The sequence below is a fragment of the Kogia breviceps genome, chromosome 8 (assembly GCF_026419965.1).
Source record: "Kogia breviceps isolate mKogBre1 chromosome 8, mKogBre1 haplotype 1, whole genome shotgun sequence".
NCBI classification, from domain to species: Eukaryota; Metazoa; Chordata; class Mammalia; order Artiodactyla; family Physeteridae; genus Kogia; species Kogia breviceps.
In genome coordinates this window covers 52,463,643-52,607,821 of record NC_081317.1, presented here as the reverse complement: position 1 = coordinate 52,607,821, position 144,179 = coordinate 52,463,643, and positions in this window count along the sequence as shown.

Here is a 144,179-nt window from a genome sequence, read left to right as displayed (position 1 = left end):
AGAATAGGCATTGATGCAGGTTGGTGTGCAAGTGTGGATGAGGAAGTTGAGAGTTTCATTCTGATGGTTTCTATTTATTTTCTTGGTGAAGTAGGAGGTTAGATCACTTGAAGGGCCATCTTTGAGATCAGCATTTGCCTTGGCACATGCTGTTTCCTCTGCCCTCAAAGCCCTTCTTGTCTCCAACCCCTCTTCACCTACTGGCATGCCTCTCTGCATCCCCTTATAGCCCCATTCATTGTTTTCATCATAGTCTATATAAGATTTGTGACTATTTTATTAATTTCCCTCTCTCCTAAGAAGACAGTAGCCAAGTCTTTGTTTTGCTCACACTGAAATCACATAGCCTAGCACATTATATTCCTAGCTTGGAATATAGTAGGGATTCAATAAAAATTGGATGAATAAGTGTTTTTAATTCAATAGAAGAGGGAGAAGTGTCCTAGGTTTGAAGAGAAGGGACAAGATTTAGGGCTGTGATAGCAAAGAATGTGAGGAAGAGATGGCTGATCAGGTAGGAGAGTAATATTGACCTGGTGTGATAATAAATTTTGTGTGTCAACTTGGCTAGGCCACAGTATTCAGATATTTGGTCAAACATTATCCTGGATGTGTCTATGAGGGTGTTTCTGGATGAGACTTACATTTAAATCGATGGACTCTGAGTAAAGCAGATTGTCCTCCATACTGTGGATGGGCATTATCCAATCAGTTGGAGGTCTGAATAAAACAAAAGATCGACCCCCCTCCAAGCAAGAAGGAATTCCACAGTGACTTGATATGTATCATCAGCTTGTCCCCAGGTCTCATGACTGCCAGCCCACCCTGCAGATTTTGGATCTGCCAGCCTCCTTATGTCTCCGTGTACACACACACATCCTATTAGTTGACTATTAAACCTTGTTAGGGACATTGGTGAACCTAAGTTAATAATGGCATCAATTTACCTTCTTTGACCAGAAGCAGAGAAGGTCCACAGTCCACGTAGGGTTGGGGCTTTGCCAGGTGGTATTCAATTGAATGACAATGAAATAATTCCAAGATATTAGTAAGAGAGTAGTAGAAGTATTGGACCCTGGAATTGATAAACGGTGAGTCTGGATTATACCTAAATGATCAAGTTCAGGAGCAGTACAGTCCTCCTAATCCCCTCTGATCATATTTTCTCTAGTTTGAATACCTGGTTAGATAACAGTGTTACTTGTGTATCCATTCATATGGAAATATCCAAATAATAGTCACTGCTTACTGAATGTATACTATCTATGAGACACTTCTCAAAAAGCTTTACCTCCTTCCTTTCTCTCCCTCTCAGCAGGATTCTTGGCAAAATAGTGTAAAGTAACAGAGACTTAGCATTATATAACACATCAAAATTATGAGAAGTGGTCCACATAACAAGAGAAAAATTTGTCCTATATATGTTCTGACAAATTAAAAGACCTAAGCTTTTCTAAGATGAACAGTAAAAGGTACCCAAAGCTCTTCAAAGATGAAAGTTTTAAAAAGGCAAGTATGAGGCACGGTCTTGAGGACATTTCATCATGTGGCTAGGAGTGAGCCAGGAAATTAGGCAGGGTAGGGAAGAAAGGTTTAGACAAAGGGAAGATGAAGGGGGCCAATGAAAGAGATGGGACCCTGGACAACAATACAAGATGGTTGCTACGGACTGAAAAGTATTTCAATGGGAAAGGTTAAGAAATGGTTTGTATTTTCTCTGAATGCCAAGTGTGTTCACTGTTGATTAATGGTAAGATTACTTCCTTTCTGGTAGTAGACAACACCTCCACAACTGTCCAAAATTATTTACTTAACTAACACTTATACCTCTTACTTTGTGCAAGGCATTGTTCTAGGCAAACTACAAATATAATATTAAATCATTTAATCCACACAATTACTCTATGAAGTATTATTATTATCCCCACTGTATAAACAAGGAAGCTTAGATGGAGACATATTAAATACAAATGTTGTACATCATTAAGAGAATACATTAATATTATTTCTAATCTTTTTTTAGGAGTTTGGGATTAATACATACACACTAGTATATATAAATTGGTAAACAACAAGGACCTAATGTATTGCACAGGGAACTCTATATTCAATATCCTGTAATAACATATAATGGAAAATATCTGAAAAAGAATATATATATATATATTTTAAAGATAAAATTCTAATGTTTATAATATGCTTGAGAAGTAGGTCTTATTATCTCCACTTTAAAAATGAAAAGAAAAAAACACCTTTAATTTAGATAATTAAATAACATTTCCAACCACATGGACTTATACTTCTGGTTGTAAGGGAGTAACAGGGTCAAGAATTACCCTCCCACTGTAAACGACTAGAAAACAAGACAAAATACAGGTAACAATGATTTTTTAGTCACTGGATAATAGGCAGTGGAAGACTGTGATCCCTGAGAGATGGGAAACAAATGAGGCTTTCTGCTTGGAGGCAATTTCTAGACTAGGCTGCAGGGAGGAGAAACCTCCCTGGACAATCTGAGTTAAAGAAAGAGAGATCAGAGTTTGTAGAGCCCACCACAGCTAGAATTTGCAGGGCAGAGTACCCAAAAGGGTGGAACTATCTAGAATTCCAGAGGTGTACTCTTGAGTCTTTGGTGGATACTAATGTGTGTACATGTTAGGTGAAATCCTACAAGGCACAACAAGTATAATCTTCAGAAGAAGAAAATAAGTATCATGGACTTTTAGGCTAAAGAGCACAGAGCTGATGAACACTGAATTCCATGAACACCGAATTCATTGACTCATTTGTAAATTTGGGAAAGAAAGGCCCGATACATAGCAATATATATTGCTATATATAGCAATATATAGCAATCATAGCAATATATAGCAATCATTCAGGTTCCCATCAGGCACATGGGAGAATACATAGGGCATTCCATAAAGAGCCCTTAAAGAGCCACTCTTAAATGTGGAACTAAATTAGTCCTAAAGTAAAGACTGCTCTAGACCTGTCAAAAGTGCTTAAGAACAAGACTGAAAAAAACCAAACTAATGCACAATCAGTATGACTGCCTGGCAGAGCAAAATACAAAACTCTTAAAAGAAATACATCAAAATTCAGCAGAAGAAACATAAAACCACAATGTCTGGCATTCAATTAAAAACTACTGCACATATGAGGAAATAGGAAAATGTGACCCATACTTAGGAGAATAATGAGTTAATGAATCAGATTGAGAAATAATGGAACTAGCAAAGATATTAACATTTTGCTCCATATGCTTAAGGACACAGAGGAAAAGAAACATAAACACAATGAGAAGAGAAATGGAAAACAAAATAAACAAATAAACCAAAGAGAAAGTCAATATTTGAAAAATACACTATCTGGATATGTCACTATGGGATTCACAACCAAAAAACAAAGACACAACAGAGACTGTCAGGTCATAAATAGAACTCAAATTCAGTTCCACGTGACTCCAAGGTATTATGATTTTCTCATGGTGCTTCTCATTTTATAGTGCCCTATAAAAAGCCACAGATAACAACAAAGGCAGAAATATCATTCATGCAGAGGGACTGTGATTAGAGGGACAAATGTAAACATGGCATAATGAAGAAAAGAATTTTAGAAACAAGACAGACATAGGCTCAAATTCTAGCTCTGTTATTGAGCTAGGTGAACTCCTACAAATCCACGAACACTGAATTCCTTGACTCATTTGTAAATCTGGGAAAGGCCTGATACGTAGCAATATATAGCAACAATTAAGATAAAGTGAGAGGATACTTATCACTCCACTTGGCACATAGGCATATAACTTTTTCAATAGTTGGTAGGGGAGAATGCTGAAATTCTTACCCGGGCTCAAGAAACTAAGTATCAATGACTAGAAGGCCTGCATCAGGCTCAGGAAAAGCTATAGGATGTGTATGCATTTGTGTGTATATCTGTGTGTGTGGAAGGGGGTGGTCCTGGATGCCAAGAAGAATTCTGCACCAGGCTTCTAGCCACTTTTAAAACTAGTGGGCCAGATGATGTGTGTGAACACATTTCTCCCAGAATAGCATACAAAGCCTTAATGGATATTACTCTTTTGACCTAAAAAAAGTTTACAGGAATTCTAGATGGAAATTATCATTGAAAAGGATCTGCCAAAATATATATTTTAGGAAATGTGCCAGTCAACTTCACATTGTAATGAATGTTCTCATTTTCCCTTGGAACAAAATGATGTATTTCAGAGTCTGTTTTACCCTGAGATAGTACTGGCTCTGGAACCCAGCATACTAGATGTACAGTACGTGGAGAGTTAGTTAACCTTAGTAAGTCTCCATTTTTGTAAAACTGGCATGCTAATAATAACCTTGTAGTTATAACAGTTAAATAAGGTAACATATAAATTGCCTAGTATTAGTAATTTAATATTTATTTGTTTCTTGCCCTTCGGGAGTCCTTTTTTCCCTTCAATTCCTATTTATTTTTTCTGATATTATGAAATCCTCCTCAGATAGAAATGGAACTAAGATTCCATACCACTGACCTCTGATGTCAACTCTCTCAGTTTAGGCTTATCACTTTTCTTCCTTTCCTGAATCAATATTTGAGTGATTAAAAGAGACAAACACGGGGCTTCCCTGGCGGCACAGTGGTTGAGAGTCCGCCTGCCAATGCAGGGGACACGGGTTTGTGCCCCAGTCCGGGAAGATCCCACATGCCGTGGAGTGGCTGGGACCGTGAGCCATGGCCACTGAGCCTGCGCGTCTGGAGCCTGCGCTCCACGACGGGAGAGGCCTCAACAGTGAGAGGCCTGCGTACCACAAAAAAAAAGAGACAAACACAAGAGAAGTCATTGTAACCTCACAGAGTTTTGTCACATTCGAGGTTCATTAATCTTTGAGTTTTGAGAAGAACTTGGTTGGCTTCACTCCTTGGTAGAGCAAAGAGAAAAATAAACCAGGAGACTATAAAATATTAAAGAGCTGGAAACTTTGCCCTTTGCCTTCTTAACCTAGCCTACATTTTTCAAGGCTCTAAGCAACTATCAAGAGACAGTGTTGTCTAAAATCAATACTGCTACCTTGCATAACCACAAGAAAGCAGATATGAAGACCGGTGCCTGACCTGCCCCAGAGATTAATGAGTTTGCTGAAAAACGTAGTCTGACTACCTAGTCACACATTTCTCCTGGCATAGGACTGGAAGGATGACTAGTGCAGAGGCTGTGGCTTAAAGTGGTTCCAGGAAATTCTCAGATTGGTGAGAATATTATCAAAAGACCAGTGAGCCGGGAGGGTATTCAAGTGATCTAGAGGCTGCCATGCCAAGAACCCAAGTTCACTTGAATTCCAGGTAAAAATATTCTTTGTGGGCTAAGATGTGTTGTCTCAAACAATGTGCTCTTCTAAATAAATAAACTAAGAATGAAAACAAAATACTGCTGCTTAAAAATCTTATTAAAGGTATAGTAGTAGATTTGCAAAGTTCTTTATGAAGGCTGAAAATCTATGCCTGGAACATGGAGGGAGAAGCACTGAACAGATTTACTTAAATTCAATTTTAATTTTTCTGGGCTTAATTAAATAGATATTAACATTGGGTCAATTTATCTTCATGATTAACTTCCTGAAGGCACCTAAGTTTGACCCCATCTATCAGTGTCGAACTTCACTCCGACTAACTTAGGAAGTCAGGAGGCCTAATCTGTGCTGCCTTGGGTCATGTGTGAACGCAAGATGAGGAAGGTCATTCTAAAGATGTAAAACCGGGAGACTGCTGCCCAGAGTGGGTCCTTTGGAAATTCAAGAGAAGATGACTTAGAAATGGTAACACACACCCAACAGCAGGTAGCAACTGGGGCATGGGTGGAGCAAGCTGGAACAATGACAGTGTCTTTGATAAGCATCCTGTGGTGACAGTTCTCCTCTTTGGGGCAGAAATAAAGGTTTTGTAAAAAGTCCTTAGACGCAGAAACAAATGTCCTCTTTGTCACTGTGACTGGGTAGCAAATACAGTCAGGTCATATAATGAAACCATTCACTAGCTTTGGGAATATAAATGGAGCCTCTTCCTACTCATCTCACCCATCCTGAAGGTCAGAACAAGATTAAGATCACCCTGAAATGAACTGACTCCCCTGCTGGTGGTGTACTGATACTTTCAAGATGCTTTAGTTACATCAGTTTCTGAGGACCTCAGAATTGTTTTTCTTAATTCATCAGTATGCATAATATTTATGTACAAGGCAGAAAATAGCATTTTAAAAGAAAACATCTTATATCATAGAAGGGGGAAAATGGACACTATGAAATGTTGACAGTCAGCTGTTATTTGGGATTGAGTGTTGAATACAAAGTATTATACTACTACAAGACTTTGAGGTTATTCGTGAGAATTTCAGAGACCAGGGAGACACATCATTTTATATTCATCACATGGACCTTTAAAAAATGTATAATTTTGCATCATAGCTCATGGCCACATTCTTTGTACTTTCACGTTACCATCCAAGACAGTTTAAGGACAGTGCTTTATTTTAAAGGAGAGTATGAGCCTGAACATTATAGTGCTTCATTTTAGATTTTAGTAAAATTGAACTTTTCCATCCCTAATTCATGTCTATTCAGCCATAATTAGCAAATCACACTAATTAGTAATCACACTGATGTGAAAAGAAAAAGTGCAGATATGTATGGTGGGAGAGGAGTGAGGTAGGAAACCAAGGGCATTAAGATAGGCAATAGGTACAAAGCAGTTTGTAATTTATTGAGATCAGTACAGGCACACCACTTTTCTAAACAAGAAAAGCAGTCAATTTTCTGAAAGTCTAAAAATTTTAAATTAGACTTTATAATAGGTTGATTTATTATTTTTTAAATTATCAAGAGGTAAATAACTAAGACCACTGGTTCTTGGATGGAATGGAACAAAGATTTTGCAAGTTGAAGCTAGATGATCTACTGCTAAAATCAAATAATGGCAAGTATTTCCCAATGCATATACAGTAAGTTAATGGACAGAGCTTTCTAAATTGTAAGCATTTTCCTCATAATTTGGTCTTAAACCATTAGTGTGGGCAATGAATTACCTTGACTTCTCAAAGTGGCTTCTGATTTGTCCATAATATATAATTAAGGTTGCCATAGCAATAATTCATGGTGTTCTTTTAATAACACCATGACTCCTACATGTTCTTTCCCTTTAAAGACATCAGAAAACAATAGACTAAGACCACTGATCTACTGGCAGATAAGTAAATTTAAGCTTAAATAAATAAAGAGAAAGGAGCCTGGGCATCCTTCTGTGCCTCAGACAAAAATGAGGACACTGGCTGTGGTCTGTGAAAAAGGAGGGCACTGCACGTAAGGCAACATCGATATCTTTGGCAGTCTTTTCAAAGGATAAAGTTTCAGCAAGTGCTACACAGTTAATTTTGAGACTTTCCGGAAAGCAGTGCTGTCATTAATTACTCTTTATATTCCTCCTAAAGGGTACTTGATTTTTAAGTACTTCTTACTCCTTTAAAATCTAGACAGTGAGGGTTTGAAATGACCATAAGCTTTATTTATTTAAACAATGAAAACTGTCAGTCATCTTAACAAATATTTACTGAGTGCCTATCAATAATAACAGTGAAATCTAGATACCCCTCATTTGATTCCTTAGAGATTTGTTTTGATTTCTACATCACTGTTTTTCTAAATTATCACTCCTCTTGGCCTTCCCGTGAGAAAGAGTAAGTTGCTAGCATTTAGATTCTCTTGTAATTTTGCCATCTTTTAAGAGGAACTAGAGAATAAACCCCCATACTAAAACACATTAACAAGGAATTACAAATATTAGCTAAAGGCAAGAGAAATACCATAGAAGACTTGCATATCAGCACACTGCTTGATTACTATTTTAAAAAACTCAGTCCATTAATGTTTTTAAAAATTAAAGGAATGCTTAACTCTGATTCTGGCTACAACCATAAAAGGATGTTTTCAGTACATCAAGAAATGTATAAGATGAGATTAAAGAAGAAAGTGGGGCTATTTATGCTATAGGCATGTCACTGAGATACTCAGTATTATACAACTTCAGAATTAAATCAAGGTTGAATTCTTTTGGAAATTTCACAAGATATTAGTCTTGATTTCTTTAATCTAGAAAGGCCTTTTTTCTCATGATTTCTCTAACTCATTCACTCAGCCAATCACTGAACATTAAATTCATTGTTTAGTTAAGTGTTAAAAGAACTGGTCTAAAGTAGAACATGAAGAGACCCAGTCTCACATGTACTCCAGTGTTTATCCAAAATTCTTGAAAGCTGTGATAAAGGATGGGTAAAAGGGAAGGCAAACACCAGAAATTGGGAATTTATGTGGGCTGTATTATGTAAAGATGAGGAAGAGGAGAGACAAGAAATCTCTAAGGTTTAGGACTTTCTGAAATATCAGCATACTAAAATTTTGCAAGTGTATGAGAAAGTCCTATAAATGAATGGTTCAAAGGACAAAGTTCATTATGATATAGAGGAGAAACAGAAAAAAGGAAAACCAAAAATTGGGGTTATGATGTTTTATAATCAATAAAATTATTTTAGTGTTTCTGGAAGTGTGATTAGGATATACGATAGTAGGAAAATAATCCTAAACTTTTAAGCATATGTAAATATATTAATGATATTCAGTGACGGCACTTGGTGAGTATAAGGGCTCTTATGAATAGAGCCCTGCCCACAATTTCTATGACCTAGGTAGCCATGTTTGTTTGTTTAGAGGTGACTGGGCCAGAGGTGGTACATGACCCAAGGGCTGCCTCTGCCAGAACCCTATGACGTGGTCTGGTACAAAAGGTGAGCTGAGCCCGTCAGCTTCTCACTCTTGGGAATTAGAACTGGGACACATGGAGAGTCTGTTACAATTAATAGTGAGAAGTGAAGCTGAAAGGTCGTGATGCAGACAGTCCACAAAAGCAGGTGGTGGCAATCATATAAGAGCCCCTCCTAAGCCAAAGCTATGAGAAAGAGAAAAATGAGTAAGAATAGAAAAGTGTACTGAAGAAGAAAATTGAGTACTCTCAGAGGCAGCAGGGAAGCAGTGAGCAATAGAGATATAGGAAATTATGGGTGGAGAAAAGAGTATTCCATTATAGCTGCTTTGATTCTTGACATCTTCTAGTTCCAGTCATAAATTCTTATACTGAACCCCTTCTCTTTGAGGTAACCTGATCCTTGAAATCATCAGAGTTTAACCACAGCAGTAGCTTATATAATAAAGCACTACTGGAATGCCTGAGTAAGGAAATGAGCTCTCACTGAGCAAAGGCACCACAGCAACTGGAGCGTTTTTTTTTTTTTTGCGTTGTGTGTGTGTGTGTGTGTGTGTGTGTGTGTGTGTGTGTGTTTTATGAATTAATAAAAGCTGATCCCTTGCAAGTACTTTGTACATTACACAACAATTGATAACCATCATGACAGAGATTCATCAAATGTATTATATGCATAAGGTTTTGCACTAGGTACCATGAAGTAAGACGACATGCACTCTCCCCTCAACAAAGCACTCTGAGGAGGATCTAATCAAACGTAAAACACCTCTTCCTTGGAATGAGATTACTTCACCATTTCCTGTCTAAATTAGGTTCCCTTGGGCTTCCCTGGTGGCGCAGTGGTTGAGAGTCCGCCTGCCGATGCGGGGGACACGGGTTCGTGCCCCGGTCGGGGAGGATCCCACATGCCGCAGAGCGGCTGGGCCCGTGAGCCATGGCCGCTGAGCCTGCGCGTCCAGAGCCTGTGCTCCGCAACGGGAGAGGCCACAACAGTGAGAGGCCCGCGTACCGCAAAAAATAAATAAAAATAAAAATTAGGTTTCCTTGTTATGTTTCCATATGCAAAAAAGTACTTCCCTATCATAATCAAACTTGCAATGGCTTATCTATTTCCTTAAGACTCCAAGTCATGGGACAGGACTATGTATCTGGTATATGGTGTGTGCTTAATAAATACTAAATGGTGAATAAATAACTGAAAAAATCTAGGCCATGACACAGAACATTGGGTAGAAGACTTCTGTAATTCTCAAAAAACTGATAGAGCTTTTACATTCAGTGAAGGTAGTGATGCAGAGTCATTAAATTTAGGGGAAGTATTCATCTACAGACTCTATTTTAATTTTAAAAGTTTAAAGGGTTTTCCAGAAATAGACTCACAGACATAGAAAACAAATTTGGTTACCAAAGGGGATAGTGGGGGGTGGGTGGGAGATCAATGAGGAGTTTGGGATTATCAGATACACACCACTATATATAAAATAGATAACAAGGACCTACTGTACAGCACAGGAAACTGTATTCAATATCTTGTAATAACCTATAATGGAAAATAATCTGAAAAAGAATAGAGATATATGTATATTAAACTGATATATATACATATATATGTATATACACACACACATATAACTGAATCACTTTGCTGTACACCTGAAACTAACACAACATTGTAAATTAACTATACTTGAATTTAAAAAATGGTTTTAAAAAAGGTGGGTTTTCCCCTAATTTTTCAGTTTGTGGCCCTGTCACCAGTTACATTTTTACCTTTGTTTTTACCTCTTTTTCATTCTCAAGTGCTGATTCTTCTAAGATTAGACCTTGATCTTCCCAAATAACCTCCTCTCTCCTCCCTCTCTCCCCACAATCCAGCAATGGAGTCAACCTATTTTTTATGACCAGTCTCTAAAGTCCAGTATATGGGTCCCTTACACAGTTTCAGAAATCAGGAAAGATTTGCAAGTGAAAAGGCAGGTGAGGAAACATGGGTAGATACCATTATTGGTCACAGAAATTCTGAGTGCTCTTCTAGAAATTCTTATAACAGCCAGGTAATTAATTCGGAATCAGCAAGTCAAGTCACTCATTTTTCAGCAAAGTTACACAATTAGATAGAACATATTTCCAAAATATGCAAACTATGAAGGTGGCCTGCTTCCCAGTAACTACATCATCTTCCTGTAATGCCATTCCAGTTTTGTTTCCTCATACATGCTTGATGATCTCCTCAGTACACATCTTTTTGGACTTCTAGATTTTTAATTCCAAATTTGGCAAATTATCTTTGCTGACATTTTCTAATTTGCAGTTCTCATGGCATTACATAGGCATTGTAAGGCAAATCTCTCAGTGCTATTTTCTGATTTGAGACTCTAAAAGCTCTCTAGGCTACTTAAGAAAGGGCATCTGCCTTTATTGCATATACGCAGGTGATGTGCCTGCTCTGTCAATGGAAACTGCCACTTTTTGGCACTGAGGACCCTTTATCTCCAAAAACAGAACACACACCTAGCCTCAAATACTTGCTCAATTGGCAAATCAACTTAAATGGACTTTCTTGTCATTTACCAACTGGGCTTTGCTTTCAAAGACATAAGATATATTATCTTTACATCAGGGAAGTATTAGTAGTTCCTGACAGCAACTAAGTATGTGACCATATATGCAATGCACAGGCAAAGTCCATTAACACTCAAAACTAAAATTTTCTTCATTTATGAATAATACATGAACTTCTCTGTTTGGACCATGCATTGAAGAGACTTTAGGAAACATGTCACCCGATCCATAAAGCTCTCACCTGTTGCTCCCAGAGCAGGCTCTTGCTCACCCAAGCTCCCGTTTCCCACCACTTGGGCAGCAATTCCACAATCTTTGTCATATGCACTTAGCATAAATGTAACATTTTATTTAATTAACTTTTAAAACATTAAAACAAATTTACTTTCAAAAGGAAACTCTAATGTGTATTTTTCTAATACACATTAAATAAACATGTCAAATATTTATATGGGAATAAAAACATCATCTAAGTGTCAGTGAAACTAAAAGTAGTACTTTGGCTTGTTTCGTCACACGTGTGGATGGAACAGGAAATCCATTGTAGCGGATGCTCTAAGCTTTTCACTTTTTTGCCTCCACATTCCCAGATGAGCAGAACTGAAAGAAGATGGGCCTAACATACAACCTCCTGTAGTCAGTTTAGCTGCTACAGGTATACTGATAAATAATGAGAACCCTACGAATTAAAACTTTATAGCCAGCTTTAGAACTAAATGTTTTATTTTTGTTAAAACTTCAATCATTTCAAAGGCAAACTTTTGTACGGATAAAGGGAGAAAGGGAGGGTTGGAAAGAATTTATAAACAATATCTTAGGACTTCATATAACTTCTTACCATTTTTGAAGCAGTTTCATAATTTGAACCTCATAATAAGCCAATGAGATAGAGAAAGGTATATGATTGACAGAATTATCATTATTTTAAGTCCTATAAGCTATTTCTAGGCTTAAAATAGGATAAGAGAAGCTGGACCTTTCTTCAAGATAAAACTAACTAAAATTTTTTTCTTTCTTCTCTTTTGACTGGAGTTAGGTAGGAAATAAGTGATTGAGGCTAAATGAGAACAGAGTTCTGCCTTCTACCCATGAGTCATAATTTTTAAATAATTTAAAAACTAGACAATAACAGCATAAAGCAACAAAACACTGAAAAAAGTTTAAATTACTACTGAAAATGTCCAACTATTTTCTTTTTGTAGATTGCCTTCCAGTTTGCCTACATGCTTAATTTTCACAGCTGTATTTTTCTTTATTCTTTCTAATATATCATATAGTCTCTCCTACTATTACCACCAATTTACAAATAAGGTAACAGATTAAATGATCTGTCCAAATTCATGTACACAGTTAGAAAACGACAGGACTCGGACTAGAACCTAGGTCTTTTTGCATTTCATTCTGAAGTTCTTTCTATTACCCCATACTGTCTCAGAGAGGAAAAGATGTCCCAATTTTAAAAAAATCCACAAAAGTCTAAACTTAAGAAATAGATCAATTAAGATGTAATCATTTAGTTCACAGAAAGATTTATCACCGTAGGAGTCCTATAAATGTTGAAAATTCCCCTTCTCCATAATCAGACTTAGTCTCTAGCCTTGAGGAGCTCATATATCATTTGCAATTTAAGAGAAATCTTACAGAAGAATGTATAGGAGGTAAAGGATTTTGGTCAATATCAAGTCAATTAGAAAAGAAAAGAAAACATCTTGGAAACTGTAATGTGAACCAGTAGAGAAAAGATAATTGAAGTTAAAAACAACTTCGTAGAAGCACATCAGCAGCCCATGGTGCTCCTGTGTGTAGTTATATAGCCTGTTTATATAAGAAACCTCAGAATATGAAGCACAATTACAAAACACTGTTCCAGTTTTCCATAAGCACAGATGCAGTGGGAAAGCAGGCTGCTTTCTAAACCATGCCCACGGGCTTCCCTGGTGGCGCAGTGGTTGAGGGTCCACCTGCAAATGCAGGGGACGCGGGTTCGTGCCCCAGTCCGGGAAGATCCCACATGCCGCGGAGCAGCTGGGCCCATGAGCCATGGCCGCTGAGCCTGCGCGTCCGGAGCCTGTGCTCCGCAACGGGAGAGGCCACAACAGTGAGAGGCCCGCCTAGCACCAAAAAACCCCCAAAAAACCCCACAAAAAAACAAAAAAACCCCACAAAACCATGCCCAAGTTCCATACTGGGAATTGTATACGATTTTTAAAAACCTGCCCTGTGACTTAGGATATAAGACAAGTGTTCTCACAGTACATTGTCAAACTGCATCAAAATAAAGTGCTTGTTAAAAATGAAGATCCCTGAGTCTCAATCAAGACTTATTAAATCAGAATGTCTAGGGGATGGTTTGGGATCTTCACTTTTAACAAGCTCTCCAGTTGACTGATAATGCAACACTAAAGTTTAAAAACCAATGACTTAGAGGAGTTATTGGATACTTTAGAATATTAATTTCTTAGCCTCTCATTTTGATGTCTCTATATCCCAAGTTTTGTTTTTGCCCCCATGATCACTTAAAATAAAAAAGAAGGTTCAGGTGTTTAGCAAATTACTGTAAAACGCATTAAGATGTGGAGGAGTGACTGAAGTGACCTCAGGGTTCATTTCCATTATGGATCCAGCCATCAGTGGTACTGAGGTCAAGGGGTAGTGGATATCTCTCTCAATGGATGTAGATGAGGGTAAAATGAAAGTCTGAAAAAGGCAGAAGCAGCCCAAACAAACTCACAAACAAGTTTTTAGAACAAAGTTATAGGTTAAAAAAGCATTAAATAACAGCAGTTCCTAGAATAGACTGAATGTCCCAGCCTATTGATTCTGCACCGATTTTCTTTACTAGCAAGATAAAGAATGAATAAGGTGACCTGGATCTCTGTTTTTAGCTATAGCTATTGTGTGGGTTCTTCAAAGTTTTCATGGGCAATATTAGCTTACATAATGACCCTTCAGGGATGGTGTTCTGTGCATTTATTTCTGGCTGATAACTTCAAGAATTCAAAGAACAAAACAAGGTGATGAATACACAAACCATCAAGATTGAAATGACAAATCTGTAGAACTTCCGATTAGGAAAGTAGCATAATATTGCTTAAGGTACTTATCATACTGAATTTTAAATGATGTGTCTAAACTAATCATCCTCAGGTATCAATGGAACTTTTATAAGACTTGTAGACTAAAACTGCCATACTTTGTGCTATGTATTTTTGTTAAATTCACAGCTCAGTTTAATATACTCTGAGGCAAGACAAAAATATATAATACACAGTTTCTGAATGTTATAATACCATGAGCAACAATAAATGAGTCATGGGCTTCCCTGGTGGCACAGTGGTTAAGAATCCGCCTGCCAATGCAGGGGACACAGGTTTGAGCCCTGGTCCAGGAAGATCCCACATGCCACAGAGCAACTAAGCCCATGCGCCACAACTACTGAACCTGTGCTCTAGAGCCTGAGAGCCACAACTACCGAGCCCACGTACCACAACTACTGAAGCCAGCACCCCTAGAGCCTGTGCTCCACAAGAGAAGCCACTGCAACGAGAAGGCCGCACACTGCAAAGAAGAGGAGCTCCCGCTCGCCACAACTAGAGAAAGCCCATGCACAGCAACGAAGACCCAATGCAGCCAAAAATAAATACATTTATTAAAAAAAAAATAAATGAGTCATGAGTAGTGACTGTTATTTCTTGGAAAAGCATCAAAATTAAAATAAAATTTAGTTTATTAAAAGCAAAACGTTTTACTAAAACTTCAATGCTTAAAAAACATGATCAGCAAACAGTATTTGTTGAATATTTTGATTCTGTAAAGTGAATCTGTAAAAGTTGCTTTTAAAAGAGATCTACAGACAATGAGCAACTCTAGAAATAAAAGAAGATAGAGGAGTAAGAACTAACCCAGAGAGAAGAATTTGAGATATTGGACAATTAATTCCTTGGCCTTTAGAGATCTCTGTGTCTTAACAAAGAATTCCACATGTGCTACAGTTCTGGCAACGCAGTTCCACACATTCCATGGCTGATTACCTGTTTCTAGCTAAAGATAAGTTAAGTTTTTTTCCTTGGTAGTAAAATAAAATTTGTTGGGTGTCTACTACCACTACACATACCTCAGGAATTTAAGACACTAACTTAGACACGAAGTAAGAATTATCTGGCTAAAATATCTCATTTCTTTGTCTCGAGAATCCTGAGGGGTTAGCAGTATTATCCTCATTTTACAATTGAAAAGACTGTAGCTCAAAGGTTAAATGACTGTCTGAGAATACACCATAGGCAATACCGGTGGTGAGATTCAAACATAAGTTTTATTCTGAAGCCCATGCTTTTCTCACCATGATTTGCTGACTACCATGAATCTGTGGACCCAATAATATATATAGTCATCCCTCAGTATATGTGGGGTATTGATTCCAAGAGTCCCCATGGATACCAAAAACCATGGATGCTCAAGTCCCTTATATAAAATGGTATAGTATAGCTGGCTCTCTGCATCTGCATGCTCAATGAACTTTGGATCAAATTTCAGTCTGAATACAGAGGACTGACTGTATGTTGGGACTGTTTTAAGGAGTTAGGTTTGCAGGCCCAGAAGGGTTTTACCAAAACCATTCAAAATGGGAAGAGACTGACATCTCTCCAGCATAATAAAATCAGGGTGGAGTCTCAAAAATATGCATTAAGGGCCTACTATGTGTCAGGCTCTGGGGATACTGTGGTTGATCAAGACACAAGGTCCCTAACTTCCAAGGGGCTCACATTCTAATGAGGGAGATGAAGATACTCAACAAGCCAACAAATGTGTTTCAGATGGTGACCAATGTTTTGAAAACATACGGCAGGGTACAGGCATGAAGGGTGACTATGGTATGTGACAGCTGTTTTAAAGAGTGGTCAAGGAAGGCTTCCCTGAGGAGGTGATGTCCTTGGCTAAGACCCAAACGAAGAGAAAGAGGCAGGAACATCCTGGATGTGTTCAAGGATCAGCCAGAAAGGCAGTGCGGCTAAAATGAAGTGACTCAGAGTATGGCAGGAGAGGTCAGGGAGGTGAGAGGTAACATGTAATGGAAACCCACATCCAAGAAAGGGCACACATCCGGAGCAGTGCGTGGAGGAGCAGCACGCAGGTGGCCATGGCTGCTGTCAGACAAGAGAGGTGGCAGTATGCTGGCATAGCAGGCTCTCAGTTCAACAGCTATGCCAGCATCTTGCCTCCTCTCCAGTTCCAAGTTACAGGGGCAGCACCATGCCTCTTCGATGTTTTACTTTTCCAGAATCTTCCCTTCCACCTGAGGGAGGGAAAACACACTCATTAATTGAAAATGCAAACTGGTTTCTGAACATTACAACACAATCTTCTTAGAGCATCCAATTTTGAAGATGTAGTTAAGCACAGGAAGGTTGTGGCTAGTTTCTTTTTTTCATGGCCTTTGATCTAAAATGAGTCCTGAGAATGTTTACTGACTGCTTGTGAAACGATGGGGGGAAAATGCTGGCAAAAATTTTAAGTCAGTAAAGTCTGAAGTTGATGACAGTTAATTATAGGTTATTACCACTATATTCACAGTCCACGGTACATCCCAGTGACTCTCAGTACAGTTTTATTTTTACTCTAATAACTCTCTTGGTCAATTTCTGCCACTTAGATGTACTCAAACAATAACAAACTGTCACCCTGAAATGTGTAGTTCACTCACTGCTTTATGTGCTCTTAAAAATAGTGCCCCTTTGAGCCAGTAACTCCCAGCTGGGAACTTAATCCACAAGAACATTTGCAAAAGCACCAGTATTATGTCCAAAGATGTTCACTAAAACACTGTTTTTAATAGCCAAAGAACTAGAAACAACCTGAATGTCCTTCAGTATGATTGATATTGGCTAAATTATGACTATAACTTATGATACAGTCTCACAATAAAGTATTTTGTCATTCTTACAAAATATTATGGCATAAGAATAATGACACAATGTATGAGAACTTTTGTGTCAGTGAAAAAGTATGTATAATCATACATATATCCTGGGGTGCACATATAAATTTTTTCTTGAAGGGTACATGAGTGATTTATTATTTTAAATAATGGTTTATTATTTTAAAAGTAATTGGATGACAGGATTATAAATTATTTTTGTTTTCCTCTTTATATACATTTCTAATAAAAATACTAATAAATATTACTTACAAAAAAATGAACCTAAGATATACCCACATAAATATAAAACATTTCACTGCATTACCAAGGTACAGATAAGAAAGAATCACTTTCACTTAAACTTGACTAATATCAATTGCATTTGCCAGAAACAAAAGTTCACTGTTCCCTAAGTCTGGAGCTAGGCATATAGAGACATATTCACTTATACATGTGCACTATGTGGCACACATTTCTAGTGGGAGGACAGGAGGTAATGAGGGTTCTATTGCACAAGACCCTGTAAAAATTGTCCTGGGGCTAGAGAACTGGTGGAAGAGGTACTAATTGACTTCCTAGAGTACAATTCAACTTGATCATGATCTATTAATGTAAAGGTATTTAGGAATTTTTGGTTCATTTTTGGTTCATCAAGTACAGAACATTAGTTCAAAATTAATGGTAAATACAATACAGCTTAGGTTACAAAATGCACCACTGAGTTAAGAAGATTTAATTAAATCAAATTTCTTCCAAAAGTTTAGTCTTTTAAAAATATTCCTAATATTCATAATTGAGAGGAAGATGTAGATTGCCATCATTTTAGAAGGAAGAGACTACATATTTGAAAACAATAATTCCTTGTGACTTTTTCAGATCCATTTTGTGTATGCAAAAGAAAATTCAATGCTAGCAACTATCTGATTTACCAGTCAGATGCAGTAGATACAGCAGATACCTGAGAAGTCATACAAGCTATTTTAAATGAAGATCACTTAAAGGGAAAAGATAGGATAATACAATAACCTGCCCCATGTTCCTCTTCCTTATTTACTTGCATTTTAAAAAAATAGGATGAAACTTACTTTTGTAAGTTATCAAATAATTGCTCAATTTATAATTTAAAAGTCTAAAACAAGATCATGCCCTTCCCCTATTAAAGAAGTTGTTGTTGTTAAAACTTGGGTCCTTTTGTTAATTTCTCTTATGTATCCAGGGAAGGTGGCTTCCATCAGACACTGGGAAAATGAACCTCCTCACCACATACACCTCAGACAAATTTCTTGCAAAAATACAGCCTAACCATGAATTATGTTACAACTAGAAAGCAAAAAAATATTATGGGTACCTGATTATAGCCTTTGGCAGTTAAGGTTAAACTTTGAAAAATACTGTCAATGAAATGCCCTGGAGAGAATGCAGCACCTATTTATAATTTTTTTCCTAAAAGAAGAATAAAAATAATTTAAAAAAACATCTCAAACCTACTAAACCTTTTAGTAGTAAAATTAACAAAATAAAGTTTAAAATATAGAACTTTCAAACTATTTTAACTAACTTTAAATTCATTTTAAATGAATAATCTGATTTCACTTGTGAATAACTGATTTATAACCATTCTGGCAGCAAATCCAGCATGTCCCAGACATGAGTGGGACAGGAGGCAGTTAGCTATACCAGCCCCAGTTAGTACACAGATACAAAGAATGAGAACAACTCAATCACAGAAAAAAAGAAAAATGGTGTAACTAGTACTCAGTGTGTTTTTCCAGAGCTGGAATACAATCTACTTAACGCTTCATTTAAAAAAAAGTTTTCTGGGCTTCCCTGGTGGCGCAGTGGTTGAGAGTTCTCCTGCCGATGCAGGGGATATGGGTTCGTGCCCCGGTCCGGGAAGATCCCACATGCCGCGGAGCGGCTAGGCTCGTGAGCCATGGCCGCTGAGCCTGCGTGTCCAGAGCCTGTGCTCCTCAACCGGAAAGGCCACAACAGTGAGAGGCCCGCGTACCACAAAAAAAAAAAAAAAAGTTTACTAAAAGTGGTTGGAGGTAGGGGGCTGATTATGTATAGAGAGCTAGAATGTCCTATTTTTCAACTACAGTATTATGGAAAAATTTGTGGTCCAATCAAGAACATAACTGTGGGGAAAAAATAACATTCACTGAATGTGTTGGTATTGCTTTTGGGAACAGACAATTTGACAGGATGTGCTTAAAGCTACTCCCCAACTGATAGAAGCCAGATGTGTGTCTGCCCTGCATCTGGGGGACTGCAAGAAAGAAAGGGGTAAAGTTATACATATATATAATTATATATATATTTATTTGTAGAGTTATATATATTTAATTATATATAATTATATCACTATATGGAAAAATAAGAAATAAGACTATATAAATATATATTATACATTTTAATTTAGAAATATTAATAAAACACAACTGAATATCTGTATCAGGCATCAGAAACAACCCCCATGCTGCAACCACTAAATTAAAGATGAACTGGTAGAAAGGGTTGGGTTTTTATTCCTTGCCCTCCCCATTAGCCCCTGGCTTTCCTGCTGGAATATCTCATACTCCCCTCTGCCAGTCCAATGTCCACCGCCCCCCACACACATATACTGTGGCACCTACCAGGCTTGTTCTCCCTCAAAGAACTCCATTCCCCCAAATTACAGTCCTCTATACATTGTAAACTGCCTTTCCTCTTTGCGTAAGTTCTCTGTGGGAATGAGAAAGAAGAAATCTATCCCTTCATTATAGGAATTTAAGACAAACTGCAAATGGTTCAAAGGCTTAAGCCTTCAAGGGGACCTAACTTCTTTAGGAGATGAGTGCTATACAAAATTAATTTTTAATGAGAAGATACGGAAGATGGTTTTAATAGGGGGATCACTATCCTACAACTTCCTGCCTAAAATAGGCGAAGATTAAATCATTTACCATTTTCCCAAATTCATGTAAACCCAGTGAGAAAGGAAGGTGGGGGGAGAACCAATTCTCTTGAGAAAATGGAATGTACTTTTACATTTTTTCCCCTTTTTAACCCTCAGAAAGGTGTGGTTGCAGTGGGTATTATTACCCTCTATTTATAAACGATTGAGCTAAGGCTGAGAAAGTTTAATTATCTCAAGTAAACAGACGAAAGTTAACCTACCAATAATTCCATGACTTTAACATTTGTTGGCATCTATTATATGCCAAACATTGTGCTGGAGACAGGTCTCCGTCCATAGTGAGTTTCCCAAGTTGGGGGAGGGGTAAACCCTTAACACATTATATGTCTCAACTTAATTTGGTAAGTCCTATGATCAGTTATGCACAAAGTGTACTAAAAGAAAACATAGCATTGTGATGGATTACAATTTATGGCCTCAATTCTCCCTGTATTCGCATTCTGGCCATGTAACTTTGCAGTACCCATGCTGACTCTGGAGTTATTAGCTGTGTAATTCACTTTAGTCAACTTGTTACCTTAGCAAGACAGGATGCAACCAGAGCTTAAAAAGCACTGTGAGACTGTGCTTGCCTGCTCTTTCCTGAGCCTTAGCCATTACTATGAGAACACACCTAGACTACTCTACTGAAAAATAAGACACATAGTGCTAAGTCTCCCTGGTTGTCCCAGCCAAGGCCAGTCTAGATCAGTCAATAGCCTGCCCTGACACGTGAGCATGCCTAACCAAGATGAACAGAGCTGCGTAGCTGACCACCCCAATGTGTAAGCAAATAAACACTTCTGCTTAACTCCTTTGGATTTTTTTTCTGGTTGTTTGCTATGCAGCATTATTGCTTGACGATAAGTGACATAAATAATGATTAAGACTATGTGCTCTAGATTTAGGCTGACAGGGTCAAAATTATCCTGAGAGCAGTGTAGGCCTTGTTTGTTCAAGCCATCCATTTCACTAAAGTCATAGCGAAGTCAACAGAAATCCAAGTTCCTTCTAGCACTCTGCTGGTAAATTGTAGGATTTCAGTGAATATTAATAAATGAGTAAACTTTGATCAAGCACTGTTTTGCTAGATGGTGGGCTCCTTGAGGATAGGAGGCAAGTCTCATTTATTTCTGCATCCCCAGGACACAACGTGACACAAGGCCTTCAGCAGAAAGGTCAGTCAGTATTTGTTGAATAAGAGAATAGGAAGGATTTGGGTCATTTTATCAAATCAATGGGAAGCTGCCAAAGAGCTGTAAGGAAGCAACATGAGAAGCTTTGTGTTTTAAAAAACACAATTTTTTTCCTAAGTTTCAACACTTTTTATCTCTTTATTTTTAAGACTTGTGATGTGGCAAGATGACTCTGGCAGCTCTTCAGTAGTGAATGGACAAAGGGGCCAGAATGGATTAACGGAGACCAGCTGGCAGCCACGAAGGTTGTCTAGTCAGAGATGGTGTCAGCTTGGATTAGAAGAAAAAAGAACACAGATTCTAGATGTACTTGGGAGGCACAATAGAAAAAACTTGCTTGAGGGCTTAAGGAAATAGAAGAACCAAGAAAAAAACCCAGTTTTCTGGGCTGTGCTCCTGGATGGGCAGCGGTGACTTTCACTGAGAGACAGAACTCTGAAAGAGGACAAATATTTTAAAAATGTAGACTCCTAATTAGAGAGATCTTGAGTTAATCCCAGTATAAAGCCACCATCTGGAAATTCAATTTAAAGAATCTGTGGTATCAATTTACTTCAAGATTGATGTTCCTTGAACAGTAAATTGTAACCTGTTGCACTAGAAAAGTTCATCTGCCTTATGTGGCCAAAGTGATCTGAAGGAAAGCCATGCTGGGTCTTTGTTAGAGGACAAAATACAACCCTGCTGTGGAAACTTCTTTAACTATATTAAACCTTTAAAGGAAATAAAGCTTAAGGAAGAAAAGAGTATATGTGACACATTTGAAATCAGTTTTAGAGACTAAGGGTGAATCCTTTCCTGCTTAACTAACTTTCCATGGACCTAAAAATTGAACTAGACTTTAGAGTGTTCCATAAACACAAAGTATGCACACTTACTTTGCTCCCTTACATTCATCTTAAACTCCATATTCCTAGAATTTCATTTAATGCAATTATTTTTAAAAATCTAATTGTTTAAGGTCATGATTCAATTATTCTTTTGAATACTGCTATTGCCACCACACTGTGGTCTATACCAGTGTAAAAGCATTGGCTTGATTTGGTAACTGGCATCTTTTCCTAAAGATTTTAGTCCTTAATCAAGCCCTTAAAACATGTCCTTTATTAAATTAAAATGTTTATTTGACAATAGGGTCATTATTTTATTTGAGTATGAGTCATTCTATTTTCTCTTGATTTCATGGCCATGGACTGCCACCCCAATCCTAGCTAGTCACCTAAAATTGTGTGCTGTTGGCCTTAAAGGGGTTATGAGAGACTGGGGATAGAACCATGCAAACCTAGCAACACTTCTAGAAAGAGACCAGAGCATTCTGATGGTGGGTGAGCAATATTTTCATGTGTGAAAATGTAGAGAAGGTGGAGCTGTTGTGAGTCACACAGGAGGGAGTGACTTACCAGTAATATATGATACCTCTGAAAGCCCAGCCAAAGGGACCCCTTTAACCACTGGATAGCCGTCACCCTTAAAGATCTGGTATAGTGCATACCTTAAAAAACAAAATCTTATAAAAATATTGAATCACTATGCTGTACACCTGAAACTAATATACTAGTGTAAATCAACTATACTTCAATAAAAAATCTTTATAATGGTTGAGTTTCCCATTAAATTCGTATCCTAGCTCCTCCAAAGCCTTAACCAAAGGGAGGATGAATTTAGAATTTATTAAGTGTCAAACACTTTACATATATTCTGTGATTAAATCCTAACTCCAAACTGAAGAGTTGTTGAGGAAAATTATCTCCATTTTGTGCATGAGGAAACTAAACCTCAGAAAGGTTAAGTAACTAGTTAATAATCACATTGCTAGTAAATGTTACAGCCAGAATCAGCATGTCTTCCTCCATACACTGTATCTGTGCTCCCATACTGAATTCCAGCTTCACCAGCTTTATTTCCTACTTAACAACATGGCTCTCCCTTTGCAGCTAGATTCATCTCACCATCTCCATAGCATGCCAGATCCACCCCCAGATCCACTGTGTTCACACCATTTCTTCTGTCCCTGAAATAGTCTTCTAAATGATTATTCTGCTTCATGATTCCAAAAGGATCCATCCAAAAGGAAGCATTCTGAACTCAAAAAATTATCCACCAAGTTGATTCACAGCAAATCTATAAAGGACTGTCTTCTTCTTTATCAGTAATATTTTGGACACCATCTCAACATAATAAAAATATAAAACATGCTAGATGTTTACCTGTGAGTCAACTAGCACCAAATTCAGACATAAAAAACACATTACAAGGGAATTGTCCAAGTAATCCAAAAACCAAAGGCTCTCAAATATCTCCATCACCTGTAAGTGGTGGAGAATGCTTAGCCTAGAATGCTAAGTCTCCAGCCCTTTGCAAGTGTTGTTCCCTAAAGCCTATTAACCCTCTCCTAACACGCCCCTTGGTCTCCCTAGAAAACCAGAATTCATCTTCAAGACTGCTCAGGTAGTGTCTTGCTGCTGTTGCTGCTGCTGCTGTTAAATGCCCTATTCTAACAAAGGAACAGACTGAGGAATGCTAAGTTATATTTACTGGAGATTGTTTTTTTGTTTTATTTTGTTTCTTAATGGTCCCTTGCAGGTAATTTTGGTGCTACTGGAAGGCACATTGACAAACTGGGCCCAATCCGCGTATACTTTTGCTCAAATTAAAACTACAATGTCCTAAGCTGCTAATGATGACGGGGCAGTTTTCAGACCCAGAAATTACCAAGGCTCCAAGAAGAGCTGGATTCCAGAAGGGGACTTTAGGAAGGAATATGGCCTGACTACGTCAAGGAGACTGTTGTAAAGGTCACAATGCACAGGCCGCAAGTAACCTGGGGTAGGAGGTGGCGAGGTGGACGGCCTGTAGGAGAGAAAAGCAGTGACAGCAACAACAATACTTACCATTTGTTTCTACTCTGTGTGGATACCATGCTAGGCTTTCATATACGTTACTGGACTATTTCCAATCCTCCCAAAAGCCCTGCAAGGTCACATCATCATTTCTATTTTATTCTCTTTATAGAGAATGTGCAAAATTGATGCTTTATAACCCAACTCTGATTCATGAAAAGGAGTTCTGCTTTGTTTAAGAACAAAATACCAGCTTCTCCTTTGCAGTTTTTCCAGCTGTGCTACCCTTTCACTAAATATATCTCCAAGTTCTTGTCTAGGGCTAAAATTTTCATTTTAATACCTGCCAAGGGAAGATAAATATTAATAGATGTTAAATAAGAATCAGAGTAAATGTGTGTATTTTTAGATATTTCCTCTAAACAACTCGAGCTGCTCTGGAAATACTTATTAAAGTGTATAAATCATCTTCCCAGTAAATGCTTACAAAAACTCAAATAAGCTCAAGGAAAAAAAGAGAAAAAATGGAGAACAAAAGAAAACCTGGAGAACCAAAGACACAAGACCAGCTTCAGTGAGGAGGAGGCAAGTCCAAACAGTAATGAACTTGGCAGTGTACTGAAGGGGCTGCCCTCTGGGCCACAGAAGCAACATCATACTTAAACTGTCATCACTAGCCTTTTATGCTACTCTTTCTGCCAGCATTTGGTAATCTGATACAACCACAGGAAAAAGTGCTTATCCCCCCAGATGGTGAGGAAGCCCCTGCCCTTGAGATTTTTGTTTTTTATAGGACTGGGTATATATTACTACAAATATGTTTATCTTTTATTACAGTGAAGATCCATTTACATATTCCTATTTATGTTTCTGCTAATATTGACAGGAATTATATTTTACTAAAAGACCTACGTCTTGATTACTGATGTCAGCCTGAGAATGTTCACTCAAAAATGCAAGAAACACAAAATCAAAATTTCATTTCCTGATGACAGTCATTAATTTGTATGTGGCATTCTAAGGCAAATAAACACATGTTACACTTTTAAGACAAATATAAGAAGAGTCTTTGCCTTATTAATTTACAATTAGCTTTCTCTCCTACAGACATAACTTGTGCTGGGATTTTAGCAAGATAAAATACTTTAAAAGGAATGGAGAATGCTTTAACTATATAATTTCAACTTTGGTTCTATCATGTTTGATATCCAGAAGAAAATGCAAACTATTCCATTTACTGTATTGCAAAGTATCTGCTACTGCAAGGACGATGACATTTTAAAGACCTGAAACAAATAATTAGGCTGGATTGTTCTGAGAAGAAGCAAATAGGAGACAAGGCACTTTTCAAACACAATGGGATGGTTAGAACAGATCCAGGGACGCATGGATTTCAAAAGAAAGTTAGTAAAAAGAAAACGTAAACCAAATAAACACAACTCATTACACTTCATTTAAAATACTACATAATGAATAATGAAAATGTCTTCATATAATAAATTATAGAGTTTCACATTTAAACCTTCATAACATTTATTGAAAGAGAGAAATGTATATTTTTAGAAATATTCTATTTAAATTATGCCTTAGAAATCCTACTAAAAATTTACTCTGTAACTTAAGGTGATTCTACTGATCCATTTCAGAAACATTAAAAACACAAGCACTCTAATTAAAATGTATATTTTCCCCAGTAAACTTAAATGGTAAGAACTACATTTATTTTTCATATATGGTAACCACTTAAAAGTGTATGATGGAATATCAATGGATAAATCCTGGGAAAATACAACTCTTTACCTCCAATCACATTTTGAAAGCACAGATATTTGCTTCTCTATAGAGTTTTACTGCTCGGTTTATTTTTGACTTACAAAATGTCTTAAAAGCAGCATAACGATGAGCAATTTTGTCCCAACTTCCACATCAGAAGATCAGATTCCAATCTTCTTCCAGATAAAAAACTAACTTTTCACTCCCTCCACATTTCATGATCACCTGGGGGTTAAGGTGAAACTGTTGAGGGTACAAACTGCAGCCTGGGGTTGGAGTTAAGCAAATTCTTCTCCTTTCTGGGAATTCTAGTGCTTTCCGAGTTTGAGCACAACAGGGTTCTCAAGCCCTTGCAGTTCACGAAAATCCTTTTACTTACTCCTGGACCTCACAGCACAGTGAATAATCAGAATCTCTAGAAATGGTGCCTGAGCATTGGCATGTTTATAAAAGCTCGCCACATGATTATCATGTGCAAGCAGGGTAGAGAACCACAGACAGAAGGCTTTAAGACAGATGGAAGGTTACAACATGGTCAGCTTAACAAGCTGGTGAACCAATAATGTTGAGTGGAGAAAAAATGAGGGGAAGCCTCCAGGATGAATTGATAATGACCAGAGAAAGCTCTATCTGTAGGTACATGAGGATGGAGCCAATAGCCAGAGAATGTTAAGTCCTGGGCAAGCTGTGTGACTTTAGGCAAATCCTCTAAGTCCCCTGGAGTGCAGAATTGGAGGAGAAGGCAGAGTGGAAGATTCACCACTCTTAACCACAGCTGTTCTGTCTGTTTTCTATGTTTTGCTTCTGCAGGATTCTGTGGCTAAGAACAGCATGAACACGACTGATCCGCATGTCCTCTAAGGTCTCTTCTGAGGTAATTTTACAACATCCCAGGTAACATAAATATGAGTAATTGGCTTACTGGTCCAGCATACGTTAAGAATAAAAAAGAATTTAAGATAATCACAGTGATGCTTCTATTCTCTGTGGTCCTACACCCACTCTTCCCCACAGATCAACTCTGTGGGTAGGAGGAGTTCATCCAAGATGCTCCCCCATCCTCACTGGCCTTCCCTCTCCCAGCATCTCCCAGGTACACAATATCTCTGTGATTTTCCCCTCCCACCATTGCACCAGATTGCACTCTTTTATGAGTCAATTCAGATTATCTGTAAAGTAAATGTAATCCACTCATGCCCAGATTATAGCCTACATTTGAGGCCCTAAAACATCACTTTTTCTGTAGACAAATTTTCATTATGGAATAAAGAGGCTATACATGTTCCAGATGTCTTCTGGGTTTACCTCTCTGAATCAGCTCTCCACCCTGCTCTCTGCCCTGGGAGGCAGACCTGTGACAGACTATATAAACAATTTCCTAGTCCTCTGACTTCCTGCTGATGACAGCACTGAGGAGGTCCTGATAGGAGATCAGAAGAAAGAGAGGGAAACTGGGATATAAATTCCCTGGGCTTGCTCCCTATGGGGCTGTGCCCCTCAGCCCAAAGTCATAGGTCCACTCAAAGTGGCCCTCTTGCAGGTTCCAGTTATTCCCACCCCTCACCTTCTCGTCTAGGAGTGCAAACCATCTCTGTTCTTAGAAGCCCTTCTTACTCTGCCCCCTCTCTTTTAAATAGTTCCTTTATTGAACCCGACAAGAATTATCCTAATTTGAGTGATCTGTTTCCTGATAGGCTCCTGACATATTTGTTGGCCAAAGATTTTCACTTTTAGATTTTTCAAGAAATAATGAGAGATTTATGCAAAGATTCAGGGGTATCATTAACTATTTTGAAGAGATATACCAGAGTCAGGACTGATCAGAATGAATGTCACCTGTGTCCTAGAGGCCTGCTACTGTGCCAGGCCAGGCCTTAAATTAGATCATGAGAAGTCCAGGAGGGGTAGAGAGAGGGGACTCAGGATGGTTGGGGTAGTGACTACTTTCCAATCAGTATGGAAATATTCCAGTATTTTAGCAAGTATAGCCAAACCAGCTGAAGGTTAGTGAATCCTGTATATAATGCTGTTCATTGCAGAATGACTTATGATAGGAAACAAACGGAAAAACTTAAAGAAAAAATGAAGTACGGTAAAAAAAGAAGTTGCTATAATACATTTTAAACTGAATCGTAAAGCCCTTTTGGAGATTATGACGAGCATTTTCACTTCATCCCCTCTCAATTTAAGACTTATTGCTTAAGCTTTATAGACCAGATTAAAGAACTGACGCACTTCAGCACTGATGAGCTAACAACCAAGTGGAGAAGGTGGACAGACTGAAAAATAACACATCACTCTAACACAGGCAAGAACAGAAACAGCTAAAGATTTTAAAATACAGGGAAAGAGATGACTTTTGTTTGGAAGGAGATCATGAAGAGCTTCACAGAGGAACTAATGACTGAGCAGGACTGAAGACTAAACAATGGTTCAAAAAGCAGATAAGAGGGGATGCAACTTTTCTAGGAGAGAAAGAGTCCATGCAAATGATCTCAGGCATGAAACAGCCAGCAACTAAATGGAATTAGCTCTGCTCTCTTTCTCCTAAAACAGAAACTTGTAAGGATCTTGACTTTGAGGGGCACAGAGTAAGCATTTATGAAAAACATACTATATATCAAGGATTAAGCTAGTTCTGTTTTTTTTTTCCCCCAAACTGAGACCATATTACAAATAAGAAAACTGAGACCCACAGAAGTAAGGGCTATTTTAGACATCTCTGGAATTACACCTTCACGGGTAGTTACTTTGTTTATATTATTCTTATGTTTATATGCAATCTTTTTTCCCTTGTTTTTATATTGTATTCTATCACTTGCTCGCATTACATGGAAAGGATTAAGATGAATTAATGGTGTCCAGGGTTTTGGATTTACCCACCAGAGCACTTCCTCATCGTAACAAGAATTAATTCACTGCTGATACCTGTCCAGAGAGAGAGAGAGAGAGAGAGAGAGAAAGAGAGAGAGAGAGAGAGAGAGAGAGAGAGAGAGAGAGAGAGAGAGAGAGAGAGTGTGTGTGTGTGTGTGTGTGTGTGCGCGCGCGTGTGCGCACGTGTAGGGGGCAAGTAGGAATGGGACATGTCATAAATGTAAGCAGTTTAGGGAGCAAGTAATCAGAAAATAACATGTGCCACGCTGGAATAATCACCTTAAAGGTGCAACCTTCAATGAAAGCAAATCTTCAAGAAATTCAACATAGGAATTAAATTCTTTTAAAATGACAGGATGTTGGGGTTCCCTGGTAGCGCAGTGGTTGAGAGTCTGCCTGCCGATGCGGGGAACGCAGGTTCATGCCCTGGTCCGGGAGGATCCCTCATGCTGGCGGCTGGGCCCGTGAGCCATGGCCGCTAAGCCTGCGTGTCCGAAGCCTGTGCTCCGCAACGGGAGAGGCCACAACAGTGAGAGGCCCGCGTACGGCAAAAAATAAAAAAATTAAAAAAAAAATAAATTACAGGATGTTCTGGTCTCTGGATCTGGTAAAATTTATCAAAACTACTGATAAATACTAGTATTTGTCATTTTGAAAATATTTTCCAATATTAACTATTTTAGGCCACTTATTTTATTAGAATGGGTTAATTCTGAGGTTATTAAGTTTTGCTACTTCCTAAGTAGGCAAAAAGTAATTATTTAATAATATGCCTATGTGGGACAAAATCTACAAATGTTTAATGTAGATATCAGGTCAAGCATCATTCTACAGCCATCTGAATAATGCAGAAATCAAGTTAAGCCCAGTCCATCTCTCGCCATTAAGGGATTTCATTTGGGCATAAATTTATTTGGCCAAGACAATAAATTCAGTTTTTCTTCAGCACAAACCAAATTACTTTCTTAGATGTTTGTTGCTTTACTCCACTTAGATCTCTGGTCTTTGAAGCCCAGGCATCCAATTAAGAATCTTTTAATTCTATTATAGATCAATCTTATACCACCTGACTTCAATGGGATATTCTCTACAAAAAAGCAAGCTGACTTGAGTTTAAACTTTGAGAAAGTTAATTAATATTCGCCAAGCACTTTGAAGATAAAGTGTAAGTGTCAAGAGTAATAATTATTTTTAAAAATAAAATCACAGGGAGCTACCATTCTATAATTTTTTGGTGCATCTTTATTATTTTTTTAATCCATGCTTCAATATCCCTCAAAGTGAGGAGGCGGTGCAGATACAAGCATGTAGCCTGTATTTTCTTTCAAGTAAATGCAAAGTCAGGCCAAAAAAAATGCACTCTCCATACCACATTTTGCTCTCCACAACTTTTAGGCACAAAGCACATTTAAGAGCACTATTCTGGGGACTTCCCTGCTGGAGCAGTGGTTAAGAATCCACCTGCCAATGCAAGAGACAAGGGTTTGATCCCTAGTCCAAGAAGATCTCACAGGCCGCGGAGTAACTAAGCCCATGCACCACAACTACTGTCTGAGCCTGTGCTCTAGAGCCTGCGAACCACAACTACTGAAGCGCGCATGCCTAGTGCCTGTGCTCTGCAACAAGAGAAGCCACTGCAATGAGAAGCCCGCCCACCACTATATCTTCCATGCAGACCCCTCCACCTAGCCTTAGCATTACATCTGTGTTACCCCAAATAACCAAGTATTAGTATTCAGCCTATTTTCTCTATGTATTACATCAAATTGTCAAATACCATGATTCAGACTGGCATGGGAATTTGATAAATTATATAATTAAATTTTTAACACTTTAAATAGACTTTAAAAAGGATGATCTCTCAAAAGACAAACTCTAGTGGATCCAGTAGTGGGAACCTAAATCTAAGGATCTAGAAGAACCCACTGATTTCCTTGTAGGATGTTATAAACTGTGGTGAGGCTGAGATTAGATGCTCGCCCTCCCACCAGTACCTCTGCTAATGAAGGCTTTGCACAGTGTGGCCTTCATACAACCTGTGTGTGTGTCTGTACACACTACATTTATCAAGTTGAGTACATGGTGGTGGTTTATGGAGGTCAGGGGCACTTGACAGAGGAAGTGGGAAGCACTGTTGAGACTGAGCACATCAGCCAGTCTATAGAAAATTACTTAGGAGCCTAGGCTTCTAGAGAGAATGGCTCACTGCATTCAGCATGTCAAATCTGTGAGAGCCTTCCGACTTACTAACTTGATTAGCATAAAATGCCCGCGGGCAAAAGCAAAAACCAAATTGTTTAAATTTTCTCTCACTTTGATGGTGAGTGTCAAAATTTTTTTTTAAAGATTTCAAAGGATGGTCAACAGGTTTCAAGAAACTTAAAACATTTTAAATTCTTAGGTCTATTTAGAAAATAATGTTATTTTTGCATATTAGCATTTATTAGCTTTTATTTAGCTTTTGTCTATACCTAGCAGGCATTTCCTAAAATTATAACCAAAATTGAAAGAAAAGCACATTGCCTGTAATGATGTGAGAGAAGCTGGTGAAGTGAATAAAATTTTAAAAAGCATTTATTCCTTTAGGACTCATAATTGCAGTATTCTGCCAAGAAACCTGTAAAAATTTCATATCATCATGCTTCTGAATTAGCAACTCATAAAAAGTAAAATTAAATTCATAAATTTCAATAATATAGAACATTGCAGATTTGAAATTAATTAATAAAAATATTCCCAAGTCCAGGAAGACAATAAAATAGCTGTCTTGTGTGTTACTGGAATAACATTTGTTTTCTTCCTCCATTGGTAGCTCTTAGAATTTTACCTGTGGTGATGAAGTGTTCCACAATATGCAGGGTGGTAATTTCAAAACCTTCTCATGAAATTAGATCCCCATGTCTTTTAAGCTAGTAACAAGTTAATACCAATCTACAGAGGGGCCAGCAGAAAATAAAATATACACCAAAGTCATTCATGGATGGAGGGCAGAAAACTCTTGGAATGGTGAGAAAAATCATGGTGTAGCATATTTCACCCTGGCAAACAAGGTCAGCTCTAGGTTGGTCCTTCCCAGGAAGTTGAATGAACGCTCACTTTTTAAAATGCCCATTCACAGGAGGTTTTATACAATGCAAGCATTAACAGTGCTTGTTTTGACAAATATATCACCTCTTTGTGCTCAAAGGCACGTATGGCTTGTCACTTGGTAGATTACTTCTTGAAAAGGAAGTCCTGCTGTCAGAAATTACTGAGATATTTTTTTAAAAAGGGTTTTTAAGAGGTGGGGATTGGAAGAGTCAAGGACAGCATAGCTACTTTTGCTAATGTTCTAATCATAGGTATAGTTACCATTCAAGCCAACTGGAAGCTGAAAAGTCTTGAAGATATAGACTAGAAGAAAAGTTAACAGGGATACTGCAGACTATGATTCAATTAAAGGAAGAACCATAGAATCTTAGGATATGAAAGCTTGGATGGAACCTTTATTGGACTAGATTGGATAGTCTAATTGCCTTATTTAACCAATTCATAGAAGTAAAAACAAGTCATCTGTGAGACCTCTTAACCTACAAGAAATAACAAATTCACATTAAATGTGCATGATACATAATTTGCTTATCTAATGTGTGGTATGAGATGCAACAGAGAGTAAGCCAGGCTATGGAGGGGATGGCCTCGGTGCACTTTTTCCTGTTCCTGGCTTCATGACAAAGAAGGCAGGCACAGGTACAGAAGAAGGGTGTCAAAGGCTTAATTACTTTGCAACTAAAGGTTCTTTTTGGAACATTTTGCTTTAAGTTCTCAAACATTGTTCTTGTCCGTAATTTCTACGTATTGACATGGAAATTGCTTATGTTATAAAAATATACTCCAAATCTGACTTTTTCTGAAAGGGTAGGAGGTTGGGGAGAACTTTTTTTAGCTACTCACCATGTGCTAGGGATTTTACATAGTCGCTCTCAGTTAATCTTGATCATCACCCTATGAAATATGGTATTGCATCCATATTTCATATGAAATAGAACTGAGGTTCCAGAGGGTGATCTGCCGAGAGCCAAAGAGCTGGGGAATGGCAAAACCAGGATTCAAACCTGTCTTGCTCCAAACTCAAGGTGCTTCCAATTAAATTATTTTAAAAGCACATTTAAAATATTTAATTCTTGTCCAAGGAGTAGTCAGGCAAGCCATGCAGTGGGGTTTTCCCTTATTATAAAAGAATCACTGTGGGGCTTTCAAGTGATGATTTTATGCTTGAAACCAGTAGTGGAATCGGGGCAAAGTGTGGTCTTTCAGATTAGCCTGCTTCTTACCCCCTTGTTCCCCATCCTTTTTCTTCATGGCTTCCAAATACTCTCCTTCTACATACTCTTATCGTTATTACAGACTTTCATTTTTCTCCCTACACTTTTGAAATTAAATAGAACCAACAGATGGTGGTTGAAGTTCTATAATGGTGTTGGTAGCTCATTATCATTCATGGTGGACATGTTCCCAATATGTGATATGTAGCAGCATTTTTACTTCTGTTTAACTCTGATGCTGTTTCTACAAATTCTTGCCATGCGATATGATGATATGGCCATGCAATAGGAGAGCAGATATCTGCGTTGCACTAAGTAGTAACCAAAGAATTCTGAAACAGATATTCTGCACATGTGTAAAAAATAAATATGATGTGTGATGGTCACAGAATTCAAGTTTTAATTAGCTTCTCCAGGTCACACAGCTCTGAAGTGGCATGATCTACATTACAAAGGAAGCTTCACTCTAGTGCCTATGCTTCTAACTACTTGGCTATTTTGCTTCCCACCAGAACTGACTATAAATAAAATTATTAACCACCTCAGACAAAATGCAAAGAGTCTAACGAGTACACTCAAAGGAAAAACATACCATGTGTTGAAGAACGACTCCTAGAACGTATGAGTTGTTCTGTTTTTGATTAATCAGGCATAAATTATCAAACAGATTATGTAATTTCAGAAAAATAAAACCAGTATAAACACAGAGAAAAAGGAGTAGGTGTTCATGAAACCACTAGAATCACATTTTTATGCGACCCATTATAGGAAATGCATTTTACGTCATGACCTGTTACACAATACATATATAACAAAAACAAAAGTTTTACCAAGCAGTACTTATAATCACTATGTGCAATGCACTTTGTTATTTCACTATTTCCTTTCTTAAATAATGCTTATGGTGACACACATAATTGATTTCATGATACACTATTGGGTCAGATCCACACTTTAAAAACCCATCTGCCAGAGGACTGTCAAATTCTGTGCTGCCACTGTCTTTATCTTGTCCAAAGCAGACAATATTAATGGATCACAGCATTCATTCCAATGAGTTCAGTCAGGCCTCAAGACTCTTTCCAAACTGGTGTTCTAGGCAGCAAATATCAACTGGAATTGGGACGGTAACTATCTACTTTCCAAGGGGACAGGGTACAGAGGTAGAATAGCTCTTTTTGTTATTTGCTCTCTTTATATCCCTAGTGCTTCCTTTTGTCTGGCACACAGTAGGTACTCAAATATCCATTACAAAGATGAATCAGTAAACAGTCACCAGGATTAGAGGGTAAGCTTTGGCTCTGAAACTTCCTCTGTGAATCCTTTCTCTCCCTCTCTTGGCTACCTTGTTATATCTTTAAATGTAAAGTTTCCATGAGTCAATGGCTTAGAGTACTGTATGTACTCTCCCTTCTTTGCAAACCCCATCTTGTAATGAAAGTGCACTAGGCTACTTGATGTTATCTCTATAACTTTCAAAAATAATTGGTTTACATTGAAGGAATTACCAAAAAGGATTATGAAGTTGAAAACCATGGTAGGGTTCCTTGATAAACTGGTCCTGGAAGAAAAACTGACACATCTGGACCTGGGCTGGATATCAGTGTATCTATGCTCTCACTTCAACTTTTCAATAATATGAGCAGTTTCATAGCATTATCCCATCTTACTGGTGGAGAACCAAACCCTTAAAAAAAGAGGTGAGGTCACACAGTGTTTGGTACAGCCTGTATTTAAATCTAGGTATTTCACTGTTTTTTTTTTTTTAACATCTTTATTGGAGTATAATTGCTTTACAATGGTGTGTTAGTTTCTGCTTTATAACAAAGTGAATCAGTTATACATATACATATGTTCCCATATCTCTTCCCTCTTGTGTCTCCCTCCCTCCCACCTCCTAGGTGGTCACAAAGCACCGAGATGATCTCCCTGTGCTATGCAGCTGTTTCCCACTAGCTATCTATTTTACATTTGGTAGTGTATATATGTCCATGCCACTCTCTCACTTTGTCACAGCTTACCCTTCCCCTCCCCATTTCCTCAACTCCATTCTCTAGTAAGTCTGTGTCTTTTTTCCCGTCTTACCCCTAGGCTCTTCATGACATTTTTTTTTTTTAAGATTCCATATATATGTGTTAGCATATGGTATTTGTTTTTCTTATTCTGACTTACTTCACTCTGTATGACAGACTCTAGGTCCACCCACCTCACTACAAATAACTCAATTTCATTTCTTTTTATGGCTGAGTAATATTCCATTGTATATATGTACCACATGTTCTTTATCCATTCATCTGTGGATGGACACTTAGGTTGCTTCCATGTCCTGGCTACTGTAAGTAGAGCTGCAATGAACATATCGGTACATGACTCTTTTTGAATTATGGTTTGCTCAGGGTATATGCCCAATAGTGGGATTGCTGAGTCATATGGTAGTTCTATTTGTAGTTTTTTAAGGAACCTCCATACTGTTCTCCATAGTGGCTGTATCACTTTACATTCCCACCAACAGTGCAAGAGTGTTCCCTTTTCTTGATTTTTTGATGATGGCCATTCTGACCAGTGTGAGATGATATCTCATTGTAGTTTTGATTTGCGGGCCTCTCACCGCTGTGGCCTCTCCCGTTGTGGGGCACAGGCTCCAGACATGCAGGCTCAGCGGCCATGGCTCACGGGCCCAGCCGCTCCGCGGCATGTGGGATCTTCCCAGACCGGGGCACAAACCCGTGTCCCCTGCATCAGCAGGCGGACGCGCAACCACTGTGCCACCAGGGAAGCCCCACTGCTCTTTTTATTATACCTCAGCTACTCGTGAAAACGGCACACTAAGTTACAAAGAAACAATGACCAGAAGCCTTGAATCCATTTGAAGTGTGTGAATTTAACAGGTTATCACACTGCAAAAATAAAACCCAATACCTCAGTAATGTACTTCAGCATATAACATTATTTTTTCTTCACCAAATCTTTGTGAGTGTTTCACTGCTGGGTATGTTTTTCTTGGCAGCTGTTAATCTTGGCTCAGACATAAATTCTTACTGCAGAGTAATTCAAATGTGTTAAGTCCTCTATTACACAGAGGAAAAACAAGACTCTGTGTGTGTGTGTGTGTGTGTGTGTGTGTGTGTCTGTGTGTGTGTGTGTTTATGTGGGTCAAGTCCAAGGGGAAGTATAAAATGGAAACAATATATGATTTGGGGGTGTGTAGGGCAGTTAAAAGAAGTTACAGGCAGAATCACAATTTTAGCCTTTAGGCTCTCGCCAGAAGCTGTGTAAGGAAACGGGAGCAGAAGAGAGCAGCGTGGGTCAAGTTTAACTCACACCCACCCCCAAACAAGTGTACACAGCTTGATATAGTCACAAAATCTACAATATGTAATTTGCCCAATCATGATCATGAGTCACTGTAAAAATTACCAAGAAGGTCGTTTGAAAAAGTAATTTCTGCTACAAGTTTACAACAGTGGCTCCTAACCAGAAGCAATTTAAGGGACATTTGGCAATGTCTGGAGACATTTTTGGTTGACACATCTGGGAAAAGGCCAAGGATGCTGCTAAACATTCTACAGCACACAGGACAGGCTCCCACAACAACAAATTATATGGTCAAAATGTCAACAGTGCCAAGGTTGAGAAACCCTGGTTTACAGGTGACACTGTTATCTGAGCAACACAACTATTGATACTACACTCCAGCTGTCTCTCTGGCCTCAGTCTCCTCATCTGTAAAATGGAGTTGTAGTTTCATGGGGTTGTTGTGAGGATTAGAGTCTTACTATGCAAAGCATTTAGAACAGTGCCTGTGGCACAGTAAGTACTCAGCAAATGTTATCACCACCACCACCATGGCCATCTTCACTATCATCAAAACTCATCACTGTGCAGGGCAGTATTTCCCAAAGTACAACACCTTATTAGGTGGATTCTGGGGGTAAAAAAGGATTCTATGATCAAATAAACCTGGAAAATGGTGGCTTAAAATCGGACAAGTCTCTATATTACAGAATTTCTCGGAATCTTTAATAAACCAAAATATATGGCGTGCAGAATTTTCACAACTGATCTGAATAAAGAATCCTATGCAGAATCTTGCAAGATTGAACACATTTTAAGGAAAGGCTTGTGTGGTGAAAGGATGGTGAATTGAGAATCTACAGACCAGATTCAGCTCTTGAGTCTACCACTTACCCACTCTGAAGCCTGGATAAGTGCTTTGACCTTTCTTGGCCTCAGGGATCACCAATGCAAAAGAGAATTTGGGCCCTTCCAGTTCTGAGAGGCTCTGACTCTCCTGCACATTGAATATCTCTAGCAGACCTCAAAGTCGTGCATTATCAGATAACAAGGACAGCATGGTCAAGCAAAATCAAGAGCTGTGACAAAACTCAGGACAATCATGTTCGCCAAATTCCTGTTATTAAAGAAGCTCAAATATTCAATGTTGGGAAATCAAGATGAGTATGATGTCACAAGAAATGCTAGCTTATTTGTCGCTGTTGTTTCTGCAAATGCAGCCTACGTTTTAAACAGAAAGTGGGGCTAGCAGAGAAGAATATGGAGACCAAAAAAAAGAGTCTCAACTACTCAAAATGCACACCAGTATAATCTACTCAATTACTTCTTGTTAGGCGCTAAATAAAATTGGCAGAGAACATGACAAGACAGGATTGCAACCTCAAGGAACTAAAACTCTATTTGGGGAGAAAGATGCACATATATCAGAAATCCAGTGAGGGCTCTGACAGAGGTTTAAACAAAGACCCACAAAGAAGAGTAATCTTACTTATTGCTATTTTTGGGTAAGTCAAATGCACAATGGCAAAAACACCAGATAAACCTTAAAAAAGAAATATAAACATCTATTTTTTTGTTTGGGTTTCCAGATGAACATTCTTACTGCCTGCTGTTTGGGTATCATCTACAGGTGTCAGGAAGGTAACTAAGCTGCAGGATATAAATGCAGCTTGTCATTCCCTGTGATCTTCACCCCTCTGAGTGCATTTGTATGGTCTGGCCTGAATCCACCATGCATGACAGAGGTGGCAATGGGTGAAGAGATCTGTGCTTTGTATTTTCCAGGGCACTGTGTCATTATATTATAACTTTAAGCTACTTTAATTTGCATAACTAGAATTTCTCACTATCAGCCATGGCTATCTAAGCAGCCAGTGTACAGGTAATCCTTCTCTTACTACCAGCATCTTGTGAAACCCATAAGCCCTCTGGCAGAATAATAACCTCAAAAACCCCTATCTTTTCTTGCATCTATGGATCCCTTCTCAGATGAAATGCATAAAAATAAACCAGACTACAAAGGAAACCAAGTATAGTGAAATACCTAAATATTAAAGCACACATTTTAATACAGTAATATATATGTGACTCTTTATTAACATATTAATAACAAGATCTAGCAATGTATCTAGTAACTACCATTATGTTAAAGCTGTGTCATACACAAACAGTATTTCTAGATGTCGGCAACAACTGTAATGTGATACAAAAGTATCTGTGATTTCTACTGGTGATAAAGTCACAGGTCTTGCTAAAATACTACTGTAATTTTTTGCCTCCATCCATAACTGATAGAAATGCTAAGTTTTGATTATAGGTTAATGTAAATAAAATGCAAACAAATAAAAACATTTTTGCATCTAAGCTCACAATCCCCTGAATTCTATCTATGGACCCTCTTGTGATCCATGGACTCCAGGTTAAGAAGCCCTACATTTGAGTGATATCCTGAAGTCTCAAGAACTTTGGTGATAGAAAAGAACAAAAAAGTAACTCATCACATTAATTTCTTCTTCCCATTGGAAGTAATTTCAAAAAGATCTCTGTTACAGTAAATCATCCATGTATACTTACAAAATACATGAGTTCATTTGATTCTCATCACAGCCCTGTGAAGAAGGTATTAGACTAGCATTAACCCCATTTAACAAATGTGGAAAGTGAGGCAGAGAGTTTTTAAAAGACCTGTCCAAATCACACAGCCAGAAGTTAAGTGCTGAGCTGGGACTCAAACACAGGGTTCCCAATATTCCAAACCCAGTCCACTCCCCCTGGGTGGTATCTATAATATTGGGGTGGCGGAGGGAAACTTAAAACAAAAACTTATGTTAAGACTCTTCTATCCACAGCACCTACTTAACTAAGTTACTGCTAGATTGAGTAGGTAACTGATCAGCAACATTCACTCATTTCCTCACAGTTCACTCTCACACATGATTATGCATAAACTAGTGTCATTTTCTAGAATGCCACAGGTTCCAGCAACTATATTGGTTCCCTCTGACCCAAACAAAATTCAGCATTTGCTATTATTTTTGTAAGTTCTTTTGTGTTTGTCATATTGTTTCTAGCTTTTGGATTCCAAAGATTTTTTGAAATATTTCTTATGATAAACTTGTCTGTTTTGGCTTCTTCTGTAAATGCTTTAAATTTCGGGTGACTATCAATTTGTGTAGTTCTTCTTTTCCATTTCAGACACAAAAAGAAAATGACTTCGTACTTTCAAACTGCTTTAGAATTTCTTTTGTCAAAAACCCCTTCCAAAATGCTTGGATTTGGATTTGGTGGTGTCTCAGAATGTTGTTTTACATCATCCTCCTCTTAACCTCTTTCCCCATGCACATAAAAGGTTTGCTTTTCTGGAATATAACCACTCTGCTCCAATGGGTCTCAAAGGAGGAATTCTGATGAAAAAAACAGAGCTTTAATTGCTTTTACTATTTAAAAGTCATTTTTCCATTATCAAATTTGTTTTTTTACATTTTTACTTTCTTCTCACATAAATTTAATTCATCTGACTTTGTCCTTAACGTTTTTGTTTTGACCTCTGAGCTCATTTTGACAAATCTTTTTTTTTTTTGCTATTAAAGTTCCCTTTGTTTCTCTGCATTTTAATCCTTGTTTTGTTCAGCCTGCAAACTGACTCAGTCCACTCTTTAGCTCTCTCCTTTTGCTCTTTTCCTGTGTCCCTGTGTTGAATTTCAGACACTGCAAAATGTTAGCCTGAAAAGGGGCCTCTGCAATTATCCTGTTCAGGAGTGCAGGATCTTTAACCTCTACAAAATAAATACTAATGAGCCCCTACCTCCTTTGCCATCATAGAGAACAGTGGAAGAGGCTGAGGCGAATGGAGAATAGTGCTAAAGGAAAAGCTGAGGTCCAAGTAGTGCTAACCTGGATATGGAAGCAGGGGCGAGGGAAGGAGGGAAGGAGGGAGGGAGGGAGGGAGGGGGGCTGGAGAGACAGAGAGAGGAGGGTGTGTATATGGAATGTAGTGTCCTCACATGGGGAGTTCCCCTAAGTCCCCTAGAAGAGGTACAGTGGCAGGAGACACTTAAAACTTTGCAAGCTTTAAGATAGACCACACTTTAGAGACTCTTAGGCAGCTCTAAAGTGTGCCCTCAGTTTACACATTGACAGCCCAGGTGACTTGTCTAAAGCCACAAGTCAACACTAAAGATTCAGCACTGGAACACAGGTCCCTTCCTCTGCTGTTCTCTGCCTGGGCTCAGACCTTTACTCCAGAACCAGCAAAGCCCCATTTTCACCTCATTCCTTTATTTTTCCTCTGGTGGGTTCAGTTACACAAACTCTTGTCTCAACTCATGCCTTAATTATGGCTGGCTCTCACAGATTTTCTTCAATCCTCACACGCCAATAGGCTTTGTACCAACACAAAAGGTCAGGTATGATAATAAAGAAAAGTGAATGATCATTTATTTAACTTTCACAACAATTAACTGAGGAAGATGTAATTATTCCCATTTCACAAAAGAGGAAATTGAGTTTCAAGATGGTACTGTCCTGGTTGCACAATTAATGGTAAAATACCCACACTTGTCTACTACACTTCAACACACAAGTGCATATTACAACTTTCATGGGCAAAGAAATGTTATCTTTTTACTCATTCTCTCACATTCATTGTTTCAAAAAATACTCACTGAACATCTATTACGGGTTAGGTGTCCCAGGGATTTTAACTATATTCTACTTCCGGTGCCATGGTTCCAAAAAACAACAAAAAAATTGTCTATACAATTCTTTCGAAATGATTTTCAGAGAAAATTTACAATCCACCTAAAAACCAGGTTTAATACTTTAAAAACACTATTTCTTTTGGTGACAAAACCTATATCTCATCTATGTGTTTTGTCAAACTTGGACATGAAAGGCTTTGAACTAGTTCTAAAAATGAAAGAAAAAAGAAGAAGTGTTATAACTGAGAACATTTAAACTGCTATACAAATGACTCCCAAATAGTTTTTTACAAGAATTCCACAAATATTCTGCTTAATTACTGTGAAGTATAGCAAAGTAATCAAGAACAGAGAGGTGGGAATAGGAAAGACTTTGGTTTAAATCCCAGAGCCACATTCTTTATGAGCTGTTTGAGCCTTTTCTTCTTACCAGGCCATGGTTTTCTTGCCTGTAAGACAGGAACAATCATGGTGCTGAGACTGTAAGGTTGCTGTGAAGATTACTGTAGCTAATACAGATAAAGCATGTGGAACAAAGCACGGCTCACAGAAAATTATCAATAAAGAGAGCTATAATTGTCATTATCGCTCTGGCAATTAAAAGAGTTGACACATTTTAATATTTGTTTTTGAGAAAAGAGCAGGTGGTCTATGAAGTGGACCCCCTGCCCCCCACCCAGCAGTTTTGGAAAAGAGTTTTGTGTTAGTAGTAGATAGTAATTTGGACATGTGTTCTGAAATAAAAGCAGACAATAATAAACTAAGTTATTCCATTTATAGTTTAATATTCCCAGTATAAATTACATTTTTATGTTAGCTAATAGAGCCATCTATTTTTCTGAAATATGTAGCTGTCTTATTTCTACTTTACTAAATTTTCCAAAAAAATGTGCACTAACAATTGTTAGTATAATGAACACCTTCAGAAGGAAGATTTACTTTGCAAACAAATGTTTTTAAAATTGTTCTTACCTGATTCATAATTAGCTTTCCACTTTTATTGGTCTCTTTGCCACAATGTGTTAATTAAAAAGAGGGAATACAGAACATGAGGTTTTACCAATACTAAATACATTTATTTTAAAAGGAAACTGACTTCTGTCAAATGTTTTGATTGTCTTTGTCATTAAATGTGACTTACTGCCATTTCTACAGACTTTAAAAAAATACAGTTGGTTAGTCTTTTATTTTATATTTCTTTTCATTACCTTTCCATATAGTCTTCTTTTGTCTATAAAGATATTTTCATTACTTCTGGTTGAAAAACCATAACACTGAAAGAAAATATCATTTGGCTAATTTAATATTTAATAAGATTAAAATGTCATATTTGGTATGAAACTAGAAATTTGTTTCCAGATGTTAAAAGGCTATGATAAAATTTTAATTGTTCAATTATTAGAAGCAATTAGAATGCTACTTATCACACATAGGTCCAGGTACTAGCTTGTAATTTTTTTACTTCAAATTACAACTCAAACTATTGTTTGTCATGACTGACAGTTAATGTGCACAGATGTTCACTTAAAAAGGAAATTAATGTTAATCTTTTCATTAAAAAAATCCTAATTCCAAAAAAATAATAATAAAATAACCTAGAATCTTATCATTATTAGGGTGCTGGCAAAAATGTAGCAGCAGCACTGTTACAAAACTATTAAAAGTCAGGCTGTTAAGCTATAAATTGTTCCTTTTGTTTTTTAATTTAATACAGTTCCACTCTTACCTATAAAAAGAAAATCAGTTTTGAGTCATGGCACAGAATATTTAAAGGAAATGTCAAGTGACACTATTATCAGTTATTAGTTACTGGAAAACCCATTCTAGTTAAAAACCAGTTAAATCCTAATTTAAAAGGCTTCATTCACTATATGTAGATTTTACTAAAGGGAGCTCTCACACCTTTATTGCTTTAGTCTATTATTTCCTGAGCCTTTTTTTTTTTTAAGTTAATGAAGTTGAGATGATAGGTGAAAGATCAGATATAAAGAAGGAAAAAATTACCAGAACCTCACAGGGTTATTCAATAATGACTTTATGATTTGAATTTCCACTTGAGCATGCACTGTAATTCACAAATCTCAGGCTGTTTTATTTCAGAAAGATCTTATCAGTTTGACTTTTGGGGGACCAATTCTTTACCTGCATCAACTTTTAAATTCCAAAAGTTTCACCTCAAATGTCTAATAATGATTGGTCTTGACTGATCATTGGATGTCACATTCAGATCAATTAGAAAAGCACACGTACCACAAGTTTCTGGCACAGGCCTTTCCAAGCTGATTTCTTTATCTTATTTTATACATATCCAATTTACTAATGTGGCCAAAGTCCACCTGAAATTTGACAGAGATAACTTACAATGTTGGTCGTCAGATGGTATTTTGGTTTTTAGACATAGTTCTTTTCGTTTCCTGCTACCCTTCTCAAAATCAGCATTACTTCTAAGCAAAGAACTTATATTTACAATACAAGGAAGAAAGCCCAACAGAGAATTACTTCAGCAGTAGTGGAACAGCTTTTCCGTGACCAATGCTTTATCATCTTTATCATCTGGGTCACATTAAAATGCATCATTTTATTGTACTTTTCACCTCTTTCAAACTGTAGAGGCTGAAGTAACCCTCCCACCCCCCATCACAAACTAGAGAACTACAATATAAACTATAAGTAATTCAAAATAAGTGAAAAACGTAACCGCATTCTTGAGCAACAGTCTCCTACATACTACCAACCCTGGAAGACTTATAATCAAATCATATTCTGGTGTGTTTTTTTTCTTTCCCATTAAGGTTGAAAGCAGTTTGAACAAGGCTACTGCCTATTCACAAATGGCACTAATTTTCCTGTTTGAGTATATCTTTTAACTTCAGCTGCTATGCCCTTGGCAAGGAAGTAGAAATGAACTGGACAAGACTAAAATATTTCATGGGTTTGATTTGCTGTGAATGTGAAGTTGGCTTTGCAAATGGCAGAAGATGACTACTCCCTTCCCTGCCACTGGAATTATTGTAAAAGGGTGCTGGGGAATCTGACTCGCAGAATTCCTCTTTTGGTTCTGAATTCATGTGGACATAGGCTTACCAGGCAGAACTATGCTCAGCCCATGTAGCTGGTTTTATTAATTTTCTGCTCACAGTCTTTCATCTCTCTCAGTACCAGTCCTTTGTAAGAGGCAGGGCAGATGAGAGAAATGGAAACTGGGCCACAAGCTACTTAGCATGAATGCCCCCAAGGCCAGTAAAAATTGCATTTCCCCTTGCTAAAAGTATAATTTGTAATTAATATAACCATTCTTATTTTACTCAAAGGACTGGTGCTATTTGTGATGTTAAAATATAGTCCCTCAAAAGAGGAATTTCTCTCAAAATGGAAATTACTTATTTAATTAACTTTTATAATACATTTAATTTATAAAGGTCTCAAATGTTGAATAGCTTGGAAAGTGGTATATAGGTAGTATACAGTAGGTTGTATATTTGATAAAGCCATGAGTAGGTATTTTCAAAGGAGATTTATTTTTTCTGTTGTCCACTGTGTATTTTAATACACTCAAAAACTACATATTGGCTAAAAAGGCAATTATACAATAAAGAAGAAAGTATTAGGGAATCTGATTAATGTGTATAAATTTTGATCCCAAGCTCTTCTTTTTCACCCTTTCTGTGATGCAAACCAACACACATGTACACCATAATCATGTTTGAATTTCTTCCCCTTCATCTCAATCCTCTTCAAAAATATTTTGATAATTTCCTGGACTCCTCACATAAGATGTGGAGAAAAAAGTCTCAATACCCATGAATAAAGTAAGCACATTAAAGCACTTATACTGTACCAATGCAATAACTGATTTACGTTTTTAAAAAGAGGACAAAGTTAAAAAGTCCTCAGTGAAGATACATTTCAGAATACAAAGATCACGTTTCATTGTTTCTTATTTAAGACTGACCTACTCTAGATTCAACAAGTCTATAGAAATACATTTTAACAAAAAAAAACCTTTCTTGCTCTCATACAAATGTTTGAAACACCTGGGAGATTACTCCTAAGGAAACAATCTGTAAAATACATCAATAAACTGTTAAAACATAATTATTGATTCTTTGGTTAATTTACTTTAAGATTTCAAAAAATTAGAAAAGAACTATAAAAATATTACTCTCTAAAATATTATTCTCTAAAAATCATACCATTATATGTATTCTAAAATGTCTTTAAAAAGCCATTTGGTCTTAAAGCTAGATTTCATCCCTGAAATGTTAGTAATCAAGAATTTAATCTATTTCTTTCTTACAGCTTAAATTTGTTGAGACCCCCGCGGTGTTTATACGTTAAAACTACTTAGATACATTAATTGAAGAAAAACTGTGGTAATTACATAAAAATTTTAATAATACCTACTGTCATTAAGTGTCAATGTCCTAAGCAAAAGACATCTTACAAATGTATTAATAAGAAAATTGTCAATGATTTCGAGTACTCTAAATTATCCCAAATAGCTACCCACAAAATTTAACTACAATTTTAAGGCAAACCAAGATAAATATTTTTTAATCTGAGAAAAAAATCATATGCAGAAAAATTCTTCTATTTCATTCAGTTTAATACCGTTCACTTGAGGATTTGAGATTTACAAGTGTGCACTCTCAATAAAATTCTAAAAGTACAATACATAATTTTATGCTACCTTTTAATTTTAATTCCTCAAGCGTTTTATAGCTTCTAGAATAGTTATCTAGTTATTACTTTGTACAAAAATAATATCCTTAAGTTTTCTTCCCACTTGCATTTTTAAAAAACGCTCAAGTATAAAAGCATTTTATACCTCCCTTCTTAATCATCTATTTAAAATTTCAAAAAGAGACAATAGTTCATGTTCTCAGTCAAAGCTTTGTCCCTGATGCAGGCTCTTCAGAGTTATAAAACTTCACCCAGTGAATAACTGTACTTTTTAAAGGAGCTTCTTGATGTTTCCCTACATTTACATATCATGGAAGCAGTATCCTCACGTACAATAAAGTCCTAATATGGCATAAATAAAGAATAAACATCACATGCTGATAATTCCATAAAGTCTGATAACTCTATGAAAATAAACACAAATAAAAAACTTTCATTTGGGGGCCTAAAATTCAGCTTAAGAGGTTTTTTTACATCCTACGTGTGGGGATGTTGCCCAACTTTCATGAGGCTTTATCACAAATTAAGAAAAAAAGGGGGAGCAGCTTTAGTTCTTATGCACAGGCTTAAACCACTGTTATTTTTACATGTGTCCCTTAAAATCAAGACAAAGGCCTTCACTTAAGGATTAATGTCTGGAGAGAATGAAAAATAACCAGTATTAGACTTGAAAAATAACTTAAAAGTCAGTCCCTCCCCCAACCAAACACAAAACTCCACAACAAATAAACCTAAACTTGGTTGTCAATTTTAAATCAAATTTGTACCAATTCAAGCAACATTTATTTAAAACAAAGTATAAAACAGAATCCTGTTTATATTTCTGTCCATGTGTCCATGAGAGAAACATTTTAACGCAGAGGTAATAAACTCCAGAAGAAAAAAAATAGGATCATTTTCCTAATTTACTTCAAAGCTGCCTCGATTTCACTGAAGAAAGCTGAAAGGCCCGACTCCAGAAACTAGAAGTCCCCGGGCGGTGAGGGGTGTCCAGCTACAGTCTCAGCTCCAACCCAAGTGCGGGTCGTGAGCTGTCATTCTTAGTCCTAATACCACTTATGCAGCGACAAAAACGGTCCTGCAGAAGCCGTTTAAGGGGTCACTTTACGCTCAAGTTTTCCTTAACTTCTCCCCTGCCAAGGCGGCGCTAAGTGAACATTTCTGTCGTGTTTTTCACGACAGCCATTGTCTCGCTGTAGGATCTCAGGCTCTTTTAAGTGAAGTACTGTTGGAAATATCAGGATTTTACAGCGCATCATTTTCTCACCTGTATGTGGCGAAAACAAACTCTAATCCTAGCAAGAGGGGATTTAAAACACACGTCTAACTTCTCTTCACTCTAAGAGGGGAAAGCAGAGAGCAAGTTGTAAAGTGGTAGTAATTTTAAATAGAAATTGGGCTCTGATGAAACATCACTGGTTAAAAGCTCTCGCCCCTAACTCGCTCCTGGACACACACAGTTCCTTCTTTGAGGTTTAGTGGAAGAGAGCGGACCTGGGACTTCGGAGATCCTGCCAGCGGAAACAACCTGCTATTTGGGCAAGAGGAGGAGGCGGTTCTGCGCAGAGCCAGGGCCGCCGTGCCCGGGATGCGCCGGACCCGGCCGCAGCATCCTCGCTCGGGTGCCCGCCGGCGCCGGCGGCCCTCGGACCCAGGCGCGGACGGCCTTGTGCCAGGCCCCGAAGCCCCTTCTCAACTCGGGAAGAGAAGCGCCCCCGCCCCGCTTCCCACGAGTTCCTCGCTTACCTGCGGGTCAGGCTGGAGCGCTAAGGCGTCGCGCGGCCTCCCAGGGGGGCGGCGGGGGGAGTCCAAGCAGGGGCGGCCGTCCCGCCTGCCCCTCAGCCCCCGCCGCCCTCAGGCCGCCGCCTCTCCTCTCAGGTCCGCGCCAGGGGCCGCGCGTCTTTCTCCTCGGGGCGCTGGACGTAGAATCTGCGCGTCCCGGGCCGCGCCCCAAGTTGTGCGCAGGTCGAAGCCGCACGCGAAGCACCTCCAGGGAGGCTGTCCCGACCCCAAGGCCACGGCCTCCGCCTAGCGCGGGCGGGAGTGGACGCTCCGCACCTCAACCCGGTCCACACCTGCCGCCGCCTGTGCCGCCACCGCCGCGGCTCCTCCCCGGCTCCGCCCCTCGTCCGTCCCCCGCTCCGGCGGCCGCAGCTGCCGCTCCGCCGCCGCCGCGGGAGGGTGGGGGAGGGAACAGGCTCCCCGAGCCAGAAGCGTGAGCTGGGCGCTACGCCTCCTCCCTCGGGCTGAGGCAGGACCCAGGTCTCTACCCTGCGGCGCCACTCCGGAACGCCGGAATCTGTTGAGGGGAGCGGCAGCCACTACAGTTCCTGTGGCCGTGGCAGCCTTTTTCGGGTGGGAGCGTCTCGCTGAGAGTCGGAGCTAAGGAAGGGAGAGGGTGCCCACCTGCGTAAGCCCGAGCTCCCCCCCGTGCACTCTCCGAATCCAAACTTAGCCAAAGGCACAGCGGAAGTGCCTCCTAGGTCGGACCCCTGCATTTGTAGGGGTCTTCGAAAAGCCTGGCCGGTTGCCTGGGCCTCCTGGTGTTAACTACCTTTGGAACAAGCAGGGGGGCCTTCCATCTGGAGTGGCCTCTCCCGTGTTCGCAACCCTGTGGGTGCCTCGAGGCCTGTCTCAGATGCCGTCTCTACCGTGCAATTTTGCCGGGTGCCCACCGCGTCCGGATTTGATTTCGCCCTCATTTGGACTGCCGGGCTCTCTGAACCTTTTTACCGGCCCTGCCTTTGGGTGACAGCGCTTTGTGAAATGCAACGGGCCGTCTCCAAGGACGGTACTTACTTTTATTGTACTCTGTGGATTCATATTCAGTACTATCGTATAGAAGCAAAGGGATTTATGCTTCCCTAATCCTTTCCACTTGGGTTTAAATTCCTTGAAGGTTAAGGCTATAATAAATTGCTCATCTCTGGAACCTTTCAAGCAAATACTGAGCGGTACATTAGAGAGAACGCACCAGATGACCTAGGTGGAAATTCTGCTGTCCTACTTACCGATATCCTCTGAAAGCTGAGCATGGCGCCTTGCACCTAGATGTAGGATGGGGGCGGAGGTCGGGGGAGAATTTATTTCTGTGTGAGAATGTAGTTAATTTTTGGCAAAGGTCAGTCTGATTCCCATAAAGAAAAATTCCACGGGGTGGAGGTCAGCGAGGCAAGGTTCATAGTGGTATTTTATTTGTGGTGACATATACCTCCATGTAAAAAATTATTCAGTCAAAATGAAAAATATTCAGCAGATGTTCCCTAATGAGTTGGTACTTCCTAAAGGCCCCTTTCGTTAGCCAACTATGGAAGATAAGTCAAATGCAGTTGATGTATTACATAATTTAGATTTTCATGAGCACTTGAACTCAAGGACTATATGAAAGATACACATTTTAAAATTTCCTTATAAAATACAGTTGAATAAAATATGTTTGCCATTTGTCATGTTCTACACTTAAGTGTATACTTTGAGTTGAGAGGTCAGTAGTATTTAATGGTTAATGTTAAGTAAACAGATAGGAATCAAAGAAACTCATCTGCACTTCAGCTTAAAACAGGTTGAATTCATGAATTCTATTTTAAAGAACCAAGAAATAAAGAACAAAAATTAACAAGGTTATTTCTCTTAAAATATTCCTGGTAGCTCTTGAAAACTAAGTTTTCAAAATTTATAGTCACAGTATAAAGGAAAAGTCAGATATTTTGCAAATTATGAAAACTGTGCCTTGAGATGTAAAAGAGTATGAACCTTATAAAGAGCTAAGTGCTTTTAAATATATTAAATATATTTTATATACATGTTATATGTGTGTATATATATATATATTTAGTGCAACTTGTTCATAGAAAACTCAAAATTAAAAGCACTCTTTGAAGTGAAAAACAATAACCCATTAACTTTATCATGGAAAGCATAGTATCATCTAACTCAAAAATCTGTTTTAAACATAATATGTAAAAAGAAAAAGATTTCATTATAAGTAAGTTCCACTAGGCAAGACTTTATGCAAATCCAATAGGAAAAGATACTGAATAAGCAAGCATAAGCATTTCATTTGTGAAACATATTTTTAAATTTCTATACAGAAGCCCAGAATAATGTTACAGAAGAGATTATACAATTGCTTAACTAAAATTATGTATCATAATACCATGACTAGAAAAAAGCTAAAGAAGGGATAATTAACCTTAAATAGTAAATATCAACCCAAACAAAAACTGTCTTAAGCTCACAGAAAAATAATTATCTTTTAGACTTCAATTTGAGGCAAACAAGCTATTTTCCTTGAGACAAACACATAGTATCACAATAAACCAAGGAGTAACAGAAAGCCATAAATGGCCCACACTGCAAACCACATAGGCATCTTTCACTTACACTATCGAAAGGGCTGGCCCAGGGAACTTCACATACAATTGTTTGTTCACATTTTACTCCATCATAATGAAAACATTGTCTGAAATTTGAGAAATTCCTCTCAATCTTCACCTGCAAGGGAAAGGTGAAATACTGTTTACTTTCTAGCTGTACCTAAAAATGAACAAATAAGCCAAAATTTCTCCCAGTACCTAAATAATTTCTAAATATGTTACTTGCAAAGATTAATTTATTGTTTCAGTTATTACTAGTTTCTGTACCTTAAAACTGTTCAGTGTTACTTATCCCATCCTTACATTACACATCCACTGACAACCCAGGATTTTCACAAGAGAATGGAACAGAATCTTTCAAGTTTAAATACACACGTGTATATCATACCCATCCACACCCACCTCCCCACACAAATGAAGTACAGGACAAATCGGAGCAGAAGAAATAAAGTATCTTTTTAAAAAATAAATATTTACAATAATTATGAAACAAATCATTAACAGAAAGTGTACAAGATGTACTTTCTATTCTGGTTTTAATTAATTTATTTAGAAAAAATTTTCCCTCATAAGCAAATTTGAATTTGGGTGATTATTATTGATATTATTTTTGAACATTGAAGTGGTGCAAGAGGCATGGGAAAGAATTTCTTAGTTAGAAGCCTTTCTGTCATCCTTTAAAATTCTGATAAGCTTTTATACCGAAGTAAGCAGATAATTTCAGTTTAAATGACTCACCTCTTTGGTGACAATGACAAATACTTTTGTTTTCTCTTTAGTGAAAAAAAACTTGCTAAAAAGACAAAAGAACAGATATCTATGCAAAAGTTAATGTCTGTTAAAACTAGATAGTGGGTATATGGAGATCTGACAGTTTGGAATGTTCCATAATTAAGAATAAAAATTGAAATAAATAAAGAGAATATAACAATGGTAAGTAAAACATTAAAGTAAATTGAAAATTATTTGTGATTCCCCATTTGTCCTTACACAGTTTAGTTATCTTCCATCTGTAGTTTTTTGTGACTGCAATCTCATGCCTGCTACTTTCTGGATAAGAGTTCTAACTGTAGTGAATCATTTTTGGTGCATGTAGAAAGGGGGAAATGAATATTTCTAAAAGAAACAATGCCATGCTTTTCAAAGTAAATATTGTAGTTAAAACAGGAATAAGCTGAAAATGTTGTATAACATGTATTTTTTATTCTTTGCTGAGTTTGGAATGTCATTTGGCATGCTAGTGTTATTTTCTTTATTTTTCTTTAAATTAGTCAAAACACATTTTATTTCACCTAACTTCCATAAAGTAGGAATAGTGAAAGAAATATTTATATTGTTGAAATAAACTGAATATGAAAAAATACCTTTTTGCTCCTTATATGGTTTTTTATAAGAACATTTATTGAAAGTAACAGTTTTCATTCCCTTGAACATGAAGTGACATATTCTTGGATTGTGCAATTGCCATTAGGTATAAGTATTATACATTTATTAAATGATAAATCAGTTTCCATAATTTTTCAATGTTGCCAGTTCAACCCCCATTTTAGGACCTATTACTAAACTTTTCTTAATTGAAAGTGTAATCAATAACCCCAGCTGCTAAAAAAGTTTCACGAGTTGCTAATGTATAGAAAGTTAATCTCTGGCTCAGAAATAAATCTATCCTACTGATCAGTGGCCTTGTTTATCTTTGACACATTCGTATTGTGAAGACTCATAGGATGGCAGTGGTACCTATAAGGGAGAGTGGTGTTTCTCAACTCCAACGCACACATTGATGATACAGGTTTACATGGGCTTGGCATCATTTATTAAGTTGTGAGAGTGTAATTCTCAGTACTTGCTAACTCTGATTCCATCTCTTGCTCTTAAAGTGATAAATCATTCATATACGTTACTTGTAATCCACCTCAGATCTTACCGAGACACACAGGTACTTTTGTTAAGTACCACAGAAGCAGATAGAGAACTGTTTAATACAAAACTCAGGTCACTAATAGTGTTATCCTAAGGAAAAAAGTCAGTTTACTCTCTTACCTAACACCTGGTGATATCTTCCTCTTTGTATAGGTTTGGGCTCTAGTTGAGTGGTGAAATGGAGCAGCTCAAGGCTATATAGGAAAAGAAGATGGGAGTTGCTGCTCCAAAGTACTTTGCAGTAGAGATAAAGAATTGGATCCATTACCAGTCTTATTTCTCAATAAGTATGCTCCACAGACTAACAGAATCAGCATCACCTGGGAATTTGTTAGAAATGCAGAATCCTGGATCCCACCCCCAGATCTACTGAACCGGAATATTTAAAGAAGATCCCCAGATGACGTGTGTGCACAATAATGTTTGCGAAACACTTAACTAGAGAAACAACAGTGTTGATATAAACATTTCCAATCCTGTGGTTTTGGTTCCCTGGCTTTTCTTGCTGGGGAAAGGCAGAAATCTTCAGGTCACTAACACCCTTGGAATTTTTATTAAGGCCTCAAATAGGAAACAAGATTCTTGGGGCAAGGCTTTTAGAGCAACATTAAAAACTGAGCCATTGAAATCATAGATTAACAGAGACACAAAGTTACCTTGAGAAATCATATCACCTTTGCCCTTCTTCTTTCTGGACATTTTTTGTTTTGTTTTGTTTTTTTCAAGGTCTTCAGGACCACATCAAAGCCTCCTAGTTGGGTCTATAAGTGAGTTTCAGGGGCTGACAAATCCACTGAATATAAAGTGTGATTGTATTTTTTTTTTTTTAAAGAGAGCTCTTAGTGTTCACCAAATTCTCAAAGGGTCTGCCCCTAATTGTTTAAGAACCACTGATACATCTTACTTTCCTCTAAATCTTATTTCATTGTGTCAATCCTCAGATGTCAAGTTTTTAAGAAGTCTGCTTGAAAACATTGCTTATTTTCATTTTCATTCTTTTTGTTTCATTATGGGCAGCATATTGTCAGTACCATAAAAAACCCCTCAGCATCAGTGCTTTGTCTTTCAGTCAGCTGTCTAGACAAAATATTTTCAATGATGAAACTATTTCTAAAGTGCTAAATACTTAAGGGTCAACTTAAACTAACTAAAGATTCTGGAAAACCTGTCCCTTTGTGTGTGCGTCTCTCCCAATAGTAACAGGGCAGCCATTGAAGAGTTCCAAGTACCACCCTAAATTCTAGCCATTCTCTCCTTATTCAAAAGGAACTGGATTGATTACTTCAAGGAATATATTTATTAGAGAAAAGGAGAAAAGTAAAGATATGATGAACTCTGTTTTGAACCATTCTGAACAATGTAAGTAATGGTAAGCTACTTTCTCTAGGAAAAGAAGTATTAATACATCTTGCCTAAAGTGAAGAACTTTTATCAATTTAGCACACTAAATTAGAATTATTTTATATTGATACAAAATATGTGTTAGTCATCCCATTATTCTAGCATTGTAGTGGGTGCAGTGGAAAATGTATTTAGGCTTTGGAATGAAGCAGGATCTCCTGTTTTACTCCTCACTCCATCTCTTACCTGCGATAAATCCCCAACATCTTTGTTCCTCAGTTTGCACACCAGTAAAAATGGCAAAAACACTGTAATACCTACCTCATATGGTTGTCGTAAAAATTAAACAAAATAACGTATATGAGTTGGCTAGTAGAGTGGAGGGCACAGCATCTCTTTTTCTGAGATGGGGACGTGGGGTGGAGAGAGAGACACACGCACACCGCCAGTTCCATTTCCCTTCAGCTCTGTAGGTGCTGCTACACACCTAGTGTATTAGGTGCGTATGGAACACATCAGACACCTTCAGATGTCTTTGGGCTGTTGGTTTTAAGGCTGAAAAAGCCAGCAATGTTTGGAACCACATCAAGATTCCAATCTATTCCCACTCCCCACCCACTGAATGACTAGTTAATAAAGGCCATGCCAGTGTGCATGTTGGATACAAGAAAAAACAAGTTCATAGCCAGGGAAACCTGGCACATTCATTAACTCCCTGTCCAGCTATGGGAAGAGAGCTAGGATCTAAGCAGATGTCCAACTGAGACCCAGATTGCGGATGTGTATCTGTGTAAAAGGAAAAGAAAAATGCAGATTAACTTTACGGCCACCACTCACCCTCCATGAAACTATCTGAAATGAGAGCTGCCTGTCCTAAGGAAGACTCGTCAACACATACCCAACGTCCTGAGGTAGGAGGCATTTATGTTGCTGGGATATATCTTAAATGATTTTAGAAGAGGATAGTGAGAGGATCGTCTTTTTTCCCCTTCTGGCTATTTTGTAAACCTCCAATACCTGACATTTGCATGAATATATTCTTAACAGCGAGATTTTATCACCATGGAAGCTTTCCCAGACATGGTCCTAACCTCCCTTCTTTCCTGCTCAGTTGCTTTGTCTCCTGTTTTCCCACAATTAAAAAGCAAACCAAAACAACTAATATCATTTGCATTGCATCTCCTCTTCTAGCCTTTCAGGGACAACACTGTGCCTTATTTGTCTTTGTTTTGCCAGCCTGGCCCATTTCCAAATGCATGGCAGGTCCTCTACAAATCCAAGAATGGATACCCTGTTCTAGCATTTGCATTTCTCAAACTTACTATCCCACATTAGGTGTTCCATGAAAAAACTGAGAGTCAGACAAGTTTGAGAAAACTTGGGTTTAAAAAAGTTAAACAATTTAAAAAAATGCGTGACTTCTCAGAACCTTCAATATTCTAGCATGCATATACTCCCAAATAGTTTTGACTGTCGAACCCACTTTTACTTTTCTGGAGCTTAGCAAGGCAAAGTTTGCAAAACTCAGCTCTAATTCAAACAAAAGCAATTCACACATTCTGCAGAGGTTCTTTAAGGCTTTCTAAATTACAGTATTTGGGTATTACCTTGTTGAAAGGGTATTACCCTTTCAACAAGACACCAAAATATTCACAAGTACCTGATTTTCAATGATATTTAATACAATGGAATCCCAGCACAATGAAAGTTTAGATCCCCACCTTGGAGTGCATTGTAATAGGATTTCATGTAGGCTGGGTATGAATCTGACTAATGTTATTTTACCCAAAGTAAGCCAACACAAAGGGCAAAAGAAGGGAAATGCTTGGCACAATATTTTGTCAGACAATGGTGTCAGCGTTGCAAATGGTAATTACAGCTCTGATTCTAGACATGTACCATATACTTTTCAAAGAGTTTTCACTTGCCATCCTGGGAGGACCGTTTGAATTGAGAAAGGTGACTGTGGGAAACAAATCCCTGCAGGTGGTGATCTTCTTATCCTAGGTTTCCTCCTGCTTCTCTCCCATCTTGCCTGACTCTCCTACCTTCCCTTCATTTTCAACTTTCCTCCTCTTTTACTCTCTTATCCTCCTCAGAATATGGTACTTTTCCCACCTGTTGTTGTATCAGGGCTAGTAGATATAGCTAAATCAACACATAGAATATTGATTTAATTGAAGATAATATTAAAAATATATCACATCTAGTATGGCATGAGCACTGGCCAACCGGAGCTGAGGGTGATCAGAGCTCTGGAGTGAGGCCTAGAAAGCACCATCTATAAGGACTTAACCCATGAATGCTGAATCCAGGGTTAGGGGGATGTCTCCAGGTAAGGGGCCAGGGATATAGGAGGGACACTGGAGAGACCACAGGATAATAGCTATCACTAGTTCAGAGCTGTATCAGTGTTTAACAAACCTGGTCATACCAGTGCATGCCAGATGCATGTCAGCCCTACATTCAATCTCTTTTCTCTGAGTGCCTATCATATGCCAGGCATTTTGCTAGGCCCTGAAGATAGGGCCAGGAGCAAGATTTTTATTCTATAATAGTATCAAATTCCCTAACTTATTGAAGAAAATGATCAAGAAGCAAATTTAAATGAAGTTATGATTATTTCTATTTATCTAACATAAACAACCCTAGTCTATAGTTAGGTTTTGGGCAAAAAGGGGAAATAAAGGAAAAGGAGGTTAAAGTTGGGAGTGGGAGTAAAACAAAGTCACACTTAAAAGAACAAGCAGTGACATCATGGAATACTTTGGTTTCTCTTTGTCATTTGAAGACACTTCTTCACTTTTGGAAACTTCTTCTCTAAAAACCTTTTCTTAGCAACTTTTCATTGAATATTCAATTTACATACCCGTGGAAATTGTGGGTGAAAATGATTATTGAACATGTCTGTAATTTAAAAAGAAAAACAATAATACAGGAGACTGTCTTTTGTTCCTAATTGGAGTATAAAAAAATAATGAATTTGTCGTATCCTGTTTGCTCCGAAGTTATAAAAACATGGTTATTGCTTATATAAAACATAACCCTTTAAAAATCTGTTTTTATCATCTGAAATATACATTGAAAAATTATCCCACTATCTCTTTGGCTTATTTGAAGAGGAAAAACTAATCATGGTGTTCCTTCCTCCAAGCAGAGTTCAAGATCCATTCACTTGTGACTCTCACAATAATCCTATAAAGTAAAATCACAATCCCCATTTTAATGTGGAAACTGAGGCTCAACCAGGTTAGGTAGCTTGACTAAGATGACATAGTGGAAGTGACAAAGTCAGCATTTGAGCTGATAAAGGTCCTAAGTTCAAGGAACTACTGATAGGTTCAACTTTGCTAACAAATTAATCATGTTTCCTTAAAGTCTGTGAAATCAATACTCAGTATCATCTTACATTACCACTAATTGAACAAATCACTGTAAGAAAAAAATTGAGATGCAATATACACATAAATTCACTGTATAACTATTATGTTACAAGATACTGTTCACCAGAATTGATTTTAAAGTTGAAATGGATCCTAATATGTATGAAACAAATGTCAAAGCTTCTTAAAAAGACTAGGTATAATTCATTACATACTGTATTTCTAAGATCAAAATAAACTTTTATTGTCTAACGTGAGTTCAAAGCAATCTAAGCCTTTTCATCCAAAACAATACACCCCCCCCAAAGAATGTATGTTTAGCCCCAACACAAACAAACTCCATCTTGTTTGCCTGCCTTTACTTTCTCTTAAGAACTAGTGCTAAACCTCTAACTGTGTATATGAGTATTCACTCTTAGTTTAAAAAGTGGACTGTCCTTGCATGGCACGTTTATCCTCTGCTGTCTCCAATAGGTTTTTTTTTCACCCTTTTCCCCAGTACAGATCATTTTAATCACTTCTGATGACCTCCTTAAACAGAATGGGAAACTTGACATGAAACAGAAATAAGAAATAAAAGCAAGACATAGAGGAAAAATAGAAAATAAAAACTTTTATCAGAAAAATTTAAAGATGAAAATATGTGTGTGTGTGCATGTGTACATATTCATGCACACAGTTTATATAACAGGCATACAGTTTTCAAAAGATAGATTTGGTGTAAAAAGATAGATCTAAGAAGATAAGGGGGGGGAATAGTAGGAGCAGCAAGATGGTTTTTTTTAATTTGTTTTATTTTATTTATTTTTGGCTGCATTGGGTCTCCATTGCTGCACGCGGGCTTTCTCTTGTTGCAGCGAGTGGGGGCTACTCTTTGTTGTGGTGCGAGTGCTTATTGTGGTGGCCTCTCTTGTTGCAGAGCACAGGCTCTAGGCGCGCGGGCTTCAGTAGTTGTGGCTCCGGGCTCTAGAGTGCAGGCTCAGTAGTTGTGGTGCACACAGGCTTAGTTGCTCCGCAGCATGTGGGATCTTTCTGGACCAGGGCTTGAATTCATGTGCCCTGCATTGGCAGGCAGATTCTTAACCACTGCGCCACCTGGGAAGTCCAAGACAACTGATACTTATAAAACAACAAAGAGTATGGACTTGGTCTCTGAATCTGAGAATCCATGACACTGAGAAAGGACAGAAAAAAGTCCATTTGTGGATAAAGTCAGTGTGATAAGAATAATTATAATATATATAAAAGTCACCAGTTTTCAAAGATATAGAATGATTTGTTTATGTTAACGATAATTTATTATCTCTTTTCAAATGTTAAATGCCACAGAGGTGTCATTTTGACTATTAAATATTTTGGTACTATGCATCGCCATAAATGCTTGTTAATGAATTCTTGTTAAAAGAATGCTGAATAAATGCACTTTTACTGAATACTAGGGCAAACCAGCTTTTATTCTAGTTTTTAAGACAGGTGGAAAGGTGTCTTTCTTTATAAATAATGTTGTAAACTTGCAAAAGTTTATAAACTTCAGTAGGTGCTGCCTGAAAAATGACATAGATTCAAAAGTGATATAAATGGATTCATAAATCTAAAGTGGGCTATAATGGAACCTAGAGATATTTGGTGGGGAGTTCAAGTTTTAAGAAAAACAACAGGATCACCACTAAAAGAGGCAAAGCACTGGGCTGAAAGTATCCACTAGCTTGTTGTAACATTTCTTATTTTCTTGTGTTTAAGCGCTTGAAATTGTGATTGTGTATAAACACCCATCATGCCTCCAAAAGAATTTAAAGAGAAAACTGGATATATGGTGATTAAATTATATGTAATTTCTAAAGGAACAATTTTTGGTCTTGGCCCATAGTTAAAACTTGTGAAGAGAAAAAAACTGTGTTTCTGAAATGAAATCCTCCTAACCTAATTAATTCTAACTTTCTCACTATATTTAAATGCAGCTGAGCAATAAAAAAATGAAAAGTAAAAAAAATAAAATGAAAAGTAAATATTGATACATAATGAATGTTAGTGATTTTTGTACTTTTTTTAGTATCTTGGAATTAATATAATGTTTTCTCAAAATAGATTAAATCACTGACTTGATATTAGCTGACCAACTCTTAATACATTCTTTACTTGTTAAGATATTGATGTCTTTGGCATTTAGGAAAAGTATAGCCTGCCAATTGATAATGACATCATTCTTCTTCTCTACTGGTATACAATTTCTGGTTTTCTAAGCTAAATGCCTTCTCAGAAATATGTTCTCACACTTTGCCTTGTCATCTTATTTTAAATATTAATCTTTTAAGACACATTTATAGTACAAGTTCAGTGTTAAAGAGCTCTAATCTTATAATCATGGAAAACTGGAGATGGAATGGGCCCAAACTATCTAACACCAAACCCTTACCAAAATGGGATTTCTGTGTATGGAAAAATACCATTTACCTCTATTTCTTCACATATTTAAATCTTTTAGAAATTTTCCTGGATTCTAACAGTTCTCACAATTGGTATACTTTTCCATTTTCATTTCTGTTGTTCAGGGATAATTTTTATCATATATGATCAAAATATCACTTCATATTTGTACCAAATTTATACGCTGGCCTCCTGCTGTTATTTCTGGAGGAATAAACCTTTTGCTGATATGAAATGAGGGAATGAGAGGATTGCTTAGCTTTTCAATAGCAAAACAAGAGAATGGAAGAAAACCCAAGTAATGGACTGGAAAATGGAACTTAAAATCAAATCTGTTTAAATAGTATTGCATTTCATATTCTGTTGTTCAGTATTTATCTCTTTACCACCAACAACACTCAAGCCATCCCTCCCCACAAAATCTTGAAGATAAATGTTTTCCTTCAGAAAATCAGAATTTAAAACAGCGCTGCCATCAATAGAGGATCCTGAGAAACCTGAGAGGGGGTCCCTGGTCCAGACTAAAGGAGTGAATTTGCTTAGTGCCGCACATAAGGAAAAAGGCAAAGCAGAAAGATAATTAAACATCATGGAAAGTAGAATGAAGGAGACTGGGAACAGGTGCACAAATGGTAGTCTAAATGGAATCCTGGAGGTGAGAACAATTCATTAGTACTTACTCAGTGGAATCTAATATGAATCTCACCCTATACTAGTAAGTGGCTAAGAATACAGAAATGTAAGCTGGGATTACACACTAACTTCACTTCTAGGTGGTGAACACACTTAACCTAAGTAAACAATGGTTGACAGTGTTTCCTTTTATGTTAAATATGTTAAGAGTTAGAGTCGTTTACTGGAGAGAGCAAAGAAGACTGGTGAAATTTGGGAGGTTAGATTTTACTTGGCTTTGTTCCCAGACACTTCTATCACCAGTGACAATACTCATTTGCAATTTGGGCCTTGTCATCACAGCCAAATACACAAAAAATGATTTCTCTGGAATAAATTAGATTTTAGAGGGCGATTTTTGTAATTTCTTTTATAACTTTCTCTTTTATTCACGGTAAAAGGAAAAAATACAGAGAGAAATGCTTTGAACACAAAATATACCATGGTACAAAATTCATTTGCTAATGAATTCGGTTCATTTAATTCTTTGGAAGAGAATCAGAGAAAAACTGAACTGAGGAAATCACAGAAATAATTTTATTTAATCTTCTCATTTTACAGATGAGCAAATAAAGTCCAGTGAGATGCGATGAGTTACCCATGGTCACAGAGCTAATAACTGGTAAGACCCCATGTCTCCAGGCTCTGCATTCTTATTTTTATGCCACACTGTTTCTCATTGCAGTATTTTCATAATTAAAATGATACACTTTACATATTAATAACCTACAAATTTGGAAATTTCTGGTTATATTATATTTGAAGGTGCTTGACTTGCAGCCAACTAGTCCTAAACTGGAATCCCGTTCAGCTTGGCTGCTAATTAGCTATAAGACCTTGACAAATTCATTTATTCATTCTTCAAATGGTTACTGAGCACTTACTATATATCTCAGCTACTTTTTAAGGTACTTTTTTAGGTGCTGAGGATAAGCAGCAAACAAACACTTATATTCCAGTTAAGGATGAATAACAAAACAGGTAAATAAAAAAATTGTGATGTCAAGTGTGATAAATCTAAGAAGAAAAAAACTGAATGAGATCCTCCCTTCCTTCCTTCTTTCCTTCCTTCCTTCCTTCCTTCCTTCCTTCCTTCCTTCCTTCCTTCCTTCCTTCCTTTCCTTTCTATTTTTTCTGACTTTTATTCTGAGCTGTGTGGATTAAAGGCTTTTGGTGCCCCAGCCAGGCATCAGGGCTGTGTCTCTGAGGTGGGAGAACCAACTTCAGGACACTGGTCCACAAGAGACCTCCCAGCTCCATGTGATATCAAATGGCGAAAATCTCCCAGAGATCTCCATCTCAACATCAAGACCCAGCGTCACTCAACAACCAGCAAGCTACAGTGCTGGACACCCTATGCCCCAAAACTAGCAAGAGAGGACCACAGCCCCATCCATTAGCAGAGAGGCTGCCTAAAACCATAATAAGGCTACAGACACCCCAAAACACACAACCAGACATGGACCTGCCCACCAGAAAGACATCCAGCCACATCCACCAGAACACAGGCACTAGTCCCCTCAACCAGGAAACCTACTCAACCCACTGAACCAACCTTAGCCACTGGGGACAGAAACCAAACAAAATGGGAACTACGAACCTGAAGCCTGCAAAAAGGAGACCCCAAACACTATTTAAGCAAAAATAGAAGAGAGAAAAACACACAGCAGATGAACGAGCTAGGTAAAAACCCACCAGACCTAACAAATGAAGATGAAACAGGCAGTCTAACGGAAAAAGAATTCAGAATAATGATAGTAAAGATGATCCAAAACCTTGGAAATAGAACAGAGAAAATGCAAGAAACATTTAACAAGGACCTAGAAGAAATAAAGAGGAAGCAAGCAACAATGAACAACACAATAAATGAAATTAAAAATACTCTAGATGGGATCAATAGCAGAATAACTGAGGCAGAAGAACGGATAAGTGATAAAATAAAATAGAAGATAAAATAGTGGAAATAACTACTGCAGAGCAGAATAAAGAGAAAAAAAATGAAAAGAACTGAGGACAGTCTCAGAGACATCTGGGACAACATTAAATGCACCAACATTCTAATTATAGGGGTCCCAGAAGAAGAAGAGAAAAAGAAAGGGACTGAGAAAATATTTGAAGAGATTATAGTTGAAAACTTCCCTAATATGGGAAAGGAAATAGTTAATCAAGTCCAGGAAGCACAGAGAATCCCATACAGAATAAATCCACGGAGAAACACGCCAACACACATATTAATCAAACTATCAAAAATTAAATACAAAGAAAACATATTAAAAGCAGCAAGGGAAAAACAACAAATAACACACAAGGGAATCCCCATAAGGTTAACAGCTGATCATTCAGCAGAAACTCCACAAGCCAGAAGGGAGTGGCAGGACATATTTAAAGTGATGAAGGAAAAAAACCTACAACCAAGATTACTCTACACATCAAGGATCTCATTCAGATTGGAGGGAGAAATTAAAACATTTACACACAAGCAAAAGCTGAGAGAGTTCAGCATCACCAAACCAGCTTTACAACAAATGCTAAAGGAACTTCTCTAGGCAAGAAACACAAGAGAAGGAAAACACCTACAAGAACAACCCGAAACAGTTAAGTAAATGGTAATAGGAACATACATATTGATAACTACTTTAAATGTAAATGGATTAAATGCTCCCACCAAAAGACACAGACTAGCTGAATGGATACAAAAACAAGACCCATATGTACAAGAGACCCACTTCAGACACACATACAGACTGAAAGTGAGGGGATGGAAAATGATATTCCATGCAAATGGAAATCAGAAGAAAACTGGAGTAGCAATTCTCATATCAGACAAAATAGAGTTGAAAATAAAGACTATTACAAAAGACAAAGAAGGACACTACATAATGATCAAGGGATTGAACCATGAAGAAGATATAACACTTGTAAATATTTATGCACCCAACATAGGAGCACTTCAGTACATAAGGCAAATACTAACAGCCATAAAAGGAGAAATCGACAGTAACATAATCATAGTAGGGGACTTTAACACCCCACTTTCACTAATGGACAGATCATCCAAAATGAAAATAAATAAGGAAACACAGGTTTTAAATGATACATTAAACAAGATGGACTTAGTTGATATTTATAGGACATTCCATCCAAAAACAACAGAATACACATTTTTCTCAAGTGCTCATGGAACATTCTCCAGGATAGATCATATCTTGGGTCACAAATCTAGCCTTGGTAAATTTAAGAAAATTGAAATCGTATCAAGTATCTTTTCAAACCACAATGCTATGAGACTAGATATCAATTACAGGAAAAGATCTGTAAAAAATACAAACACATGGAGGCTAAACAATACGCTACTTAATAACCAAGTGATCACTGAAGAAATCAAAGAGGAAATCAAAAAATACCTAGAAACAAATGACAATGGAGACACGACGACTCAAAACCTATGGGATACAGCAAAAGCAGTTCTAAGAGGGAAGTTTATAGCAATACAATCCTACCTTAAGAAACAGGAAACATCTCGAATAAACAATCTAACCTTGCACCTAAAGCAATTAGAGAAAGAAGAAAAAAAATCCCAAATTTTGCAGAAGGAAAGAAATCATAAAGATCACATCAGAAATAAATGAAAAAGAAATGAAGGAAACGATAGCAAAGATCAATAAAACTAAAAGCTGGTTCTTTGAGAAGATAAACAAAATTGATAGACCATTAGCCAGATTCATCAAGAAAAAAAAGGGAGAAGACTCAAATCAATAGAATTAGAAATGAAAAAGGAGAAGAAACAATGGACACTGCAGAAATACAAAAGATTATGAGAGATTACTACAAGCAACTCTATGCCAATAAAATGGACAACTTGGAAGATATGGACAAATTCTTAGAAATGCACAACCTGCCGAGACTGAACCAGGAAGAAATAGAAAATATGAACAGACAAATCACAAGCACTGAAATTGAAACCGTGATTAAAAATCTTCCAACAAACAAAAGCCCAGGACCAGATGGCTTCACAGGCAAATTCTATCAAACATTTAGAGAAGAGCTAACACCTATCCTTCTCAAACTCTTCCAAAAGATAGCAGATGGAGGAACACTCCCAAACTCATTCTACGAGGCCAACATCACACAGATACCAAACCAGAAAAAGATGTCACAAAGAAAGAAAACTATAGGCCACTATCACTGATTAAAATAGATGCAAAAATCCTCAACAAAATACTAGCAAGCAGAATCCAACAGCACATTAAAAGGATCATATACCATGATCAAGTGGGGTTTATTCCAGGAATGCAAGGATTCTTCAATATATGCAACTCAACCAATGTGATACACCATATCAACAAATTGAAGGAGAATAACCATTTGATCATCTCAATAGATGCAAAGAAAGCTTTTGACAAAATTCAACACCCATTTATGATAAAAACCCTGCACAAAGTAGGCATAGAGGGAACTTTCCTCAACATAATAAAGGTCACATATGACAAACCCACAGCCAACATGATCCTCAATGGTGAAAAACTGAAACCATTCCACTAAGATCAGGAACAAGACAAGGTTGCCCACTCTCACCACTCTTATTCAACCTAGTTTTGGAAGTTCTAGCCACAGCAATCAGAGAAGAAAAAGAAATAAAAGGTATCCAAATTGGAAAAGAAGAAGTAAAGCTGTCACTGTTTGCAGATGACATGATACTATACATAGAGAATCCTAAAGATGCTACCAGAAAACTACTAGAGCTAATCAATGAATTTGGTAAGGTAGCAGGATAAAAAATTAATGCACAGAAATCTCTGGCATTCTTATACACTAATGATGAAAAATCTGAGAGTGAAATTAAGAAAACACTCCGATTTACTATTGCAACAAAAAGAATAAAATATCTAGGAATAAACCTACCTAAGGAGACAAAGGACTTGTATGCAGAAAATTATAAGACACTGATGAAAGAAATTAAAGATGATACAAATAGACAGAGAGATATACCCTGTTCTTGGATTGGACGAATCAACATTGTGAAAATGACTCTACTACCCAAAACAATCTACAGATTCAATGCAATCCCTATCAAACTACCAATGGCATTTTTTCCAGAACTAGAACAAGAAATTTCACAATTTGTATGGAAACACAAAAGACCCCGAATAGCCAAAGCAATCTTGAGAATGAAAAATGGAGCTGGAGGAATCAGGCTCCCTGACTTCAGACTATACTACAAAGCTACAGTAATCAAGACAGTCTGGTACTGGCACAAAAATAGAAATATAGATCAATGGAACAGGATAGAAAGCCCAGAGATAAACCCACACACATATGGTCACCTTATCTTTGATAAAGGAGGCAAGAATATGCAGTGAAGAAAAGACAGCCTTTTCAACAAGTGGTGCTGGGAAAACTGGACAGCTACATGTAAAAGTATGATATTGGAAAATTCCCTAACATCATACACAAAAATAAACTCAAAATGGGTTAAAGACCTAAATGTAAGGCCAGAAACTATCAAACTCTTAGAGGAAAACATAGGCAGAACACTCTATGACATAAATCACAGCAAGATCCTTTTTATCCCACCTCCTAGAGAAATGGAAATTAAAACAAAAATAAACAAAGGGACCTAATGAAACTTAAAAGCTTTTGCACAGCAAAAGATACCATAAACAAAACCAAAAGACAACCCTCAGAATGGGAGAAAATATTTGCAAATGAAGCAACTGAAAAAGGATTAATCTTCAAAATTTACAAGCAACTCATGCAGCTCAATAACAAAAAAACAAACAACCTAATCCAAAAATGGGCAGAAGACCTAAATAGACATTTCTCCAAAGAAGATATATAGATTTCCAACAAACACATGAAAGAGTTCTGAACAACATCATTAATCATTAGAGAAATGCAAATCAAAACTACAATGAGATATCATCTCACACCAGTCAGAATGGCCATCATCAAAAAATCTAGAAACAATAAATGCTGGAGAGGGTGTGGAGAAAAGGGAACACCCTTGCACTGTTGGTGGGAATGTAAATTGATACAGTCACTATGGAGAACAGTATGGAGCTTCCTTAAAAAACTTCAAATAGAACTACCATATGACCCAGCAATCCCACTACTGGGCATATACCCTGAGAAAACCATAATTCAAAAAGAGTCATGTACCAAAATATGCATTACAGCTCTATTTACAATAGTCAGGATATGGAAGCAACCTAAGTGTCCATCAACATATGAATGGATAAAGAAGATATGGCACATATATACAATGGAATATTATTCATCCATAAAAAGAAATGAAATTGAGTTATTTGTAGTGAGGTGGATGGACCTGGAGTCTGTCATACAGAGTGATGTAAGTCAGAAGGAGAAAAACAAATACCGTATGCTAACACATATATATATATATATATATATGGAATCTAAGAAAAAAAAATGTCATGAAGAGCCTAGGGGTAGGACGGGAATAAAACACAGACCTTCTACAGCATGGAGGTGAGGATATGGGGAGGGGGAAGGGTAAGCTGTGACGAAGTGAGAGAGTGACATGGACATATATACACTACCAAATTTAGGGTGGATAGCTAGTGGGAAGCAGCCGCATGGCACAGGGAGATCAGCTAGGTGATTTGTGACCACCTAGAGGAGTGGGATAGGGAGGGTGGGAGGGAGGGAGACACAAGAGGGAAGAGATATGGGAACATATGTATATGTATAAACTGATTCACTTTGTTGTAAAGCAGAAACTAACACACCATTGTAAAGCAATTATACTCCAATAAAGATGTTAAAAAATAAAAAAAAAAAAAGTATGTAAAACCTCAAGCAGTTAAAAAAAAAACTGGATGAGAGGGGCAGAGAATGAAAAAGTTTTCTAAAGGGTTTTAGGACAGGCCTTTCTGATAATAACAGCTAATATTTACAGAGCTCTCAGTACAAGCTAAGTGCTTTACATATAATTGTAATTAAGTCCTAACATTATGAAGTTGGTCCTATTAATAACCCTCCTTTTCAGGTGAGGAAATGAAGTCCCAGAGAGGTTAAGTAAGTAGCCCAAAGTTGTCCAGCTAGTAAGTAATAAAGCCGGAGTATTTACCCAGTTGGTCTGTCTCCAGAGTACCCTCTAACCACTACTCTTTTTTTATTTCTTTGATTGAAAGTATTTTAGACGGTCCCCAATTCACAACTCAACTTACAATTTTTTGACTTTACAATGATGCAAAATCAATATTCTTTCAGTAAAAACCATACTTTAAATTTTGAATTTTGATTTTTTCCTTGGTGAGTGTTATGTGGTACTTACTCTCTAGTGATGCTGGGCAGAGGCATCGAACCCAGGTCCTAGTCAACCACTCCATCATGAAGGTAAACAACTGATACACCTTCCCCATTATATACCCATACAATAACCACTACTCTTTGATGCCGTTTTAATAGGGTAACAATACAGCAGAGAGCTCTCTGAGTCGCAGTTTCCTTGTCTATAATGGACTCATTTGATAACTGTAAGATGCAATATTTACTCAAATCTTAGCCCTGTGTCTGTCACAAAGTCAGTTCTATAAGTTAGAATTCTTTGGCTGCAATTTATGGAAACCCAGCTAAAGGTATCTTAAGGAAAATGAAGAATATACTGTTTCATGTAAGCAAATTGTGTGGGCAGGTGGAGGGGACCTCGGGGATAACTGAGGTCAAGGACTCAAATGCTCAAATGGAGACTTTCTCTTTCCTTCTCCTACCTCTGTCCATGTGTCAACTTTATTCTGTCCTACTGTGGAAGGACTTTCTCCTTGTGATGAAAAGTATGGCTTCAGATTGCAGGCTAACATTCCTTGAGATTTTAATAACTAATTAATAGGTCCTTGTCATAGTTAAGAACTTTACCTGTACTCACTCAAAACAAGTAAGCCTCCCAACATCTCTGTGCGTTAGATGTGACTATTATGTTATGCCCATTTTCAATGAGGAAATTGAGGCATGGTATTTAAGTAACTTATTCAAAGCCACCAGCTAGAAAGGACACAAACTTAGGCAGTCTGTTCCAGGGCCAGTGCTAACATATAAGTCAACATATTCTGCCTGGGCTGAGTTTTTAAATTAAATTAAGAAAAGGGAAAAAAAAAGGTGTGTATGTGCTGGGGACTGAATTTGTACCACCAGCTCCAATTCGCAAGACCGAAAACCTTTGATTGACAGGATGTAAGCTGTTGCCACATAGTTGGCCTGCCTCCTGTTCCCTGCAAACCCTCTCTGCCCCCGTGTAGACTCTTCAGACTCTGTGCTTGTCTATTCTCTTCATTCTTGGTACTTCTGAATCCCTGCTTGATCCTTTCTATCACTGAGGCTGGTGCCTAAATCAGGAATTGGATGAGGCTTTTTACGTACATTATTAATCAATGTTTCATATTTCCCTCTCAAATATGAAAGAAGCACAAAGTAAAGGTTAAGTGCAGCCAACTTCCTGAGCTGGAAGGAGGGGAGGATGGACTGTAACAGCTCTAAACCTCCAATGAAAGCATCTGGGGTTGGACAAGAACAGTTATGTCTGAAGAGCTGAGTTGCTTATTTCCAGGGATTCTTCTTTGAGGCTCGCACAATGGGTTTTTTCATTTCTCTGTTCCTCTTTTTATGGAGCTTCATCTTGATCCAATTTGTCAAGGTGCTTTCAAAACAGCAACAACTTTTGCAACCAGCAGAGGTTCAGAAATAGGTGTTGGGAAGGAAGAGAATTAATTCTTAAAGAAATTTTGCAGAATTGAAGGCTATATTTATAATTGGAAAGCTTCCCTTGCTTTATTACTGCTAGGCATGGAAGAGTTCTAATTTAGTTTTTTTTTTCTTTAAAGAAGAACAAGACTTTAATAGAATTTTTTTTTTTTTTTTTGGCCATGCTGCACAGGAGGCAGGATCTTAGTTCCCCCATCAGGGATCAAACTCCACTGCAGTGGGAGTGTGGAGTCTTAACCACTGGACCAGCAGGGGAGTCCCTAATTTAGTATTCTACCATTTCTGCCTAATAGTCTGCAACACTGAGTATGGTTTTTCTCATAACATAAACTGTCAAAATTTATTTTTATGGTAGTCATAAATATGAATGGACTAATTGGAAATATTTTTTCAAATAGATGACTGAATATACAATTCAATACAATGTAACTCCTCTAGTGGTGATAAATAATATAGACTCTCATGTCTCTTTATCTGTGACATACCTTTAAAGCAGGAACAGACCTGGTAAGTGGCTATCCAGAGGTAGCATACAGGTAGTATATTATGGAAAGCTGGCAGATCATGGAGGGCTTCTCTGGGAGCCATTAGATTCTGAGCTCCTTGGAGTAGAGATATTGTGTTATTCATTCTATATTCTCAGTGCTGAGCACAGTGCCTATGACATAGTAGGTTGTTCTATATAGCTTATTAAGTGACTTTCTTCTGCTAACACACAGTAAGGAAATAAGATGGTAAAAGGAGGGTGATCCAAGTTCCAAGTAAGATAATCTGAATTGATGGGTGAGTGAAAAGGCAAGGATAGAAAATGATAGGAAATGACTCTTGAGGTTCAAGGTCTAGACAAATTAGGAAAGCTGAGGAAGAGGGGTAGGAGTTGTGGAGTGCACAAGGACCTTGGCTTAGAAAGGGCCAAAAGAGTCCTCCTTTGCAGAGGCTGATGGTGGACGCTATGTTGGAGGGGGTCCACACCTAGGGGCTAGGCACTAGCTCAAGATCATAGGTTGTTTGCTTTTACCAGACCCAAGCAGGTGGATTTAAAATTACTTTTAATGGAAAAGATCATATGACTACATAAAAAGATAATTTGGAAAAAAGAACTGTATAAAGTCACTGATATCCAACCATTATCTTAATTCTCAATTCCTGTCATTCCTGTATCCTGATCAGCTGCAGGATCAGTCTTTAACCTGGACACAGTTGCCATTAGGATAAATATAATGATGATGATGATGATGATGATGGATGAAAATAACTTACATTTGCTGAGCACTTATTACATGCCTGACCCTGTTCAGTGTCATTTAATTCTCATATTATTTCATTTACTTATTTCAACAATTCTATAAGGTAGATACTATTAATATTCCTATTTTATATATAAAATGAAACTAAGGCAAAAAGAGATGAACTTGTCCAAGGTTGCTCTTCTAATAAGTAATGAATATGGACAGTCTGATTCCAGAGTCCATGCTCTTAACCCTTATGCTATGATTTTTCATTTAAGCTCAGATCCAGGTGGGGTCTGAGAGTAGTATGGGTGACTTAGGCTGAGTTGCCAGAGTGCCTGGGGTAAACCCTGGGCAACCAGCTGCTGATCCCGCTTCACTCTGCTCCCAAATCCCTCACATGTTTGCTTTGTCTGTAGAGGAAATTTTCCTAAATTACTTTCATCTCATCATTATCATGATGAATTTAACTTAGCAATTATAAAAATACCAATGGTAAAATTGGGAACAACATGGGAAATCTGAATATGGACTACAGATGAGATAAGAAACTATTGTTAATTTTCTTAGGAGTAATCTCCAAAATCTACAAACAGGTCATGCAACTCAATATCAAAAAAACAAATAACCCAATCAAAAAATGGGCAGAAGACCTAAATAGACATTTCTCCAGAGAAGACTAACAGATGGCCAAGAGGCACATGAAAAGATGTTCAACATCGCTAATTATTAGAGAAATGCAAATCAAAACTGCAACGAGATACCACCTCACACCAGTCAGAATGGCCATCATCAAAAAGTCTACAAACAATAAATGTTGGAGAGGGTGTGGAGAAAAGGGAACCCTCCTACACCACTGGTGGGAATGTAAACTGGTATAGCTACTAAGGAGAACAGTATGGAGGTTTCTTAAGAAACTAAAAATAGAGCTACCATATGATCCAACAATCCCACTCCTGGGCATATATCCAGAGAAAAACATGGTTTGAAAGGATACCTGAACCTCAGTGTTCATTGTAGCACTGTTTACAACAGCCAAGACATAGGAGCAACCTAAATGTCCATTGATGGATGAATGGATAGAGAAGATGTGGTACATATATACAATGGAATATTACTCAGCCATTAAAAAGAATGAAATAATGCCATTTGCAGCAACATGGATGGACCTGGAGATTATCATACTAAGTGAAGTAAGTCAGACAAAGACAAATATCGTATGATGTGGAATCTAAAAAAAAAATGATACAAATGAACCATTTACAAAACAGAAACAGACTCACAGACTTAGAGAATGAATTTATGGCTACTCGGGTGGGGGTGGGGTGGGGCAGGGGATAGATTGGGAGTTTGGGATTGACATGTACATACTGCTATATTTAAAACCAACAAGAACCTACTGTATAGCACTGGGAACTCTGCTCAATATTCTGTAATAACCTAAATGGGAAAATAATTTGAAAAATAATAGATACATGTATATGTATAAGTGAATCACTCTGCTGTACACCTGAGACTAACACTACATTGTTAATCAACTATACTCCAATATAAAATAACAATTGAAAAACTTTTCTTAGGAGTGATACTAGTAATAGTGAAAATAGATAAGAGTGAAAATATCTTTAATTTTTAAAGGCATACTGAAACATTTAGAGGATAAAGGTCATGATATCTGGTGCTTACTTTAAAATAATTGAGCAAAGAGTAAATAAATGAAGGAAATACGGTAAAATGATGTTATTAAGATGAGGTGATCGGTATATGGGACTTTATTAAAATGTTCTCTCTACTTTGTAGACCAGGGGTCCCCAATCCTCAGGCCACGGACCACCTGTTAGGAACCAGGCTGCACAGCAGGAGATGAGTAGAGGGTGAGCGAGCAAAGCTTCATCTGTATTTATAGCCACTCCCCTGTCAGATCAGTGGCGGCATTAGATTCTCACAGGAGCATGAACTCTACTGTGAACTGTGCATGTGAGGGATTTAGGCTGCACACTCCTTATGAGAATCTAATGCCTGATGATCTGATGTGGAGCTGAGGGTTGACGCTAGCACTGGGGAGTGGCTCTAAATACAGATTATCATTAGCAGAGAGGTTTGACTGCCCAGAGACCATAATAAATCAACTGCTTGAAGACTCATATCAAAACCCTATCAGTGAGTGGAGAGTGAAAATTAAGCTGCATCTGGTGGCAGGCTTTATAGTGGCAAGTGAGTTGATGTTCTTCAATTGTACAGCTGCGTCTTGTGGCAGGCTTTAAGTCAGAATGTGACACTTATTTTAGTCTGCATGTGGCCTGCCCATTATTTTATGTACCACTTCCATCTGTGCCTCTTTCCCGCACTGTGCATTTGTCTCAGTCACAATTTTGGTAAGCCCACAAGCTAACCCTAGCCAAAATGAATAAAAAACAAACATTGCTGGAGAGCTTCTTTGAAATGGGGGAAAGACCCAATGATGAGACAGCAGAATACTCTAAGACTGCCAACAAAAAGAAAGCTGCATTTAAAGGAAAATACCAAGAGTCCTACTTAAATTATGGGTTCATTGCAACAGGTGATTCACATTCTCCAAGGCTGCTTTGTATAATATGTGGCAACTGGCTAACCAACAAAGCCATGAAACCTTCAAAACTGCTTCGCCACATGGAGACCAAGCAACCTGCATTAAAAGACAAGCCTTTGGATTTTCCCAAAAGAAAAAACATGAACACGAAGAACAGAAGCAATTATTGAAGGCCACCACTTCATCAAATGTGTCTGCACTGAGAGCATCATTCTTAGTGGCTAACCGCATTGCTAAAGCTAAGAAGCCCTTTACTCTTGGTGAAGAGTTGATCCTGCCTGCTGCTAAGGACATTTGTCATGAACTTTTAAGAGAGGCTGCAGTTCAAAAGGTGGCATGTGTTCCTCTTTTGGCTAGCACCGTAACTAGATGAATTGATGAAATAGCAGAGGATATTGAGGCGCAATTGTTAGAGAGGATTAATGAGTCACTGTGGCACTCAATCCAGGTTGACGAGTCCACCAATGTTGACAATAAGGCAACAATGCTTGTTTTTGTGCGATATATTTTTCAAGAGGATGTGCATTAGGATATGTTATGTGCACTTTTGTTGCCAACCAACACCACAGCTGCAGACCTATTCAAGTCTTTGAATGATTACATATCAGGAAAACTGAATTGGTCATTTTGTATCGGTATATGCACGGATGGAGTGGCTGCCATGACTGGACGGCTTTCTGGTTTCACTACTCGGGTCAAAGAGGTCGCTTCTGAATGTGAGTCTATGCACTGTGTCATCCACAGAGAAATGCTGGCTAGCCATAAAATGTCACCTGAACTTAGCAGTGTTTTGCAGGATGTGATTAAAATTATCAACCATGTTAAAGTACATGCCCTTAACTCACGTCTGTTCATGAAGCTCTGTGAGGAGATGGACATAGAGCACACACATCTTCTCTTATACACAGAAGTGAGATGGCTTTCTAAAGGTAGATCACTGACCAGAGTTTTTGAGTTATGAGAGCCACTCCAGAGATTTCTTTTAGAAGAACAGTCACCACTGGCAGCACATTTCAGTGACACAGAATGGGTCGCAAAACTTGCTTACTTGTGTGACATATTCAACCTGCTCAATGAAATCAATCTTTCACTTCAGGGGAGAATGACAACTGCGTTCCTGTCAGAAGATAAAGTGGCTGCATTCAAAGCCAAATCGGAATTATGGGGGCGACGAGTGAACATTGGGATTTTTGACATGTCTCAAACATTAGCAGAGATTTTGAAAGAGACTGAGCCAGGGCCTTCTTTCTCCCAGCTGGTGCATGACCACCTATCTCAGGTTTCAGAAGAGTTTGAGCATTACTTCCCAACCACAAAAGACCCACAAAATGGGAAGAAATGGATCTGAGACCCATTTGTGAACAAGCCAGGTGAATCGACTTTGTGCTAGAAGAGGATCAACTGCTTGAGATCGCAAAGGACAGTGTCCTTAAAAGTATGTTTGAGACAATTTCAAATCTCCAACTGGTCTGGATTAAAGTCAAGACAGAATATCCTGAGATTGCCACAAAAGCACTGAAAAGCCTGCTTCCATTTCCAACATCCTATCTTTGTGAAGCAGGGTTTTCTGTAGTGACAGCAACCAAAAGGAGATTACAGACTAGACTGGACATAGCAGTACACTTCCGGTGTCACTGTCTCCCATCACTAGATGGGACCATCGAGTTGCAGGAAAACAAGCTCAGGGCTCCCACTGATTCTGCATTATGGTGAGTTGTATAATTATTTCATTATATATTACAATGTAATAATAATAGAAATAAAGTGCACAATAAATTTAATGCACTTAAATCATCCCGAAACCATGCCCAACCCCGACCCCAGTCCATGGAAAAACTGTCTTCCACGAAACTGGTCCCTGGTGCCAAAACAGTTGGGGACCGCTGTTGTAGACTATTTGAATTTTTATAATAAAGTTCAAATAAATGCAATATTACATTTCCTGATTTCAATACTATCACTGTTCCCAATTCTTATAGTGATACAGAGCACACAGTTTCCAAATGTGAACCATCTCTGAACCTAATTTTCTTTGCTGGACCCACTTCCGTTTACTATCAGCAAGGAGTGTGAGGGTGATTTATCTGTTATAGCAGCAGATCACAAAATTTTTATGCTGAATTTTACCCATTAGGTGATGCTCAAATGTGTGACACTTTCCTCAGGCTGTGCCTCATAAGCTTGCAGACTTGAGGTAAGCAAACTACCGCTCTAGGCCTTTTCTGGAAAAGGCACTGCAATTGCCATCTACTTCCAGACTGTTGTTAGGATCCAGAAGATAATGTATACAAATCACTCAGCACCTTGCCTGCAACACAGTGAGCACCCAGTAAGCATTAAGTATTTTCAGCAGCAGTCAAAATTGAAAAAAACATGTGTTCTACCTCATCAGGAATCTCCACACAGTAGGTGGGAAAAAAAAAATCACCACTTAGTATAGCTCAGTTTTCAACTTTCTCACCTCAAACAGAGACATTGTGTGGGTCTTTCTCTCAAACCAAATGGAAGCTGTTTTCCTTTCTATAACAACATTAATTACTTTGATTAAAGAGTAAGAAGGCCACTGGATGATTTCTGAACTGTGAATAGGAGATAGAAAGATGATAAAACCTGGGTTTGTTGAGTAGGCCTTGCTCATTCCAGAATGATGACACAAGTTTGGGTTATGGATAGTGAAGATACAGAAAGCAGTTGCACTGACATCAACCCAATTCATTTAGCCATGTTTACTAATGCCTTGACTTCTGGATTTGGGTAACTACCCTCTCTCTATGGAGGATGTTCATTTCAGAGGTGTGCTTTAAGTGCGTTAAAGGGACCCTGAAGAGAAAGCCTACCTTTCCTGCCCCTGCCCCCTTTGTCCTCAGTGAATCTAAATGCAGGGCTTTCATTTTCTCATCTCTCAGCTTAGGTCCCCTTTTGTTTTGTGATGCCCTGTTAGGTTGCTTTGTTTTGGTTTCTCTGGGAGGCTTGCCAACCGCATCCTCAGAAAAGGTTCAAAATGATTGAGATCAAACGTTTTGAGACAGTGTTACATTTCCTTTTCTTCCCCAAGCTTGTCTTTGTTCAGTCCATGCCCTGTTTTGTCTTAAATCTTCTCTCCCTCATGTAGTGCCTCTACAACCAGAGATTGCTATGTCATAGAATCAAACTCTTTGAAGTGATCCTAAGAGTCATGAAATCCAACTGCCCAATATGGGAATCTCCTTCACAACTCTAACCCATGCTTATGTTCAAATATGACTTGCACATACTTCATAAAAGGGAATTCATTACCACAAAGATTACTAATTTCATTTTAACTTAATTTTTAGAAATTTCTCCATTTCTTTTTAGAAATAGAGTTGCACAGAATGTCTATGTGATAAGTGGCTATCATATTCCCTCCTCTCTTGTCTTTTACTTTTCAGATTAATCCCATTTTCTAAGCATTAAGGAAATTAGAAATTAGGTGAGAAATTAGGTGTGAAAGTAGAGGGTAGCCATAAAAACAGACAGACAAATGCACTTCATGGAATTCATTCATTCATTCAACAGATGGCCCAAAGTATGGGCCAGGCACTGTACTACATTCTGGGGATATATACTGAATGTTTGCATTCCCCCAAAATTCATATGTTCAAATCCTAACCCCTCAATGTTGATGGTATTAGGAAGGGGATGGTGTTTGGGAGACGATTAGGTCATGAGGGTGGAGCCCTCATTAATGGGATTATTGCCCTTATAAAAAAGACCCCAGAGAGCTCCCTTGCTCTTTCTACCATGTGAGGACACAGCAAGAAGACAAGTCATCTATGAACCAAGAAGGTGGTCCTCACCAGACACTGAATCTGCCAGTGCCTTGATCTTGGACTTCTCAGCCTCCATAGCCATAAGAAATACATCTCTGTTATTTATAAGCCTTCGGTCTATGGTATTTTCTTATAGCAGTCTGGATGGACTAAGACACATAATAAGACTCATAGCATGGTCCTCACAGAGTTTACCAACTAGCAAGAAATACAGACATAAGAAAGATAATTAACCAAAGACAACTACAGGGTAAAAATGAAAGTGTATAACAGGGGCACTTTTCCTAGCTGGGTGGCCAGAGAAGTTTTTCTGAGGAAAGAATATTTGATCTCAGACCTGAAAATGTGTAGGAATTGGCCAGGCAAGAAAGTATGTGTGTGGAGGAGACACACATAGGGAGGGGTGAAATAAGACATTCTAGGCTGGTGGAGCAGTACTTGGGCAGTTCTGAAGTGAGGAGGAACTAAATATATTAAAGGGAACATGTGAGATTAGAACTTTGTGAGCAAGGGTGAGAGTGTTACAAGATAGGCTAAATCTTTAGAGGGCTGTGGACTTTATTGAGAGTAGTAAGAAACAACAGGGGAATTTTAAGTTGAGAAGTCATAGGATTTCCAGATATTTTACTGCTTCATCCCCCCTTTCCTGGACAGACTCTAGCTATTCACCACTCTGCTTCAGAAGTGGTGCAAAGCACTAACCACATGCTCCAGACAGGGTCTGGTGGGTTCAGAGTGGGCTGGGCCACAGTCTCCTTTGCTCTGGACATTGGACTAATGTGTCCTAATAGTGTATATGCTCAGATGGTCACTAAGTCACAGCATATTACATAAACCCTGTGGTCTAGTAAACCAATACATGGTTTGAGTTGGATTTTCGACACTAGATGGACAACAAAGGAACCTCAGGTCAAACTGAGGTGTCAGGGATTAAATTCCTCTTCTCTTTCTGCATCTTATTTAGCCTATATAATTAGAGAGTTTTGCTTTCATTCTGATTTTTCTTCTCTTCCATAATTTTTTTCTAATTATAAAAGTAAACTTGTAAAATATAGAAAGACACAGCAAAAATAGAAATAATTAATAATTCAAATAAACAGAGGTAACTATTGTTATCACTGCTATTTACATCTTTCTAGAAGTATCATTTTCTACACTTGAGATTATGCTGTATTGTAGTATTATAGCCTGTTTTTTTCCCCATTATTATTAGGTCATAAGAATTTATTTTCTACTATCATTAAATGGTGTAATGTGCTTACACCATTCATATGTGCTTCCTGTTTAAGGACATTTAAGGTTTCTGGTATTTTACTTTACAAAATAATATTTTTATATTTAAATATTTTCTTACATTTCAGAATATTTCCTCAGAGTAGAATGCTACAAGTATGTTTAAAACTTCCTTGATAATTACAAATTGTTTTACAAAATTGGCTAACTAAATTTATACTTCTACCTGCATTGTATATTTTAAACAAACCAACCATGCTAATAGGAGAAAATAAAATTGTGTTATTTTAATTTTCATTTTTAATTACTAATGATGTCAATGATTTAAACATTTTATTAAGCCATTTGTATTTCCTTTTGTATAAACTGTAAGCATCTTTTTCCTAGGTATGCATAGTGGTCTTACTGATTTCCTTATAAATCTGTATAATGATTTTTTATATCAGGATTTTAATCCTTAGTTTGCCATAGCACTCATAAATATTCATCTCACTTCTATTTGGAAATTTTAATTTTGTGATTTTAAAAAAATACAGATAAATCTTTAAAATACAGCCTTATCTACCTACTGCAATAACATACTGCAATAACACCGCAATGCATACTGCATACTGCAATAACATACTGCAATAACACTGCAATGAGTGTTATTGTAGTAAAAAAATAAAAACCACAGAGGTTTCCTTGCCTGGTTTATTTTCTCTTTCAATTTGACATGAGCTTAAGAAAAAAAAAAGTAAAAACAAGCTTTCATGGGCTTCACCCTAAATAAATCTTATATAAATCCTTTCAAATGCAGTTAGACATAATTCAGGAAGAGTCTTATTTCTCTAATAAAACTAAGGACTTAAAACTAATTGAGGGTATGAGTTGGGGCCTGCAAAGATTGAATTCCAAGACTTGCCTTAATATTTTATAATGTGCATGTGTTTCACCAAAGAGAGAAAAAATTAATAATATTCACATAATTCTTTTCTGGTACATGGTAACTTCTCAACCACCATCAAATGGTGTTAACTTATTATTTGTTGTAATTTTAATTTAAATTCTAATCTTAACCCAGTTTTCCTTAGGAAGGACTTTGAGATCAAACAGTTCTGAACCTATTTTCTCATCTGTAAAATGAGGATAATAATTTGGACTGAACACCACAGTGTCTGTAAAGTACTGAGCCTAGAGCAGCATGCAGGAGATGCTCAGTTAATGCCACCGGTCTCTACTCGGCCTCTCACTCCTGTATCAGGGTAGGAAAGACTGTAGTTCTTGAGAAAGAGCATGTGTGTATCTGAGTGCAGACAGCCTACATTGGCATAACCCCAGTGGCATGTCAGGCTTTCTGAGTGGAAAAATAATAGCTGAATTTTGAATATTGAGAATCAAATGTGTGGCTAGAATTGTGTAAGGCACTGATCATGCAGAGAATAATAGAACTCACTGTCTGCATTCATAAAGGAGTATGGGAGCCTTTGAGTAAACACTGAGAAATGCTTGTAAAACCAATTTACCACTAGGTAAACTTACCAATAGGCAAATCTAGCTTTGCCTATTCTGCTTCTCCAATCCTAAATTTCCCTGGAAACAAGGAATAATCACACTGACCACTTGGCACTGAGGTATGGGGGAGATCAACTCTGCAAATGTGCCATGTGATAATCCAGAAAAATCAGAGAAAATAATGTTATTTATTGAGTCAACTAAGTACAGAGGCAGGGGTTGTTATAGCACCCCATGGTACCATTTAATATAAGAAGAAATGGTTTACGTGTGATGCTGATGAAATAATCCAAAAAAGAAAATTCAGATAACAAAAGTAAGCCATTTGCTCCCAGAGGAATTGCTGACTCATCTTTCTTGTACAGAGCAGATTACTGACCACATAACTCTCTGTGGAATTTTCAAGTTTCTTGGGACAATACTGCTTTTAATAGTAAGTAAAGTGAATTTGTTTTAATGTTCTTATGATTCACATTTTTCTTGTAGAATTATTTTTTATTTTCAGGATATGTATTCTTAAAGCTTTGCAAAACTGAGACATTTAATTTTAGAGAAGAACAGCAAAAGAGATTCTTTTACCTACTGATTTGTTTTACTTAGTAGAATAGGAACATATGTATTATGACCTACAAAATACCAATTGCCAACATGGAAGTCACTGAATCTTTTTTTAAAAAAGGCATTTTTTCCTTAAACTAGGAGAAATCCTAATTTAAAGGGTACTTGTAAGAGAAAAAGAGAGTTGATCTGGTTTCTTTCAATTTGTGTGTCCCTAATCGTTCTCCAAAATCCCTAAGAGAAACAAATTTTAGATTCTTTTTGTTTATTATTTCCAAAAGTAGATCTGACTTCAGACACATTAAATAGTTTCAATTAGAGGCTCTTTATTCCTGAAGAAACCATCCACTTAAATATCAGGTGAGTCTTTGAGCTTCCAAATGATATTACCACTATTCAATTAAAAATGTCCTAAGTGGACTGTAGGATATTACTTTTGTTATCATCATGGAACACTCTCAGATTCTCCTCTCTTCTCACCCAGTTGTTTACATGACATTTTGGGAGCTGTTTGCACAGTCTGATGGGTAGACCATCATTGGTAAAAGTCACCTATCTGGTTCAGAAGTGTTGGAGTTTTGGGAGATCATGCAGAATAGAAAAATTAAAAAGAAAAGAAAAGAAAGAAAGGAAAGGAAAAGGGAAAAGAGAAAGGAAGAGAGAAAAACAAAGAAAAGAAAAAGGAAAAAAATCTTAGGGTAATATAGATGTGTTTTAATTAATTTGGATATTTTCTGAATCTTCTGCAATGTAGTCCATCACTGCCCCAGAAGATTTATTCTCAAGCCTGGGTGGTAGGGAGTTTAAAAAAGAAACCTGGAAAGTGATAGAAGTCTTCTGTCCTGGCATCTTCTGAGTACAGGCAGTCCATGCCCATCGTGAGGCATTTGCTGGATCACTGTCATTTTATAACTGAAAGCCAAAGTAAACACTTCCACAAACAATATTACCAACACCTTTAAGGCAATAACCACTCCAGAGGTTGTGCGTTGAGGCAGGAATCATTATCATTTTCTACCCCTGCCCTTTCTGATCACTCATATGTCTTCCAACATACACACAGGTCCAAAGGAACATATACGTGATCCAACCATATAATGTGTAAACAGAAGTGCTTGATACACACAGAATTCAGCTCAGGTGCTATGTTTGGGGGAAAAACTATTCTAAATGATTTAGAAAGAGTGCTATGAAATCTGAAACTGAGTTTAACATGTTCTAAAGTGTAGCTATAATTTGATTCACATATATATTTTTGCTTGCTATAATTTATTAAATATTTTATTTTGACCTTTATCCCTTTGCTTCCTTAGTTTTCAACTATTCTGAAAAGTATAAAAAGGGGTGCCAAGTATACCTCCCTTTAATTCACATTTTCTTTCACTGACAATTTGGGATTCATGATATTGACAGGTGTTTTTAAGAATAAAGAATAAAAAAAGGAAGTGAAGACTAGGAAAAATTGAAAAAATATTGGTAGAACTAAATTAAAAAAAAAATTAAACCAATCCACATTTACCTGGTATCATTATGAAGAAAGTTCCTATAGAATTCAGAGCATTGCTTTTTGTTTTGTTTTGTTTCCCAAAAGATTACAGGAATATATCTAAGAACATCTTTGATAAATGAATTATATCTTGGTTCTTTCTTACCACTTTGTTTCTACAACTTTGTTTCTTATTAAACTTCCTGTAATTCACCAAAGAAGCGGGAATTTATTTTATTAATTTATTTGGAGTGTGTGTGTGTGTGTGTGTGTGTGTGTGTGTGTTTGTGTGTGTGTGCGTCTTTGAGAGACAGAGAGAGAGAGAGAGAGAGAAAGAGAGAGGATCTACAGAAAAGGCTGCCTTTGTAGTGCTGTAATAAGTAGAGAATAAAAATTTCACTTGAACACAATTGTGCTGTTAAGCTGCTGAAACAGCTTTTGGGGAATAAGGGGTTCATAACTTATTAGACAATAGAAAAACAAAAAGTGAAAGAAAAGTGGGGACTCCTTGTGACAGAATGATATCGGAACATATGTATTTTGTACATTTATCTTTGCTGCCATAATTTAGTTTATATTGGATTTCCATATTTATTAATTTCTATTGTATTTGCCATGCACTGGCTATATTTCCAACTGGATCCATAGTGAGAACTTCTAAACCAATAATCTGCAGTTTCTTAGAGGAAAGTGTAAATTAAATGTGTTCACATAAACTTAAAAACATACTGGCTTGGTCTTTATTCTCCAGATTCTGGAGGAAAATGTTAAATTCACTTTTTTTTTTCTCTACAATTTTGTCTCTGTCCTCTGTAGCCCACTCCTGATGTGGGGTAGTGTGTCTGTGTGTGTGGTTTCAGTTGCTGGCTATATTAAAGGGGGTTTCAACTATGCGTGAGGAATGAGAGAATAGCTTTTAGTTAAGGGTACCTATAGACCAGTCACCAACAGCTGTCAGCATTTTGAAAGGTTAGACTTTACCAGGGATATCCTTGAATGCTGGACATTGAAAAGAAAAAGCAATCTATAAATGTAAATAAAACTATAACTGTCATAAAATAAAATCTTTAGGAAATGTTCTTCTGTTTCATTTATTTTTCATTCAATTTGAGGGTAGCTCCATTTTGTTTTATAATCATATGCTTTCTTAATCAACATGGGCTTGCTTTCTTTAAGTTCCCCCTTCCCCTGTGGCCATGGTGTGCCTTGGAGTCTCAAGCAGGAAGACAAATTCTAAGGATATGAGATAAAAGGAATAGCTTCTTCTGTGTACGAGCTCAAGTACATTAAAAAAATGTTTGAACAAGTCCACAAAATCTGAGCCAAAAATGAATAAAGAAAACAAAAATGATACAGAACAAAAGAGTAGAAGGTTGTTACACACACACACACAAATGCACGCACTTGGGTCTCTGGAGGTTCTTGGTTCCTTGGTTACCTTCTTACCCTGAAAATTATGTTGGCATTGTTTTTTGTGAAAACCACATCACATCCCAGATCTTATATTTGTAATGTCAAATGTTAGCCTTTATGCATAGGACATTGTATGCATTTTAAACATAAATAGTATGTCATGCTGTACAAGAGAACCTCTGAATTCCCTTCCTAATTTTACAGACATTGTAACAGAAACAATAATGATTGAATCAATACAGTTCATTGCAACTGAGAGTTGATTTCTGTGTAAAATCCTTAGACATATCTACTCTGCACTGACAGCATGAAATAATGATTAAGAACTCGGACTCTGGATCTAGACTGCCTGATTTCAAATCCTGGCTCTGCTCTTGGAAGCTACATGAGCTTAAGCCAGTTGCTTAACCTCTCTACCTCAATTTCCTCATCTGTAGAATGGCCATACTAATACTGCCTATTTCATAGGGCTGTTGTGAGGATTAAATGAGTTAATACATGCAAAACATTTAAAATTGTGCCTGGTACATAGAAGTGTTCAATAAATGTTAACTACTATCATCAGTCAAGAACTTCTGCAGCACTTGGGAACTCAAACTGGACATTGTTTCTTGGGAGGAAATTAATGGCTGCATATTGCTGTATATTCTATTGGTTCCTGTTATTAGAGAAAACATTTGAAGGCCATTGACTGAGGAAGAAGTCAGCCTGTGTAGCTGCATCCTGCATGTTGTAGCCCTCCCAGATCTGGTCTTCCGCTTCCCTGACTGACTCAGCCCTCCTTCATTTTTGAAGATCTGCTTCCTCATTTTTAACTTGGAGTTTTAATCATTTACATTGATTAGCCATTTGGCAACAGCATCTTCCTCTTTTTGTCTGTCTGCCAAAATGATGATTTCCAGCTCTTTCTGACCCCCTGTATTTAGCTGCTAAAATGACCCCAACACCTTCCATGCCTATTTTGTCTCATTCAGCCTTGCCTCCACTTGCTCCAGCTCCCTGCACCAGGGTTGAGAGCAGAAAGAGGCCTTAGAAAGCATTGGTTTAGTAGCTTAATCTTCAAACACAAGGAAAGGCACTCCTTGGTTCACAGAGGCTGCAGAATGTAGCAGTGGTTCGCATATTTTAGTGTACACCAGAATCGTTTGAGGTGTGTGTTTAAAATGCAGGTTTCTGAACCCTTTTCCCAGAGATTCTGATTGATGAAGTCTTAGACGGGGCCAGTGAATCAGCATTTTAATCTACTGATACATGCTAGGCAATTCTGAAGCCGGCTGGTCTAAGAAGCTTAATTTCAGAGACACTTGACTAAGTTTCTGCCCTTGAATATAGAGTCTGCTATATTGGTCCCTTCTACAAACTCCTTTATTGTATTCTGGAAAGCATTGTGCAGTGAGCCAACAATTATGCCTAAAAATAAATTTATAGTGAAAAGGAGGAGTGTGTGGAGATAGCATTTTTCTCAGGGTTAGAAATTTTTCATGACTCAATTCTTACAGCAGCAAGTTAGGTGGCCAATAATATATTTTTGTCCATATCTTACCTTTCAGAAGACATTAAAGAACCCAGACTTTCCCCCAAATTACCCTTCTATATTATTCTTAAAGAATTATCTATTTACCCCTTTAGAATTTCAGATATTTTCAGAATTGTCTCTTACCCCTTTAGAAGAATATGCAGTCAGAAGATTTGGGAGAAAAATGAAACAAATTCTCTAACCTATAATTCTTGAGTCAATTCTTCACTCCAAATTTTTCCCCTCATTTAGGCATTTTCACACCCACATGCTTGAATTTGAGCCTCATGTCACTACCACTAACCTCAAGCCAGAGGCTAAGAGAGAAGAATAGAGCTTTCTTCACTGAGCAAGGCTGAGTAATGCTGTGGTTTCACCTTCCCCGGAGCTCAGTGTGCCACTGTAGCCCAGCCAACCCTGGCCTCTTCTGGAAGCGGTCTAGACCCAGCCTCCTGCGTACATGACCTGAGTGCACTATTCTTGCCAGACCCTGAAACTTTTGTCTATGAGGCGTTTAAACTACACAGGCAACACTGAAATCCATCGTTCCTTCCTGGCTTCTCTGGTTTGGTAGGTCTTCCTTTCCATGACACAGTCATGTGTCAAGTATAACTTGCTAGAGCCTGACTCTGTAATGGAAAAGGAGGACATGGTCTCTGCACTCCAGGAGTTCATCACTTAGCCAGGAAATCAGAAAAATAAATGGCTAGAATGCACTGTGACTTGAGCCATAACTGAGGATGGACCAAGTGTACTGAAGTGCTTTCCCATACCAACCTGTGATTGACAGTGTCCTTGGAGCCTTCAAGGCTCCTGGATGCAAGTACCACAGTCAACTAAACTCTCTTTCCTCACGACTGAGATTCTAGATCACTAGTGCATTCCCAAAGTCTCACCTAATGGCAGCATCTTCTAAGCTCTTCCTTTACTGTTAACAAAACGTAAAAAACACTTCCATCTTCCCTCAATAGGAGATGATTTTTTCATCCTTTGAAATCCCATAATACTTTACCTCAACATTCCTGTGGTACTTACCAAAGTTTACCTTGCAATACGCCTATTTAAATACATGTTTTCTCTCCCTTCCAGATTAGAGATTCCCTGAGGGCATGCACTGCTCACCTCAGTGCCTTGCACGGAGCACCATACATAACTGATGCTTAACATATATTTGAACAAATGAATCAACAACAACAACAAAAACACCTTCTGATAAAGATCCTGAACCTGAGCTATCAGAGATTGCCCTGATATGAATCACTTCCTTTTGGTTTTAGATAATGTAATCCTCCACCTCTGGTTTGGGGGGTGGAGGGGAACCAATCAACTCAAGCCCCCTAAATTCTGGAAAGATTTTAGCAGATCCAGGAGTTTTTAATCTACACATAATATGTTAAAAGACAAATATCAAAAATTCCAATTATTCCATGTTTACATTTTAGTAAATACTCTGCTCACAAAAATCTGATGTGTAAATCTGAAGGCTAATTTGTGTAGTTTATTGAGAAAAGGACACAATGAAAACAATGGCAGTAGAACCTTTTCAAAACTGCTGAATTAAAGTACTTTACCTTGAACTTGAAGACTAAGTAAAAATATTGGTGAAAAATACCGAATATAGAATATTTACTTAATTGTTAAGACAGCAGACAAAATAATGAAAGAGAAAAAAGTTGAGCATTTACATAGAGCTTCTCCATTAGGCTCTGTGCAAACTGCTTTCCTGTAGGTTATTTATTAATATCTATAGCCACTGGGTGACATAGGTGTTATTAACTCTGTATTACAGATCAGTAACTGGGGCTCAGGGAGTCTAAGAAACTTGGACAAGATCACTTGTTTAATATGTAGAGGAGCAAGGCTACAAATCTAGTTCTATCTAACTCCAAGTCCTATCTTCTTTAATTATGCTGGTGAAGTAGCAAAGATGTAGCTGAGCCACCAAAATGAGGTATCAGAGATATCTCATTTTAATATGTTTTTAATGTATTATAAGTAAAATTAATAATTTATTCACTCTGCAGATGTAGTCTTTTAGTGGCTACATTATTGTTCAAAGCTCTTATGTATTATAATATGCAGGACGGGAATAGAGGTGCATAATTGCACTAAATGGCCTTGGAAGTGCAGTATAAAACAGATTAGATTTAGGACATGTGAAAATCCCCAGGTAAGTTATCATCCAATTTAAAAACACTGAGGTTATGCTTTGGTAACCTTCTGGAAATGGTAAACCAAGCTACTGTTACCTGTCCTTCTCATAAGAGGTTGGAGTTGACAGGCTAGGAAGAGGAGGCATTTAGATTCTTTACTTAGTAACTCACTTTTTCTCTGTAACGTTTGGTTCTTTTATTTATAAAATGGGTAAAAAATAGTAGTACCCACTTGGTGCAGATGTAAAACGAGATGATGTATATAATTGCTTATCAGAATGGCTGAATAAATTATCTATTTTAACTATCGTTCTTAAAGTACCAATATTCATTCACTCAACATTCATGCAGCAAATATTTATTGAGTATCTAAGAGTGCCAGCCAGTATTATAGGCAGGATAAATACAACTGTGAATAAGACAGACCAGATTGTTGACCAATGAAAATGTAACAATTTAATTAAAGAGTAGTTGTATTGCCATTAATAGTAGCATCTACTGAGTGCACATTGTTGCTAAGTCCCTTGTCTATCACTCACACAAGTATTATCTCCATGTATAGTTGGAGAAACTGAAGCTCAGAAATAAAAAAAATGAAATGGCCAAGGCCAAAGAGTTTCTGACTGAGGGACCCGAGATTTACCCCAAGACTATTGGTTCAAAGTCTATGTTCTTTTCACTATATCCCAGACTTTCTCCTAACCAGTTCCTTAGCTCAAGCATTTCCTGCTATTTTTCCTTGTATTTGCAGAATGAGTTTTTTTTTTTTGGAGCATGGTGATAGTTTCAGAGAGTAATGGCTTAAATAGCTTGCTATAATTAGTTGGGCTAAAGGTAAAAATATAGTATGCATGCCATCTCTCTCTCTCTCATTTATTCATTAGTTCACCTATTCAATGAATATTTCATTACTATATTTCATCTTCCAGGCTCTATTCTAGGCTCTAGGAATATAATGTTGAACAAGTCAGACATAGCCCTTACCCTTATGAAACTTACATTCTAGTGGGAACAGTAGACAAAAGAGTAAACAAACAGGCTTCCCTGGAGGCGCAGTGGTTGAGAGTCCGCCTGCCGATGCAGGGGACACGGGTTTGTGCCCCGGTCCGGGAGGATCCCACATCCCGCGGAGCGGCTGGGCCCGTGAGCCATGGCCGCTGAGCCTGTGTGTCCGGAGCCTGTGCTCCGCAATGGGAGAGGCCGCAACAGTGAGAGGCCCACGTACCGAAAAATAAATAAATAAATAAAAAGAGTAAACAAAGACATAAAATAATTAAAAATTTATAAGTCTTGTAAAGGACACAAACACTGAGCTGGTATCTAGTATAGCGAGACCGGGTTACCTACCTGAGATAGGATGGTCACAAGAGCCTCAGTGAGTAGGTGATATCAAAGTCTGGGCCTGCTATTGAGAAGGCAATAGCCAGGGGAAGGGTGGAAGACAACGAGCTTTGTTATAGGATGCAGAAATGCCATGTTCCAAGGACACACATAAGACTTTGGATTCCAGGAACCAAAAGAAGATGACCAGTATGACCATAAGTGCCAGTGTAGTATCCCAAGGGACATTTCTTGGTCTCAGTGGATTTATATGCCCAAGTTCATCACTTTCTTCTTTTAAGCTCATCTCCCTGTCCTAAGAATCGACCATCCCACTTTTTTCAGATGCTGGCTCTCATTATTCCACCCGAGGTTCTCTTGTCTCAATTCTTCTGTGGAATGGAGTGTAGAATTTCAACTTTCGGTTGTCTTTCATTCCCAGATATGTTAGTCAGGTTCCCAGCAGAAAACAGAATGCCTCTTAGGTGTTTAATTAAAGTGATTTTAATGAAACGATTATTTACAGAGTAGACATAGTTAAGAAATTCAACAAGTAATATTGGGAAATCATTCCATTCCTAGACCTATAGGAGGGGAAAGAGTGCTATGGGAGCCTAAGAGAACTGGAGCCATAGAGGAGATGCTGTCTGACTGGAGCTGTAATTAAAAGAGGAAGGAAGCTGTAACCATAGCACTAAAGGGAGGTAATAAGAAATAGCGTCTTCTTGATCTCCTCCTGGTACCTCCCATTAATTGAACCCAGCTGGAAGACAAAAGGCCAAGTGCATTCAGGTGATACAGTCCACAGAGGTCAGTCTTTCTAGGACCCACAGCAGGGCAGAGAAGAGTAGAACTAGTTCTGAAGAGATTTAATCCAAACTCAAAAGATAACCAAACTATGTAAGTGAAGAATACCCAGCATAGCACACCCATGGCAGTAGCACCAAAACTGTAGGACCAAACAGAGGAGTGGGGAAAAAATGTACTGGTCTTTCTCCTTCCAATTTGCTGCCAGTACCTCCAATTGGCTAAACTCAATTTTTTATTTTACTTTATTTCTACTAACTATCTGATCAATTAGGAGGTCAGCATATTTAATGGATGGGAAACTCCAAAGTTCTAAGAAGATGTAACCATCTTCTCAGGATTTGGGGGCTGACCATGTGTTCTTTCTTGAAACCCTTTTCTGCCAGTTTCCTCTGATGTCTGGCTTTCCTGATTTAACTTCTCTGGTAGCAGGTATAAATTTTACACACAATACGGTTAATCAAATAAAGGAGATATTTTATTTCATTCCAAATGAACCTAGTGACTTTCATGTCCATTACTGCTGAAAAACTTAAATTTATCAAATCGGTATCACTGAGGCTTTTTTGTATTAAAGCACACATCTTCGATTCTTGCCTCCTGAATTCTCTTTTCCTTCCCTAAGCTCTGAGGGGCTTACCTTTGTTTCTCACATGGGAGAGATTGTCTCTGCTAGAAGTGGCTCCTGTTCTCTTGCTCTGCAAATGGTGGCTGCTCCTGGCAGCTCGGTGGTCCGCCTCTTCTGACTCACTCCTATCTCACGAAGGTTGGCACTGTGACCCTTTCAGTCTTAGTCACATCCTTAGTTTATTCACGGCTTTCCCTGGCCACCCTGCAGCTTCTGCTGAAGGCTCTCCTATCCTCATTTTATTCTTTAGTAACTGGCCATTTTGACTCATTATCTTTTGTGACGATTGCTTGCAAGAAGACGATTTCTCAATTAGCTTCATTGGACATACAAAACGTTTGGGGATCGCTTATGTATCTCAAGGGAATCTAAAAAGGTTGGGAAGTGAGTGGAGAGAGGTGGGGGGAGGCTATGTCAATCCACGTTCTGCCTAGACTTGTGAGTAAACATTTCCACTTTCCTCTGGCTACTCCAGTTGACCAAAGACCCTCTGGAAATCTATCTCCTTCCAGAACTTGACAAAGGAGTGCAGAGCCCCTTGTTTTTCAATCCCCAAACCCATCTGGGCATCTCTGTCTCCCACTCAGATTTGGACCCTGAGATGACAACTCTCACTAGTATCCGAACTCCCTTGATATTTTTTCCTATTCCTCTCCTGGCTTCTCCTTTCCTCAGTACAGAAAGGATTCCCAATTCTCTCTCTATGGTACACAATTTGCTCTTGGAATGATCATAAATTCTTACAGATTCTATAGTCTAAAGAAGAGTCTGAGTCCACCAGACTCTTAGGTGTGTGTCGCGGGGGGAGTGGGAAGGGGATGGGGTTTACCAAAAAAAAAAAAAAAAAAAGCTTTCCTTTCAAGGGCCTCTTTTGGAACTCAAAAGAATAATCTTTTTTTTCTTGCTGAGATTCCCCTCTCCCCACATTATTCTTTGTTTCCTAACACATTAAGCCTCAGCCTCAGGGTTTATAGTCAACTATGCATAAAAAGGAATTGGCAAGAAGGAAGAATACAATACATTGAGTAATGTTTCAAAATCTTATTGTTAGATTGTCTGGTCTGCTTCTTTCCTGGTTTCTCTTCATTCTCCCACACTGTCAACAATGGTATTAATCAAGACATTGTCAATGAATAGCTTCTGTTCTTCCTATATATTTTCTTTCAATGCCTAAACATAGTTTTGTGCCTGTAGTTCTTCACTTCTTTCAGATCATGTATCCTTTTAAGATTCGCTGAAGCTAGGGTATTTTCTTCCCAGAAAAATACACTTAAGCATATACACATTGTCTTAGTCATTCAGGCTGCTATAATTTAAAAAAAATAGACTAGGTGACTTGAACAACAAACATTTGTTTCTCACAGCTCTGGAGACTAAGAAGTCCAAGATCACAGTGTTGGCAAATTATGTCTGATGGGGACCTGCTTTGTGGTTCATATACTATTATCTTCTCACTGTGTCCTCACATGGCAGAAGGGGCAAGGCAGTGCTTTATGGCCTCTTTTATAAGGGCACTAATTCCATCTGTGAGGGCTCCACCCTCAAGACCTAATCACCTCCAAAAGCCCCACCTCTTAATATAATCGCATTTGGGGGGTGGTTAGGATTTCAACATATGAATTTGGGGAGGACACAAACATTCAGTCCAGATTGGGATTGACATATATACACTAATATGTATAAAATGGATAACCAATAAGAACCTGCTGTATAAAAAAATAAATAAAATAAAATTCAAAAAAATCATAGCATATATGATTTTTTAAAAATTATTTTAAGAGGTTCATGGAGTTTCTTAGGCCTATTAATGAAGCCATGAGGGATGCAATTACCTGAGTTAAGACAACTTGTCTGCCTTTTTCATTGCTGTAATTCCAAGGCCTGAAAGAGTTCCTGCCACATAATTATTCAGTTAAACAAATGAAAAAATTAATATCTCCAACTCTTACCTCTCTCCTGAATTCTAGCTCATTCACCAACTGCCATTCAGATGTCATATTAGAATCTTAAACTCAATATCTCCAAACCGAACCATTATCCTTTACTTTTGTTCCCTATTTAAATCAATAAATATATTCCTTGGAGTCACTCTGACTCTACCTTCAGCATCTTTGACTCTTTCTTTTCTCCCATTACATTCAATTGGCTTCCAAGGCCTATTGATTCTATCTCCACAATATTTCTCAATTTCCCACAATCTACTGACATTATATGAAGAAGGTACTTTTGGGGTATCTATCCAGCTCCAAATGACCCATAACCTTTAATACCTCACTCACAGGATGGGTTTCAGGAAGCTATGTTTATCTCCTACCCTCATGTCCATAGCTGGTTGGACACCTGATGAAAGCTGGTCCATTCTCATTCTGTCCTTCAGGAATTTGGAATTAGGACTGAAAAGTTCTAATTCACTTTAGATTAATTCCTCAAATAGAGGATATGTAAAAACTAGAGAGTTCTGATACAGGACATCTACCTTCAACCAAGTGGGGTGAACAGCAGAAAAAGAAGATATGCTGAGAGAAAAGAATTCATTCTGAGAGCAGCAGGAGCCAGCAACTCAGAATCCAGAGCCATATCCACGGTTCCTGACTTCCCAGTACCAGGACTTTCAAGTTGCTGACTTTCAAGCACCTTTCTAGTCCTGAAGTCTGGCTGTATTTCTTATCCTGGGTCCTGTAGTGCACCTTTTTAATTCTTATATCCTTTCAAGAAATTTTCTTGATTTCTTTGCTTTCTCTAGCTTGTGGTTTTCTGTTATTTGTGGGGTTGTGTGTTAAAGTGGAATTTCTCCTGTCTCAGCTTCTGCTAAGGCAAGATAATAGATGCTATATCTCATTGACAGTTGAGAGGTGGAACAATCATGGCTGTAAATATTGATGCAAACTTTTGAACTACCTCACTCATGTGAGGCTACAAAAGAGCCAAAAGAGTGGAGAGAAAACAGAATTTGTGAGAGGATTTCTTTGCAGAAACTCCAACCTCCTAGCATTGGGGCTCTAAATTTCTAACAATCCTCAATGGGACCTGGCTGTGTGATCCTTTAAAAAGGCATCCTGTCCATGAGAGAATGCCTACAGGGTATCGTAATACACTGAAGGAAGATGGAGAGCATCCAGAAAGAGAAAAGGCACTGCAGTGTCAAGAGCATACCAGTTCAGTTGCAGCTCAAGCACAAACTTTGTGCTTAAAAACTCTGGCAATTACTGGTTTCTGCGTTCTGCTTATTCTACCCTATCTTTCCAACTCAACACAATAGACTTGGATATGAAGATAGCTTACCCTGCCAATGGGTGGGCTCTCACCATCTGGCTAAGACATCTTCATGGGAGGTACATAAGAAAGATAGGTGTGACACCCCTGTCTTATCTCCTGTTTAAAGCAACCCCTAGCCAGAACTTAGCTACATGGTCATACCTATCCTGGGAAATATTGACTTTAGCTGGGCTGCTATTTGATCAGCTAATACTCCAGAGTTCTCTTGCTAATAAGAGAAGGGGAGAAAAAATACTGAGGGAAACTGGTCATCTCATCCACAATACTCTTGCTAATTCAATTGACCCTACATACTACTGACTGATTACTCTTGGTAAAGTATAATCTGATCATTTCACTTATCTTCTCAAAAAGCTTCAATGATCTTGAATTCCCTACTGAATAAAGTTCAACGTCAGTTTCCCTTAAAAATAATTCTTGGTGTTTTATTAAACAAATATACTATAGACTTAATTATTCATTTTTCTATTCTTGAACATTTATATATTTTCCTTTCTTTTGCTTTTTTTGTTTTTGTTTTTGTTTTTTTGGCGGTACGCGGGCCTCTCACTGTTGTGGCCTCTCCCGTTGCAGAGCACAGGCTCCGGACGCACAGGCTCAGTGGCCATGGCTCACGGGCCCAGCTGCTCTGCAGCATGTGGGATCTTCCCAGACCGGGGCACAAACCCATGTCCCCTGCATTGGCAGGTGGACTCTCAACCACTGCGCCACCAGGGAAGTCCTTTTCTTTTGCTTTTATGAGCAGTGTTGCCTTAATATTCTTATAGTTAAATTAACATCATTGTGTTAGTCACTTCTAAAAAGATATTTTAAAAAATTTTACTCATAGTCCCATATGTCATTTAACATATAGCACAGGATACATGGTTTTTTTTTTTTGTTTTTTTTTTTTTTGTTTTTTTTTTTGCGGTACGCGGGCCTCTCACTGTTGCGGCCTCTCCCTTTGCGGGGCACAGGCTCCGGACGCGCAGGCCCAGCGGCCATGGCTCACGGGCCCAGCCGCTCCGCGGCATGTGGGATCTTCCCGGACCGGGGCACGAACCCGTGTCCCCTGCATCGGCAGGCGGGCTCTCAACCACTGCGCCACCAGGGAAGCCCTGGATACATGGTTATTAAATACTGCTCAGTGAGTAACAAATAGACTAAATCTGCCATGAAAATGTGAGCCATGAGCTGCAGAATCTCAGGTTCACAAATTAAGTTCAAATAATTGAGCAAGTTCTAACATAAAGCATCAAAATGGAAATAAAAAAAGAAAGAGAAGAACATTAAAGAGCTTGGAAATTTAAATTAATTGTATTAGTTCAGGTAATGCCAGCTGCTATAACAAATGAACCCCCAAATATCAATGATTTAACACAAAATAAAACTTTATTACTTGAGTAATAGTTTAATACTGATCCTCATGTTTAGGGAGAGGGAGAGGGAGGAGATGGTGATAGTTTTTCAGGAGCCAGGCTGACAGAAGCTCTGTTTCCTTTAACAAAGTAACTTCCAAGGTCATTCCCTGTTGCTAACATCTAGTAGGAACAGAGGGAAAGTGGAATGGTGAGGAGGGCATACCTGCTTCTTCACAACCTTGGCCTGGAATTAACGAGTTACATGGTTCTATTTAGAAAAAAGGGGGCTAGAACTAGTAGTCCCTAGTTGAGCAGCCTTGTTCCAGCAACAACCCTTCACCAAGAAAAGGAGCCTAAATCTTTGAAGGACAGCCATCTCTCTCTCCCACATCAGCATCAGCTGAATAATAAAAAAAAATGTCTTAAAATCTGAATAGATCACATATATGTGGAGGGAAGGGGAATGGCAAGGGGTGGTCTCTCTCATTTTAATTCTCTTCATTTCCGTTAAAATTTAGTAAGAATCTCATGGTAGCCTCTCTCTTTTCCTTAATGCTAAGATGGGAAATAAATGCAAAAGCAGATGACTTCTGAACTTAAGTTTTCTGAATGGGAGTGTCATCATGGTAAGGGGAAAAGAGCCTGGGCTTAAGATTTGTGCTTAAGTCCTGGCTAACCCACTGCTAAATATGGGGTTTTGGTAAAAATGAATTAACTTCTCTCAGCCTCAATTTACTCATCTGTAAAATAGGGTGGAGCATTTGGCTGGTGTGAGACAATAAATATAAAATGCTTGGTTTCAGTCTCTCTTGCCTTTTAAGAACTGGATCCCACCCAGACTGGATGTGCTAAGTGGTCTTACACAATGCTGGAGAATTTATTTTCCTATTCACCCTCTCATATTTATTCTATAACTGGCTCCTTGTTCTAGTCTTTCTCCTCCCTTGGTAATGGACCTAGTCATTCATTCTGCTCTTTTCATCATATCCCTTTAGTTCAATGCCAAGTCTAACTTTTCTCTGCTAACAAAACCTTGGCTCAGTGTCTGTTTGTTTTTATCTCTATTTTAGCCAAATTCACTCATAATCTCCTCTGACTAATTCTCCTCTCAACTTAATCTGGACCCTGGAATTCCCTTTCTTGACTCCTTTCTTGAATTTCCCTGTTGGTTTTATAAAGAAAATCAATATACACTTATTCCCTTCCTCTGATTAAATCCCAAAGCCGCTGAAACTATTGTCTGGCTCTCTGTCCTTATCTCATTCTGAGCCTTCTCTTATGGTCTACAGAGAATCACTTGCTACACTGCATACATCATACTCTCATACTCTGCTAAGGATGTCATGTGGGGATTTCACTGAAAGCCGTTCTTGCATGTCACTCCAAAAAATGCAATTTTTACTCAGATTATCCTGTTGTAATCTTGGCCTCAAAGAAGGCTGATGTAATTACTTTCACATCATCTTTTCTGATTGCTTTAGACTGATAGACAGGTAGACACAGGTGTTGCTGACATGGGCACAGGGACAAGTCCCAGCTTTCAGCCAGTGTTTCCCTCCTCTCTTTCCCTTTCTTTACAAACTGCAGAGGGTAGAGAATAAACCTCAGAATGTGAATTGCAATAACTAGTTTCCTGGATGTGGCCGAGCATTCCTCACTTTCATCTCCTGGCATCCTTGTCTCAAACCATTACATGTTTCCAATGAGAATGGCATGTTCCACCTGGAACTTCAAATTGGATAGGAAAATGAGGTCACTTCAGGTAAAAATGAGTACAGCAGACACTTGCTGTTACTTCTTAGCCAACAATCAAAACCCCCATTTCATTTAGGAATCTTCTGCCCCCCAATGTATGTGCTTTGGTGAGAAGGAGGCCTAGATGTTTCTTTTCTAAACAAACACCTGGCGGCTTGAGCATCCCACCGAGGCCTGACTGATCAGATGCTCCCACCTGGGACTTGAGGAATGACACAAAGACTTTAAGATATTCACTAGGGGCTTCCCTGGTGGTGCACTGGCTGAGAGTCCACCTGTCGATGCAGGGGACACGGGTTCGTGCCCCGGTCAGGGAAGATCCCGCAAAAAAAAAAAAAATTCACTAAGGTTGTGATCAGTAACATTAATTGAACGGCAGTGTCTACAGCTGCTGCTGCTACAAGAGTGCAGAGGCCATAGTGTCAATGCCAGCACCCTAATAGGTCTTTTTGTTTGGCTTGGCCATTTCTATCTCAGTTAATATTTTCTGCAACAGATTCTTCAGTTTTCACATCCATTCAGTAAGCTACCTGATAGCCTTCCAGTAAATCTCTACTGTATTCACTAACTGAAGCAAGTTTTTGTATTTACAACCAAGAACTCTAACTGGCACAGTATATGATGTTTAGCTTTGGAGATCTCATGATACAGCAAAAAAGGGCACTGATTTCTAGTTATATAATCTGAGCTTTCATCCAGGCTCTGCCACTTAACTAGCTATGTATTTTAGGGCAAGTCACATGTGCCTCCATTTTTCATCGATAAAATGGAAATAATCAAGCCTTTTCTAAATGTCCCCTCCAGTAGACCTTCTTTAATGCCCCTTCTCCTTGACTCATGTGTGAATTCTATGAAAAAAATCCTACTGTGAGCAGTGTTCACAGATTCAGCTCCAAAATGCACCACTTCTTGAGGATGTGGAGAAAGGGGAACCCTCATACACTACTGATTGGAATGTAAATGGGTGCAGCTCCTGTGGAAAACAGTATGGAGGTTTCTCAAAAAACTAAAAGTAGAACTACCATATGACCCAGCAATCCCACTACTGGGCATATACCCTGAAAAAACCATAATTCCAAAAAAGTCATGTACCACAATGTTCATTGCAGCACTCTTTACAATAGCCAGGACATGGAAGCAACCTAAGCATGTGGCACATATATACAATGGAATATTACTCAGCCATAAAAAGAAATGAAATTGAGTTATTTGTAGTGAGTTGGATGGGCCTAGGGTCTGTCATACAGAGTGAAGTAAGTCAGAAAGAGAAAAACAAATACTGTATGCTAACACATACATATGAAATCTAAAAAAAATAAAACATGGTTCTGAAGAACTTAGGGGCAGGACAGGAATAAAGATGCAGACGTAGAGAATGGACTTGAGGACACGGGGAGGGGGAAGGGTAAGCTGGGATGAAGTGAGAGAGTGGCATGGACATATATACACTACCAAATGTAAAATAGATAGCTAGTGGGAAGCAGCCACATAGCACAGGGAGATCAGCTCAGTGCTTTGTGACTACCTAGAGGGCTGGGATAGGGAGGGTGGGAGGGAGACACAAGAGGGAGGCGATATGGGGATATATGTATATGTATAGCTTATTCACTTTGCTATAGAGCAGTAACTAACACAACGATGTAAAGCAATTATACTCCAGTAAAGATGTCAAAAAAAACCCCAACAACTAAAAATAGAACTACCATATGACCCAGCAATTCCACCCCTGGGTATATATCCAAAAAAACCAAAAACACTAATTCAAAAGGATACATAAACCTCAATGTTCATAGCAGCATTATTTACAATTGCCAAGATTTGGAAGCAACCTAAGTGTTCATGAACAGATGAATGGATAAAGAAGATGTGGTACATATATACTGAAATACTACTCAGCCATAAAAAAGAATGAAATTTTGCCATTTGCAGCAACATGGATGGACTTGGAAGGCATTATGCTAAGTGAAATAAGTCAGACAGAGAAAGACAAACACTGTATGATATCACTTATATATGGAATCTAAAAAATACAATGAACTAGTGAATATAACAAAAAAGCAGATACAGAGAACAAACTAGTGGTTACCAGTGGGGGGTGAGGGTGGGGCACATGGGGGTGTGGGAGTGGGAGGTACAAACTACTACTGGGTGTAAGATAGGCTACAAGGATGTATTAACACCAGGAATATAACCAATATTTTGTAATAACTTAGGAAAAAATAAAAATGAAAAAACAAAAGTACCACTTCTCCCTCTCAAAACTGGTATTCTGGGCTTCCCTGGTGGCGCAGTGGTTGAGAGTCCACCTGCCGATGCAGGGGACGCGGGTTCGTGCCCTGGCCTGGGAAGATCCCACATGCCGCAGAGCAGCTGGGCCCGTGGGCCATGGCCACTGGGCCTGCATGTCCAGAGCCTGTGCTCCGCAACGGGAGAGGCCACAACAGTGAGAGGCCTGTGAAATGCAAAAACAAACAAACAACAAAAAAAAACAACTGGTATTCTTTCATGTGATATTTGGGAATTAATTGCACTCCATCTTCCCTGAGCTTTCTCTCCAGTACCTTCCATCCCTAATGCCCAGTTGTTTTCTTCTGCTCCTTATTCTATGACTTGGACTTCCAAGTGTGACACATACTCTCAGAGAAAAATACTCCCAAGCATGGAGTTACCAGCAGTAAACGACCACTTAGCTTGGAAAACCATGGGATTCCTCCTTTTCATTTCCATGATGAGCATCCTCAAACTTCTACCTGACAGGTAGAATATAAGGTCATTCAAGATAATTCAAGTGAAAGAGCCTATTGCTCTGCAAAATACTATGTGGTAACTATTGCTCAGCAATTGAGTCCTCAAAGCACTTCAACTTAGTGAAGTATCCTCCACACTAAATGTGGATTGGTCCTGTGTAACCAATAGAATGTGACAGAAATGATGCTGCATGAATTTTTAATTTAATTTAATTTTATATTTGGCTGCGTTGGGTCTTTGTTGTTGTGCATGGGCTTTCTCTAGCTGTGGTGAGTGAGGGCTACTCTCTGTTGCGGAGCATGGGCTTCTCATTGCAGTGGCTTCTCTTGTTGTGGAGCATGGGCTCTAGGCACGCTTCAGTAGTTGTGGTGTGTGGGCTCAGTAGTTGTGGTGGGCAGGGTTAGTTGCTCTGCGGCATGTGGGATCTTCCTGGACCAGGGATTGAACCCCTGTTGCCTACATTGGCAGGTGGATTCTTAACGACTGCACCACCAGGATAGTCCCTGCTGCATAAATTTTGAAGCTAGGTCATAAGAAGCCTTAAGGCATCCACTGTGTACTCATGGAATGCTTGCTTAGGGGAAGCCAGTCACCATGAAAGAAGTCTGACTACCCTGGGACTGCCATACTGTAAAGAAGCCCAAAGTGACCACATGGAGGGAGGGAAGGGGGGGGAGGAAAGAGAGAGAGAGAGAGAGAGAGATTGAGAGATTGATATATAGCCAATTCCCCGTTTGTTCCTGCTATCTCAGCCCAGGAGCCGGACGTGTGAGTAAAGGAGGTACCTTGTGCCTTGTACATTTGGCCCAAGCAGACAGCATGTGGAGAAGAATCGAGGAATCCAGATTACAGCATAAACCAAGGCCCTGGACATAATAGCCCTAGTGGAGCCATTCCAGCCTCTCAATTCAAGGTAAATGAAAGAGACTCCATTTTCAAAGATCCAGTGACATGCCTAGAGAATGGCTAGCAGTCACTGCGCCACCACCCCCACTGAAGACTTTGCTAATAGATGGCAGCACTTTGTCCCACTGACAGCACCCTTGATGTCCTGTCATTGCAGGGGTCTATGCAGCCAATGCTGTGGGCACATGTAATGGAGCTTATTTACCATTCCTGTCTCAAACATTACTTTCTCTCCTTGTTCTTTGAAAGACCTCTGAATCAAAAGTGAATAAAAATCATTACTACTATATATTCAAGATTAGGCTTGAGGGGTTTCTTGGTGGACATAATTTTACATCAATCTTTTATTTTAAAAAGATGCAATAAATTGATAATCTTTCAAAACAATTCAAACAAATGTGTTGATTGAATAAAAAGGCATCTTCTAAAAATGTGTGGAATATGAAGCCTATATAATATATATACATATAATGATAAAATATAAACTAGTATGGTGGGATTACAAACTATTAAAATCTTCTGTATTATGCTTTTCCTTTTTTTCCCAATTTTCTACAAAGTGCACATTCATCTTTTGTAATTAAGAAATAAAATGAAAGTTAATCGTGAACACCTAACCTACCTAAAATATCTAACAATATGTACAAAATGGGCCCTGATCAACCTGGTGCATACCTGGTGTGATAACCTTGATCATATCAACTACTACCCCTAAGATGGCCAAAGACAAGTTATTTTCTATATTATGCCTTTGCTGGTGCCTCTAAGAAATCAGGAACTTAAGGAATTAATGAATTAAACTGTACATTTACTCTAAGGGAACAACTCCTCAATTTATGGAATTTGGAGGGTCCTCTGACGTCCTCTCTATTGACCAGTGTCAGCCAGGGTCCCAGAAATAGAAACTAGACCAATAAAATATTATTAATCAGGTTTTGAGAACTGAAAAGACCAAAAAGGAACACTGGGGTATTTCAAAGGTAGTGATTGTAGGAAGCAGCTTCCACCACTAAGGCTGGGGAACAGGTTGGGATTATAAGATGTTAGCAACTTAGAGGAAGGGCCCTTTAAGCCCCAAACCTCTGAGGAGAAGGTATTGAGTGTGTCTGGTGCTGGTACCTCTGAGCAGGTGAAAGCTGGGTCTGGCAAAATGAAAAAACTGCAAACTGGAATCAACTTCTATGGAATCGGCTGCTGCTGCTAGGTAAAGAATCAGTTCTGACAGGCAGCAAACACACAGGAAGGAACAAGTCCCTTCCTCCCCCAGCTTTCCACCTCCCTCCTGGGCTCGTGTTGACAGAGCTGGGGAAGAATTGTGGTTCGCAAGGACAAACCCAGAGTCATAATCAGATTGTAGGATGAGAGACGCTAACCTCAGTATCTACCTTGTCTCTAACAATGCAGCTGAGTGCCCATTTCCAATACATTATATTTAGCCAACATTAAGTATAATAATGTGCTATGAATATACAATGATAGATCATTTTACCTGTATTAAAAACCATCTTTCTAATGAATGACCATGTCATCCAACAGGTAATTGTAAACAAACCCTTATATGATGCCTGAAAGCTTTTGGACTTGAGCTCAACTAAAAGTTGGGGTGAGTCTTCATTACCAAAGAAGGGTCAGAATGGTCCATCCTTAATTTTCTGGACTTTTATTTTCTTCTGCTCAAGAAAATTATAACTAGTTTGAAGATCTCTGAGATAATCTTTTCAGTAAGCTGATCTTCAATATGATTGCATCAGCTTATATTGGGGGAGGGTCTTTTTTGTGTGTGTGTTTGGTGCGCGGGCCTCTCACTGCTGTGGCCTCTACTGCTGCGAAGCACAGGCTCCGGACGCGCAAGCTCAGTGGCCATGGCTCATGGGCCTAGCCGCTCCGCGGCATGTGGGATCTTCCCGGACCAGGGCACGAACCCGTGTCCCCTGCATCGGCAGGCGGACTCTCAACCACTGCGCCACCAGGGAAGCCCAGGGGAGGGTCTTTATAAGAAAAAGCTTCTGATTCTAAAGTTGTCAGAAATGTATTTCCACATCACACATTATCCTCTCTATGAGAACTCCTGGGAGAAATTCCCACCTGATCTCACTACAAAGAACAGATATAATTCTTCTGAGAAGTCAGTCTGTTTTCATCTTATGGGCTCTGAACTGTATAACTGATCACATTCTCGTCCCTTAGCTACTCACAGATTGTCTCCCTACTCTATCCCTACTCCGGTGTACGTGTGGGTTGCCATGATATGCACTTTTGATTCTATTTCTGTCTAATCTTTGTTCCTGATTTTATTTCCTTTATTCCAATTTTAACTTATAGCACTTGATCACATTTTATATACCCATTGTAAACCTCCTAATATGTATTACAGAAAAGGCAGAATATATTTAAATATGTATATAAGAAAACAAACAAAAAGAGTTTAAACGTGTTCTTGGGGAAAGACATCTAACAAGATCTAGTGATACAATTTCGAGCAATAGGCTCAGTAAAATAATTTTTAAAATACATATATATTGGGCTTCCCTGGTGGCGCAATGGTTGAGTCTGCCTGCCGATACAGGGGACACGGGTTCATGCCCTGGTCTGGGAGGATCCCACATGTCGCGGAGCGGCTGGGCCCGTGAGCCACGGCCGCTGCGCCTGCACATCTGGAGCCTGTGCTCCGCAACGGGAGAGGCCACAGCAGTGAGAGGCCCGCGTACCGAAAAAAAAAAAAAAAAAAAAAAGTTTACATCTTTATCGCTGCCACTGCAGAAAATGTAATATAAAATACGAACTTCTGATACAGTGTTCATAGTTTAAATTGCATCTATTTTACTTTGTGGCTATCTTTGTACATCCCTTTGGGTTCTTATTTGTGTATCAAGTAATGTATTTTATTTTAAACAAGAAAAAAATTTAAGAAGTTTCTTCAAAGGTGTTCTATAACCTGAAATAACATTTGGTTATGTGCAGAATACAAACTTTCCCCCTCTATCAGAATATATCTCCATTATAACACTGAGGGCAATGGGAAAACGTACTAGACAGCCATTTTTGCTAGAATGTTGGCTCATAGTTGGCAGATATTCCTAGGGAAATGATTCACAGGTAAATATGAACAGGGACAAACAAAGGTAAGATTAACAAGATACATGACAAATGTACAGAGATTTTTCTGCCTCTCCAAAATATCAATCTTACTTGACCTACATCTCTCTGGGGTAACTGGATCACAGAAGACTCCTCTGCAGAGGAGAGAGAGGGTCTTCGGCTGATGAACTTGAATTCCCTGCCCCCATTCTCAAAGATATCACTTTAAGAAACCAAAACACTCCACCAGCATTTAGGATGAATCCTGGCTAGATATATATATATATTTCAATGTTTAACTACCATATTCTTGTCATTGGGTCATTTAACATCTCTGAGCCTCAGGCTCCCGGGAAAATAGTACCTGCCATTGCAGATAATCAAGATTTAGCTAGCTAATGTCTGAGACAGAGCCTGTTTCAGAACAGGACTCAAAAAGTGGTAGTTATTGTTATTATTGCTAACTGTCTCCTACATGGGAGGAGACAGATTATAATATATCCTCCTGGTGTTCCAATTTTCTGTCAGGATAGGGGAAACAACTGTTGAATGGAAAAATCTATCTTTTAAGCAGTCTGTTGTTTTTAATTACTTGAGACCAAAGCCAATGGTCAGAGTTTGAGTTGAAGAGGCTGGCTGCTATAAGAGGGGATTAGCTTTCTGGTGTGCAAAAAACATTACCCCTAGAAATTTTATTTTATTTTTATAAATTTATTTATTTATTTCTGGCTGCGTTGGGTCTTTGTTGCTGCACGCGGACTTTCTCTAGTTGCAGTGAGCAGGGGCTACTCTTCGTTGCGGTGCGTGGGCTTCTCATTGCAGTAGAGCACGGGCTCCAGGTATGTGGGCTTCAGTAGTTGTGGCATGTGGGCTCAGTAGTTGTGGCTCTCAGGCTCTAGAGTAGTTGTGGCTCAAGGGCCTAGTTGCTCTGCGGCATGTGGGATCTTCCTGTACCAGGGATCGAACCTGAGTCACCTGCATTGGCAGGTGGATTCTTAACCACTGCACCACTAGGGAATTCCCACCCCTAGAAATTTTAAATGACTTTGTCATAGTTCTTGAAGCAATTTTGGCTCTTTACAGAATACCACTTAAGAATTGTTTGCTGTCCTGACTGTGTTCCTTTGATATCTATGCTCTGGCTTGCTCATCTAAGAGGTGCCACTGGCCAAAGATAGCTTTTGATAGCCAATGTACATTGGCTCATGGGGCACAGTCTTTTATAGGAATTCTGCCTGGTGGGAGAGGAAGGAACTGAGTCCTGTACAGGCAAGGTTATGGTGACAGTGGGAGATTTGTCCTGCTGTTTACAAAATGTTATAAATAGGGCCCTGCAAGAATTGCCTGGAGAGAGTTCCAAACTACTTATTGAGTAGCAACAATATGTAAATGTCCAATACCCACCCAAATGATTGCCTTTTTTCCAAAGGGGCCACTTCATACAATCACATATGAAATTATCAACTGAGACAGACAACCAGGTAGTTCATTTACTTGTGATTTTATTGATTGTAGATGGTCCCAATGCTCAATAGTTGTCCTTAAATCTCCACTCAGGGCACTATCCAGAATGGTCTCTGACCCTGATTACATCTGACTCCATAGCTAGCAATATCTTTTGTTGTGTTTATTACCACAGTGTTGTAGATTATTTACACTACTGTCTCTTCTATTAGAATGTGATCTCCTGGGGAGAACACAATTTCTCTGTATTTTATGTCTATATTGCCTTTTATATCTATATCTTTGCATTTCATATCTATATAGCACATAGTATGTGTTTAATAAATGTGAGTTTATTGAATTAAACCATCTGCTCATCATGAAGCCCAGCGTGTGCAGTGTTAGAGATGCTTTAAACACCTCCTACTTTTGCTTACTCGGAGCTTAAATTTAGAGGAGCTTAAAATGGAGATTAAAAAATACCAAGTCCGGTCTTCCCTAGTGGCGCAGTGGTTGAGAGTCCGCCTGCCGATGCAGGGGACACGGGTTCGTGCCCCGGTCCGGGAAGATCCCACATGCCATGGAGCGGCTGGGCCCGTGAACCATGACCGGTGAGCCTGCGCGTCTGGAGCCTGTGCTCCGCAAAGGGAGAGGCCCCAACAGTGAGAGGCCCGCGTACCGCAGAAGGAGGAAAAAAAAAAAAAAGCCCCCCTTCGATGTTCCAAAAGGAAAATAATTCTCCCCAAGGATCTCATTCTGATTTTCCGTTTGAACATTCATTTTCCTTTTGTCAAAATCAATTGAAAACAAATTTAAGCTAATGTTTTCTTTTCCTCTCTTTTTTTGGATAATTTTCTCTCAGAATGAGAGTCCACTTACCATTGCCTCAAAGTATTAAAACAAAATATTTAACCGTGTTTGTGACAGATCTTATCAATGAGATGTTTCGGTTGGCTTTTCCTAAACTGAAAATGGTTTATAACAACCTTACAAACTGATGGCATAAATATCATTTAAACTGCTATATCAGCTGTCTTATGATTTAAATATTTATACAAAGGTGGCAAAAAATGTCTATTTCTATAGAATTTTTCCACAGTTTCAGCCTAGAAAGAATTCTTTTAAGAGAAAAAAGTCTAAAACAGAAGGCCTCTCCTCAAAAAATACACCACATAAATTACAAACTTTAAATAGAATTGGCTTATAACAAAATAATAATAACCAACATTTATATTTTGAGTTTATTATGTGTCAGGCATGTTTCTGATAATTTTGCTTTTATTAACTGACTCAGTGCTTGTAACCACCCTATAAAATGGACACTACTACTGTGCCTATTTTACATAATAACAATAATGCCTAGCACATTCATATCTTCTGGGCAACAGCTACGTGCCAAACACTAAATTAAGCACATCATGTACTTTTATTATTTAATTCTCACATTGCCCATGAAAGATTAGCATCATCCCTAAGTGAAAACCTGAGGTTCCATAAAGTTATTTGCCCAAAGCTATGTAGTTAGTGAATGGTAGAGCTGAGAGGCAAACCCATATCCGTATAGTTCAAAACCCAAGTTCTGTCCACAGGCAGCAACCCTTCTGAAGTCAGGCGGCGGTTTGTGATTCCTTCCCAACCCTGAACTCACTGAATCTCTCCCTGTCTACCTTCAACTGTCTATAGCCTGAGGTTTATAGGTTGACTTTGTTTTGCTTAGGGATGGTATTCACAACATTTAACAACCAGAATTACACGTATACCATACTATCAGCACTACTGGGGCCATAGACCTGGCACAGAGGACATGGTCACTCAAGGCTTTATTCGTGTGTGTGTGTGTGTGTGTGTGTGTGTGTGTTTGTGTGTGTGTGTGTTGCAAGGGGGAGGCTGATATCCCAAAGGTAGGGCCAAGAAGACTAGAATAATGAAATGGTGCTCAGGAATCTCAGGACAGTGCCTGCTTACCAACCACCATGGTAGTATTTTAATATTTTGAGAAGTGATACTTGCATAAAGCAAACGAATATCCAGTAATAAATTTCACATGAAAAAGAAAAAAATCCTGGCAACTAATGACAGGAAGTAATGAAAAGTAGTATAACATAGAGACTGGGAGCTTAGTCTCTGGAACCAAACTGACTGGATTCAAATTACTGCTTCCTAGTCATGTGATATTGACAAATTGCTCAGCCTCTGTGCCTCAGTTTTCTCATCCATTAAAAGGGTGCCATGATAATACTTACCTCAAATGCTTGTAATGAGCATTGAGAGATATAATCCAAGTAAAGCCCTTAGAAGAATATTTGCCTCATAATATGTATCAGCTATTTTTGTAAGACCCTATATGTCTTTAGAGGGCATCTTCATGCTCCCTCTTCAATGTGGGGGATTTTAGAAGACTTTCTTGTAGTAGTTTGCAACCACCAAGCTCTTTCTGCTACTGTAATGTTCACTTCTTAATATCTCCTCTTGGAAAAGTTGTTTTCCTGCATTTTTCAATCTGAAATTCTTAGAGTTAATGAAACTCTTAGTTGGCTACATTAATGAAGAACAGTAAAGACTAGATAATCCAAAACAACAGTTAATGCAGAAGATTATTCCTTTTTGACTTTTAAAAAGCACTTTCTGGGATTTTTCCCTTGAGGATTAATCTTTACTTCAATTCATCAAATATTTATTGAATGCCCATTTTGTGTCTTGTATTGTGCTATGCAAGGGATACAGAAATTAATAATATAAAGTCCTTGACATGGGGGAAATCAGTCTAGCATGAAAACAGACCTGCAAATAATCCTTTTCAATAAAGACTTTTATAAGGTGGATGGAAGCATCATCTCTGCTTGGGAAATCATGGAAGGCTCCATGGATGAGTACATGTCCCCTTTAGGGGGCAGGGAGGAAGGAACATCCCAGCCAGGAGAACAGTGTGTACAAAGGAAAAACATGGAGCCTAGAAAAAGTGTGATATGTTCAGGGAACAATGAGGAGTTCACAGGCTGCAGAGAATGTTGTATCTGGGAGAGTGGACGGGGAGGACCCAGACCAAGAAGGACTTTGTTTATTCTTCTGGGGAGCCTGGATATAATCCTCTTGACAAAGGGTCTCCTCAGGAGTGACAGAGATCACAGTGCCAGTGGCAGCAGGGGGCAGGGTGGTTCTGAAGGGATATCAGGGGGAAAGTTAACTTTTTCTTTATGTTCCTCTTGCACTGACTTTGGAGATGCATTGTTCCTATGCAGTGTGACACAAGACATGCCAGAGGGCAGAGGGCAGCTGTGCTGTAAGCCATATAATGTGCTGTGGACATGCTCTCAGTGAGCTAGGCCTGTGCTTCTAGAAGCAGTCAACCTCAAGCACGGTTTTTGTGTCCCTAACTTGCACTCCCACATCATTTGTTTCTACTCCTACAATGCTCTTAGCACACTGAATTATTCCTTCACATGTCTAACAGCCAGTCTGGCCATTGGCATCCAAGGATAATGCCTCTTCCTCAGGCCCCAGTGAGGTTTGTAAGGCATTGGGCATGAAGAGGACAGCAGTGTGACGCCAGTCTGCAGTAAGCCCACACTGATGTTCAGCTGCACTTTGGATAAAATCCCAACATGGCCCCTCTTTAGTCCCAGTGACAACTTTAATTCCACTAGCTCTTTCCCACCTCAGGACCTACCCACGTGCTCTGCCCCCCTTCTTATCTCCTCCACCGACTCTCTCATCTTTCATCCTGGTGTAAATATCACCACTTTGGGAAACCATCCCTGATCATCTTCTACAGTTGGTCCCCTTGCTCCCTCCATGCCTTCCCTCTCCATCGCTGTGCCTCTTTGCCCCTTTGTAGCATATGTTGTATTTTGTAATGATACTTAATTTTCTTTAATACCCTATAATTACATCTTGAAAGTTCATGATATACAAAGTGTACTAAAGGCTCTGAAAAGTCGTGCAGTTAAAAAAACCTCCTTTCCTGCCTTAATTTTTCCCCTCATAAAACAACTATAACATCCTTTGGAACTAGTGTCTGCAGAGCATATTTTGCAATGAGAGGTAGCATGAATGTGCTGACCAGGGAGTATTTAATCCTGTTACTTAGGAAGGGTCAAAGTTTCATAAAAAGCTACACATGGAAGACATGTTTGTGGTTTGGACTCTATGCAGGAAGAAATTCTTCCCTCCAAGTGTCTGAACAGCCCCTTCCAGGGCCACAGCTCCCAGAACACAGGCTGCGTGGAGAGGAAGGAGCACAGAGCCTCCCAAGAGGGCAGCACCCAGAGACACCACCCAGAGATAGCTTGGGCTTGATGAGCCTTGCAGCGTGTGCAACGTTTCTGGACAGTGACATAGGCCCAGTGCATGTGAGGCCATGTGGAACCAGAAGAACGTGGGCAAGAGAGAAGCTACCAAGTCTATCTCACTGGCCATGCTGGTCATGGGCACTCCCCTGTGGTGAGGGGGAACTGGATGCCATTTCCTGGGCTCCTAATATGTGCTTTATACCTATCACACAAATATTCATGAAAGACAATGTACATTGGCTCATGAGGCACAGTCTTTTATAGGAATTCTTGTTGCTACCTGCATTTTTTCTGAGGTGACACCTCTAGCTGTTGTTACTTTGCATGTTGTCCTAGCTCTTCAAAGTGTCTGTTTGTTGGCAGATTGAGTAGGCTATTTGCATTAAGTTGATATGCTTGGGTTTTATTTTTTATTTGGGGTTAAAGTAGGAGAAAGGCATTTATTGTTTCCCATTTCTTCTTTTTTCTCCTCCTTCTCCTTCAAGTACATGGACCTTGAGAAGAGATGGAAAAGGTGACGAGGTGGTGGGTGGGCTGGGGAAGCATGGTATCTATTTCTATAGCATCATCTTAAGGATGGGTACTAGGTGTCCATAGTGATGAGGAATTATTTTTGCTCCTGACTCGGAGACTGTGAACAGAGGCAGTCTGTCAGGAGGACCAGGTGCTGAAAAGGAAGCACAGAACTGGGAGAGAGCTAGTTTCCTAGAACACATGCACACATGCACACACACACACACACATGCACACACACACCACACAGGCACACATGTACACAAATATGCACATACAAGCACACATGGATACTCACGCACTTGGACTTTACCTCAGACTACCCTGTGGCTTTGGAGCCGTGAGGGCACAGGCAGCTGTATCCAGCCAAGCAACACTGTCCCAGAAAGTACAGGCCACAGATGTCATGACAAATGCTATAGACTGAACACTTATGTCCCACCCCCAAAATTCCTATGTGGCAATCTAACTCCCAATGTGACGGCGTTAGGAGGTGAGGTTTTGGGGAAGTGATTAGGCCATGAGGGTGGAGCCCTCATAAATGGGATTAGTACCTTTATAAAAGGGACCCCAGTGAGCTCCCTTGCCCTTTTGCCATGTGAGGACACAGGGAGAAAACATCCACCTATGAACCAGGAGCTGACCCTCACCAGACATCAAATCAGTAGGCACCTTGATCTTGGACTTCCCAGCCTCTGGGCTGTGAGAAATAAATTTCTGTTGCTTGTAAGACTCCCAGTTCATGGCATTCTGGTATGGCAGCCTGAATGGATTAAGACAACAGGCTGCAGTGGAGGGACATGAGCAGCCTTGCTCCTGCATACAAAGGAGATGCCCCCCAAGGACTCCTGTAGTGTTCTTTGCATTTGAGCCAGGGTCCTGAGCAGGCAGGTGTGGCTATGAGCCACTGTAATTTGGGTGTTAGTGTTAACTTACCCTCATTTCTGTATGTTATTGGAGAAATTGAAGAAGTATAGAAAAGTTCAAAGGACAATATAATACTTATATTTCTACCACCTAGAATTAACAAACGTTAATGTTTTGTCATAGTTGCTCCCAGTGTTAAGAAATAAAAACTTGCAGATAAATCTAAAAATCTCTTAAATATGACTCTCTCATTCCTCACCCCCTTTCCCAGAGGCTATGATCAAAATAAATTTTGAATGCATACCACCAAATCAGTTTTTATCATTTTAGAGGTGAATAGTAGTATCCATATGCTGTTGTCTTATTTGTGCTTTTAATTTTACATAAGTCAATACATAATTTTGCATTTTTTTCACTCATCATTATTATTTTTACATACATTCTTGATGATTTTAACTGGTCTAGACCATCATATAAATCTCCCACAATTTATTTTCTTACCTACTGATAGGCATTAAGGGAGTAGTCAATTTTTTTTGCTAACACAAAAATATGTTGTAATGAACATCTGTCTCTGTCTCTCTCTCTCTGCTTAGTTTAAGGCTTAGATGCCTAAAGAAGTTTAAGTTGGATAGCCAATTTTATGGAATTGTGCCTTAAATAGGTTTCCTTTTCAATGCAGATCAAAACCACAGTGAGATATCACCTCACACCGGTCAGAATGGCTATCATCAAAAAGTCTACAAATAATAAATGCTGGAGAGGGTGTGGAGAAAAGGGAACCCTCCTACAGTGTTGGTAGGAATGTAAATTGGTGCAGCCACTATGGAAAACAGTATGGCAGTTATTTAGAAAAATAAAATAGAGCTACCATTTGATCCAGCAATCCCATTCCTGGGTATATATCCAGAAAAGATGAAAACTCTAATTTGAAAAGATACATGCACCCCAATGTTCACAGCAGTGCTATTTATAAGAGTTGAGACATGGAAACAACCTAAGTGCCTGTCAACAGATGACTGGTTTAAGTAATAACCTATAATGGAGAATAATCTAAAAATATATATATAACTGAATCACTTTGCTGTACACCTGAAACTAACACAATACTATAAATCAACTATATTTCAATAAAAATATAGGCTTTCTTCTCTCAGGGCATGAATATCGCACTTGTATGGTCCTTGGCAAATAGTATGCAGTCAGTTCATCTTGGTTGAGTGAATGAATGATGAAAATGTGATAAGTAAATGGGAGAAGGACCAGTTAACAAGCTACTCCAATGACTTTTAGATTTGTTATTTATCATAAATATTTATTGTATATCCATGACTAATATTACTGGGAATCCACATCTTTAAGAAATGACTTATTATTTCTTTTCTTTAAACTATTATTAAATATTTTAAAAATACATTCCTTTGTATGTAAATGGATTTTTCTAAAGAATTTTTAAATAGTTGCTTTTTAATATTGCTCCTCTGATGCACCTGTTTGGAAAGTCCTTTTTATTTTTGTCGTGGGCAATAATGCTTCAGCATACTTTTCTACATAGTCACAAATTTTTAATTAAGAAAATATTCCTAATTGTCTCTAAATTTAGTGCTAAACTTAGAAGGACATAATCACAATATAGATTTGTTTTCAAAGATATCTTTATTTTTCTCCCCTTTTTTCATTTAAAATTACAAACACTACTTATGCTCACTGTAATAAGTCAAGCAGTATAGAGGGAAATTAAAAACCATATTCATTTAATCCAAAAATATTTGTTGAGGGCTCACTATTTTCCAAGCAATCTGATAAAGCAGGTAGATATAATGAGATGAACAAGTAGGAAATTGGAGATTCATGCCTACTCTTTTAACAAACACTGCTAAATATCCAGCACTAAATCATGTCCTGAGGATACCAAAATAGTAAGACACCATGATTGGTTTTTAAGAGCTTACTGCCTGGTAAAAACATAAAGAAAATACAAGATGATCTCTACTGGAGAAGAATAGGGCTCACAGTTTTATGGGATCCCTAGGGGACCTGGGCAATCCTTTGTTGGCTGGAGCTGAGGTAAAATTAAGCCATTGTGCCAGCCTAGAAAGCCTAGAAAGTCTGATAAAATATTAAATCCCACAGCTGAGAGATAATCGAAGCAAATGACACAAATGGTAGTTGCAGACTAACATCAAAGGCCAGATTCAGGTCTAGTCTCTTAGTAACTTTGAAGTTTATGATACAGTGAACATTTCTTACTCCTTTTTTATATAACTTCACTTTGAGGGACAATTTAAATTAAATATTAAAACTATGGTTTGAGAAGTATCTTCTTTCAATTCCCCTAAGGCAGAAGTATATAATCACAGTAAAATTAAAATTTAGTACAAAGAAAATTTTCAAACTATTAATAGGGGGATATGTCTATCCTTATGTTTTCTGATCCAACAATGCTTTTCTAACAAATTGGAATTGATTTTTACTGAGGCTATAAGCCTGATAACTGTTTGAATGTGTCTTGTACATTTTGTTATCTTCTATTAGAGAAGAATAACATTGATTGGTATATTCTGTCCTATGCTACATGTGTTGGTGTGTGTAATTTCTTACTGATGGATAAAGAAATAAAATGATAACAGAATAAATTCCAGATCTCACAACCTGAACTTCAAATCCTAACCTAAAAACTTTTTTCCCCTACAAAAATAATAGAAATAAGATCAAATGTATTCTCTTAGAAACACAATTTTAAGCTGTCTCTTAAGGAATCATTAATTTCAGAGTATGTCCCTGTCTTCAATATGAAAATGATTTCCTTAATCTTTCTTTCCCTGAATCTAGTCTACTTCTCTCTCTAATCTGTTTTGTTTTCCACAAAGTTCTTTTAAAACATGAAATACCCATATGTGTGTTTCTTTTTTCCCTTCAGCAGCTGCATACTCCACCACATATTTACATAATCTGGTGGCCAGCTCATCAGTCCGTTCCTTCATGTGGAAATCACTTGAGTCCAAAGGCCTCTCAGGGGTGGCACTGCACTAATTATTTGTATGACATTGCTGGAGGAGCCATGCTTGCTCCAGTCTCATTTTGAACTTATCAAGGAAGGATGTGGATGACATCAGGGAAGGATTTTACAAGACTCTGTCTAGACTGCCAAAACAATCTGTGGTGGGAGAAAATTGCGTAAATATGGGCTACCAGGAAACGGTCATTTTTCTTCTCCCTTCCTTGTGGTCTTTTTTTGGTGTGGGACAGAGTGCAGCCTGGGTTGGCAATTCTGTAAATTATACTCTTTGAATCATGTAATAATAACTCAAGGACCAGAATGATTTAATGCCATATGGTAAGTGAATGTGGGAATCATCTCAGACCAAATAAATAAACAGAAGAAGCAAGTGACTTTGAGCTAGTTTTAACTTATATGTTTCTTCCAAATTTCTTTGCCTTTTCCAAGGTTTTGTGGGCATTCCAGATAGACAGACACTCTAAGGATAAATAATAGGTGGACAAATGATGATCCAGTATATCTCCTTTGGATGGAAAACAGTTTGAGCCCAGAATCAATCCATTGGTATATATGAGACAGTTTATGCCTGCACCCTAGCTACTCAGGTCTGGTGGAGGGGAGCCCCTAATCAGTTAAATTGGAAAAAACAAAAGTAGCAAATGCCCCCATATTCCAAATAATGTGCTTTTTTCCAGACATCATGGCTTAACATGATTATTTGCTTGGTCCAACCCTCAAAGAGCTTAACTGGGTGTGTTTTCTTCATTGAATCTGTTTTTTAATTCTTGCACCCAGGAATCAACAGAAAAGAGAAAACAGATGCACTCCTTGAAGTGTTAGGCCCAGACAAACCTGTGCTATGTGTAGCCTTTTTCTCTATTTTTAACAAAACCTGAGATACAGAAAGAGAATCAGAGTTACATAGAACTGAATTCAAAATCCCCCCCAATTTTTTTTCTTTCTCCATAGTTCCCTTTTCTGGGCTCCTATTCCATTTTCAGCTTAAATTCTCTTTACCCTACCTACTGACCACCATATGCCATTTACCATCATGCTGCTTTAGATCACCCAAATCTACTCAAAACTGACCTATTTTGGGCCCTATGTTTTCAAAGACTTGCTGAACGTTACTGAACATTCAGACTAGGGGGTAAGTGACCAATTATGCTACATAACAAACCATCTAAAAACTTAGTGGTGAGCTTCCCTGGTGGAGCAGTGGTTGAGAGTCTGCCTGCCGATGCAGGGGACACGGGTTCGTGCCCCGGTCCGGGAAGATCCCATATGCCGCGAAGCGGCTGGGCCCATGAGCCATGGCTGCTGAGCCTGCGCGTTCGGAGCCTGTGCTCCGCAGCGGGAGAGGCCACGACAGTGAGAGGCTCGCGTACCGCAAAAAAAACAAACAAACAAAAATAAAAACTTAGTGGCTTGAAACAACTAATATTTTTATTATATTTCATGATTCTCTGGGTTGGCTAGGACATGGTGGTTGGGTGGTTCCTCTACCAGTCTCACTTGAGTTTTCTTATGAGGTTGCAGTCAGATGGCCTCTGGGTTGCAGATAGAATTGGTGATTGGCTCCTTGTTGTTCCTCCACAGGCCTTTCTCTACAGGCCTTTCATTTTCCAGGGCCTCTCCGTGACCTTTCTCTCCATCAGTGTAAACTTGATTTCTTACGTGGTGACTTATGGCTCTAAAAGGAGTAAAGCAAAAGCTTCCAGGCCTTCTTAATGGGCTTAGAAGTCTCAGCACACTATTAGGCCCAATCTAGATTCATGGGTAGGAAATACCAGCTCTACCTCTTTTTTTTTTTTTTTTTTTTTTTTCAGCTCTACCTCTTGATGGGAGAAACAGTATGCATGCACACAGAGAAACAGAATTGCTGCAGGCCATTTGTAAAGATTAACTATGTACTAGGTATCTGTCTACTGGGAAAGGAAGAAAGGAGGGGTGGGGAGAGAGAAAGGAAGGAAGTAAGGAAGGCAGGCTTGAAGGAAGAGAAAAATAAATGAAAGAAACACACAAGAAAAGAAAACAAAAAGATTTTCACAGAAGTCAAGCCTTTAAGGAATGTACTTCTACTGTTGGGCAACTTAGGCAACATGACTACACTGCAAAGGAGATGATCTGAAGTACCTTTCCATCTCAAGTTGCACCATGTGGAGACAGTTTACATTGACTTAAGTCAATCTATTCTGGTCATACCTCTCCATCTGTCCTGAGAGCCACATAGCTCCCACCTCAGCCTTAATTTATGAAGAACTGGAGAGGACCAGCTAATCTCATTATACAGCACAATCCTCTCCCACACAGTGTGGAATCTCAGAGAATCTAAACAAGAGGTAGAGGCCAAGAAAGCAACGGTAAAATATATGAAGCCCTTGAGACAGAATAGTGTGTGGCATGGATGGGCAACAGTGAGCAACTGAGGTTAAAAGGGAACTTGGCATTAGAAATTCAAGGTTCCAGTCACATTTCTGTCATTTGCTGGCAATGTGACCTATACCAAATTGCTGGAGCTCTTGAACCTACAGTCTCCTCAGCTGGACAGTGGGGATGTAGAGCTGCCAACTTTGTAGGTTGTATGATTAAACCTACGTGAGTACAGTAGAAAGAAAAGCACGAGTGCAGTTCCTTTGTAAGCTGTAAAGTGCATTACAAATGCAAACTATCAAGAGCACAAGATGAGAGGTAGTAGGAGATAAGCTAGAAACATAGTTCATGACAGATTATATGAAGAAAATAATAGGAAACTTAAGTGCAGTGAAGCTGGAAGAAATATAAAGGCACATAAGCCACATAGATGGCCTGAGTAATCTGTTCAGTCTAAAAATACACTTTACATTGCTCTTACATTTGAATTTACACTCCTGGTTTCTCTGGAAACTAGGAGAGTTTTTTTAAATGAGATCAGTTTATGGATTACAGTATGGGACAGACTGGGAAGGTGCCAGGACCTATAGCGATGAGCTTCCCAGGAATAGACCAACAGACAGTAGTGGCCCAGACAGACAGATAGAAAGACAGGGAAACAAAGCCAAATGGGTAAGAGGCCTAAAACAGAGATGAAAAAAAAAAGCAGAAGTTATTCCATTATTTAAAGTTCCATAGGTATTTCCCTCTCGAATCCTAGGATAATTAGCAGACTTGCACTTATGTGGGACTTGCACTAAGGCTTTCATAAGACATCATCAAGAACAATGAGTCACAGGGAAAATTGTTTTACACAAAGCAGTTAACTCCTTGTCCTTGACTCAAAAAAACGGACTAGCTTTTGACCAGATGTAGTGAGGAGGGGAGGCAGGGAGGACAAGAGGGAAGGAGCGAATATTTCCTCCTGCTTTTAGCACATGGTTCAAAGGATGTGTTCTACACATAAATTCTAGGGCTAGCACTGACACACAAGTTTTCACACACATGTGGAATGAGGAGTTAGCTAAAGGTGTGCCTGCAGCCCTGTGTGGGTTTTCCCTTGTCTCCTTGTCGAAAAATAAAATGCTGTGTTCACCTATAGAGAATGACTCACTTATAGAGCCTCCCTTGAAACCTGAGGCTCTAGGAACTTGTGTGTAGTCTCCAGGAGGACCAAAAATGGGTCCGGGGCTGAGCAAGAATGATGGGACACTAGCCAGGAGCCAACTACACGGGATTGAAGATGGTGCAACAGGTAGTGATTCAGCATTTGGGAAAGTGGATTCAGGCTGTGGGATGATCCTGACTTTTCTCTACTTCACTCAAACTGGCATTGATGTTGATGCCTTCTTGAATAAGAAGGATGTCAAGATGACTCATATTTATATTTTATTGCCTACTCTTAGAATGCAGTATAAGATCCATCCTTAGAATTCTCTCCCTTCCATGTTTGTAAATCTAGAAGACTTTACCACCTGAACAAACAGGCCAGTCCAAGGAGCCCCAAAGAGGAAGACCCACAGGTGTATGATAGACTAGTTCTTGAAGAGAGGCCATCCCTTAGCAATTTGACTTGGGAACACAGAACTTAAATGTTATGCAGACAGTAAATCCAGTTTTGACTTCTATTAGTGGAGCCACAGATAAAATGTCCTTGAATATATCATACTTGGATTCAAAGAACAGACACATAACTTGTAGAATCAGTCTTTTAAAAAATTACTCAATTTTGTTTATATATTTAAAACCCTGAAAGGGGAATATCTTTAAATTTATTCATTTGTATAAGGATTTACTGGTACCACGCACATTGTTGGAGGTCAGTTACTACTTAAAAACAAAAGAGGGGCTCTTGGGAAAAAAGGACACAGTTGTTTGAGGAAATGCCTTTTGAACCCCTTAATACAAATTATAATCAAATAAATGGGAAGATACTTAGGAGAAAACTGATGTGATGGACAGTGGAATAGGGGAAGGACTGGACTGTCTGACCTCCAGTGGCCTAACATAAACTCCATTAAGCCCACCATGCTCCTGGTGACTCTGGGATCATGGCTCCTCGGAGAGACAGAGCTGTGCTTTGAAAAGAAGCAGAGCTGTTGGATTGGTCACAGCAGCGATTTCTATCAGCAGAGTTCAAGCTCATATCAGAAGCCAACCTCCTATCCGTGATGCCAGAGGGCCTCCATCTGAAGGTGACTCACTTGGCACTCTTCAACTGAATCGGGCATTTAAATAATCTTTTTTAAAAACTTCCTACTAATTTCTCTTTCCTCGTGTGATGTATCTCAGGATGCATTAGAAACACAATAATTTGGTTCTTTTGTTTTCCTTAGCCTTCTTAAGAAACTCACTTTAGAGGAGACAGGAAAAAAATGTGTGTGTGTTTGTGTATGTGGATATATATACACATATTTAAGAGTGTAAAGGGAAGTGCTGACTATAAAGGTTTTTTTTCTTTCACACTTAGTTTTAATTTGCTCTGTCCATTTTTCAACTTAGAATGTTGGGATAAAACCCAAATCTCACTTATATATGTGGATGGTTCCTGGGGATGCTTCATTCATATTCTATTTCTGAATTGGGTTTTTTTTTTAAAGCTTTAAAGAGAAATAGGAAATAAACTGTTCCTGATTAAAGACTAATCTCTGTAGTGAAATGATTTTGAGGTGGGACAACAGGTACTATGAGAGGGTAGGCAGCATGCTGTTGGGCAAAGAGCTCCAGAGCTGGGATCAGGAGACGTCGATTCTTGTCCTGACTCTGGTTTTACTTAGGTCATACGTAGCAAATTGGTTAAGCACTTGGGGTCTAAATTCTCTAAGCTGTAAAATGAGAGGGTTCTATCAAGTCATCTTTATGGTCTCCTCCAGCTTTTGTATTCCGTGATTCTTTTTATGTTATGTAGGTTGAAGATGTAGAAAAGCCCCAGATATAAAAAGAGTCAAGTCATTGTTTCTAATAACATGATATGATTTCATACAAAGTTGATCCAACAGTTTGAGGTCTTATTAAACAATTTTAAATGTTTGAAAAATATTCAATTGACCAGGAGGTGGATGATTTTAGGTTGAACGTCCTACTAGACTACAAAGAACATAAAAATTAAAAATAGCATAATAAGGATCAGTTTACTTCGTCCAATTTTTCTTTCTCTGATACTAGCTCCAAGGGGTATTTTTATGGTAAAAGATCCATGTTGACTCATGCTAAAGACTTCCAAAGCAAAGATATAGCCCTTAAATGCCCATAATGTCACCTTAACAATAAAGTTATTGTATTTCAAGTTACCCACACCCTCTGAAAATTACTTTCAGAAAAAAAGTTTAAGTAGTATATACTTTCCTTAGAAAATTAAGAACAAGACTCCTATGTTTTCTCTCTACGATCTCTTCCTAGGCAAGTCCAACCAATCCCAGAAGTATAACAAATATTTTGGTACAGGCAAACACCTAAGCACCAAATCCATATTGTCCGTGGAAAAGCTCCACTTGGAAGCCTCTGTGACAATTTAAATTCAACCTCACTGTTTTCCTGCCCAAATCTACTCCTCCTCCTGGGTTTCCTATCTTGGTTGTTTTCTCTGTCCACCAGTCGTCCAAGTTAAAACCTGGCAGTCAACTCTACACATATTTCTAACTCACACACCACATTCAAATGTCTTAAGAACCAGCAAATTAGTGGCAACTCTGTGTGTGTGTAGCTAAACCATTCTCTTATTTTCTGTGCAATGATACAGAAATTTCAGTGTACCAAGAGACAGAGTGCAGTTAAAGAATCTCACATGACTTTTTATTTTCTGTCAAATGCAATCTTCCCTGCCCCCCAAAATAACTGGATATTATCTACATGGCTTTTAGCTTTCTGCTTCAATGCAGAAAATTCTAATTGTTCAAGCTGTCCTAAGCCTGAAATCAGTATGGCTTATTCATGATTGGGGCAAATGACAGAACTCAGTAACAAAAACTCACAAATCAAAACTCTGAAGGGAATTTCCAGGCTACTGCTCCAGCAGGAGGAAAAGGATGGGCTAAACCCTTGATTATTTTTCTTAGAATAGAGATTGAAATACTTTTCCTATTCTCCCCAATGGACTAATCCAGTTAGCCTTTATCCAGGTGAAAAGCACTAGGGCTTAATCAAAGGGACAGGCCTTTATACATATACACCAGTGCTTCTGAAAGTGTAGTCTCTAGACCAGGAAATTCTTGGGTGCCACCCCAGAACTACTGAAGCCAAAACTCTGGGTACATACACAGCAGTCTATTTTGACAAGCCCTTCAGGTGATTCTGATGCATGCTAGTCTGAGACCACTGCTCTCCTAAACCAAAAACTGCAAGCGTTGAATTTAAATATGTCATCGTATCTCCTTCAGAGTAGGTATGCAAATATTTACTGGAAAGGATATCATGAACTTAGACCTACTTTTAAAAAAAAAAGTCCATTTTTATAATAGGCAATATTATTAATAATCCCTAAACCTAAAAAAAGGAAAAAATTTTGATGTGGTAGGTCTAAATCTTACAAATTTGGTCCCCAAAGAAAGCAGCTTTACTTTGTTTTGAAAGCCTACTGTAGAACCCTTTCATATAAGGGTTTCATTTCCTCATATCTATTCTTACCATTATGGCCTGAATTTATGTTATCATCATCATTTACAAATGCTACTTAGTAGTCTCCTGAAAGTTTACAGATAGTCAAATCATGTTACTCTATGGCCTCAACATTGCCTTGTAAAAGTGTTTTTTCCTATGTTTTAGTTATATCACTAATTACTCCTCGGTGCTGTGGTTTCAAACCTTCTTCCCATGCTCTCTGGTTTGGTCACATTGGATCATTCACCAAGGCTCAAACATGTATGTGCTTCAACACCTCAGCCTTTACTCATTTTGTTCTGCAAACGAAATCACCTCATTACATCTTCTATTAAAGTTCTATAGCTTCCTCTGAGATACTTTCTCCAATTCTTAGTGGAACTAATTTCATCCTTCCCTAATCCTGGGAAGAATGAAAGGGATATAATACCTCCTAATTTAGCGCTGTGAGTTCCTATCTGATTTAATCTTTATAACCATATAAAGCAACTTTTATGAACCCCATTTTACAGATGAGAAAGCTGAGGTTTGGAGAAATTAGGTATCTTGCCCAGGATCACACTGATAATAACTGATGGAGATATGACGAAAACTCAGATCTATTTGTGGCTCATGGCTGATGATCTCTCCATCCATCATGATGTGCCTCCATCTAACCACTATTTCAATATCTCATATTAAAGCACATATATGACTGTATCTTCCATAAACTCCTTGAAGGAAGATATCATTTGCCTCAGATGCCTGTTGCCATTACAATGCACTATATATACAAATGTTTAATAAAGGTTTGTTGTAATGAAATTGAATCAAATCCCTTCCCAGTCACTTTCAACTGAGACGTTTTTCAAATGCAGTAATCTCTCTTTAACTCTGATTCTTCCTTAGGGATATACTCTTTATTAATTTAGTCACTGCATGAGGGGTGAGTGAATCAGTGCTGACACTAGTAAATTTCGCATTTTTACTTCTGTAGTGCTGACGTTGCTGCTGGCATGTGACAAACATCTGGACTCAGCTCAGATTTAATAAACCAAATTGTTTGTACATGCTAATGTAATATATGGCCCCCTTTCTTCTTGCAGAAATTGCAGCTTGATTATTAATTATAAATGCCCTAGGACTATGTGCGTTCTGCAAGCTACAAGTTCTTCCTTGTCTAAGCTTTACTTTTCAGAATGAAAACTAAAGAAACAAACCATATTTGTATCAAGAAATTAAATGCAGTAGTGAATCAAGTAATGGTTTTGAGAATTTAATAACTGGTCAACCTGCTTAAAAGTGATTGAAGCCAAATAATTGTCTCAAATTTTTGTTTCACATATTCTTTGTAGATGCAAAATAGGTTGATCCATCCAGATCAACAAGTTTTGGCCTTAAGAGTGGAGCAGCGGACTTCCCTGGTGGCGTAATGGTTGAGAATACACCTGCCAATGCAGGGGTCACGGGTTCGACCCCTGGTCTGGGAAGATCCCACATACCAGGGCATCTAAGCCCGCGCACTGGAACTACTGAGTCCGCGTGTCGCAACTACTGAAGTCCGCAGGCCTAGAGTGCGGTAACAAGAGAAGCCCCCGCAATGGGAAGCCCTTAACGAGGAGCCACCGCAATGAAGAGTAGCCCCTGCTAGCCACAACTAGAGAAAGCAAAGCCCACGCACAGCAACGAAGACCCAATGAAGCCAAAAAAATATATATATATAGTGGTGCACAAACTGGCTTGGCTTTAGGCCTGTATAATTCACACCTAGCTTGATCTCTTCCTGGGAACTGTGAGCATCAGCACATTTCTCCAACTCCCAGCTGCCCAATTAGCATCTCCCTATCTACACAGGCTTATCAGATGACCAGAGTCCTGATTGGCTACATCCTGATGGAAGTGCTTTTCTCTAGACACCACCTTCCCTTCCTTTTTATTGGTTTTTCTGGGGGTTCTGTCTTTGAACTTGCCTGCTCTTTTAAAGGACTCAGCAGGCTGATTAGCTTCAAAGCTGATGCAAGGGCTGAAAAGGCTCATCTAACTTATACTCTAAAAGCAAAGTCCAAAGAGACAGAGGGAAGGAAGGAAGAATTAAGACAGTTCCAAGAGAGGCCACTATCGAGTGAACTATTGATCTTTCTGTAGAGATCAAGCACCATCTGGGAGGTATAAGAACAAAATTAAGTTGAATCAGTTATCTATTTTAAGAGGTCCAAACCAAATGATCAAAGCAAAGAATTTTACTGAATTTCTTGAATTACCATTTGTTGTTGAAGAGATAAAAATTTATCTGAAGTCATTAAGATAACCCCAATTCATCTAATTCAACTGAACTGTTCTACGTTCCTCTAGTTTTTAAGCATGGCAGGGGAAATATAAGAATGAGTAACATCCTAATTGTTTTTACAGCTTTAATTACTTTTTTACATTTCCAAAAGACAGCAATTCACTCCAGAATGTCACACTCAACTGATTTCCTGCTTTTCATCTATTTTTCACCAATTTCTCTTCCTGATCTTATTCTTTCACTCACCTCCTTCCTCACAACATCTTTTCAAATTTCAAAGAGGCAAACACTGGGGTATAGCCAGGTTTGGGCAACAGGCTTAGGGCAGGAAGGTGTGGTTAGGGTGGAGGTGGTAAGAAGGCATTCTAGTTCTTTTATTTTCTCATTTCAGGTCTGGTTTAAAATGCAGCCTTTCTATGTGTGGGTGTTTTTCTATGATGCACAGGTATGCATAACTCTATTCTCTCAAATGACTAATTATGAGTATGCCCATCTTGGAATAGTCTATGAATTTATATTAGCCACAAGGGAAATTCTACACGCAGAGGCAATTTTGCATGAGTGCCCAACTTTTGAAATGATGCAAACAACCAAATTAGTTCACAAAAAACAATAAGGAGATTGATTTTTTTCATTTGGTTTTTATTTTGAGTGGCAATAACCATATGCTAATTAAGGCTCTTCTTTAAAAAATATCACTCTGAATAGATAAATACCTTCATAGGCATAAGCCAAACTTAATTCACCATTGCTTTGGTAACACTGACATAATGAAAATATCCTGGAACTAATAATTTCCCAACAAAGAGAAGATAATTTAGTGATACACAGGGAATTTCTGAGACTATGTGTCCAGAAATCTTTATAGAAAGGTGTTTTGTGGATGGTTGATGATTTGGGGGTTGGTTAGAAATGATGCTCTAGAGTTAAAGAATGTTGAAACAGGAAAAGAACTTGAGACCACCTGGTACAACCTCTCATTTTATAGACAGAGATTCTGTAGCTCACAGATGAGTGACTCCAGGTCATCCATTCATTAGTGGCAGAGGTGGGTCTGGCTTTTCTTCACTTTCCATTAAGCCACTCTTCTTTTTGTTCTAGGATGCTATGACTCTGAGCAAACTCTATCAGGTTCATACATGTTGAAAGAAGTAGAACACTATTGGGTTTTTAACATTGTAAAGAATAGTGTGGATGGCATAAGTGTTTGTTACAACCTTAAGTTTGATCAGGTAGAGTTATGTTCTTATATCAATGTCCACATATTTTTTTGTCTCCTGCCAAAATAATTATTTTATGGTTATGGCCATCTAAGAAAGTCACAAGGCAATGTAAATAGATATTTATAATATGTGGGGAGTGCTCTAATTCTCAAATCCATTATAAATTACACACAAATAGTACCAAAAACCACTTAATTTCCGCTTGCTATTTTTTCTTATTTAGGAAGGTTCAGTCAAGTTTCATTCCAAATAGAAAAGTCAATATTAAAGTTTCTGTGGAAGTAGATTTTTAATGGAAAAAGGAAATAGGTGCATCAAACTGACTCTGAACAAATTTTATAAGGTTGAGTGGAAAAGCCCTTCGCTAACTCCTAGGAGAGAATCAATTCCATTTTGATCTTACTGAATGATATGAAGTTATCCTAAACAGTCTCTAGATTTCAACATTGAAAATGTAATTTTCTTCTTATTTCTTAAATTTTTAAATCTACCTGTGGTTGTTTGACATAGTATCTTCTGAGGGAAACAAGAAAGTAAATATGAAGTACATTCATGGTAAAAAACAGAAATTATTTTCCCATCATAGTTCTGTCAATTTGTGTGCATAAATCTGTCTAAATTACATACTTCTTTGCAATTTTCTGATGTAGTCTAAGAAACATTTAATCTTATTTTTTGAAATATTTCTCTTTCCCATTATTTCTCATTCTATTTTCATTTTTCTGACTTTTCCCAATGATATCAGAGAAAAGAGAAGAAAAATAGTGAAACAGAGAAAGAGAATATACATAAAGTTTTTCTGTTTTTGTTTGTGATCAAGGTTAACACCAACAGTAATTAGTTGTATTGGTAGCATATACCCTTGATATGATGTGATTAGAATGGCACTTTACCTCTGTGGTCTTCCCCCAAAAAACACATAACCCCAGTTTAATCATAAGAAAACATCAGTCAAATCCCAATTGAAGGGTGTTCTACAAAATGCTTGACCCATACTCAAAACTGTTAGGGTCATCAAAAATAAGGAAAGTCTGAGAAACTGTTAAAACCAAGACTAGTCTTAGGAGACATGACTGTTAAATGTAATGTGGTATCCTGGATGGAAAGCTAAAACAGAAATAGGATATTAGGGGAAAAAGTGAAGACACTTAGATAAAATATGGACTTTGGTTAATAATGTATCAATCCTGGTTCACTGATTAATTGTGACAAATGTGTCCCACTAAGGTAATATGTTAGTAATAGAGGAAATTGAGTGTGGGGTACATGGGAACTCTCTATACTATCTATGCGAAAACTCTGTAAATCTAAAACTTCTCTAAAACGTAAAGTTTTTTTTTAAGCACATTGGGGTCTCCACACTGACATGGGAAGAGGAGTGGGGAGGACATTTTAGGAGAAGGTACATGTGTGCAAAGGCATAGACACCATAGCCCACTCCCTTCTTTCCCCTCCATTTTACTTTTGAGGGAACCAAGAACTAGAAGCCTCAATATCTTACCTAATAAGATTACTGAAAGAATAACGGAGTTGGAGATAGAAATCTGGGCATCATTTTGTTTCTCCCACTTCCTAGCCATATGACCTTGGACAAAGTGTTTAAATTTAAAAGCTTTTTTTATTTGTAAAATGGAATTAACAATGCCTGCCTAATTAGTAAGACAGTTATAAAGATTAACTGGGAAAAGAGTTATGAAATAACAAGGAAATATTAGGATTATTTTTTCTTTGCACATCCTGACTGCTGTGTCCATCCTTCTCAGGCCCATGTGCTAGGTGATTAGCTCTATTTCTTCCCTGATCAGCCTTGCTGTGCTGCAGCAGTAGGTAAAGTAGTAATACAATCAGTGAAAAACAATGAGCTTGGTTCTAGGCCTTGCATAACCTGGGAGATGGCTATATTGGAGTGTTTTAATGTAAGCATAGCGTCTGTGGTCATAAAGCCAGGGTTCAAAGCTCACATCCACCACCCTTTGCTGCATCAATTAATATCTCTATTATAAATTATGGATTATAAATTCCTTCATATCATTAAGCAGTTCTTGTTTAGTTATGCACTCAGTATTTAGTATATGTTATATGCTAAACAAATGACTGGTAATTTTGAGATTGAAATTTCTATGTGCCAAATTTCACATTTATGACTAAATCCATTGTCTTACTTCACCTTTGAAATTATTTTGACAGGAGGGAATTAACATGTTCATTTTACAACTTAGGTTCTGAGAAATAACCAAGGATATACTCCCAGTCTAGGCCTTGGCTTGTGCAAATATTAATACCTCCGTTTGGAATGCTCTTCTTCCTGATGCCATCACATTTCAGTCTCTTACGTCTTATAAGCTTTTACATAAATGTCACTTTCTCCTTGAGGGCTTCTCTAACCATCCTATGTAAAGTTTCAAATCTTATTCCTACTTCTCAACCTTCTCTCCCACCCTTTAACTTCCTAAATAACCTACTTTTACATTTATCATCTGCCTTTCTCTTTCCCTTATACACAAACACACACAGACACACAGACACACGGACACACACACACACAGACACACAGACACACACACACACACACACGAATGTAAGCATCATCAGACTGGAGATTTTTGTCTGTTTTGTTTACAGCAATATTCCCAGAGCTGAGAAGAGTGCCTGGCACATTGAATGAAGGAGTGAATAAATGAATGAATGAGGTTTAGACCCATTTATTTTAGCAGGATGACCTCAGGCAAGATCATATATCCTTTCTCTGTGAGTTCCTTTCTCTCTTCAATGGGAGTTGGGCCTGGTATCTACAGGTTACATTCAGTTCTACCATTTTTATCAAGGAGGATCTCTATAGTGAATAAGAAGATTTTCAAATAAAGTGTTTTTATATCATTGTGGGGTTTGTTGATATTGTTGTTGTTTTATTTGTTTTAATGTCACTTAGATTCCTTCATTAGAGATTAGGAGTACTGATTGGAATTCAAGAAGCTCTTGAATGTTCCGAATGAAATTTCAGCTGCCCAAGCTATGTCAGAGAGAAACAATTAAAATAAACCCTAGGAAGTTTCTTTAATGAATCTTTAGAAACTTGCTGGCTTACACTGTCCCATTTGTGCTAAGAGGAAAAAAAGAACACGGGATGAGAATGGTGGGGTGGAATAATTTTAAAGCTCAAAAGGTTAATGACAGTGGGGGGTGGTACCTCGAGGCTCGAAGCACAATTAGAAAAGGAATTATATTCGCCAGGATGTTTTTCTTCTTTGACCCATATTGGCTTAAGAATTTCAATTTATATAAAATGCTTTGGGTTTTCTGTTGTATGATAGGAATTAATTTTCTTTAAATTCTAACTTCATTCACATAAGTCTTTCTGTAAGTATGAACTGGGAAGAATTTAAAGGAAGTTTGGCACATAGACCAGTTGTTTTCATATTAAGAATCACATAGGAATCTTGGAAAAATACAGATATCGGGGTCCTTCTGAAGCCCTGTAAACTCCATAAGAGTAGGAATTTGTCATTTTTGTTCACTGCAGTATCCTCAGCATCTACAGTGCCTGGCACATAGCAGGTGCTCAACAAATAATGTTGAATGAATGAATGGGAATCTAGGATGGAGGAGTCATGAGAACTTGCGTCTTTGAAAGTTTCCGGGGTGCTCCTGCTGTAGGAGGTCCCCCTCCCCGACACCAACCGCAACTGAGAAACACTAATTTATACTTTCAAATTATTCACCACTGTATGGTAGTGATGTCATCACTGCTGTACTGTTTTTCACTGTTTAATATTTTTAATACTTTCCTGACTTTTCAAACATTTTTTATTGTTAAATATCACACACACAGAGAAAACTTAAATGTCAGCTTAAGAAACTATTGTAAAGCAAAGAGCGATGTGACCACTACCCAGGTCAAGAAATAGAAAATTATCACTTTCTAGAAGCTCCCCTCGGGCCTCTTCCCAATCATGATATCCTCTTTCTCCCCTGAAGAAACTTACAATCCTGACTTTTCTGCTACTCAAGTCCTTGCTTTTCTTTACTATTTTCCCATCTACACGTGCACCCCTAAACACAATAACTTAGTTTAGTTTATAAATAAATAGAACCATACCGTATGTTTGTGTCTGGCTTCTTTTACTCAGTCTATGTTTGAGGAATTCATCCACACTGCTGTGAATGTCTGTTTGTTCATTTTCTTGCTGTTTGCTATTCTATGTACAGAAGGGTTAATCTGCATGACCTTACCATTATTACTAGAAGTGGAAGTCAGGTTGTTTCCTGACCTTTTCATCAGTAAGAGAAAATATAGATATAGATACACAGATACCATATGAGTGTCATATATATAAAGTTGTGCTTTAATTTTTTTTTTTTTGTGGTACGTGGGCCTCTCACTGTTGTGGCCTCTCCCTTTGCGGAGCACAGGCTCCGGACGCGCAGGCTCAGCGGCCATGGCTCATGGGCCCAGCCGCTCCACAGCATGCGGGATCTTCCCGGACCGGGGCACGAACCCGCGTCCCCTGCATTGGCAGGCAGATTCTCAACCACTGCGCCACCAGGGAAGCCCTAAAGTTGTGCTTTAAAAGAGCATACCCAGCAAACAAGTTGTATTTATCAAGTAACAATTTAATGGATTTGTGTAAATCAAAGAATATAAAACTGCTTCTCAGAGCTCTGGAATAGGCTGAGTTGATAAGTGCTCTCTGCCTCTTACACGGAAGCTTACAGAGCCCAGGGAGAGTGTAGGCCAAACGTTGATAGGTGTGGGCTTTGGAGTCAGGCTACTTGGGTTTGATCACTGCCTCTTCCATTTACTACCTGTGTGCTCTTGGGCTACTTACTTATTCTCCCTGAGCCTCAGTTTTCTTGTCTATAAAGTGGGGGCTTTGATAATAATACCTCATATGATCATTGCAGTGATTAAAAAGATAACATCTGAGAAGCACCTGATTAATATTGGGCACTTACCATGGGCCAGGCGTGCCACTAAGGGCCTCTAAGGGCTTTATGTATAATTAATTCATTTAACCTCCTTTGACTTAGAGATCCACCAAGGAAATGTGGGAAGTGCAGGGGTATGAAAGGCAAGAGCAACTTGAGGTTTGGGTTTCTGAGGTCAAATGGGTTCTATTCCAATTCTCCTGAACATTTTAAAACAGCACAAAATAACTGCTAAAAGTGAACCTTGGAAGTTATTTAGAGGCACACTTGCGAGGGATGCAATTTTTCAATATCTTTTCTTTTTTAATGAACCGTGACTCATTTTATAAATAAAATGGTCTCTTTCTCCAGCTCTTTCCTTTGAACAAAGAAGGTTTATGCTGGCAGAGTTACATTAGATTAAGAGCTTCTTTATCTTATTCTGGAAAGTCATACATTATAGGTCTAGAGGAATATATTAATAAAGAAGTAAATCTCTAGTAAGAGACATGATAGCACGATGAGAGATTTTAGTTATAATAATAATGTGTATTAACATTTATTAGTTGCTCATCTTTGTGTCATAACACTAGGCACTGAAGTAAGTACATGTCATAAGATGGTGTTTTTCTCTGTATGCTTCTCTTTCTTTTCACCTCATTCAATTAGAAAGTTAAAGCCGAAGGAGAAATGTAGGCTGGGGGAGTGGGGTGTCTCAGGGATAACCAGTGTGATCCCATGTACATCCCCCTTCCATCCCTCTCAAACAACCTGCTATTGCATGGGGATCTAGAATTGTGTGTCCAATACATTAGCATTGTGCCACATGTGTTAACGAGACTTGAAATGTGACCAGTCTGAATTGAAATGCACTGCAAATGTAAAATACACACCAGGTTTCAATGACTTAGTACAAAACAATTAATGTAAAATATCTCATTAATATTTTACATCAGTTACACGTTAAACTAATAATATTTTGGATATACTCAGTGAAATAAAATGTATTATTAAAATTAAGTTAATGTGTTTCTTCTAACTTTTTAAAATATAGCTTCTAGAAAATTTTAAATTACATATACAGCTTGCATTATATGTCTGTTAACACCACTGGTTTAGAACCTGGAGCAATTCAGAGTAAAGGGACAATGTGCAAAGGACTGAGGTTAACTTTGAAAACAGCCAACAGAAGTGGGAAGTGTTAAAATAAACTGAGTTATTAAAATAAAGTTCTATTTCTTACATGCCTGAGTTTTTCTGCTGATATTCACAACTGATGCCTGATCTCATTTAATCCTCACAACAACCCTACAAAGATATTACCCCTGTTTTAAAGCTGAAGAAACTGAAATTGAGAAATGTTAGTGGACTAAGCCCAAATCACACATCCAGGTACTGGATCAAAGGCAAGAAGTCTTCCTCTGGAGCCCTTTTTAAATATCAGGCACAGCTGCCTCCATAGAGCATAATGGCTGCAGAAAAATAGCTACTAAAATCAGTGCATTTGGCATATCTGATACACTTTTTCTTCTTCAAAGAACAAATAAAATCTAAACTATCAGCCAGGCTGACATCCCCAAAATGGTCCAGTGCATGTCCCTACCTCTGAAAGGCAGAATGAAATTCAAATTCTGAATCAAAAGAGGTGCCTAGTTGCTTTCAAGTTCCATTCTTGCAGTATAAGAAATAGCCTCCATACAGTATAATTCTTATCTTACGCTTGTATAGTTTTCCACAGTTTACTAAACACACTCTCATAAATGATTTCTTTAATGACAACTGGGAACTAGGAAGGATTAAGTGACTAGCACAGGGTCTAATAACTCACAAGGCTGATGAATCTTAGATGAACTCTCTTGCCACTGCAAGGTGTTATATTCCACAACACTCCCTGTAGAAAATGAGCAAAAATCATTTATTCACTCATTTATTCATTTGCTAAATAGCAATTGAGAGTCTATTGCTCTGTATTAGGGGTACAATGATGAACAAAATTTGATATCTGCCCTTAAAGAAGAAATTCTAGTGGAGAGGAGAAGCTTAAATATAAATAATGATCATTGGTTATGTTTCTCTGGAGAATCCTGACTAATGCAAATGCTGGAGGAAAGGGAGAGGGAGAAGGCAGTGATGACGCCCAGGTTTACAGTTTGGCACTTACAAGTGTTGGGGAGGTTAGTCATTGACCAATATCAGTACTGCAAAACAAAAAAAATTCACTTTCCACTTAGTTGTTTTCCATTGCCCCCCTTTTTAGCAAGCACAAGTTCATCAAAGCTAGTTATTACAAACTCACACACATGTGTATTTAGTTCTCTTTCTCCAAGTCGGTTTGATGTCTGCTATATAATTTTCCTCACTATACTGAGTTAAATAAAGAACTAAATAAAGAACTAAATAACTGAAAGGACTTAAGTTCTGGTATAGATAGCATGTAAAAAAGCACTATAAGATCCTGGGCTGACAGATATCATTATGTATAGAGAATATAGAGAGGTGGGGCAAAGAGTGAACCTGATGAGATTTTATCACTTCCCAATTATGCTGAGACTACAGTGGACTGCCAGATGTACTGTGTGAGACAAGATGACCAGGGCTTTTGTTTAACCCACTACCTCCAAGTCCCATTTTTAAATTGTGCACTTGACTCCATTTAAAAGATCAAATGTTGAAGTCTTGGAAAACAAGGAAAAAAAATTCTTTAGGTCCTTCAGAGAGAAGTGGCTACTTATGAAAGGCGCTGGTTCAGCACTTCACTTTCTAGGAGCAGGTGAGGTTATTTGTAGATTTCTCTTTTCTACCTTTTTCTCCTGCTAATGGTTTCCTTTAATGTTATCTTCCCTTTGATGATTTCCCTGTTGATAGAGACTCCAAAGAAGGTCAACAAGAAAAATGAGATGCTCAAATGCTTCTCAGCTGACTATAAAATGATTTGTAGGGCAGCACAGTTCTACAGCAGCCATGCAAAAGTTTCAAGCATTCTACGGACCCAGGAATATTTTCACTACATGAGCTAACTAGCTTTTCCTGTCTTAATACTGTCTGGTAGGATGGCGTTTGTGCAAGTGAGCACATGCAGCCTGAATAAACACAGACCCAGTTAAAGAACTCAATTTCCTTACAGTATGTCCTAATTTCTGTTAGGAGATAGGTATCAGATACTCTAGAGATGGCATATGAGATGAAAAAGGGTTTGCAAACTTCTAATAGCCATGAAACTTGTTTTCAAACAAAATCTTACACTGAAGTCCAATAGTATAAACCTAATACAAGTAGAAAGCTAGAATAGACCCCTTATTCAATCCTTTTGTCTCTTGAAGAGTCCCTTAAACATATCAATGTGACTCTTAAGGCTCCATAGCAGAAGTATGGAAACTACTCATTCAAACAATATGTGGAGTTTATTATGTACATCATAAATTCACTCATGGATAATAATAGTTGGATTTTGAAGCACTTTTATTCTGAGTATGGTACTAAATGCAAATATTTTGGATTTTAAAAATAATCAGTTCTTACTGTACATAGAAGAAAGCATGTTTGATAGATTTACCCTGTGTTCAGTTGGTAAATAATATCTATTAAAATTATTGCCCAAGATATGTGATTAGGATTTTGATGGGTTAGCATTTCATGACAAAGTTACTTGGATGCATTCATTTCTGGTAATATGACAGATGAGAGATCCTGAAATCTGCCAGGTAGAAAACATCTAGCAATATGTGGGATGGGAATACACACATAGTTACACACACTCACACTCACACATACACACTTCTAAATTAGTGGAAGAGAATGGAAGAAGATAAGAATCATCCAAGGCTAAGAACAAAGAAGAATGAACCAGTTTATAAAGGAAAATAAGCACTGAAATTGCCCTACGTGCATATATAAGGCTGTGTGACTAAGAGCTTCCACACAAGGCAGTTTGTATGAAGGAGGGGACTGTGAGCTGAGCCACAGGGTTCTGCAGAGTAGATAGCCTTAGTCTTACCCACATAAAACCGAGCACAAGAAGGCTTGTACACAGAACCAGTTTGACAGAGCTCCTGGTCAAATCCAGGACAATCTGTATCATATCAATACAATAGAATATTATTTAGCAACAAAAAGAAATAAACTACTGATACCCACAACAATATGGACAAATCTCAAATGCATCATGTTTAATGAGACAAAAGGAGAACATTAAGACTACATACCGTATAATTCCACTTACATAAAACATTAGAAAAAGGAAAACTATAGTGACAGAAACACATCAGTTGTTTCCAGGGGTCAGTATTGAAGGGCAGTGGACTGACTCCAAATGGACATGAGGGAACTCTTTAGATGATGAAATTGTTCTCTTTTATGACTGTGGTGGTGACTTCCTCAATAAAGCGGGTGAAAAGAAAAAAAGAGGAAAGCTATTGTCATTAACATCAAACAAAATAGACTTTAAGGTAAGAAGCACTACTGGACAAAAAAGGACTTTTCATTATGATGAAGGCTCAATCTGTCAGGCAAATGGTAGAATTCTAAAGCTGTATGCCTCAAATAATATAGTTTCACTATATGTATAAAGTAAAAATTCTAAAAGCTAGAAGGAGCAATAGATAATTCCGTAATCACAGTGAAAGTCGTTAATATCTTTTGCAACGACTTTTAGAACAAGTATACCTTCCACACAAAAATGAGTAAATTAACAAACAATTGGTAACAAATTTGACCTTATTGACACCCAACCACTGCAGAGTACACATTCTTTCATGTACATATGGAATATTAATCAAAATCAGCGATTTCTCAACAAATTTTAGATAATTGAACTCATTCACAGTATGTTCTCTGAACACAGTGGAAATAAGCTAGGAAAAATGTTGAGAAGAGATAACAAGAAAATCCCCAACTGCTTCTGTGATATAATAAAGAATATATCTGCTCTCTTTTATTGGTTCCTGGTTCACGGCACAGAGAGCTCCAAAACCCTTGGAATCTCCCGATAGGATTGTCTTTTGTTTTTTTATAATGAGTCACTTTTTTTTTTTTTTTTTTTTGGTGGTACGCGGGCCTCTCACTGCTGTGGCCCCTCCTGCTGCGGAGCGCAGGCTCAGCCGCCGTGGCTCACGGGCCCAGCCGCTCCGCGGCACGCGGGATCCTCCCAGACCGGGGCACGAACCCGTGTCCCCTGCATCGGCAGGCGGACTCTCAACCACTGCGCCACCAGGGAAGCCCTATAATGAGTCACTTTTGACTATATCTGAGTTTATGCTATAAGGTCACTCATGGTGAGCTCTTAGATAGGGTCAAGGGAGGAGCTGACCACATCAGAAAAAATAAGCACCTGATTAAAGGGTCTGAACTTTCAGCCCAATTCCTTGACTTCAGGGAAAGGAGCAGGCTTTTGAGTTCAATCATGTAGCCAATGATTTAATCCATCATGATTGTATAATGAAACCTTGATTAAACTCTGAACATGAGGCTCAAGAGAGCTTCCTGACTGGTGAATATATTGATATATATATGTATATATAGAGAGAGGGTGGCTGCACCTTAACTCCATGAGGAAAGAAGCTCCTGTGTTTGGAATCCTTCCAGTCTTGCCCTATGTACTGCTTATGTTGTTTATTTGTAACCTTTATTATAAAAAAGTAAATGTAAGTATGGTGCTTTCATGAGTTCTGTGAGTCATTCCAGTGAATTATTGAACCTGAGGGTATTATGGGAAGCCTTGTCTTTGTATCCAGTAGGGTAAAAGTGCAGATGCATTGGAACACCCAGGATTTGCAGGTAGTGTTTGAAATGGAGCAGTCTTGTGGATCCTTAGCTTTTGGGGTCTGTGCTGCCTCCGTGAAGCTAACGTCAGGATTGAATTGAGGTGTCGGACACCTAGATGGCGTCAGAGAATAGATGTCAAAATGTAATGTGGAATTTAAGAAATACATCTCTTAATAATTTATGGATGAAAAAGAAACACTATTGTATTTCAAAACATTGGGAGGTACAGTTGACCCTTGAACAACACAGGTTTGAACTGTGCAGGTCCACTTATACACAGATATTTTTCAATAAATATATTGGGAAAAATTTTTGGAAATTTACAATAGTTTGAAAAAACTCACAGGTGAACTGTGTAGCCTAGAAATATTTTAAAAATTAAGAAAAAGTTAGGTATGTCATGAATGCATAAAATACATGTAGATACTAGTCTATCTTTATATAGGCATAAGTGAGTGAATTTAACATAAAGTTAATAATGTGTTTTCTTACTGTTTTATAACTTTTACTTTCAAAGAATGCTGTGCAGTATGCCTCTCTGTCTCATAATTGGAGAAACTGCCTATTAGCCTATTATCACAGGTTTTTTTTTAATGTAACAATGTTTTCAATACTATATTATAAATATGACTGTAATACTGTATGCCATAAAAATTGTATAATAATTCATTCATTGGTGTATAGGCTGGGCTATCATGAAACAATCTTATCCATTATAATAGGCTACCATAAAGCAATCATATTGCTGTTTCTTTGTTATCAATGCATGAATGGCTACACCTGTAAATAATTATGAACTTATTTTTCACATTATCTTTTCATTTTTGATGTCTAGTGTTAGTAAATACATATAACATCTACAATGTTTTGTATGATATAAGAAAATATTGATGTAGATACTGACAGATGATTCATCTTATAAACAATGTAAGCTTACAGTATTGATAAATACAGGAACGTACTGTAAATGTATTTTCTCTTCCTTAAGACTTTCTTAATAACATTTTCTTTTCTTTAGTTTACTTTATTGTGAGAATACAGTATATACTATATATAACATACAAAATGTATAAATCGACTGTTTATGTTATCAGTAAGGTTTCTGGTAAACAGTAGGCTATTAGTAGCTAAGTTTTGGGAAAGTCAAAAGTTATATGCAAATTTTCAAATGTGTGAGGGTTTGCCACCCCTAACCCTCGTGTTGATCAAGGAGTCAACTGTATTTAGAAGTAAATTATAATGTTATGAACACAGCGTATCAAAACTTGTAGGATACAGCTGAGCAGTGCTTAAAGATAAATTAATAGACATAAATGCATATCAGAATAGAAAAATAAAGGCAAAAAATCTAAATTTTCACCTCAGGAAGCTAGAAAAGAATAGAAAATCAGAACAAAAAATGTAGAAGAAGATAAATAATAATGATAATAGAGAAAAACAAAAGAAATAGAAAAAAGCATATTATAGGAAAAAATTTAAAGCTAAAAGCTGATTCTTTGTAAAGGTTAATAAAATTGAAAAATTCACCAGGACTGATTAAGAAAAAGAGAGAAAATACAAATTAACAAAAGAAAGAATAAACAGATGATGTCACTACAACTCCTACAGAAATAAAAACAAAACACAAAAAAATGAATATTATATACATGACACCAAAGACTGTGACAATTTAGATGAAATGAGCAAATTTCTGGAAAAATACAAAACTTTTATCAAAACTCTCAAAAGAAGAACCAGAAAATCTGAATAGTCCAGTATCTATTAAAGAAACTGCATACACAATTTTAAACTTTCTCACAAAGAGAATTTCAGGCCCAAATCACTTCACCATTCAATTTTTCCAAACATTTAAAATAAAAATAATATACCAGTCTTGGAGAAATTCTTTCAGAAAACAGGTTAAAAAGGAAGTCTTCCTAACCAATTTTATGAAGATGATTAAATGTATGTGGGATCCTGAGTGGGACCCTGGAGCAGAAAAGACATTAGGCAAAAACTAAGGAAATCTGAATAAACTACGGACTTTAGTTAATAATAATGTGTTAATGTTGGTTCATTAATTATAGCTAATGTACCATACTTATGTAAGATGTCAATAATAAGGGAAACTGAGGAGGTATGTGGCAACTCTCTGTACTGTCTTCTCAATTTTTCTGTAAATCTATAACTCTTCTAAAAAACTGCCTATTAAAAACATTAAGAGATAAGAATATTGTAGAAATATAATAAATATAGGGATACTACAATAAATACAGCTTTTATATTGAGACAATTACTAAAAACAAACATACAAAACTAGATTTTAAAATAAAATAGACGTTTGCACCCTAACGTTCATATTAGCACTATTTACAATAGCCAAGACATAGAAGCAACCTAAATGTCTATCAACAAATGGATAAAGAAGATGTGGTATATATATGTCACATACACACACATACACACATATTCAATATATGTGTATATGTATATTTATTTATACATGTACACACATGGACTGTTACTTAGCCATAAAAAAATGAAATAATGTAATTTGCAGCAACATGGATGGACCTAGAGGTTATCATACTAAGTGAAGTAAATCAGACAAACAAAGGCAAATATCATATATTATCACTTATGTGGAATCTAAAATATGATACAAATGAACTTATTTACAAAACAGACTCACAGACATAGAAAACAAATTTACAATTACCAAAGGGGAAAGTGGGGGAGGGATAGATTAGGAGTTTGGGATTAACATATAAAAACTACTATATATAAAATAGATAACAAGGTCTTACTGTATAGCACAGGGAACTATATTCAATATCTTGTAATAAACCATAGTGGAAAAAATATGAAAAAAAATACACACACATATATGAATCACTTTGCTATACACCAGAAACTACCAAAACATTGTAAATCAACTATACTTCAATAAAAATAAATAAATAAATAATAAAATAGATTTTAAGGCTGAAGAGTATTAGTAGGGTTAAAGAATGTGTGTATATCAGTGTATAATGACAAAAGCTTCAAATTGCCAGAGGGATATAGCAAATCTAAATCTGTATGCACCCAAGATATAGATTCATCTAAAATATAGACTCAAATATCTAAAGCAAAATTGGACCAACCTATCAAAAAATGTATAAACTTGCCATCATAATGAGAGATATTAACTCACTTCTCTTACCATTTGATAGATCAAGTAGACAAAAAAGACAGAATATAAAATATTGGAACAATATAAATAATAAACATTATCTAGTGGATATATATGGAGAACCCTGTACCCAATAACTGAAGAACACACATTCTTTTCAAGCACACATGGGACAAAAAAACTGATTACATATTGAAACATAGAGAGTAAAAATGAATTCTAAAAATCAGTTTCATAGAGATTACTTTTCTGGCACCAAGAGAATTAAGTAAAAAACCAACCACAAAAACTAACTTAGGGCTTCCCTGGTGGCACAGTGACTGAGAGTCCGCCTGCCGATGCAGGGAGCACAGGTTCGTGCCCCGGTCCAGGAGGATCCTGTGTGCCGCGGAGCAGCTGGGCCCGTGAGCCATGGCCGCTGAGCCTGTGCATCCGGAGCCTGTGCTCCGCAGCGGGAGAGGTCACAGCAGTGAGAGGCCCGCGTACCGCAAAATAAATAAATAAATAATAACTTAAAGCTTCAAGTCTGGAAATTTTTTAAGAAGACCTTTAAATTACCATTGAATCAAAGAAGAATCATAACATCACTATATATATCAAGTGTGTGTGACGCAGTTAAAGCAGTACTTAAAGAAAAAAACTACAGCTGCAAGTATGTTTATTAGAAAACGAAGAATGGCTGAATAATCATGAACTAATTATATAACAGAAATTAAAACAACAGAATACAATCAAAGAGAGTAGAAGATGTAAATAATAAAAAATATGGATGAAATTAATGAAATAAGAAATAAAGCTATAATAGAATCAACAAAACCAAAAGTTTATATGAAAAAATTAACAGCATTAACAAAATGTTGTCAACACTTTGATCAAAATAATAAATAAAAGAGCAAAAACACCAGAGTAAAAATGTAAAAAATGTAAAAGAACTAAAATATAGTAGATTAAGGATATAATCAAGAAGTTACCAGGAACAAGTTTACGCAATGAATTTGAAAATTTATTTGAAAAACTAACTCAAGAAGTAGGAGAAAAATACAAAATTATTCTGTAACCACAAAACATTGAATTCATATTTTAAAATTTTTCTATGAATAAAATTCCAGGGCTGATGGCTTTAGAAGGTTAATTTCACCAAACATTCAAAAATCAGATAATTACAACCTTACACAAATTTTTCTAAAGAACTGAAGAAGAGGGAATACTCCCCAACTCATCCCAATAGATCCCTGACTGGAAAGGACAGTATGAGAAAGGAAAATCAAAAAGTCAGTCTTACTCCCAAACAGATTTTTTTTAAACCATCAAATTGAATTTAACATTGTATGAAAAAGATAGTATTTCATGGCCAAGGGTGGTTTATCCTAGGAATGCAATGTTATTTTAACATTAGACAACATAACAATGGAAAGGGGCATAGGTAAAACCCCCGTTAAACTTCCTCTCCTGTGCTCAGAGTAAAAGTTGAAAATGGATCTCCTCTTGCACAGAACTATGGGCACCGTGATAAGTCCTGTGTGATACCATTAAACATCCCGAGGAATCAGTATTTTCAGATGTTATATCTTTGCATCTATTTGGTTTGAGCGATAAAAATATCATCTTTCTCCACATTCCCTAATCAGAAGCATCTTCCTCACAGAATTCCAGTGTCACCGTCCAACCATTAGACACCACGACTTTGATTTAAAGGGACCATTTCCATGGGCCTCCGACTAAGGGTTATTAATCTGTAAGCACATATCAGTTTGCTAGATTGCGTTACCATGACAGCTAGCTGAGACCTAGAATCTGAGGGAACAGGACATAGGAATACAATTTCCAGTGGGAGGAACTTCAGAAAATTGGGCCCTTCAGAGGATGAAAATAATGATCCCAGAAACACTGTTGTACTGGCATTTCTCTCAGCTCACAGCCTTAGTAACGTGATGGGTGGGTGTTTTGGCCAGTACCTCTATTCAAAAGTTTACAGAGTATTTAGTCCAGATATAGGATCCTGCATATCGCATCAGATCAAGAAACCCACTTTACAGCAAAGGAGTTGTAGTGGTGGGCATGTAATCAAAGGATCCATTGCTCCTCTGGCATCTGCACCACCCAGAAGCTGCTGGCCTGACAGAACATAGCACTGCCCAACTGAAGGTACAGCTGAGGCTCCAACTTGGAGATGAAACTCTCCAAGGATGGGGCACCATCCTTCAGAATATTCTCCAAATCAACACCCTATATATGGTGTTGGGTCTTCGAAAGGTGGAATGAAGGAAGCAGCAGTGGTACCGTTACCATCAATCCCAGTGACCCTCCCAGGGAATTTATTTTTCCTGCCCTTGTAACTCTGGGCAATGCCGGCGTGGAGGCCCTGCTTTCCACTGGGAGACATCGAAAGAGTCTAATCAAATTTAAATCTATGGGGATTGGAGGGAAGATGGCGTAAGAGTAAGACGCAAAAATCACCTTCCTCCCCACAGATACATCAGAAATACACCTACACGTGGAACTGCTCCTATAGAACAAACACTGAACGCTGGCAGAAGACCTCAGACCTCCCAAAAGGCAAGAAACACCCCACGTACCTGGGTAGGGTAAAAGAAAAAAAGAATAAACAGAGACAAAAGAATAGGGACGGGAGCTGCACCAGTGGGAGGGACCTGTGAAGGAGGAAAGGTTTCCACACACTAGAAGCCCCTTCACGGGCGGAGACTGCGGGTGGTGGAGGGGGGAAGCTTTGGAGCCGCGGAGGAGAGCACAGAGGGCAAAGCAGAGAGATTTCCGCACGGAGGATCGGTGCCAACCAGCACTCACCAGCCCGAGAGGCTTGTGTGCTCACCCGCTGGGGCGGGTGGGGGCAGGGAGCTGAGGCTTGTGCTTCGGTTGGATTACAGGGAGAGGACTGGCGGCGCACACGAACACGGCCTGAAGGGATTAGTGCACCATGGCTAGCCGGGAGGGAGTCCGGCAAAAAGACTGCACCTGCCGAAGAGGCAAGAGACTTTTTCTTCCCTCTTTGTTTCCTGGTGCATGAGGAGAGGGGATTAAAAGCTCTGCTTAAAGGAGCTCCAGAGACAGGCACGAGCCGCGGCTATCAGCGCAGACACCAGAGACGGGCATGAGACGCTAAGGCCGCTGCTGCCGCCACCAAGAAGACAGTGGGTGAGCACAGGTCACTATCCACACCTCCCCTCCCGGGAGCCTGTGCAGCCCGCCACTGCCAGGGTCCCGTGATCCAGGGACAAGTTCCCCGGGAGAATGCACAGTGCGCCTCAGGCTGCTGAATTGTCACACCGGCCTCTGCCGCCGCAGACTCACCCCGCCTCCGTACCCCTTCCACCCCCAGCCTGAGTGAGCCAGAACCCCTGAATCAGCTGCTCCTTTAACCCCGTCCGTCTGAGGGAATAACAGACGCCCTCAGGCGACCTACACATAGAGGCGGGGCCAAATCCAAAACTGAACCCCGGGAGCTGTGCGAACAAAGAAGAGAAAGGGAAATTTATCCCAGCAGCCTCAGGAGAAGCGGGTTAAATCTCCACAATCAACTTGATGTACCCTTCAACTGTGGAATACCTGAATAGACAACAAATCATCACAAAATGAGGAGGCGGACTTTAAGAACAAGATATATTATTTTTCCCCCTTTCCTCTTTTTGTGAGTGTGTATGTGTATGCTTCTGTGTGAGATTTTGTCTGTATAGCTTTGCTTTCACCATTTGTCCTAGGGTTGTGTCCGTCTGTTTTTTTTTCTACTTAAAAAAATTATTATTATTATTATTTTGTGTGTGGTACGCGGGTCTCTCACTGTTGGGGCCTCTCCCGTTGTGGAGCATAGGCTCTGGACACGCAGGCTCAGCGGCCACGGCTCATGGGCCCAGGCGCTCCGCTGCATGTGGGATCTTCCCAGACGGGGGCACAAACCCATGTACCCTGCATCGGCAGGCAGACTCTCAACCACTGGGCCACCAGGGAAGCCGAATTTTTTTTCTTAATAATTACTTTTCATTTTTTATTTTAATAACTTTATTTAATCCTACTTTATTTGATCTCTTTCCTTTCTTCCTTCCTCCTTCCTTCGTTCCTTCTTTCCTTCCTTTTTTCTCCCTTTCATTCTGAGCCCTGTGGATGAAAGGCTCTTGGTGCTCCATCCAGGAGTCACTGCTGTGCCTCTGAGGTGGGAGAGTCAACTTCAGGTCACTGGTCCAAAAGAGACCTCCCAGCTCCACATAATATCAAACAGCGAAAATCTCCCAGAGACCTCCATCTCAACGCCAACACCCAGCTTCACTCAACGACCAGCAAGATACAGTGCTGGACACCCTATGCCAAACAACTAGCAAGACAGGAATGCAGCAGCCCCATCCATTAGCAGAGAGGCTGCCTACAATCATGATAAGGCCACAGACACCCCAAAACACACCACCAGACGTGGACCTGCCCACCAGAAAGATAAGATCTAACCTCATCCACCAAAACACAGGCACTAGTCCCCTCAACCAGGAAGTCTACACAACTCACTGAACCAACATTACCCACTGGGGACAGACACCAAAAACAACGGGAACTATGAACCTGCAGCCTGCAAAAAGGAGACCCCAAACACAGTAAGATAAGCAAAATGGGAAGACAGAAAAACACACAGCAGATGAAGGAGCAAGGTAAAAACCCACCAGACCTAACAAATGAAGAGGAAACAGGCAGTCTACCTGAAAAAGAATTCAGAATAATGATAGTAAAGATGATCCAAAATCTTGGAAATAGAAGAGAGAAAATGCAAGAAACATTTAACAAGGACCTAGAAGAACTAAACAGGAAACAAGCGACAATGAACAACACAATAAATGAAATTAAAAATACTCTAGAAGGGATCAATAGTAGAATAACTGAGGCAGAAGAATGGATTAAGTGACCTGGAAGATAAAATAGTGGAAATAACTACTGCAGAGCAGAAAAAAGGAAAAAGAATGAAAAGAACTGAGGACAGTGTTAGAGACCTCTGGGGCAACATTAAATGCACCTACATTCGAATTATAGGGGCCCCAAAAGAAGAAGAGAAAAAATAAGGGGACTGAGAAAATATTTGAAGAGATTATAGTTGAAAACTTCCCTAATATGGGAAAGGAAATAGTTAATCAAGTCCAGGAAGCACAGAGAGTCCCATAAAGGATACATCCAAGGAGAAACACACCAAGACACATATTAATCAAACTATCAAAAATTAAATACAAAGAAAACATATTAAAAGCAACAAGGGAAAAACAACAAATAACACACAAGAGAATCCCCATAAGGTTAACAGCTGATCTTTCAGCAGAAACTCTGCAAGCCAGAAGGGAGTGGGAGGACATATTTAAAGTGATGAAGGAGAAAAACCTACAACCAATTCAGATTTGATGGAGAAATTAAAACGTTTGCAGACAAGCAAAAGCTGAGAGTTCAGCACCACCAAACCAGCTTTACAACAAATGCTAAAGGAACTTCTCTAGGCAAGAAACACGAGAAGGAAAAGTCCTACAGTAACAAACCCAAAACAATTAAGAAAATGGGAATAGAAACATACATATCGATAATTACCTTAAATGTAAATGGATTAAATGCTCCCACCAAAAGACATAGACTGGCTGAATGGATACAAAAACAAGACCCATATATATGCTGTCTACAAGAGACCCACTTCAGACCTAGGGACACATACAGACTGAAAATGAGGGGATGGAAAAAGATATTCCATGCAAATGGAAATCAAAAGAAAGCTGGAGTAGCAATTCTCATATCAGACAAAATGGACTTTAAAATAAAGACTATTACAAGAGACAAAGAAGGACACTACATAATGATCAAGGGATCGATCCAAGAAGAAGGTATAACAATTGTAAATATTTATGCACCCAACATAGGAGCACCTCAATATGTAAGGCAAATAATAACAGCCATAAAAGGGGAAATCGACAGTAACACATTCATAGTAGGGGACTTTAACACCCCACTTTCACCAATGGACAGATCATCCAAAATGAAAATAAATAAGGAAACACAAGCTTTAAATGATACATTAACCAAGATGGACTTAATTGATAATATTTGTAGGACATTACATCCAAAAACAACAGAATACACATTTTTCTCAAGTGCTCCTGGAACATTCTCCAGGATAGATCATATCTTGGGTCACAAATCAAGCCTTGGTAAATTTAAGAAAATTGAAACTGTATCAAGTATCTTTTCAAACCACAACGCTATGAGACTAGATATCAATTACAGGAAAAGATCTGTAAAAAATACAAACACATGGAGGCTAAACAATACACTAATTAACAACGAAGTGATCACTGAAGAAATCAAAGAGGAAATAAAAAAATACCTAGAAACAAATGACAATGGAGACACAACGACCCAAAACCTATGGGATGCAGCAAAAGCAGTTCTAAGAGAGAAGTTTATAGCAATACAATCCTACCTTAAGAAACAGGAAACATCTCGAATAAACAACCTAACCTTACACCTAAAGCAACTAGAGAAAGAAGAACAAAAAAACCCCAAAGTTAGCAGAAGGAAAGAAATCATAAAGATCAGATCATCAATAAATGAAAAAGAAATGAAGATAATGATAGCAAAGATCAATAAAACTAAAAGATGGTTCTTTGAGGAGATAAACAAAATTGATAAACCATTAGCCATACTCATCAAGAAAAAAAGGGATAAGACTCAAATCAATAGAATTAGAAATGAAAAAGGAGAAGTAACAACTGACACAGCAGAAATACAAAAGATCATGAAAGATTACTACAAGCAACTCTATGCCAACAAAATGGACAACCTGGAAGAAATGGACAATGTCTTAGAAATGCACAATCTGCCAAGACTGAATCAGGAAGAAACAGAAAATATGAACAGACCAATCACAAGCACTGAAATTGAAACTGTGATTTAAAATCATCCAAAAAAGAAAAGACCAGGACCAGTTGCCTTCACAGGCGAATTCTTTCAAACACTTAGAGAAGAGCTAACACCTTTCCTTCTCAAACTCTTCCAAAATACAGCAGAGGGAGGAACACTCCCAAACTCATTGTATGATGCCACCATCACCCTGATACCAAAACCAGACAAAGATGTCACAAAGAAAGAAAACTACAGGGCACTATCACTGATGAACATAGATGCAAAAATCCTCAACAAAATACTAGCAAACAGAATCCAACAACACATTAAAAGGATCACACACCATGATCAAGTGGGCTTTATTCTAGGAATGCAAGGATTCTTCAATATACGCAACTCAATCAACATGATACACCATATCAACAAATTGAAGGAGAAAACCGTATGATCATCTCAATAGATGCAAAGAAAGCTTTCGACAAAATTCAACACCCATTTATGATAAAAACCCTGCAGAAAGTAGGCACAGAGGGAACTTTCTTCAACATAATAAAGGCCATATATGACAAACCCACAGCCAACATCGTCCTCAATGGTGAAAAACTGAAACCATTTCCACTAAGATCAGGAACAAGACAAGGTTGCCCACTCTCACCACTATTATTCAACATAGTTTTGGAAGTTCTAGCCACAGCAATCAGAGAAGAAAAAGAAATATAAGGAATCCAAATCAGAAAAGAAGTAAAGCTGTCACTGTCTGCAGATGACATGATACTATACATAGAGAATCCTAAAGATGCTACCAGAAAACTACTAGAGCTAATCAATGAATTTGGTAAAGTAGCAGGATACAAATTTAA